The following is a 137,851-nucleotide window of genomic DNA, read 5'->3' on the forward strand; positions in this document are numbered from 1 at the left end:
TTGGTTGATAGATACTGTATAGTCTTATATTAAAATAAGGACAAAAAACACAAATTATAAAAAAAATAATCAGATAAAAAAAAAAAAAACATTTCCCTCCCAAGGACAAGCTACCGCACTAAGATATACAGTAAGATGATGTCCTGCAATACTTATATAATCCTACCCCATGACATCACCTTTCATTCATTGGTTTGTAATCAATATCTATACATGGAGTATTATTTTCATCCATCACATTGTATTATAATAAGGAATTATTACAGAATGTTAATATTTATACGCCACTCCCGCAGTGTTCTATCTGATCAATCAGTGCGCCTCTATCTTAATTGAAATGTGACAATTGATAACATAGTTATGTTCAAACACATCAGTTCTTCTATTTTTTATATCCTCACTTAATTTATTCTATAGTTTTACACCATTTATAGAAATACAAAAATTTTTTTTGGTTGTACGTATAGCATGACTTACTTTAACTAACCCCTTAATTATATCCCCATCTCTTTCTTTAAATAGTTTTTGAATTCCACCAGGTAATCATCTGTTCCTGGCTTTATACATGAACATTTAAAATAATATCACAGTGGACTTTCAAAGAAAGATCATAAGACACATTTACAGCAGCTACATTACTCTTATGACAGTCAAACTTTTCTCACTATCACCAAATGTTCTAATCCACAAAAGATGGCTCCACACCTGTTTACTTGTGCTTTGTTTCAGTCTATGTACAATTCAATACCAAACCATAATATGCATGTGATCAGATGTAAATTCTGTCTCTCGTTTCTATACAGCCAAAGAAGTTGGGCTTCTCTAACTTGACTCACCTCAGAAGAAGACAGTCAGATGAGTCAACAGACTATGTGTGTCCAATCACGTCGTCCTCTTCCCCATCAGGACAGTCTTTGGTAAATGGTGTGCACATGCATTCCTATTGTGGAGCTAGAGGCCTGAGCCCCATTACGGACAGAGAGGCTGACTATGCTAGAATCTAGATGGGGCTCAACGAAACAGAGCTGACCCATCTCCATGACAACAGCTGTAACAGCAATACCATAATATATAACACACTGAGCTTTATTATGTTGTCACACTTTCAATCAGGCAATCAGCTTCACTGCTACTACCCTGCTTCCTTTGCTTGCAGCTCTTAGTAACTCAGTCCATCCAACTGCCTGCTCAGCCCAACCCTGTGCCTTACTCTTGAAAAGATTTAGAGACACCTAGGTAACCCTGCCTGATCAGTGATGACAGCTGATGGTCATAAAGTGTGTAGCAAGACAGTGTAGCACACTTAAAGTATTCTGATTGCACTGAGCACACAGTAAAAGGACTAACTAACCTGACCTCAAGACCATGCCATGATCTAATACATCAGGACAAAGCACGGTCTATTTCTGGTCTCACATCACATCTTATTTATATAGTATATACGCATGTCTCTTGTTGTACATTACTGTTCTGACACTTGTACACCACCTTTTAGATGATTTTGGATGTGAACCTGTTATCTCAGCATCAAATTTTCTGCATTGAAATCAGTTCTCTCAAACTTCGAACTTGTGCAATATTTGCAAATTCATATTGGAGGGATTTTATTTAATATTTAGAACATGACAAAGCATATTTTATTCAAAGGTAGGGATTTTGTACAGTTATTTTCATATTTTACTGCAATTCTATTTTTATAGCAAAGACAAATTTCCCCAGCAAAGAATGCTCACATGTGGCCATGCAAATGTAAAAACATTTATCAAATCTTTGAATAAACAATCGTGTGTTTACAGTGGATTATTTCTTTTAATTAGAAAGGTCAGATTAAAAACTGTATTCATTTAACGCTATTACTGTATACAATTCATTTTTTGTTGTGATCAATATTATGTCGCGATGTAACAATAGAGCATCAGATGACCTATAGAAGGACTGACACAAATCACAGATCACAATAATCCGCATCTAACCTGGCTTTCTGATCATCATCTTCATATCATGGTAGCTGCCATGTCTACTTAACATGCCAATGTCCCGACCAATTTGAAGATAATGTAGATGGCTGCAAACCATCACTATGGCAACTATAGACACAGACATGCATGTTTGAACATGGCATAGTATGCAGCGTCAGCTAAAGTACAATCAACGATGCACAGTACAGTGGTTCTTCAGCGCAAATTGTAAATTGTTGCTATATACAATACTTTTGATTTTACATTGTGGCCAATAATGGCTTCATATGGGTATGTGTACTTGTGTGAGATGGTGATCACAGACAGCACCATGTTGCAAATAGAAGTGCTGTTTGACATCAACAACTTCCCATTAAGCGCAAACACATGCATGCTGCTGTTTAATGACCTGTGCAGCTGATTCACTCGCCAAGTAACTGCTCCTCATGGGCTGTAACAGAAGCTTAGTGCACTCAGATGGAATACTCTGGCATCTGTCCGATGGAGAAAGTAATATTAAAAGAACACAGATCGGTGAGACATTACATAGGTTGATTTCATAGCCCCCTCTTTTTCCTATAACTCATGTATTCTTCCTGTGATGGTGCGTCATGATGGAAGCTCTCAAGTGCCGTCATTCATTGAGATTCTATTAACGTTCCTCAGATCGACATCTTGTTAGCTTGTTAGCTTGTCTTGCTTTTGTTTATACTTCTCCCACACGCTACATCCAATGTAGTCTACCAAAGTCTCCCTCCGTTGTTTGTTTAGTTGGGTGATTTGCTGACATCAATTGCATTTAAGTGAAACTTCAGACTCAAAGTGCTACAGTGATTCAGCTGATTCAGTTCCACCTTTGCCGTAAATGACTTGTTTCCAGCGCTGCAGCGCTCACTGAACAGTTGAGCTGGGCCTGCTGATATGGAGTCACAGTCCACGGTCTAAGTTGCCAACACCAGCTGCACAGAGGGTCGCTGGTCAACACAGAGCAGTTCACCACGGAGACTCCCCGGATATGCCTGTGTTGAGGGAGACAATGCAGCAAGCTGAACCAATGAGGCCATCTTTCCAGCAGGGCGAGGATATTGAGAGCTACCTTTAGCAGTTTGAGAGGCTGGCCAGGACCTAGAGGTGGCCTAAGGACGAGTGGAGTTGTCACTGGTGACTGGCTAGGCATTGAAGGCGTACTTGGCAATAGATAAGGACCTGTATGAGTGATGGGTATGTCCAGGAAAGCAAGGAGGAGATCGGCAAGGCCATTATCAGCAGCTGCTGAGGATGCTACCGTATGATGCACGCACCTGGGTCTGGGAGCACAAGCCAACCTCTGGACCGAAGGCAACGGAACTGGCTCAGCAGCATCTGAATGTTCATCGTACAGGTCAACGGACTCAACCTTCTAAAGGTCGTACTCTTGTTGGGGCGGACAGGGGTTTGTGGTGGACAATCACAGTCTGAATCCGGGAGAAAGACAGGACATGGAACTTGTGTGTTTCTACTGCAGAAAGCCAAACTAACTGAGTACTGTCATGTCCCAAGGGAGGGGAACGTGAAAGCCATAGGAAGGAGCCAGTAAAGGTGTCATATCCAGCTTTTACATGGTCACAAGCCATGCCGAGCAGTGCGAGCAGCAAAATCTCTCAAAACGCATATAAACATCAGATAGCTAAATGTGTTCACATAAAACTTAAGTCAAGCAAATAATTAACATTTTTCACTACTAACCGTGTATAACGGTTTCTAAGATGCTCTCGTAACAAAATACTCTCAGGCAATGATTTCCACAAGCAACAGCAAGGAATGGAGCTGGATTCATCTGCAGCAATCCTGTTCAACTCAACTCAACTCTCCACTAATGGGGAACGTGTGCTGGGATTAGACTGTTGTGAGACAGGTTAGTTTTACCCTACTGATGATGTGTTGTTGCAATAGTAAATCTATTGTGTTGTTGCAATAGTAATCACCTGCCTAAGCTCTTCTTCTACGGCAACACCACCGACTCAATGAACATAATCACACCTGCTGGTGAGGAGTAATCCTGTCCACCACACTGGACACTGCTTAGGGAGCCTGGAGGATAGTATTTGACAGGTACTGGGAAATGTTAGTGCATTTCCCCACTCTGAGGCCGTTTTAAGAAAAGCCATGTGTGACAACCCTTCTAATCTGTGAGATGAGAAATACGTGTGAATAAATGATGTTCTGTATGTGCAAGCTAATGATGTCTTGTTGTGCCCACGTGTTGTTGTCCACTTGTCTTACCTCTTGGACACACAGTTCCATGGGCCCGGTCATCTAGGTCAAAAAAATGATGCACACATGGTTTTGTTGGCCAACGTTGTTCGCTGATGTGCGAACACACTGTAACACATGCCTCATGTCAAAACCAGTGCTGTACCTAGATGGAATAGGGCACCATGCAGCCACTCTCCTGTGATTTCTGAACCTTTCAAGTGGATTGCTGTCAACATTGTGGGCCCAATGGAGAAAATTAGTGCAGGTCATCAGTACATCCTGGTCTTTCGTGACTATGCCACAAGTTATCTGGAGGCTTTCCCGCTGCACACAATTACTACACCTCAGATGCTCCCTTTCCTTGTTCATCTCTTCTCCATGTTAGGAATACCTAGGTTTGACGGACCAGGGGACCGACATCACAGCTTATGGGGCCTCTAAACTGACAGTTGGGCATCATCACAATCACTACCACCAATCATCCTCAGAGAACCAGACCCTGAAAAACATGTTGCGGAAGCTTGTTGCACACACTGGGGACTGGGATATATGGCTGCCATTTGTTCTTTCTGCATACTGTACAGGTGCCTGGCAAGTGAAAGGACCGCTGGACCTGCTGAGGTGGTGCTGGGAAGAAGGTTCTGCAACCAAGACGGAGGAGAAAGGCATCGTGCAGTATGAGCTGGAGATGAGAGACCCTCTAGAGCAATACTGGGAACAAGCAAGGAGAACTTGCACCTCATTCAACAAACTCTTGGTGAAGTGGCAAGGGCCATGTACTGTGGTCCAGAAGATAGGACCAGTGAGCTACATTATCAGCGACATCTAGACCAGTTCCCTGCTTTGTTTTGTCAGACGCCTGGACAGATAGAGTTGGTTCACCACACCATCTAGTTTATCAACAGTACACTGTCAAGACAGGGGCCATATTGGGTGCCTGAGCATCTAGTGGACGATCTGAGAAAAGAAATTGAGATGATGAAAGAACTGGGAGTGACTGAGCCAGCAATGAGTGAATGGTGCAGCTTGATAGTCGTGGTCCCGAAGGAGGATGGATCCCTGTGTGCCTGCATCAATTTCTGCAAACTCAATTCCCAGTCCCAGTTTGACATGTACCCAGTGCCAAGTGTAGATGATCTGCTGGAGAACATAGGAAGATGATCTGCTGGAGATAAGAGCCAGATCCATCACCACACTGGACCTCTGCCAGGATTACTGGCAGATGCCTTTGGAGCCAAAGCCAAAACCATACATGGCTTTCAGGATGCCAATAGGGCTCTATCAATTTACTGTCCTTCCCTATGGTCTACATGGAGCGCCAGCAACGTTCCAGGGACTCATCAACAGGGCTCTGCAGGGATGTAAGGAATGGTCTGTGGTATATCTAGACGAAGTTGTTGTCCACAGTGACACCTGGCAAGAGCACCTACAGCACTTGACTCTGGAAAAAATTGCAGCAGCAGAGTTGATGTTGAATGTGGGGAAGTGTGAGTGGGCCAGACAAGAGGCGATGTGCCTGAGTTATCACCTGGGCAATGGACAGCTTCGGCCCCAGGTCAATAAGGAATGGAAGCCATCTGCCAAAGTTCAAGACCAAGTGGGTAAGTGACCCTCAGAAAGCTTGCAGTATTACCTTCTTAGATGTGAGTTTATCGTGACAGATCACAGATCTTTGACCTGGTTGCACTTGATAAAGGACTGTAAGGCCAGAATCATGAGGTGGTACCTGTATCTGCAACCCTTTAACTTCAAGATCTGGCACAGGCCCGGCAGATTGAACACAGTCACCGACTACCTGTCCAGGAACCCGGCAGGTTTGGAGAGGGGAAAGGTGACAAACCGCCTGTTTGTGATGGCGGAAGGGGTGACGCTGGGCTGAGTGTACACGTACACATACACATTGTCAGGCTTAGGCAGAGATCGGACCCACATGCACAGCGTGAGGACACAAAGTAGATGGTGAAAATCAAGGTTTGATTCAGTAATCGTTGTCACAGACAGTCCAGGTCAAACACAGCGAGGCGCAGGATTTAGGTGCAAACGGAGCAGGCGTAATCAGGTCCAGAAACATGAAAGTAAGTTAAGTACCCAGGTGAGTGATGATTAATTCAGGACAGGTGTGTGTAATGATAACCGGAAGTAATGCTGGAGATAACAGGATGAGACTAGAAACCGAAAGTGCCACACAATAAAACAGGAAACAGCCTCTAAACCACACACATACCTCGTTTACGGGTGAGTTAGTAGGGCTCACTTTTCACAGTTCAGTACATTTACCTTTTTAGCTTTTACATTTAGAAATGATGTAAGTCTACAATATACTGTAACAACTTTGAATTTGAAGTTGATAACAACATGTGAGGACAAAAAATACCTAGCACATAAATGCTATACCAGCATCAACACAGTGGAGTAATAACTGCCTCTGTGTATGGGTTTGGTATTGGAAATATTTTTTCAATTGTTATCTTGGTAAAAGTTTAAAAACATAAAGCACTGCATTTAAGCAAACAGTGAGAAATGAATAAATGTTGAATGTGATCTTTAAATTCTGCAGTTAAACTACTGTACATTGCTTTATAGTACATGAACGAGTTAAATAAAAGCTCCAAACCAGTCATCAACTTGTGAAAAGAGACAGTTAAGCGTCTTGTTTACCCATTAAACCCTTTGGGCTATCCCACAGTGCTTAAGCTCCTGATAACAGCTAACTGGTAATTTGAGTCTTTTGTTGACTTTTGTAACCACACCCCACTGACACCACCCCCTTCATAGAAAAAAATCTCTAGACTTCTTAGAATTCTGTACAAGACTGAATTTCATGTTCATGCCCATAGACATGTGTATCTCAGCAGAACAAGGAACAAGAGCTGCAGGAAAGTGTAGGACTTGAGACTGAAGGAACTATCGGACCCCTCTTTGTGAGTATACAAACTGGCATTGAATTGAATCTTAAATGGACCCTACAACAATTGTTTTATGCGTATACATTATTTATTGTAGTGCAGTGGCCAAGCAAATGATAATGATTGAATGTGCAAAACCAATTGTTTTTTTCTGGATAAAATAATAGTACATTACAGTCAGAAAACCTTGTGACATTCTGATTTTCCTTTGTCCTATAAATACTGGTACTTGACTTCTACCAACCATATGTTTAGTTTTGGGCTTCCCATCAAATCATATTGAATCATACATATTCTTTTTCCAGTGCATCAAAGAGACAACAATCTGATATTCTGCTGTTCGTTATCAGTCCACCATGGGCCAGAACATTGGCAAACCCACGTTTAGTTCCACATTCTCTTCTCCAAAGTCCAGCCCGCCCCGCTCCAGTCAGAGCACATCTCTTCAACCAAGTATTTTCTCCACATTGAAGAGGCCTCCTGTTTCTAAGCCCAGTGATTTCATACCTCTATTCAATGACTGCGTATATGCCGCCTCCTCAAGAACTCAGGAATACCTTCTCTTTAAAGATCCAGAGAACAAGTTCAACCCAAACCCTGACATGCTGACTCAGGTAGGTACTGCAATAAACTATTTACCCTCGTTTGTTCATTCATCATCTTCAACAATTTTTAGTTTGTGTAATTTTTTTTTTGTTGATTTCCTCAAGGTTTTTCTGATGACCTACATCTCCCAGAGTGTTAGCCTCAACATGACGGACACCTTCAATTGCACAACCATGACGCCTGAGCAGCGTATCATCTTGGGAGCTGACTGGGTGTGGGCCATACTAGAGAAGCCTACCAAAAACCCTCAAGTCCAGATTGCTGTACAGGTCCTGCACCTGCCAGAAAGGGAAAACACTGAGGAGAACATCATCCCACCGGAGGCCTTTACAGAGTCTGTCCAGATGGCCCAAAGCGAGTCCAAAAACAAGACCAAGCATGAGAGATTAGTGGACTTCTGCACTTCTATCGGCAAAGACTGCTATGCCCTCTTCTTGTTCTTTGGGAAAAAAAACGACAAGGGCAACATCTATGGTGTCCTGAGCAACAACTTCGGTGCAGCCATTGGGAAGTGCAAAATTGACAGAGTGCTAATAGAAAGCTTCTTCAAAGGTTCGAGGTATTTCCATACACCATCAGGAATGATGAGGGCTATTGTCACCAAAAAAATGGAGGATCCTCTCACTCTCTTGATAAAATTCAGCTGAATTAACACTACACAACAAAAACAGTTAGAGAATTTGCATTATTTAAAGCTGCACAATCTGTCAATGATGAGTCTTAGAAGTAGGACAGCTCCCTCTAAGACATTTCTGCTCTTTAATCAAAGTTGTGCTTTGTTACTATTTACCTTTGAATTTTCGGCATGAGTAATAAGCACAGTAAAAACCATATATCTAAACGCAATAAGCATATTTATAACCATAATATATATACATATACATATATGTATATGCAGTTCCAGTTTTATAAAGGCGATTTTACTTCTTCTTATTCCTGACGAAATATTTGACAGTCTGCCCAGTCTCTAAACTATAGTTCAAATGCTTAACAAAGTATCTACAAAGTTGTTAACATGTTGAATTAAGGATGAATACTGTATTAACCATATATGGGTAAATATCTTGTGTAAAGTCTTTTAGAGCAGCAACTCGAATTTTTTTAATTAGCTACTCCTATTTTGACTTGTCTAAGACTAAATATTACAGTAACTAAATATTTACTTTGCATCTGATTTTCAAGAAAAACTGTCCAAAAATGAAACTGAGTATATGTTACAACATTAAATTAATATATTACTATATTTTCTGCAGTTTTATATAAATTAACAGACTTAATATAATTGGTGACAGAAGGTGAACTGCTATTGGAAAAGCTCTGTCAGTAAAGAAAAACATAACATGATATACATTTGCAACTGAATCCAGGTTTTTGTAACCAGCTACTTTACCTGCTGTTTTCTAGAAATGCTAATAAGAACATTAGCAACAAGCAACAAACATTTGCTCTTTTAGAAAGGGGGTGTTTGTTCTAGGTGCAGTTTGGTCGTTTTTCAATGGAATATTTCATTTCCTATTACATATTCATCAGAAGATGTTGATTAAAACTACAGTTTATTGAACAGCTTGGTGTGTTGTGTAATTAGGACAGTGTTGCTTTTTCATCTTTTGTCAAAGAAATATTAGTATTGATATGGCAATAGACACAATAATACTTGATGTAGAAAATCTTCTTTTTTGGCCACCCTTGAAAATCTTAAATCCAAACAAAACAATTGAAGGATTCAAAACCTGAAAGTGCAACCAATCACCTGAAGTGTCATACATACAAAACAGGAAGATTACTTTAAACATTTCAAAGTATTTACTATTAGTACCAGAGTCTCTGTGACTCTTTGTTTTGTTGGTGCTCATCCACATTCATAGTTTAATTCCTTTACACACAGATTCAGTGTGTGTGTAAAGGATGTTTACAGTATAATGTTCTTCCTTGCTGTCCGGTGTTGATTTGCTGACCGATCTCATCAAGTAGACATGCAGCGAGGAAGAACCTAATCTTTGACTGAATTTCCATGGGCAACATTTTGTCCTTGCTGATATCTCTTTCAGCAACTATCATCATCATCTTCTCTGTAGTCTGATAAATTGGGAAGGGCAGCTCTCTTCAAAGCTATGCCAGGTATAAACTGTAAAGCCTAAAAGGCAGTTATAGGAAAAACAACAAACAATAGCAAAAGCTGAAAACTCTGAATCTGCAAAAAAAATAATTAAATTTAATAATAATAATAATTAAATAAATTATTGCAAAAAATAATAAAAATAAAATTTCAGCAATGCTGGGATCAACAACAACGGCTAGATGAGGCCTCAGATAAGTCAGTGTCGACCCACTGCAGGAAAAGCAAACACACCCTCCAATGGAAGGATTAATGTAGAGATCAGTGCCTGTGCATTCACAGCCTACAAAGAGGGGTCTTGTGCTTAAGTGGTGGTCGTCTCTACTAGAGCCGTTGGTTAACTTAAGGACAAACAGTGATTCACTGACCAATGTTTCAGTATTAACCCACTAATTGTATATGTACTGTAGAAAACCTCAGCCAACATTACATAACATGGGAAATTAAGGAGATGTAGGTGAAAAACAAGATCCTCCTGTTTTACTTGAAAATAAATAATAAATATTTTACATCATTAGAAAATGGGTCAATATTACAGTGTAGAACAATGTTTATTTTTACATTGTTTTTCCTCTCATATAGTACTTGCACATTATTTGCTGCGGTAGCAGAGAAATTTCCCCACTCTTATACAAATAAAAGTGTATCTTAAAAACTGTCAAAACAAATTTTATATTTTGTTATTGCAGACTTGTGGTTCTGTTGAGCTCCTTTGTAGATGGTTAAGAGTCACTTCAGATTACTGATCCAGTTTCAATACTATTAGGGAAGTAGATTCTTCATTTGTTTTGGTTCAGTCCTGTATCCTGGCTGGAGCTTGACATTACGTACTGTATGTTCTCTAGTAAACTATGCAAACATGCACGGTTCAGAAAGTGTGAAGATCCTAAAAAAGGAACCTAAGCCAACATCCCCGAAGTAGACTTTTGAGCCAGAGCTCTATGTTTAATAGCCAGCAGTAATCGTACACACATGATGCTATACACTGTGGTACAAAAGAAATATCTAAAATATCAAGATACAACAAACAATTCTTCCAGTCCCTCTTGCTCTAGTAAAAAAATATTAGCCATTCTTGGTGCACATTGGTCCTATACCCATCTATATGTAACCCATGGGGTGCCCACAGCAGTGCCCAAATAGTAGCTATTTCAAAGTACAATTCTAACTAGCATTTTAACTAACTAAAACAAAATTAAACTTTAAAAATAAACCTTAAAAAGCTAATAAATAATCAAACATACATAGAAACAATTTGAGAAAAATAAACATACTAATGAAAAGCTCTTACAATAGTTACAGTACAATAGTAAAGCAATATTCACATCACTTTATATTACTTCACTTTCTCATGTAATAGGTTTTATACAAACATGAACACATCACATCATTGTACAAAGTACATGTCAATTTTTATTTTGTTTATTATAACCATTTGGGCAAATTAGAGCAATAATCAAAGATATAATAATAAAAGGCTCATGGATGGGTCTATCATAGTTCATCTTTGCTGTTGGTTTCTTCTTGTTGACTTTTACGTTCACATGGGCACAGTGCTGTGTGGTCATTGGGCTGAGGAACCAGCTCCATGTCTGCATGTTGTGTGGGCTGCCCCGTCTGTCGCTCTGAGTACATGTGCAGCACTTTGTAGTAGTAACAGTACAGTCTGCTAGGCTGCAGTATCTCTCTGGCAGCTAACTGACCTGCTCTGGCGATCTCTTGTGCTGTGGCATCATTCTGTTTGGCCCATTTGATTTTCTCCAAAAGGTCAGACAGGTTTCTCTTCACAGGAATATAGTGAGTGCCTGACTTTAGTTGGCTGTAGAAATGCTCATAATACTGTGAGTCCTGCTTCAGAATGAGACTGTTTCCAAGCATCAGGTAAGGAAAACGATAAGCGGCCACAGTTCCATCCACATTCACCTGGTATTTGTACTAGAAGAAGAAAAAAAATAGAAAACATATAGTTTAAAATATAATAAATACATTGCTGACTTACATAATACAATAGTGGCATTGTTATTTCCGCTGTTACATTGCACTTGCTGGCTATATGAACATTTCAATCTATATACACATAAATATATGAAACACATGGCATTTCATAAATTGCCAAGGCATTCTATACAATGTCCAAAGGGCAAACCGGAAGATTGAGCAATAAGCTTATTTCCTGCCAGAACCATCTTTTTTCTCACTGGCTGAAGTGCCACTATTGTGCCATGTGAGGCGAGACTCAACTGTTCTTCAAAGAAATATCCATAATATAACTGTGGTCAAGTGAGTCACTACAGTTGAAGTGCACAATTTATAGGATGTTAACAAAATTATATTAGAGCTGGTATGGAAACTGCTAAATTTATGAAATGATAGAATTTACTGTGTGTTTGGAAATATTCACTGTTGAAAGTATTAACAACACACTCGGCATCTATTTTAAAACTTCTGGAACAAATCCTGTTCCTTAAATTAATACATTACGGTTCCTGCACAGTTCTACTTAATACCTCATAGACAACAACAACAACTATCAATTATTTTACTGTATGGTTGTAAAGTAATCCACTACTAAAGTATCACACAGCAAGTAAAATTGACAACAATAATAACAATGAATAAAACCCATTACTTGCCTAGGCATTGTATAGAATGCCTGCATTTCATACATGGCCAGTAACATATACAAACAACATTTTCTTCTTCTAAAAGTTATAATAAATATTTTTTTAAGATTTCCCTACATTTTAATCTCACCTTAAAGAAGTCAAAGAATCCAACAAGTGGTGCTTTGCCTACATATTTTTCTCTTTCTCTGAAAAAGAACCACCCTGTGATTCCTGCATCCAGCAACTCTGGATTTTTCTTGGACATAGAGACAAGCTGAAGACGTTCCTCGCGGCTGTCCCGGCCACGAAAAAATGCAAGCTCAGTTTTGTTCGCCCAAGTAGGCCCTGGAAAAAAGAAGTTATAATAGAAAGGACCAACAAAGGGGACAAAATGTGAGTAGAAGACCAGTATAACTTACACTTTGAAAGAATGCAAATTCAGAACACAAACTGTAAAGGAATGCCAGCATTTCAGCCTCATTAACACAATACTGCATGTATACCATTTATATATTTTCTTTCATTGTTCTGATTGTACTAAAAGGAGACGTTAAGCCTGAGGAGAGGGTGGTGATGTGTCATGACTCACTAGGGAATTCAAATGTATCTAGTTTTTCCTGCGGGAAAAACTAAATCAGTCATAGCTTAAGTCTACAAACACATGATGACTGCAAATACAGCTGTGGGAAAAAATCTAGGTATGCACACCAAAAACTGTAGTTTCGTTGTGTGAGCCTGTAAGAATATTACTTAGGGTGTGCCCTTTGTTGCAGCAACATCTTTGTATCAATGCACAAAACTAACTTTTGCTAATTCCAGTGGAATTAGCAAGAGATCACACTTAGAAAAGTCTAGGTACATGCCACTAGTTCAGGGGTGGTCCTCGAGAGCCACTGCTCTGCTTGTTTTCCAACTATCTCTGCTGATCACCTTGATCAGGTGTGTCGGTTAGCTGCGGATTGACTGAACACACCTGGTCAAGGTGATCAGTATTAGCTGGAGCAGGGAGAGTTGAAAAACCAGCAGGACAGTGTCTCTAGCTAATACTGATTACTGACCTAGATCAGGTATGTTCAGTAAATCAGCAGCTGACTGACACACCTGATCAAGGTGATGAGGCCCTCAGGGACTGGAGCTGGACACCCCTGCTCTAGAGGGAGTTTCCCTCTATTGTTGGTATTGTGTGAAATGTAATTAAAGTTCATAACTAAAAAAAATTTTAAAAAAAATGTATTGATTGTTTTTTTTATTAAATAGACTGGAGTAGGATTTGTTTTGTTTATAGTTTTGTGTAGCTCTTGCTTTGTAAAGTGTATTATCTAACAGTTTTGGTAGGGTTTTTTTCAGATTTGGTGCTATATAAATGAGAATGTGAGTAAATAATACCAGTGTTTCCTTGGACAGATAGCAGGTCATTGGTGACACCCCTCATTGTCTCCAGGGTGGAGTGTGTGACTTCGTAAGTAGGGAGGATGATGTCCTTTGTATCTGTCGAGCCACACCAGGACAACACTGGAAGAGGCTCCACACTCCTTGTCTCGAGTGGCCAGTCTCCAACATTGATGTAGAACTCCACATCAGGCACCACCACCTTCAAAAGCAAAACATGTTCCAGGAACCACTATTCTCATGACTCTTATGTGCAATAATTACAAGATGTGTCAAAACATTCACATCTGTAGAACACACTTTTACCTTCCTTGTTAGAGAGAGCAGCATTTCATCTGAGAACATCTTGAAGTCCGTGTATTTTCCCAGAGTGCGGCGATACACCTGGTTGTTAATGATGGCGTAGTGAATGAGACCTCCTCTGTTAGAGAATCTCTGAGGCACTTCTTGTCGCAGCCGCTTGAGGTCGACCGTAGGAAAGGGTTTAAAGTCTGCCAAAATCTGATGCTCCACCGCAGGACACTGCATGATGTTCCTCCAGACTGAAGCATTGGGTTCAGGACAGTCGCAGTATTCATGATAGACTGGACCTGGTCCACAAACACAATACACAGAGCTGGATGAGGAGGCTTTGCTTCAGCGCTAACTGCATTCACAGGTAATAATAATAATGTGTGTTCTGTCCCATGGATCTCACATATAACACACATTAAAGATTAAATAATACTTTCCTAAATTCCCAGTTCATAAAAATTAAAGGTGGGCATTTGATAAGCTTGTTGGTGGTACAGAAAACAACTAGCACATGACTGTGAACGTGTAAAACGTGACGGACCTTGGATGATGTACGGAGACTCGGCCACAGCAGAATCTTGGTGGAGCACTTCCACCTCCAGGCCCTTCGGTGCCGTGTTGTAGAGCCGGTACCGCACCAGGAAGGAGCCGTCTCCTCTGTCTAGAGGCGCAGGAACGTGGACGCGGACGTGCGCCTTCACGTCCAGGGAGCGGATCTTCACTTTGAACGTGTCGGTCCCTGAACGGCACACGTAGAAAGCGTTTCAGTGACGGGGCACTTACAGCTGCAGTCTCAAACGGGTCCCGAAGCACTGCATTATTTCCCCGTTGTCTCGTCTTGACGGAATACAACTCGTCCAACTACTGAACATTTAGCTGCTAAACTAGCTGCGTGGCTTCATTCTTTGTTTCACCTTCTAAGGAAAATGTTGCCACATTAGTTTGCGCTTAGCTTTAACTAACTAGCTGCTGCCAGCGACCTCCTCAGCAGCTCTTTGCTGGTGTTGCCATATTGTTAAATGGTAATGACGTGGTGCAGTCATTTACCTGGAGACACAGTCAGGTTTTCTCCCTTTGAATTCACCGCCTGAATAAAGAAGTAGCGCACGGGTAACACCGCCTCGTGCTTCAGCCCTGGACCCCAAACGCGACATCTCTCTGGGCTGATTGCGTTACATTGGCAACCCGGTACATTTATGCCAATGCATGACACTAAAACTAGGAACTTAAACAATAAAGCACCCTTAAAAGAATGGACTATGTCTGCGCTACGGTCACACGCCATTGTTGTGCAAACACGAACTGCAGTACGTGTAAATGAAATACTGGGTCTAAAGTTTGAACGCAAACTCCTGAGCCGACATGTTGTTGGCGCGGAGGACACGCCCATTATCTGGTGATGCCTTCAGGAGATGTCGGAAATATTGGTTGAACATCATAAATGCCACACAGAAGAACTGAAGCGCAATCCCGTATTTACAAAATACGTTTTGCAAACAAACAAACAAACAAACAAACAAACAAACAAACAAGAGTACCGTCAGTGTTTCTATGTCTACAGCTGCCTATATCGGTATAAAACCTCCATAACCTGCAAATCCTATACTTCACTCGTACTCCCTTGTTTGTAGTGACTGTATGTTTTTAGAATTTAACTATATAATCACAATGTAAATTGTCATGTAAATTGCTTTAAATAAATTATCTGTTACAACATACCTCTGTTGTGTTTGCACCAATGTCACGACGCCAGATCTGAAACAACACTTTGTTACAGCTTCAGCTTCATAAATAAAGGCTTCCCGTGCTACATGTGGTTCAAACTGCCTTTTTGTGTTTATCTCAGCTGATGAGGGATACATATAAAATAAGTAAACTCAGTGTCAGTGACTTTTTCTGCTCTGCCCTTGGTATAAACTATCCAGTACATTTACCATTTTTCCTGTCCAAGCCCAGTACAACCAGTATGATGCTTGTTGTCTGCTGTGTTTTATTTACATATTTATTAAACATTTACTGCTTTTGTTATCTATATCTGCATCAGAAAGTAATAAATACAGTCAATTTACGATTTGTTAGAAGATATCAGAATCTTCTCTAAATTAGTGGTCAGTCAATTATAGAACATCCATTGAGGCGTTAGAAACACCAAATTGCATCAACTATATAACAACAATGCATAGTACTTAGACTAATAATATATATATATATATATATATATATATATATATATATATATATATATATATATATATATATATATATATATATATATATATATATATATATAAAAACTCCCTTCTCACCCCACGTGGGTGGTCTCATCCACTTTCCAAGCTCGGGTCCTCTACCAGAGGCCAGGAAGCTTGAGGGTTCTGCGCAGTATCCTTGCTGTTCCTAGGACTGCACTTTTCTGGACTGAGATGTCGGATGTTATTCCAGGGATCTGTTGTAGCCATTCCTCCAATTTGGGGGTCACTGCCCCCAGTGCTCCAATCACCACAGGCACCACTGTGGCCTTCACCTTCCAAGCCTTCTCCAGTTCTTCTCTGAGCCCTTGGTATTTCTCTAGTTTCTCATGTTCCTTTTTCCTGATGTTGCCATCGCTTGGTATTGCCACATCCACCACTACGGCTTTCCTCTGTTCTTTGTCCACCACCACAATGTCTGGTTGGTTCGCCATTACCATTCTGTCTGTCTGTATCTGGAAGTCCCACAGGATCTTGGCTCGCTCGTTCTCTACCACCTTGGGAGGTGTTTCCCACTTTGACCTTGGGGTTTCCAGTCCATACTCCGTGCAGATGTTCCTGTATACTATGCCAGCCACTTGGTTATGGCGTTCCATGTATGCTTTCCCTGCCAGCATCTTACACCCTGCAGTTATGTGCTGGATCGTCTCAGGGGCCTCTTTGCACAGTCTACACCTTGGGTCTTGTCTGGTGTGGTAGATCTGGGCCTCTATGGCTCTGGTGCTCAGGGCCTGCTCCTGTGCGGCCAGGATGAGTGCCTCTGTGCTGTCCTTCAGCCCGGCCCTTTCAAGCCATTGGTAGGATTTGTTGAGATCAGCCACTTCAGTTATGTTCCGGTGGTACATCCCGTGCAAGGGCTTGTCCTCCCATGATGGTCCCTCTTCCAGCATCTCATCCTCTGTTCTCCACTGCCTGAGACATTCACTCAGCACGTCATCTGTCGGGGCCTTATCCTTGATGTACTTATGGATCTTGGATGTTTCATCCTGGATAGTGGCTCTCACGCTCACTAGTCCTCGGCCTCCTTCCTTGCGGCTAGCGTATAGTCTCAGGGTGCTGGATTTGGGGTGGAACCCTCCATGCATGGTGAGGAGCTTTCGTGTCTTAACATCTGTGGTCTGTATCTCTTCCTTTGGCCACCTTATTATTCCTGCAGGGTATCTGATCACTGGCAGGGCATAGCTGTTTATTGCCCGGGATTTGTTCTTGCCATTGAGCTGGCTTCTTAGGACTTGCCTTACTCGTTGGAGGTATTTGGCTGTTGCCACATTCCTTGTTGCCTGTTCAAGGTTGCCGTTTGCCTGTGGTATTCCAAGGTACTTGTAATTGTCCTCAATGTCTGCTATTGTTCCTTCTGGGAGTGAGACCCCTTCTGTGTGGATTACCTTGCCTCTCTTTGTCACCATCCTCCCACATTTCTCGAGTCCGAATGACATCCCGATGTCTGAGCTGTAGATCCTGGTGGTGTGGATCAGCGAGTCTATGTCTCGCTCACTCTTGGCGTACAGCTTGATGTCATCCATGTAGAGGAGGTGACTTATGGTGGCCCCGTTCCGGAGTCGGTATTCATAGCCAGTCTTGTTTATTATTTGGCTGAGGGGGTTCAGACCTATGCAGAACAGCAGTGGGGACAGTGCATCTCCTTGGTATATGCCACATTTGATGGATACTTGGGCAAGTGGCTTCCCATTTGCTTCAAGGGTGGTTCTCCACAACCTCATCGAGTTTGCAATGAAGGCCCTTAGAGTTCTGTTGATGTTGTACAGCTCCAAGCATTCAGTGATCCATGTGTGTGGCATTGAGTCATAGGCTTTCTTGTAGTCGATCCAGGCTGTGCACAGGTTGGTGTGTCGCATTCTGCAGTCTTGGGCGACTGTTCTGTCTACCAGGAGTTGGTGTTTGGCTCCTCTGGTATCCTTACCAATGCCCTTCTGTGCTTCGCTCATGTATTGACTCATGTGCCCACTTATCTTAGCTGCGATGATGCCTGACATGAGCTTCCATGTTGTGGAGAGACAGGTTATTGGCCGGTAGTTGGATGGGACTGTGCCCTTTGAGGGATCCTTCATTATCAGGATCGTTCGCCCTTCGGTCAGCCATTCAGGGTGAGTCCCATCCCTTAGCAGCTGGTTCATTTGTGCTGCCAGGCGCTCATGGATTGCAGTGAGCTTCTTTAGCCAGTAGGCGTGGATCATGTCAGGGCCAGGTGCTGTCCAGTTTTTCATACCTGAGACTCTATGTTGGATGTCTGCCACTGTGATAGTCACTGGATTCTGTTCCGGGAGGTTGCTGTGGTCTTCCCTCAGATCCACCAGCCACTGTGCATCACTGTTGTGTGATGCCTCCCTTTCCCATATACCCTTCCAGTACTGTTCAGTTTCCAGCCTTGGTGGGTCTGCTCTGTTGTTATTACCCTGCCATTGAGAGTACACTTTCGCAGGTTGTGTTGCGAACAGCCGGTTTATTCGTCTGGCTTCGTTATCTCTGGTGTATCTCTTTAGGCGGCTGGCCAAGGCTTGTAGCCTTTGCTTGGCAGTTTCGAGTGCTTCAGGTATGGTCATCTGGCTGTACCTCTTAGGCATTGGTCTTTTCATTGCACCTCTCTGGGCCTCTGTCATTTGGCTCACTTCCCTCCGAGCTGCCTTGATTTTTGCCTCCAACCTTCGTTTCCATGGTGGGTATTGTTTCTCATGGCTCCCATGGTTGCTCTTATAGCCAAGCATCTCTAGGATCACTGATGCTGAAGCGTATATCAGCTCATTGGTTTCTGTGATTGTTGTGGTAGGGATCGCTCTCAATGCTGCATTCACATCTTCCATGAGACTTTCTGATGGTACTTCAACGGCTAAGTGAATCCCCGTTAGGGCGAATAGGCATCCAGTGTGGGTCCTTGGGCAAGACCCTTCAAGCTACTGCCTACCTCATATCATGAGAGACAATGAACCACATGAGATACCGGCTCAGACGTCGCCCGGTCTAACAAGGTCTGCAGGCCCTGAGCACCAGAGCCATAGAGGCCCAGATCTACCACACCAGACAAGACCCAAGGTGTAGACTGTGCAAAGAGGCCCCAGAGACGGTCCAGCACATAACTGCAGGGTGTAAGATGCTGGCAGGCAAAGCATACATGGAACGCCATAACCAAGTGGCTGGCATAGTATACAGGAACATCTGCGCGGAGTATGGACTGGAAACCCCAAGGTCAAAGTGGGAAACACCTCCCAAGGTGGTAGAGAACGAGCGAGCCAAGATCCTGTGGGACTTCCAGATCCAGACTGACAGATTGGTAATGGAGAAACAACCAGACATTGTGGTGGTGGACAAAGAACAGAGGAAAGCCGTAGTGGTGGATGTGGCAATACCAAGCGATGGCAACATCAGGAAAAAGGAACATGAGAAACTAGAGAAATACCAAGGGCTCAGAGAAGAACTGGAGAAGGCTTGGAAGGTGAAGGCCACAGTGGTGCCTGTGGTGATCGGAGCACTAGGGGCTGTGACCCCCAAACTGGAGGAGTGGCTACAACAGATCCCTGGAAAAACATCCGAAATCTTAGTCCAGAAAAGTGCAGTCCTAGGAACAGCAAGGATACTGCGCAGAACCCTCAAGCTCCCTGGCCTCTGGTAGAGGACCCGAGCTTGGAAAGTGGATGAGACCACCCGCGGAGGGTGAGAATAGAGTGTGTGTGTGTATATATATATATATATATATATATATAGTGCTGTAGTTATTTTATGAATTTCATCTTTAATTCATTATTATTTTAATGTTACAAAAATTACAGTTGTTTTATAACCATCTCAATTGTATTTGATGTTTTGTGGATGTGGACTACAGAGTAGTTTGAATACAGTCTTTCTGTCCTGGAGGTGCATACACACTGTACACTAGTCATTTAGGATTATGTTAGACCATCAACAGAGTGTATACAGTACAGTGATTTGTGACTGAATGATTAGTATTAGCAACTAAGCAGCTCTGTGGGCAATTTGAATATTAATATGCAAAGATGTTTTCTTTAAGATGTCCCAGCTTGTCCAGATTTGGCAGACATGCATTCTGGATCATCGGTGGAGGACCACAGAGGACTATCAGAACATCGTGGGATGGAGCAGGCAGGTGTTCCTTGATCATGTCATAGGTTACAAATCCTGAACTGTAGCTCCAACCTGGAGAACATGAGAAACACAATCAGAACACAATTTCGACATACATTTCCTGAACCCAGCTTTGTGTATTTTACAACAGGAAAACAAAATTTAAAATTTCCCTTCCTCTGTAACAAAGTGCAAGTACAATACCTCAAACGAATAAAGATGGAACCAAAGACAAGCAGAGTTCAAGGCCTTTGCAACAGAAATGATATAAGACTATGCTCGTAAATGTCTGCTTGCTTTAAGGATTATGTAAACAAAGAGATGAACATTTTGCTAAGATCCTGCAAAACCTTGTTGGAGCTATTGCTCTCCTCAGCCTGCAGGGATTTTCCCCAACATATACATACTGGCAGCTTATAACTCCAATTAGACTGACGTCATTCGGCCTAACCTTGTGAAGGTTTGTCCAGTGTAAACCAGAGCGATACTTTGTCAGGATAATTCTTCTTCGTGTCTTCCAGCTCCGTCCTGAGGAGAATATCCTTCTCACTCTGCAGGAGAGGAAAGACATTTTATTTCCCCAGGGTTTCCCCATTTATGTACAGTAATATTCTTTGAAAGTAAGAAACAAGTGAGATTTCCAAAAATAACACAGCTGACCTGGTTGGCAAATATAATTGAGCACTTAGTGTTATCAGTGGGGTTTGCTGTGATGCTGTGAATCAACTGTAGCATGGGAGTGATTCCTGTAATAAAAAAAGCATTCATGTGAGATTCAGATCTAAGTTCAGACCGAAGGTACTTGTGTCATGACTAATTTCCTGTACAAGGACAAACACACATGCAATGAATGCATAATTTAGTAATTCATGTTTAGGATTTAATAGGTGTGTTAGTGAACCTGTTCCTCCAGCAATCATTCCAATGTGCTTATACGTCTGAATCCTGGGCTCTGACTTTTTGTCTGGTCGAATGGAGAACTGACCTAATGAAAAAGAAACAAGGTTCAGTTTATGTTGCATTAGCTCAAGCAGCTCCAAGTTTTGCTTCATCACACTGACATCTGCTGTTGATACATGAAAAGTGCAGTGTTGAGTGCCTGTCCACTATCATCATACTGTACCATTTCCTTTATACACCAACAGCCCATTAGGTCCTCTAAAATCAATCCTATCCCCAATAGCCATGTTGTCAAGGTATTGAGACATTTTTCCTCCCTCTGGAAAGGATGGATGCGTGTTCTTGTAGTACACCTGGAGACATTTCAAAAACACACTAAAATGATGTGCTTGCTTTGCCGATCAAATGTGCCCTAAATTACTAAGTCATTGTCTAAGTCACCCACAGTGTGGGAGCAAAGGAACATATATGATCGGTTTGTTTGAATCTTTGAGACATTACAGTGTCACACATTCACCTTCTCTCATAATCCCATATAAAAAAGTACAAACATGCAGGTTTGTTATTAGTTTTTAATGAGAAAACCAGCGCCATCACCATTGTGACAACTTGTTCACAAGCTACAGCCAAATTAACTCTCTACTGAGCATTTGGTAACCAAAAAACAGCCCCTCACTTTTCCACGTTTGCCTTTCCAGACAAAACAGCCTTAACATCTTACTGCCCCAAAAGGGGAAAAATTGGGTATAATAAGCACAAAAATGCTAAAAGCAGCACAAGGGAACTTAAAAAAAAGTATTATTCTGGATCACAATATCACTAAAGGTGGGGTGGACAAAATCACAGGTTCCTACAGCATCAATCATTGGCACTGCCTAAGTAAAGGGGGCTTTTATTTGCCTTGATCGAAAGTCACTGGGTCAATTTGACCCTGAACAGAACCAGGGCTATGTGTAGTTTATTAACATGAAAAAATTTGTAAAGTAAAACTAAACTAAACATACCCCACATCATAGCTGTACATAAGAAACGGACATAACACAATGGATATATTAAATACTATATATACAGTAATAATAAAATACCATACATACAATATATATACAGTATATAAATATATGATTATTCCCAATTCCCAAGTATACAGTGCCTACAGACAATATACAAGACAAACAGGATGTATACTGGATCTATGGAGTGTTACTGTTCGAAATGTTACTAACCTTTACTACAAGGTCCACATATCCCTGATGCTTGTCACTGGAGACTGGAGTGTAGGCTCGCACCACCAGATTGCCATTCACCTTGGCTGACAGATACACATGCTGACCTAAAGCACAAAGCGGAAGGACAAGCAGGGAGGAAGGTGGAAGGTGGAAACGCTGGGTTAGAAAGAATGGGTGACTGCACCAGGAAAGCACGAACAACGGGCTGCACATGAGCTCACTGGTAAAGTCTTTCCTTCACAAGCTTTTTCTGCAGCTTTACTGTGGCTAGTGACTTTTTATGTTAGTACACTTATAAAACCTCACACTAAGATAAAACACAAGAGAATTTTTAATCCTGTATTTCATATTTATTTCCATGTCATGATGAAAGATGAAAAAACAACACTCAGTACCTACAGGTAGTCCAAGGATGTGAGATTCAGAGGGAAGGCCAAACCGAAATTTCTTTGTGTCATGACTGATTTCCTGTACAAGGACACACACACACACACACACACACACACACACACACACACACACACACACACACACACACACACACACACACACACGGTGTCAGGTTCTTGTGTAACAGTGTCTTTACTTGATCCTTGTTAACGTTTTAGCTCTATTCTGCCTCATTTAGATAAAATCTGCCTAGAATTTCACTTGAACAAACAATTTGTATCATAAACATCTAAATTATTCAGTTCGTATTTTGTGTTTATTCAGGGCATTCAGTGAGGTAGAGCGGTGGAGTCTTAATGACGGAGCAGCATTAACGAGAACCCGTTTAGTAACTGAGTTTGACAATATAAATAAATAATTATAAAACAAACATTTTTTGGACCAATATAACGATGCCACCCGATTGTAACAGCTGCATCAGAATTAGTTCTCATAACACTAATCACTGCCCCACCTGCACATTCAGTTCATCCCTGGTAGGAACACTTTCTAGACCTCAGGGATCATTTATGATCCACTCTAGTTTGTTCTGTCTGTATGACCCGTAAGTGCTGTTACCAATTATAGTAAAAGAAATCCACAAATAAAGTCTTATTAAAACAGCACTTAACCTCACTCATAATGCGATCAAACTCTCAATACGTTTTGTGTTTTATGAAGACCTAAGAAGTAGAGCTAAGGTTGTTTCTTTCCTAATACTTCAGGCAAAATAATATGCACATGTGTGGAATCAAATGTTTTTTCACTTACATACTAAATTAAACTGATCCGTTACAAAAAATACTAATATGTATTTGAAATATTATATCACATTGGTATTTCTACCTGTTTCTCTATCAGCAGAAGTGGATATTTGACCATAGGATCCTGCAGAGTCACAGGCAGCTTGTTCTTCTCTGCTCCAGAGCCTTGAAACAGAAAGTACAGCACTGTCGCCACCACCACAAACACTGCTGCCAGCAGCGGGATTGTCTGCAACACAAAGTGACAACAAGAAGCAAAACATGATTTTAGTTATATAATGAGTTAATTACAGTAACATTAAATAACACTAAATGAAATGGAAGTTAATTTCACCAAGTTCTGGTCCATCGCATTAACGGGGAATAAAGTGGAAACGTGTGCTTCCTTCTCCTATGTGGACTCTGAAAAACCAGAGTCCACATAGAGTCAAGATAACGGCACACACACACACACACACACACACACACACACACACACACACACACACACACACACACACACACACACACACACACACACACACACACACACACAGGGGAGGGCTTGGCTTAGTGCTAGGGGAAAGGTGACACGAGGTCCTGTGCACCAATAGGAAGATAAATCTCATCATGACCCAACATGCAGCGCTACAGAAGTGGAGAACACTCGCACAGAGCAGAGCCTTAAAATCACACCATCAAAGGAGGGGTGGAGAGATCACATAAACGCATTGGCCTAACTAAGACCCTTTGGACCAAAGACAAGGCTTGATTCCTCACAGTATATTTTGATGGGATTACTTTAGTTTTGAATGCAGAATATTCACTTGCAGTAGTTGTACATTATGGTAATGATTTAGGAAGAAAATCTGGGTACCTGGTCCTCTGTTAAACATTTATTTTCATAAATGAACAAAATAAAGTGGTTGAACAAAAGACAAATCTAAACCACGTCATTATTTAGTGTTACTACTTATTGCCTTCAAAGCAGCATCAATTCTTCTAGGTACACTTGCACAAAGTCAGGGATTGTGTAGGATTATAGTCAGGTGTATGATTAACCAATTATAACGAGCAGGTGCTAATGATCAGCAGGATCATCTGTGGTTAGTTCTCTCAAGATGTTTGGAAAAACCTACCGGCCGAGTTCCAGCCATGTGCATTTGAACCTAGAAGAATTGATGCTGGTTCAATCACTGTGTCATGTTCATTTATGACAATGAATGTTTAACACTTCCATTTTTAAAAGCATTATTAGTTTAGAGCGTCAATGTTTTATGTTGTTCTAGAGAGGAGTTGGTACAAAGTAACATACTTAACCTGAACCTGATGACCACTGCGCGCATGCGCAATTGCGCACTGCTGACACGGTTGGCGCGTACAGAAAATCTCACTGCGCGCACAAAAAATCCAACCTGAAACGAAAATAAAACAAACACATAAAAATTCATTCTGTGTTATTTTAGATGTGAGTCAGTGAGTGACCGGTAACTTGCTGCTCCATTCACAATGCGATTGTGAATGGAGCAGCGATTCACAGCGATTCACAGCCGTATTTACGCAGCGGATTTACGTCAACGACAACCGCGGTCAAATGAGCTTAGGTCACCGGGGCTTTTGTTTTGTTGGTAAGTAGCGAACTATTTGTGTCTTCAAAAGGTCCCTTGTACACTCAGACTACTTGGACGTGTCTGTCTCCACGTGTGTGTCATACAGCAAGTAAAGTAGTGTCAGTAATGATGAAATTGCACGTAATTGCCTTCATTCAACATGAGTCAGAGAGAGTCAGAGTGGAGGATGAGGCAGAACAGGTCCGTCAGCTCAGCTAGTATGCATTGGCCTCTGAAAGACAAGGGTTGAGGTTTAATCCCCCACCTTACCACTTCAAGTTTAGTTTATATTGTCTTTTCTAACACAAATGTAAATGCTGTAATTTGACGTTAATAAACCATGCAATTTGGATGAAAGCAATGCTGGCGAGCACAGCACATGTCTGATGTCGCTCACAGTGGTCCAAGCGACCGCTCACACACATGAAAAATTTCCTTGTGCTTTCTGATTACACGTTTTAATGCCTTGCATTAAAATTACAATTTACTAAATTAAGTAACGTAAGATGTTTTTTGACTTTCAGTACCATCCAGCCATCATTGCTGAGGGGGAAGTTGGGCGTGGACCAACATCTGGCTGCCTGGACAGTCACTAGCTCACAGACAGGCCACAGTTTGTGATGCACATCAGACACACTAGTCTGCAGCGCAGAGGCCTCTCAGGGCACGATGCGCTCCCCTTTTCTGGTTACACGTCTGACTTTAAATGCCACGCCCACCACTGTCACCTACAGAGGTTCTCTGATGACACCGCCATTGTTAGCTGTGTATTGGGGGGAATGAGCAGGAGTGCAGGGGGGTCATTGCTGACTTTGCGAGCTGGTGCGAGAATAACCAGCACACACCCAGCGATGGGACCTTTAGTAGACTTTGGTGTGTGCAGACAGCTGCTACGGACTTCCTGTGATGGCGGCCTCAGTAGTCCTGCATGGAGTTATGTGCTGGGGGGCACAACACAAGTTCAGATATGTTTGAAGTTATGTCTGACTTCAGAAGCCTGTGGCACGTACTGTAGCTATTAGCAGAAACTGGCTACATACTACGGTGTTGTATGTTGGGTAGTCTATGAATTGGGTCTAAGAAACATGTTTATGATTTACGTGAGTTAATTCTTAGAGCGTTAGGTCTTAGAGGGAAGACTGAACAATTGAAGCTGTTCAATCTGAACACTGACTCATGCCATTTGTATGAAGAAGCTCATGTACTGAAACCAGGCTCAGGACTAGTCTGAGTCCACAGAACCAAAAGAAAGCTGGGTTGTTTTTATCTTCCTCTATTATTGATGTGATTCTAGTAACTCAGAGTCCTTTTATATTATTTAACTATATGTCCATGCAAGGTCAGATTTGTCTGAATTGTTGGAACAACACTTAATTTTAGTTTTTATGGTTTCTTTTTCATGAGCAACAGCATTAGCACACAAAACGTGTTTTCTAACTGCAGTATGTCTGTTACTGTAAATTCAAAAGCTCATGTTTTGTAAAGAACTATTGAATGATCAGTTCAACCCTGTAGGTCAGGAGACAATCAAGGGTATAATTAAGACTGAGTGGGTTCATCACTGATGCTAAGTTTCTCATGGAACAAATGACAAAACAGCATAAAATGCTGTGCCGTTTGGTGCCGTTTGGTGCAACTCGGCGATCACAAAACGCAACTGTGGACTTCCACACCTGTGTGAACCTCACCTTTCCACAAGAGTTAACATATGGTCATCTTTTCTCCTGTCGCTGGAGAGGTGGTGAGCGAAGAGAGGGGCAGATTAAAGCCACGTACTGTGGAAACGATGCTTTTCCTGAAGAAAATCGGATGCAGTTTCCACAGACAACCAGCAGATGCTGCAATCACTGAAGAAAACCGTACACACGTAACAACAGCGAAGCATCGGAGGTGACGCAATACGCTCAGCGCCAATCAGCCCGGCGAAAAAGCCACGTCCAGCCACACGCCAGACAAAAGCAGCGCGAGCAGGAAGTGGCGCAGCGCCGTCAGCCAATCACGTCCGGCTCGAGCCCTCACGCGCGACACAGCTTCCAGCGCGTCTTCTTTTTCTTCTTCTGCTGCTTTTTCTTCACACTTCGTTTATTGGCAGTTGGCAAGAAACATGCTGGTGCACTGCTGCCGCCTTCTAAGATGGAGCGTGGATTAGATGGTGAACATCAACCAAGCATCAATCAAACAAACATACAAAAACTACAAAAACAACATCAAAATCTATCATTCTAACTATTTGTTGAATATATAAGGACCAATGTAAAATGACATGCTAAAAAATTTCCTCTTCTTTACATTCACAATTTCTTGTACTATTGAGCCTTGTGTGTCCAAATCTCATCCTAACAACTATATCGTATTTCGTTCTACTCTAGAGGCCCTCTTTTCCCAGATGTTCAGTCGTCTTTTCATCTGATACAATGTCATGTTTAGTAGGGCACAGACACCTTCATGAGGAAACTCATACAGACACACAAATAACAACATCATATCTGATATCACAATCATATTTTAGGCTACTGGTTTAGAGATCAAGAGCAATACACTTCAGCGGATGCTACCACATGTAGCTGTGTACTACTGTACATAAACAATATGTCATTTACGGTGTTCCCTGGCTACTAAGTTATATGAGTCTCTATATGTATTCATTATTTTTTATGTAATAGTATTTAATCCTTTGAACTTTGAAAACTTTGAAGTGAGTCATTTTCAAATCCATGGGATATTTTTTTTCCTTTGCTTTAAGTTCATATCAGTGGAGGGGGCCCATGCACTGTCAATACAACCATTGTCTGTTCAGATAATATTGTGCACATAGTCATTCACTTCCTTTAGCTGGTGGAATCTATGTCATAAATTTCCCAAGCTTAGCTTTGTTCTGTGGATGAAGCTGATGATGGTGTATAGTACTCATCACTCCTAACTCCTGACAAAGCAAGAAGCTCTATTTAACCATTATTAGATAAGCCTGGCTAGGACACTCAATTCTAATATAGGACCACAAAATAACTACATAACTAAACAGGGTCAATGATTTGACTGTTAATAATGTGCAGAGACATGAGTGAAATAATTCCTTGTTTTAGGGAAACACATGAGCTGTGTGGCCATAACACTGGACATCTTGTTGTATCACCTCTGCCTGGTGACTAATCAGTGTGTGTTGTATTTACAGCCGGGGTAAAACAGTTCTTGTCCTTGTCCAGTTAGGGTGCATTCACATTATAACCTCTGTTAATAATAGTTAAGAGATTTACAGATATATACAAATCTGGAGAGTTTCTGTATGAATGTATGAATAAGGGAGTGACCCTTCAACATTTTTATTTGACTTTTTGAAAACCACTCATCATCATCAAACATCAAAAAGGGGATTTATCCTAAAATTTAGGAAAATGAATAAATTGAGTAATTTTTGTCCAAATGCTGAAGCTAAATCTCTATTACACTAATGTCATGGTTTTACTACAGTATGTGAGTTTAGTAACAGAAGTGAGAATCTCCACATGGAAAGATACACTGAATTATACTTGTATGACATTTTTGGAGGACTGTGCACAGAGATAAAAAAACAGAAACAATTTGATATGTACAGTATATGTAGAAAAAATCATACATTTACAATTGTTCATGAGTATATGCATGTGTGCATGTCTATTGTTGAAGGCTTTTCACATTCCAGTTGCTCCAGTAGTTACTCTACTGTGGCATGTCTTATATCTACACTAAATGCCCCTGAGGCTCAGGTCCAGCAGCGGAGACCCGACCAGCTAAATTAGAAAAATTATTAATTATAAAAATAACGGTTAACCACACAAATTTAATAAACATCAAAGGCTTGAGTGAATAAAATTCATTATGCTAATTGTACAAACCTTAGATCAAATGCAATCACTTCATCTTGTCCTGACATTGCTTGAAATGTTGAAATTTATAATTTTAATAGTTATTCCTCAAAACCCTTTATCTTACCATTTCTAAATAACTTTACTATATCGTTACAGCAGCTGCGGAAATTCCCCTATAGCAGATGTTTACTGTATCAGACAATGCTGTTGCTGGATTTAAGGAGAGTAGTCTTAATCCTACTCATGCACAGGTGGATCGTTCAGTTGATGATGCTGCAGCTTCACTTTAGACACTGATGTTCCTCTGAAGGAGGCAGCAGTGACTCGGAGGAGGTCAGCTCTATGGTATAACTTTGATTCACAGTTTAAAGCACAGGACTCAAAAACTAGAAATGAAAATGACATCATTCCTGTAGAGGATGGGAGGGCAGTTTAATACTACTACATAAAAAGCAATTAGTGCTGCTAGAACCACGTTATTTCTCTCATTATTAGAAAAAAACAAATGATCCACACTGTAATGGAAAAATTTTGCCTTGTGCTGTTTCTTATCCAACACACTCGTCATGTGCTGGTTAGGTACAATACTGAACATTCTTACACAAACAAATAATCTCTTGTGCCCTGACGTACATCAAGTCTAAACATCTGATGCTCCATTTGACTGTCTAATAATTTCTGATATATGTTTGTCTTTTACACCCGGACTCTGGCTCCATCCTATCTGACTCCCCACCAGACCCAAAGGCTGTTAAAGCAAATGCATCTTGTCTTGGAAGCTCGGTGTTCCTTCCTTTGAATAACAAGACATGACGATGCAGAAGTGAGAAAGCAAACATTCTCACTCACAGCGAGATAAGGTGGCGCAAACAATTCCATTGCTGCAGAGAGACATTCCACCAGAGCCAGAGAAAGGGGTTAAAAGGCAGAAGCAACTTGAGGATCGTGGGCTCTTTGCATTATACCTCCGTGGTGTGTGCACTGATCTCCCCAGCTGGTTTTTGGTTTGTTGATGTGCACGATCAACATCCATGCTTTTTATTTGCTTTCCCCATTATTTTTATTTTCTTTATTATTTCAATAAATCGCAGAAAAAGGACAACTCTCTCTCATCTACTTCTTTATGGAAAATTTCCACCACAGAAATTGGCGTCTACGAACAGGATCCCGCGGCAGGTCGTCTGGACGGTGTGACCAGGGACGATAGTCCTGAGGACTAGGGTCGCTCAGCCTCCAAACCTCTACAGACATTCAGAGCTGGGAGGACTGCTCACCCGTCTGGATCGCCTCTGACGAGATCCACGAACTCAGATTCAAACTCAAATCCTAATTTGGCTCGGCTCGGTGAGAGAGATTCCTTTTAATTTGGGAAAAAAAAAACAAACAAAAAGAAAATATAACTAGGAAAAGAGATAATAATATTTCTAAAACGACTATGTGGCTGAAAACATCTAAAATATAATAATTAGGACCAAACAATTTTTTTTTAATTAAAAAATTTAATATTCGGGTAAAAATTAATTAGGTCAAAGTCTGCCCTGGTGGCCGAGACGGTGGTTGCTAAGGGTTGGCTCGTGGGACCGAGCTTGTTTTGTCTGTACTGAGGGTACAGACCAGTGTGCAGATCTGAGCGCAGTCCAAAGGGAGTGGACAAGGAAATAAAAGACGGCTTCTGAAATACGGAGCGCGTTTGCAGGGGGAAGTGGTTTCGAGATACGAGGGACCCGGGTCTTAGAGGGGCCTGACGGTGAGGGACCACTTCCGAGAACCTTGTCGCTGATCTGAGCGGTTCCCTTTCTACGGAGACGTCCGTGGAAGAGAAATTTCGAAAAAAGGTTCCGGCCGGAACACAAAAAAGTCTAAGGCAGAAAACCGCCGGGACTCTGAAAGATGGGTTCGGGGCGATCTAAGTCTCCACCACCAGACTGCAGCATTACAAAAGTAAAAGTAATTAAAAGTAAAAGGTAAATATGGTTATTAGTGTGTTTCATGTTTCCATGAGTGGGAAACTGGTTATAGGTTCAAAAGGAGAATTACGTAGTGTAAAAGACATATGCACCTTTAAAAGATTTGAAAAAGCAAAACATCAAAACTAAAGCCCTAAAAGAAACAAAAGAGTGATGAGAGTAACAGAAAAAAAAAAAAGGAGATAACAACTCTGGGGAAGAATTGTTTGCACTCTGCCACACCACACACCACACATACATACACCACACACATATCATGCCAAGAGCAAATGCTCCCATTGTTTCTGCTCTCTATTCTAATGCAGAACTGAGCGCGATGAGGGTAAATCCGGATCTGGACTCCTTTCCCACCATCAGCAGAAGAACCGAAGGAGAAGAAGCGCCAACCAACAACCAGAACGGGGTGGAAGCTCTGACACCACAGCAGCTGGAGGACACAGACCACAGCATGGACGCCTCAGCGACTCCCACAACGTCTGCAGCCATCACGTTCTGGGCTCATCAGATGAACCAGCTACTACAAGCGTGTGTGTCTGACACAGACACCTGCTTATGACAATCAGCAAAGGAAAACAAGGACAGAGCAACAGCAGAGTGAGAAGACGTGCTCTGACACAGACACTGGTTGAAACAACAGGAGAGGCTTCAGACGTGATCGGCCCAATAGAGCTGCATCTGAGGATCCAGGAAAGGTCTGTCATCGAGGAACAACTGTCCCATTGAAAGGCTTCACCCACTGGCGCTCACATCAGACTGATGGTTGGGGAAGGAGGAAGGTGACGGTTCCTTTTCACGTGACGTACAAGACGGTACCGCAAACACACACACACACATTCATACACGCAATGAAGAAACACGCTTACAGCTGATACACGCTCAAATTCATGTTCATGCTTATCTGCTCGCAATGAAGAATCGCTTTTTGCTCAAAAAAAATCCCACAGAGTGATTTTAAAAATATGACAAACAGCTAAATGACAACTGCTGCATGACTTTACAGTCTGATGGGTTTAAACTATTTCAATTTGCAACAAATTCAGTAATAAAATCCTCCATGTTTCTAAAAATACTTGTGCACAATATAGGTTTGTCTGGCCAGACTATAGAAAAACAAAACAGACTGTAGAAAAAACAAAACCAGACCATAGAAAGACTGAGACTGACTGAAACAGACTATTAATGACTATTAAAGGGAAGACGACTATTAGAGAGAAGTAATAATAATTACTGTACGTACCAGACTATTAAAGAAAAACTTATTCTTTCACTGTCTTGTGCAACATCTGACAGCAAGACACCTTAACATTCATTTTTGCTTTCAAACTTGTGCCCAGTTAAATTTTTAGGAAGACATCTGATGTGTAGTTTAGGTATTTGATTGATTTCCACTCCAGACGGAGTGCAGGTTACATCTACAGACATTCTAAATAATCCCTCTTTTGCTGGTGTTAACTTCAGCTCAGCTGTGCTCTTATCATTGGCTGCTGAGGGGGGGCTGTAACTGAGGCCCTCACACAGGCTGCATCGCAGCTTGTTTATGATTCCACACACACACTCAAACTGACCTCAACTTCCCTCTTTTGGGATGAACACAGGTCTGCGCTTGCGATTTCTTTTACTAACGAACAAAAAGATTTTTGATGTTTATTCTACAGTTCCACACGTCCCTCTGTGAAAACATGATGGAGACAGATGCAGGACGTGGGTCCTTTCGTGAACAGATGTCAACGGGGTGGAGACTGGTGAACGACTTCTGACCCCATGTGACGTATTCACCTACTTTGCATAGTTTTAGAAAACTTATTTTTATTCTGCCTGTTATGTGCAGCAAACAGTGAACTTGGTACCTCCACATTCTAATGACACACTACATGCTTTTGTTTTTATTTTGATTTTTCAGAGGACGCTCTGAGCCAACACTCAGCCTTACAGGAAGCCCTGCTTCCCTGTGGCTCACACACAGACATGATGTAGGTTTGATCAGAGGATGTGAACCAGTGGTCATCACACCTAAATCTGACCACAGACCATGTAAACAACACCACCCTCTTAAAGGAGCCAAAGATGGCGTTACTGCAGACACCGCTAAGATACTGAAACATTGGATGCTACAGGCCACAAAGAGAGCCTGTCTAAATTACACTTTGTTCAGACAAAGGTTATTTTCTGGGTCATTGTAATTACAGCTGATGGCAAATCCATCTCACCCAACAGAGTTGAAGCAATTTGAAACCTGCCTAAACCGTGCACGTATAAACAGCTTATCTTTTCTAGGTTTTTGTTCTTATTGCAGGAACTTCATTCTTAACTTTAATGTCTTTGAGGCCCACTCAGGGTTCTGATGCAGACGTCTTCATCGTCCACTTCTTGTCTCACGTGGACGTCTGAGGCTGACGTTTATTGACCTCATGCTTGCTCTTCAGTCGGCTCCTACTTTGGGTCTTCCTGATCTGACCCTACGCGACCTTTCACTCAAACAGTGAATGAGAAATCAGGTTGTACGACTTCTGTTCTTTTGTCCTCATACTGTGTCTTTGATTCTTTTGGAATAGATCCCACGTTCTACAGCCCGATGGCTTAGATGCAACACCACCTTACTCAACATGCTGAACATTACTATCAAGAGGTCGTCTTGAAGTCTGGCGCTTTGCTAAGACACTACTCTGCTCAGGCTGCAGAGTTGATTGCGTTGACTGAAGCTAGTAAACTAGCAGAAGGAGAGTCTGTTACCATCTACAGACTCCACAGATGCTTGTCACACGTTGGTTCTCTGTGGAAGCATAGGAAGCTTTTTTGAAGTCTAATTGCAAACCTATCTCACATCATGATTAGGTTCTGCTTTGCTGGACGCTGTCCTGCTGCCTACAGCTAATGCTGTTTTTACATCATCAGTGACGACTTTGTTTCTGCCGACATGCAGCTGCAGACGCTGCTGCGAAGGACGACAACCCCTCCCTCTCCTGATCCTCGTTTCCTCTCCTCATCCTTGTTCCCTCTCTCCAACTCTCTCTATCCTTTCCTTCCTTTCTTCCTCTCTCCCTGTGCTTTAAACATTTTCTACCTCGCAGGAACACAGACTCTGGCTGACGAATGGTTCCACCTGTAGCCATGGAGTCTGGTTTGGGCCTGATGGCAGCTGTGCTGCCCAAACACCTTTTCCCCATAATTCAGATTTCCAACAGGTGAAAGCAGGCGACAGGACCACTACACCATCCAACCAGGGCACTGGGTGATCGTTAAGGAGTTCAGGAGGAAGCACTGGAACTCCAAACGGTGGCGAGGCCACTTCCAGGTCCTTCTGACGACCCACACGGCTGTAAAGATCGCAGAGAGAGCGACTTGGATCCACTCCACTGCAAGAAGGTCCCGGATCCGACAGACGACCCTCCATCTACATCTACACCACACAAGAAAACCACCACTGACGAAAAGAATTGAGAAGAACGACCCTCGCTGTGCTCACACACGCACTGAGGCGAGGCTGCGTTGACCGTTCAGCTAAAGGTGTGAGCCAAGCGCCGCCTGAAGCTGCGCCGATGAATCACACTATCAGACCATACATCTACACACACGCTCCTGAGAAAACACACACACGAGCAGCCTTGAGTTGCCGACGCTGGACGACGTGTAGACTCTTCACATCACGGGAGTGACAGTGACTCAGAGGACATTGGGAGGAAACCTGGCGGTGATAACGAATCCCAAGTGTCTCTGTGATCAGCTGATCACAACCTGAAGAACCCCAACGAGCAATCAATACTTCAACACACAGGTTGGAAACAATCTAACGCTACTGTTCAACAGGACGAAGCAGATTGTTACAAGACATCAATTGTAACCTCGTTGCGTTAGACATTTTATGTTACTCTGATTATTGCCTTGATCATATGATGTTTTCATGTAACTTTGCACACTACTTTTGAATGAGAAAATTTCACATAATTCACAACACTGAGTTTAAATATCCTAAAGTTGACTTGGTGTTTAATTTGCTCACAATCACTTTATTCACTGCTACAATTAGTTTTATCCTTCATCTACAGATGAAAGACAACACAAGCGGAAAAACGCATCATCATTCTGGTTAAATCCCTGAATCTCGTATTCGCTCTAGGCCCAAATGTACAATTAAAGATCCGAAAGCATGAAATCTATCTGAAGATTATATGAAACAGAACCCCATCGGAAACCTATGGCTATCATACATTAATTGTCTTTATTACATTACAATTGAATGGCCGTAGACATGTTGTTAGCAGAGAAAAGAGGCGTTTGTGTTATGTTTGGAGAGGCATGTTGTACTTACATCCTGAATAACACTGATTCTAATGGTATTGTGGCGAAGGCGCTCCACGACCTTCAGAATCTCAGCTAACTCTGGTATAGATTCTTCCTCTTGGAATTGGCTAGACGAAATGTCTGGAAAATGGAAATCTGTTCTCATGTCTGCAGCTGTTTCCTTTATCATTGAGATGGCTGTGATTCTCTTGTTTGGTTTTTGCGTTATCCCACTGGTTAGAGGTCTCATCATGCGTGCGACCTCAGCAACACTCTTGTATCAAATGACACAATGCACTATGTTCAAAAACCCCAACTCTAATTCACGTAATGACTTTGACGATGGCTATCTGATCACAAAATATAATCTGGTACAAATATGATTATGGACTTATTTTCTGCACATGCTCATACAGAGGTTATTCTTGTTTAACTACCCACCAAAACAGCTCCCAACCTTTTATCCCTAAGTTACTTGCATTTTTATGTGAAGGTGTATTTTTGAATTTTGACTTAATACACTTACTGTTTCATTTGTAAGGGTTGTTACTACAAAATGCAATGTTTGAAAAAATTTATTATTTTAGTGTTTGATTAATGTGTAATCAAAAGGGGGGAATGTAATGGAAAAATTTTGCCTTGTGCTGTTTCTTATCCAACACACTCGTCATGTGCTGGTTAGGTGCAATACTGAACATTCTTACACAAACAAATAATCTCTTGTGCCCTGACGTACATCAAGTCTAAACATCTGATGCTCCATTTGACTGACTAATAATTTCTGATATATGTTTGTCTTTTACACCCGGACTCTGGCTCCATCCTATCTGACTCCCCACCAGACCCAAGGCTGTTAAAGCAAATGCATCTTGTCTTGGAAGCTCGGTGTTCCTTCCTTTGAATAACAAGACATGACGATGCAGAAGTGAGAAAGCAAACATTCTCACTCACAGCGAGATAAGGTGGCGCAAACAATTCCATTGCTGCAGAGAGACATTCCACCAGAGCCAGAGAAAGGGGTTAAAAGGCAGAAGCAACTTGAGGATCGTGGGCTCTTTGCATTATACCTCCGTGGTGTGTGCACTGATTCTGGTTTGTTGATGTGCACGATCAACATCCATGCTTTTTATTTGCTTTCCCCATTATTTTTATTTTCTTTATTATTTCAATAAATCGCAGAAAAAGGACAACTCTCTCTCATCTACTTCTTTATGGAAAATTTCCACCACACACACACAGATACACAATACTATCAGACTCAACCTCTCCTCAGCTACTGAGGTTTCTGTTTGCTGTTTGTGTGTATGTGTGCATGCATCATGTGCTACTTATTCTATCATGGGACATCTACCAACATTACCCTCATGTTGCTATTAGATTCACAAACAGATAAAGCAGAGGAGAAACTTTACATGCTATTTACATTTACAATATGTATTTATATGCATAGATAACAATAATTAGAACATTAATAATGGGGCATTGTAAAGCTTGACCCCTTTATATTACTATCTGCACTGTTAGACTTCAAACTAAAAAAAAACTGCACATGCTGCATGTTTTTCCTACATGACAGGTATCGCTCCCCTTCCTCTCTAGAAAACATTAAATCGGATTCAGTTTGATTAGATTCAACTTTATTGTTGTAATAATGCACAGATTTACAGATGACCTTGCACTGCTAGTTCAGAGACTATGAATATCACTTACACCTGTGCAAATTAGTCAGTATGTGCAAACAGCATTAATTGTATCACTAACGTAGTGGACAAGAAGAATGACAAAAAATGGAAGAATATTAGAAACTTCAAGCATTATACAATTAGCCAGAGTGATCATCAGGGAGAGCAGGGTTTCTGATTTTTCCTCTTCATCAGTTGTAAGGTCATCCCTCACACTGCAGAGTCATGACAAGCACACATTCACAGTACTGTGAACATCAAAGACGCCTGTGCTTTTAATGAAATATAGATGACTTGCTGTTACTAGAGAAAATCCCTCACTGGATGAAGCCGTTCCTTGGCACTGTTCATCAGCTAACGCAGACACAAAGATCAAGTAATATGAGCTAGAAACTGGGCGGTGACGGTCTTCACCAGGGCTGGAATGTGAGGCTACAGCTGGCACTGAAAGGCAGAACAGAGTCTAGTCCAGCCTGACAGTGATAAAATGACATCCCTGCTCTTATTTCTCCCGGTCCACCCACACTCCAGGTTTGAGGAATGTTTTTTCCCCTCATTATGCAAGTGTACACATATCAGTTAAAAAGCAATCTTTTTTTCAAAGCTTTACCAAAATTAATAAATTAAGGTTTTAGTCGAGTTGTATCGCTAAGAAGAAATATGGCAGTTTGATGATTTTAAACATTGCTATGTCATAGTTTATTGCCAAAATGAGCATTGCAGAACTTTGAGTCAGAGCAGAAGCAGTGTATTTGTCAGAGAAGCACATCCACTTTAACTGTTGGCAGAAATAGTGGTTAATTTACTTACTTTACATAGTGACCGGCGTCGGCATAAACAAATGTTAAAAACACAAGAAAAATACAACATCTGTATACAAACAGAAAAACAAATAATGAAACAGACTAGACATTTTGGACTAGTAGATCACTGATCTATGGCGCCAGTGTGATGCTTGCATCACAGATACACAGGATTGTAGCTGCTTCCACCTGTTGAGTGTTCATCCCGTGACTTATCTGTTTGAGCAACATAGCGTTTGCCCAGAAGGAGAAAGTGAGCAACACTGTGTCCTAATGTATGAAACAAGGCAGTACATGCTGGCAGTGAGTGTTTGGTGTGTACAGTACGAATGCTACAACAACGCACTGCAGTAGCTCGTGAGTGAAAGTTTTCGCACTGCCAACGTCAATTGGTGTGATGAACGTAGTTCCTTTGTAGAGAATCACCCACAGCAGGTGGGCTTCATTGAAACAGTCAGACAAAGGCTGTCTTTTACTGTTGCATACGAGGACGTACAGTGAAACAGGTGCTTCGGGAAGTAGTACTAAAGGTTTGGCTTCGAAACACACAGTCAGTGGTGGTTAGTTCGATCTTAGAGAGAAGTATTTACAACACAGGAAACTGTAACCTCAACATTTAAATGCTCATGACTGTGCACATCATTCATGACAACAGCATGAGTCAGATGTGACTGATGAAACTTTATAATATATTAGATCCCCCGTCTGTAAAAAAATTCTTTAGCAGTAGTTTAGAAATCCAGGGTTACTCTCACGACGTCTGATTTGGTGATGCACAAAGTCTATTAAAACACCCAAAAGGTTTATTTTCAACTTTTCATAAATCACCGAAATGCCTTCAAACTTCTTCGGAACATTACATGACATTCAGGATGTTTTACCCTATTAATTGCCCATCTGAATTCTTATTTTTGACAAACAATTAATTCAATATAATATATAGGGTTATCTGGACACATTGACCTATTTGGTCTGAAATATTTTATTTTATTTTATACCTTGACCTCGTGTTTTCTAGTTCATGCATTTTCATTATCAGGCTTTCCTAGTTTTTTAACCTTTCAAAATAAATTCAGTTAATTCAGACTTCAAACTACATGAGCATATTTCTGTGTAGTTAAGGCCAGCAGAATTAGCTAATAAATAATTCTTGTTGTTACCAGTATCACTGCCTGGACTGAATGTGTGAGCAGACACATTGTACCATTACAACACTGGAGTGATAGTTGCTGGAAAATGGGCTTCTACACAACTATGTAATTATTGCACCGAAAACCATTTAGCAGTCGCAAATGCAGCTAGAATAGATAGAACTATATAGAATTTCTACATAGTTTAAAAAGTTATCTTCATTGCAAAAAACCATGCTTTTCTGTCAAAAATGAGGCAATTTCTCAGTGACCCAAACTTTTGAATACACACGTACAGGTTTAAGACCATACTGTACATCAGAATCATAACTTCAGTTTTAATCATGCATGCTTTGAAACAGATACCATTTCGATCATCGCTGACATTCCAGTTCTACCAAGCTGTGGATTGCTTCATTTCCTGAACAGTGGAGAATTTTCCCAGTGAAGTCTTTGCATGCAATCAAATTTCAGATCTGTCAAACTAAAGATTTTATCACCATTACCATGACCCTAAAGTAACAAGATGTGTATTTACGAAAGGTGCTGGAGTGTTAAGTATTAGAAGCATTCACATTATTATTCTCCATCAAACTGTGTAGATGTGTCTGTCTGTGGTTCGAGCTTCAGAGGTCACACTAAGCCCTGTAAGCCCATGGTTCCTGTTTATGCAGCCCAAGCACCACTGGGAGTTCATGGCTGGTTGTGACTCAGTGCTTGGCTTTGTTGCTGGGCCACAGTTGCCATGTGGCCGTTGCCAGGAGCTGCTGGGAGGAGCTCACTGTAAAATATCAAAGACTAATGGGCTGCATCGAGAGTCAAACACAGTAAAGACCCCAGCAGTTAAGTGTCATTCAGATTCAACTGTCTCTTCAATGTTTAAGTGAACACAAATTGAGGATTTTTGTCTCTCAGTCATGCCATCGTTTACTATAATAAAGTCAAAAACACCAGAATTGCAAATTAAGAGAATGATTACACATTTATTATATTATATTATTTTTGGCTTACACACAAGGCACCAGTTGAGTCATTCTGAAGCTGGTCAAACATTTTCCTTCTCCTGAAACTGAAGTGTCTCTCTTTCTTAAAAACTGAAAATGTTACATTGACCCAGCCTGAAGTCAATCTCAAACCAAGCATATGGACCCATGTTCTGTTGGCTAAAAAGAGGAGGAATAAAAAAAAAAAAAAAAAAAAAAAACACACCCCACAACCACCCCTCTCCCCCCATCCCATCCACTACTACTTTGGCACAGTTAAAACAGCAAACATCACTGTGTTGAACAAAATTTTTCCACTTTGTTTCCAAGGAGCAGAAATTTGAACAACCAAGTGCTAAATACAGATGTTCCAGCTGTTACAGAATAGTTCAAACCATTACTCTAAAGCTCCACTCCAGCTCCAAAAATGGAAAAAAAAAGTATCCAACATTGCAGCATTTGAATCAGTGTCCAACAGCTAATTGACCCAGTGTTACTATGGTGATGTGATCAAACCAATTTCAGGCCAATGTGACTATAAAAGTTGCTGATATGTTTAAACAACTGCTTCGGTATGCTGGGGGAGGGGGGGGGGGGTCACAAGTCAAAACAGTTTGGCCACATGTTACTAGTGTACCTTACCTCCTAAACAAAGCCTGAAAAGAAGCGATTCACCTCTAGACATAGTGCACTTCTCTTTAAAGCAAAATAGGCACAAAAATACATTTTAGACTGTACATTGTTAGACCAAAAACTCTAGCTACAGGGTAATTTTTAGCCACAAGTTTTCGTAACCAAGCTCAAGCTGCAAAATATCCAAAGGACTGCACAGTATTCACAAGCCAAAGCTCATCTTCAAAGTTCCTACATACAGCCCACAGTCAAACACAACCAGAAGACAAACTGCACAGGAAAACAAATAACCCAAACACTAGTACCCAAAAGAAAAAAAGAAAAACATTAAAAAAAAAAAAAAAAAACACATACACATACACACTCTCCGATGGTCAAGTACTGTAGCATTGCCCTAATGGCACCAACAGGAGAAAAGCCTTTTTCAAACGTAGTCAGGGAACAGTAATGAAAAAAAGTGGAAATGAGCCAAACCTGACTACCTGTCAACTTTACAGTCTCATTCTCTAAGCTACAAGTCTGTGAATTAAGATGTATTTTACCAAATTGCAGATTCTTAGATGAAACAATGTTGAAGAGGCCAGTGCTTCATTTTTAAATTACAATGTACTTTATGCTTTGTCAGGATCAAAGGACTGACCACTGCTGTTCACTAGAGACTTGCAGAAATACAGAGGTGACGGCATTTTGCGACATGAGGAACACTGCAAGACAAGTCTTTGATTAAATACCTAAAAACAAACTTTGAAAGAATAAAGTTCTTAGGTGACATTTGACTCACGCAGAAGCTGGATGTTTTATTATTCAGTGAGACTCCATAAACAGATGGTGTGTCAGTTACAGGACTGAAGCTTAACTCAAAACCAGCTTGATGGCTTTTGCTGCACAGCTTGAAATGCATAGTTCCACTTTGTAGACAGTTAGACAAGCTAAACAAGACAGAGCATGTTTGTAGGTGGTGCTCTGGAAAAGCTGGCATCAGGAAGGTATTGAAAATGACAGACTAGTCCTTCTTTAACTAATCCAAATGCTGCATGTTGTGAGCAAACCATGTTGTTTAAACAAAATGCTAGCCGTTCAATCGTTAAGATGAGTAACATTTTAGGCTTCTGTACACTTGCCCAGAAGCTGTGTTCATGATGTGCAACTGTTCCATTGTGCCTGGGCAAACACTAAGCAAGAAACTGTATGGTGCCATTGAAGAAGGCTTGGAGCTCAGGCATCTTTCATAAGCCACAGTCAGCATTTTCTTCATATCTTCCACCACAACCCCAGAACCATGTCCTCCCCCTACCTCATTATCTCATGGTTGATGAAGCTCTGAAGTAGGAGAGAAATTTGTAGCAGAGGCTTACTACAAAGTACCAGATGTTTCTAGCCATCTGGGAGCGGGCAATGAAGATTCGCCAGATGAGTACGACCAGGACAGTGTTGAAAGAGTAGCGAATGTTACGCAATCTGGAAGAGAAATCAGATGCATCAGAAAACAACCAGCCCTTTCAAGTTTCAATTTCCCCATTTAATTTTAAAGTATTTCTTTCTGCATGGTGGGGGGAAGGGGTACAATACTGCATTGAAACCTAATTTCTGTATAAGAACTGAAGACTACTTCATGAGCCCCCTACAGGATTCAGGTTCTATCCGACTCCTACCTGGTTAGGTGTTTGCGTGCAGCAGGCAGGCCCGACAGCTCCTCATTCAGAACGTATTTCTTGGTGCCCATGCAGTAACTTTCCATGTACTCTGGCCAGTGGAGCTGACGTACATCAAAGTTAAACACCTACGGAAAGATGAGGAAACCCTTTTCAATTAAAAGACATCTTGAATCTTGAAATACATTTAATAAAAAAAGGTCAAGAGTATTTAAGCCATAACTATACCCTGAATGAGACATCTAGCTTAATTAAACCTCAGAAGAGACCAGATTTGTTATTGGTCAGCAGCTGATTGTATTATGAGACATGCTTCAGTCAGATAGGGACCAAATATCAGCAGCAGGAGTGCACATTGTTGTAGCTATTCTATTAAAACGCATTCCACTGTATAAATGCCTAGATTGTGGATGGCTATAAACTAACCTTCTTATCTTCTGGGCTCATCATGGCCATCAGCATGGTCACATTTTCAGTGTTCCACACCCAAGAATGACTGGTGAAATACTCCAGGACCATCATAGCTTTGTGGAGACGAGTGATTGTCTTCATCATTCTAAAAAGGAAAGGAAAAATAAAATAAATATAAAGACAAATTGTTCAATAACTGGAATACAGGGAAATGCAGTCAGAGTTATGTGAAGACTGCTTGGGTTAAAAAGCAACCTACTCAATAGAAAGAGACTGGCTGTTTAAAATTGGCAATAGTTTAAATAAGATGCTGAAGTCAATGCTGGGCACAGAAATCAAGCAAACGTTTGACTGGAAGACTGAGTTAACAGTTAAGACCACTGACAAAAATAAAAAAAAAACATGAGCAAAAAAATAAATAAAAGTCATAACTTAATGAACTCTACATTTCATGCACTGGAATACTATTGATATGTAAATACATACATGTTAATACTGATTTAGTGGCTGAAGTAAGTAAACAAAACTGATAGTGGTAGTGTTGCAGTAATTTAAGTGAGGTAAGTGGTTTAAAACTAGCTTCACAGGTAAGTAAGTATTTGAAGAAGTCAGAGTCTTCAGAAAGAAATTCACGCATATTGCCATCACTAAAGGCATTTTAGCTGCGATTTAAGTTAAACTGATGACTCAGATCTCTAAACTGAAGGCGAGTGATTCGGAATATGATGCATGCATGGCAGAGGAGTAGTGGAGGCACTAGTGCAGGAAATCCCCATTACAACCAACTTGTACATGTAAAAGTCATGAAATCAAATCAATCCCAAGCCAAGTTCATTACAGACAATTTGGTAAGTTAGTTTTTTGTATTAAAAAGGAATGTATTCAAACTAATTTCTTCTGAAATGTGCCTGGCATGGGAGGAAAATTAAACAATTGAATAAGAAAACTGTGTCAAAGTGGCAATTCAATTTCGCATGCAGCAGTTTACAGTGAGGCATAAATGATCACAACTTTAGATGGCTAAGGCATTCCCATAGCACCACAGAATATTCCCCTGGGCAGTGACAGCATGCATTTTTCTAGTTAAAATGAACGTCCTTGAATAAAAAATTTAAAAAGTCTAACAAAAAAAAACACATTTACAGAAACCAAATAATGTCGAAACCCTATTTGACAAGGCACAACATGCCCCATGACCTTGTGTTTCGTTCAACCCAACAAATGGGCTTCAACGTTGCAACCTTACCGGGGCTTGTGGCCTGTGAGCCTCAGATAGGAGTCATAGAACAAGGCTGGCAGCGTGTGGCTGACAGTGGTCCAGTATTGATTAGTAAACTGATTGGAGCGCAGATTGACATTGGGCCTTCTGAAGGCCTGCTCTAAGGGATTGGTCTTGAAGGTCATGTTTATACAGTACTCTGTAGGAGAGATGAAAGGAAAAGGAGGGCGAGATGAATGTACGTTTCCTCCTTGCTCTGACAATCAACTGGCCTGTTAACACCTCAAAATCTGAGGTGCGCAATTCATTTATAAAAAAAAAAACCCACACAAACACAGCGTGAGTGAGATCCAAATTCCTCAGGTTGAAAGGCCCCTCAGTTGACCTGAAACGACCTTACTGACACTTTGGCAAACCCAGCTAAATATAGCAAGATAAAGACTGCAGAACCCATCAGTTATTCTTGCATACACACAAGATAAACTTGGGTTATACACTCTTTCACAAAACTACATGCAAGCGCCTGTCGACACACTAACACAACTACACCAACAGGGACAGAAGTAAAGCAGCAGAGGTACGCGTGTAGGGGAATCTGGCAATAAAACAGCACAGGCGTGGTGCGTCTCCGGCGGCGAGGTTACCTTGGCTCACGTCCAATCAGCCTGAGGTACAGATCATAGAGGAAGGCCGGAGCCTTGTGGCTCACGGCAATCCAGTACTGATTGATTAGGTGATTGGATGTGAGATTAACATTGGGCCGACGGAAGGCCTGCTCAAGGGGGTTCCTCTTGAATGTGGATATTACATGGTACTCTAAGAAACAGAAGGTTGTTCAACACAGTTGTTAACTTCAAGTTTTGCTGGCAACTTTTAAAATTTGGCACCATATCAGTGTAATTCTATTGAATGTTGATTGTGTTTTTACATTAATGCAAATAAAAATACTTGTGCAGGGCACTAACAAGGTCCCTTAACAGGCATAAAATCAGTCTACATATGCCTCAGTTTTTAAAATTAGGCAATCCCGATTTAGCAGAACAAGCCAATGAGCTAACAGAGGCTTGTAAACCAAAGCATTACAAATCAGTGCAGGAGAGGTAAAGCTGAGCCACAGGAAGACAGATTTAGGTAGAATATAGCAGTTTTGTCCAGCAGCTCAGTTGTGAAGTTGAACATTTTAGCTATTATCATAGGTATAATTGAGTCCACCTGGCTGTGGTTTAACAGAGAGAAGTATGACATAATAGACAAACATTAAATGCATAATTTAACAAAAATGTGCTTAGGTAAGAAGAGATGTCATACCAACTTCTCCCCAATGAAATGGGTTTAATCCACCAGTTGTACAGTTGTATATTGGAATATTTTTTGGCCTGTGGGGGAAATAAAACAAAATATTATATTTTACTGAGCCGGTCAGTAAAAAGAGAAAATGAAAAGAATATCTGCAGCCTGCTGACCTGCATGTTTGCTTTCCAGAGTACCAAGCTGCAGCAATCGTGTTGTTGATAACTATATCCACAGGCACTAGATCGGCCACTGCATCATTGGATGCCCTCATTGTGCGCAGGATCCCTTTACCGGCCTATACAAGAGAAAGTTGAACAACTTGTGATTCGCTACCAGCTCTTGTAGGTAGGATGAGGTAGGGGTTTTGTGCACCGATACTGAAGTCAGTCTAAACTAAACTACACACTAGTAAAAAGCACCTGCATAGTTTCTTCTCTGTACTTACAGCAATGAATATTCCACTAGGTCCGTTAAAATTATCAATCCAACCCTGTAAAAGCAAACATCGTACAATTAGATGCAACACAAGAACTTCCATAAAAGGCAGCCTTGTGTTCACACACTGACTTCAAAAACCAGGCTTTGTTTTCAGAAAAAAAAGGCACAAATGAGATCTGTTTCCTTACACGTCCAGAAGAACTGCTTGAATAAAACTGTGGGGTGTAAAAAATACATACTCTTGTATTTGAATATTGTGTCCATAATTTTATACAATTACATGAGACCCAGTTAATGTAAATGCATTGACTTTACTGTAAACATAAAACTGATGCTCAGGAGACCTGCAGCATTACTACCACTAAATTCAGTGCTCTTGTTGCATACACTGCTGTTTTTGATTCCGCAACAGCAGCAAACAGACAGTTTTCAAACAAATACATGCACCACATATGGCAAGGCACTGTTCAGATGTGCAGTTCTTAGCTAATACAAAGGAATGAATGTTCTACTGTATCACCCATCTGAAGTTGCACAAGAGTTTTTTTTAAGTTAACCTTAATTTTAAAGACTTACAGGGAAGGGCTCCTTCCAGCTGGCTCCAACTATAGAGGGTCTGACAATGGCTACATTGAGGTCTCCAGCCTCCTGCTGCACCAGATACTCAGCCAAGGCTTTGGTGTAGGTATATGTGTTGGGACGAGATCCTATCAGTTTGGGGGTCATTGCTGATACCAGGCCATCATCCATCCATCTGCAAGTCAAAACAGAAACACTATATTTTACCTCCAAACAAAAATAGTGGCAATTTGATTAGGCTTATAAAAACAATTAAAAAAACAACACAGTAACATGTCCCCTCTGTGTTTAGGACCATGTTACAACACTGTAACGCAGTATGCATGTTTTTGCACCATCAATTTCCAAAGAAGTGCCTATGTCTATTCATTCAATTCATCTTTCTTCCTGCCTAGAATTAAAGGCAACTCATTCGAGTTACTCATTTCAAATGTGACAAAGGAAATCTGAGAACATGAAATGTATTGCTTTTTACAGAAGTTCTGCCCCCACACAGCATTAGATGTTGGCACAGGCATCTGCTTACTAACGGCTGCCAATGCTTCAATCGTTTTTAATCTAGCAATAAATAAATGTTACAAAGTGATTTACTGGCTGGATGTCTCCAAGCTGCCATGCTCAATGTATGACAGAGTATAAAAGGTCATGTACAGAATAGATTTCAGCAAACCATGAATTTAAACCCTCAACTATTACCCCAGCCATTTGCACTTACTCCAGAGTATTGATGAGTTTTTTGTAGTCTACAGGAGGAGGGTAGACGACTTCTTCAATTAGCTCTCTGTCACAGTTTGCATAGGCTGTAGAGACATGAAGGAAGACCTCTAGGTGCTTCATCTTATGGGCCAGTGCCAACATCTTCTGGGTGGCCAGGACATTCAGCTGCATGGCATCTCTGATGAGAAACAGTGGTTTAAACATGAGAAAAAAAAACAAAAAAAAAAAAAAACAGGTTCCTAAAACTAATGATGTGCATAACTACTTCAAGCTCAAAGTTTTGCGGTCAAGCTCCCAGATATAAAAATAGAAATCTGTCACGTTGTTCTTGGGACTGTCAATTTTACACAGGTTAACAGGTGGTTATGAGCCACAAACTAGAAAAGGGACTGGGAAGGAGAACTCAAATACAGTTTTTATCCAAAATTACAAGGTCCATATTTTATACACAAAAATCTACATGTTTGCCTTACACAGGGGTCAGGAGTGCTTTCTTAGTTATTCTACATCTGCCAACATCTTGATTTAGCATGTGATGGTCACACACACAATCTAACCTCAGCCCTAAAATCACATCTTAACCCTCAAACAGGCCTTCAAAGAAGTGAGGACCGACCAAAATTCCCTCACTTTGGTACGAAAATACGTTTTTTCGTTCTCAATTTGTTGCAAGTATATACACATACTAAGAAAGGTACTTACTTGAGTGGCTCATTAAAGCGGACTGTGGCAGCACAGTGGAAGATGACGTTAACATTGTCAAACAGAACAGTCTGATCCTCTTTACTGAGATCCAGCTCTGGCTGTGTGAGGTCACTGTTCATTGCAATGATCTTCTGAGTGAAGCCAGGCTGTTCATCTTGCAATCTGTCAAACAGCTGAGGATGAAATAATGAAATTTATGTACAATAAAGTAATCGGAGTGCTGCACAAAAGTAGACTTGATGTAACCAAACTAAACTTCATTGCTTGATCTAGGCTACTGAAGTCATCCCAGCCTATTCCATTGCAAATATTTCCTTCCAATTTGTGATTTGAAAGAAAAACAGCTGAACGGTATGACGATAGTAGCACATGTTTAATAGGTACAAAAATAATAAGAGCACAAGAGAAATTACTAAACAGCTGTAGCCTGCAAAATAAATGTCTTGGGCATTAGCACACCAAGTGTCACTGGGGAAAATAAATAAAAAATCAGCAGTACACAGCACAAATTCAGATTTTGCTCATGCACTGCAATTTGTCCAGCTCAGGCTTCACTTTGACACTTAGCAACTCTGATATATTCTATATACACACACTACACAGTCGTCTGGTGGTCTAACCTGTTACCTAGTCACCAACCATAAACATAGGCGGGGGATCAGCAGAAGAATCATTAAACCATGGCAAAAATATTTACACAGGGGCTTTAATGGAGGGGCATTTAAATGCCAATGGGGTCCATACATTATAAAATTGTTTTCACACTAATTACATAGCAGGAGCAGCTACTAAGCCTATTTCTCACCTTGGAGCTGATCATATCCACAATGCGAGCTTTGGGGCTCTGGCCAGCTTTGGACCTGACCATTACATAAACAGATTTGACTCCTGGGCAGGACCTCAGCAGCTTCTCCAGCAACACCTTAATGAGAAGAACATTTGTCAGGAACAGAGCAAGTTGAAAATAAGGGTTCTCTTTGAAACAACTAAATTCTAATAAATATGCTTAGAGTAAATTATAATCAGAACTACTTCAAAAGGTTCCTTGAAATCTTTTGACTGTAGCAGTAAATGAAGATTTCATTCTGATGCTGAGAATGCACTCGACCTCCCATGTAACTCACATTCTTTTGAATTTGCACTATTAGCTACTTCCCTGCTCAGCTGCCACAGAACATTACCTTGCCCATGAAGCCTGTTGCTCCAGTGATCAGAACATTTTTCCCTGCATAGTATTCTGGAATGGTAGCCATGATGTTTGCAGTACTGTTCAGTGAGCAGCACAGTACCTACAAGAGGGGAAGAGGTTATAGTACAGTGAATAGGACAATTGTTTACCACAAATCTAAAGTGACAAATTCAATACATAATTCCATTAAAGGCAGTATTAAAACCAACTCTATAACAATTATCAGACATTATCAGACCATGTCAGTCAGATAGTTTGTTCTTAGACAAACTAATACTTCATGCTGATAACAGGCCAATCAGGAGATAACTCATTCAATTATTAACTCATGCACACAAAATGTTTAACACCTATCTAAACAATATCAAATCTAGTAGCTGGGTTTTCCTTTTTTAATGTCAGAAACGTCTACACATTGTGAAGCCACCAAATCAACCAGTCATGTTCAAAGATAAGTAAATGACTAATATTATGCTTTGATATTTTACTGCTGGATGACAACATGCAAACCTTCCCACATTTGAGATAAAACTCTCTTGCATGAGCAGGTGCAGATGAATCATGAACAGGACAGTCAGCAGTGTTAACGATGTTCTTTGGGATCATACAGGCAACAGACTCCTTTCTGTGATGGTGAATTTGTTTATGTCAGCTGCACAAACCAGTAAGAAACAAAAAATCCATTTCTAACCATTAGAACTCATAGGGTAAAGCTGAAACATGTTTTTTGACAAAAGCATTCTATGCCTACTCCAGCCTTAATAGCTCACACCCATTAAAAGGCAGAATCCGTGATAACACTGGTTCAGACTTTAGCAGTCAGTTAAACCAGTTATTCAACTTTGAATGCAGTCAGACATGGGTGTAACACTTATTGCATGCGTACATTGTTTAACTTCTGAGCAAACTAGAGGCCAAGACCCGGGGGTTTACGTAGATAACAAGCTAATTCAAGAGGAAGGATTTCTCAGTTTACATTTCAAACCAGTTTATTGCAGTATGACAGGCCTGAAGACATAAGCGTAAGCTTCCTACAGTCAGTAAACTCTGTGCCACATTACCTCATAGCAAGAGGTGACAATAATATGTTTAGCTACTGACAGAAACACGGCAGTGGTTGTGTGGGCTCTGTGGACCTAACCAGCAATGTTGCATCAGTGGCTCTGTTATACTAATTCTCTTGGCATTTGCTCATGCTCTGCCGCAGATGTGCAGTCTGCTGCAGTAAACCCTGCACCGAGCTCTGAACCACTGTGTTGAAGTCCCTGCTGTGACTGACCAAGCTGCACTGGACAATTTACCCAACTTTCTTGTGTACCTTTGTGCAGACTATACCAGGTATCACGCATTACTTCTCCACAGATGGGAGTTTCAAAGTTAGGTGACAGTACGGCGCTGCTAATGGAAATTTAAAAGCCTAAACTGCTAGACACCCAAGAAACTGAACAGTGTCACTTGATTTGTGTTGGTACATGTGGGTCTAAGAGGCCAAGTATCATATACCAAACTCTAAATAAAGTTCCTGGTATCCAAATGGTTGAGCATTAAGACTGCTGCAGGCTGCAACTATTCGAAATGGTCATACAATTAACCTGCCAGTAAAAAATAAAAAATAATTAAATAAATCAGGTGAGCGCATGTCCCACTCATTGTTATAGGTATACGCTGAGTCCAGGTGTATGAATCTTTACCTAATGCAGAAGGAGACATGCCCAATGTTGAAATGTAAAAAAAAAAAAAAAAATGTAAATGCTTAGTTTATTGGAAGGTCTTAAACTCTAAAGTTTAAACAATGGCTCTAGGCGTGAATAGATGCTTCATAAATAAAATGCATTTCATGCACATGTCTAAGTATTCTGCATAACATAGTATGCTGAAGCCCTTGAAAGGAGGGTGGAGGAACAAAGCTGCAGCTCAGACAGGGTCACAGGTTTGGCTGTTTTACAGGAACTGCCACAGGCCAGTGGGTTTATGCTGCATTCACTGGCACGTTACAGGTCAGGATTTCCTTGTTGTCTACAAATTAAAAGTGCCTACATCCTTAAAGGATGCAGGACACACTTATGCTTAAAGTAAGAGTGTGTTAAAAAAAAAACACCTTCCACAGAATTCCCTGAACACATTACCATCTTTAAACTTTTCCAATGTTTTTGTCTGCATACTAACACAATGGCTTCATCTGAGTCTGCTCAGGAACTGCTGTGGCTTTGATCAAATGTCTGGATTAGCTACTGTACCTTATGGTCAGCAAGTTGATCCCTAATGCCTTACCTCCAATTTTAATAATTTATGCTTCAAACCGATCACCTGTGTCAAAGGTTTAACAGTTCTGACAAACTATCTGAAGAGTATGCCCAATCTATAAACAAGATCATATGAGAGTTTACCCACACGCACACACACAAACCTGTCAAATGATCCTAAAAGACATTCATGTAATCTGGGTACACACTAGACAGCTCCTCACAAAACATATCAAAGTAAAATAACTCCAACAAGAAATACATTTGAAGTTGAGTGGTAATTAATTCAGTACAGGTGATACAATATTTAGTCCAGTTTATTCATCCATGCGTGCTTTCCTAAGGCTTGTCTATTCCTAATTGCTGTTATTAGGCAGCAGCCACGTCAAATGAAGCGTACAAGCGATGAGCGCATACATGTACGGCAAGCAGCGAGGGGCAACCACCGACAACTACAGTGTTTAAAAAAAGTCTGTAAAATACGAATACACCAGAACTTTTTATCGAAGTCGTAGAAAATTCACCGCCATAGTGTTTCTGAACAGCTAATATGTATAAAAAAACAAAAACAAATTAATGGGTGTAAAAAAAAAAAAAAAGAGGAAAAAAGGGAAGTGGAGCGGAGTGTGTCCAACAGACACGCGCGCGGGCTGCAGACCCCGTGATGGTCATTACTCAAAGCCGTCGCACATCATTAACAGCCACCGCTCAGCGCACAATGGGCGACGTTCACAACCAGAGGGGTGGCTCCCGCGGCACTTTGTGGCTGCTGCAAATCTGAAGCTAAATTAAAAAGGTGAGGCGCTTTGCGTTCAAGTGTTCCGTGTGCTGCCGGAGCTGCTAGCCCTCGTGACCGTAGCAGCATTCGAAACACAAGTAGCTGGAGGTAATTAAAAAGCCAATTAAAAGTCCACTGTCACGGAGGTGGTCAAAGCAGCGTTGTTATCGATGTTTAGAAGTGGTACCGAGTGTCCTTACGAATCACGCGTTAAACGAACGGGTCGCTAGAGCTGCGCGTGCCTTGGCTGCTACAGTCAAACGTTCCGCGACCCTCCTCGCGCATCTCTTCCTCCGCGCAGTGGCACAGCCTTAATATACGCCTCAAGAAAACCCATGGACGCTACAGCTACACACGCGCCAGCTCACGCCGCTGTCTGGCGCACTTTAGAGCGGGTACCCACCAGGAACGTCCACCTCTCCCCGGCGCTTCAACTTCGAAGTGTGGCGCGTCGAGGCAGCGGGAACTACCGGAGTGGAGACTCAGCAGGAAGCCGAGACCTGGGCGGAAAAACGGGCCGCCGTGACGTCAGCGGGTCTCCGACGAAGATATGAAGAAACGCGAGATCCCGCTCCGCCTTGTTTCACCCAGTCTTAAGAAATAATTCAATTCAAAGTCTGAGCTAAAATGTTTACAAGAATAATAAGTCAAAATTACAAGCCATAATTTTCAACCGCTTTATCCTCGTAAGCATCACTGAAGCCTATCCCAGCTGTAACTGGGGAGAGGCAGGGAACACACTGGACAGGTCGACAAGTCCAGCCCTAAACAGACAAAAATCTAATTCACCACAGTGAAAGTTCAAAATTGACTTTAGTCAAATGATTTTATTCCACGACCTTTGACAATGAGTTTTACAGTTTTCCCTGTGTTAAGCTGATTCCTTTAGGTGACTGGTTTAACTTTAGGTGATAAAACAGCACCTAGTCCAAACACATATGAAAGCATTGTTCTTTTCACAAATTAAAAATTTGCTCCATGTAAATTTTTACTTTGATAGATGAGTCATTTGGTAGAAACAAATCATTTAGACAATGATCTGTCTTTATAGTTGGACAGTTGCGTAAGCATTTCACTGCATATCGTACTGTGTATGGGACAAATAAGAATTTGATGCCAAGTTGTTTACAGAGAGAAGCAAGCAAAAACAAAAACAAAAATGTTCCCCCATAGTACATGCCACAGGTGCACATCTGCCAGAGTATGTGCACCATGTTTAATTTTTCTCCCTGGAAATTTTATTTAAGATATTATTTATGGTCGCATAAGGGCTTTACATACAGGAAACAAACATCTATTCAAAATATTTGTTTCTAAAAAGATATAATCAATACAAAACTTTAGCTGAAGAAAATTATTAGGATCAAAATGCATTAAAGGCCTCTTGATGTCTCTTAAAGAACACTAAAGATGAAAATCTGCAACTAGGAAACCCATTTCTTTTCTACAGTTGTACTATAAGTGTGTATGTGAGACTGATTTGTTTCAGTCTGCACCATGATCAGGTGGAAGTCCTCCTGTCAGACACAAAACAGGTACCATTGCCATCTAGTGGTAAGTGATACGTTTTTCTGTGGGCTTGTCCACTCAATTAGGATCACACATACTTTTGATTTTTCACTCAAAACTAAAAATAAAGTACTTTATTTTCAAAATGATATATAATGCACAGTGGTGGTAAGGCACAAACATGGCAAACGTCCTGCCTGAAGCAACGTCATACACTTTAATAAAACGTTACTAGGTGACTAGTGCATTGGGCACTGAAGACCGGGGTATCGCACAAAACAAAGATGAGAAATTAAGCAGGTGTTTCCAGAACAAAACACCCTTAACTTGGTTGGACAAAAGAAGGATCAGTCTGTTCTCCATGGACATTTATCCTGTGTTGCCTATGTTGTCATTAGCCCAGACGCAGTTGCACAGAAGTTGACTGAATGAAGCTGAATTAAATTACTGCACAGATTTATGCTCTGATTTAGCCTGGTGCAGAGTAACTAACATCCAGGAGAAGAGATTCTACTGATTTATCGTAATTTAGCTGCAGGTTCTTTTAGAACTTAACGTTTTCTGTATGTTGCCTTGTTTTAATCAAATTGCTTTAAAGTAATTCACAGTAAACATGTCATTTTTAAATTAATATCAGTTACAATTCTTAACAATCTTAGATTAAGATTGCTGCCATTATTTTGGTTTGATAAAAATTGCTTAAGTGCTCGTATACAGACAACATGTTACGCACATTTTCCTTTTACGTCATCTGTACATTTTTACACAGTTACGTCACCAAGCAATGGACATATTTACCTTTTCCATGTTATGGTTGACATCTTCGTACGTCGCCAAAAAAGTTCTATGGGTAAACAGTGCAAGACTTGTTCATGTTTAATCTGTAATTCTGTGATCCACACATGGTTTGTAAGTAGCACAGTGAAAGTGCTAAGTACACCAGGCTTGACGAAGCTGCTTCTTATCCTGGCTTGGCAAACTGTACTGTACAACAGAATAAGCCAGGATGAGGTCAGTAAAATAAGTCAAGCCAGGATGTTTCACTGATCCTGTAATGTCTTGTTTCTATTTTTGTGCAATACCCCCCTGGATGGCTTTTGGACAGAGATGCAGATTTTTAATAGAACTTCTTTGTTTTCTCCTCGTTAAGTACTAGTTTTCACAAATAGAGCCACGCCTGTAAAAAAAACAAAACAAAGCAGACTTTAGTAAGGAAGCTCAACGGGAGGCCTAATCTATAAAATTGTTCCCACAAAAGTCAGAATGTTGTGTGAAATTTAAACAAAAACAATCTGTCACAATCTGCAACTCATTTAAATTTTTAGCATGTCATTTGAGATCCTCTGATGCTTATTTGTTTGATCCTCATGATTAAAAGCAAGGTAAGAGTGTTTGCAGCAAATTTACCAGTTTGCTCTTTTTTTGGCATTCAAATAATTTATGACACTATTTTAGTTAGTAGTAAAGTGCCACCAGATAGCTGTTGCAAACTGATTTAAATAAAACTGAATCGAATATGTATAATGTTACTACTAATGTTTTTGATTAAATATAGGTTTTTAAAATTTTAAAATAGGTATTTTCTTTCTTCCTGCATTCTTTTCCTTTTGTAGAGCTGACACAGTCCTGACTTTTTTGGCAGCATGGTTACAGTGTTTTAGGTCACCCATGAGGTTGGCACTGGAGGTCATCAGCACAGGGGCAATGGTCTCGGGGGCCCTCCTGGTCCCAGGCCAGCATGTCCATCAGCAGGTTAGGGTGACTCAGACAGCGCTCGCCTTTCTCTGGCTTAGGGTTACACACCGGAAACAACAGCTCTGAAGGATGTAGAAGGTAAAAAAATGCTTTACATTTTTTTCTGCTCATCTAGGAGGGTAAAATAATGCCAGATAACGCTGGTTTTCTGGCTTTACATTACTCACTCTGTTACCATCAGTTAATCTTGGACCTGGCATGTGGCAGCATGACGACAAACAAAAAGGAACAAACACGCCAGACTAATTTTAAGTTTTGCAAAGCTCTAAAAATGATCAACAATGAACCAGCAAAGTCTGCATGTTGAGGGTGCCCATATACATGTACTGTATTCTGTTAAACAGAACCGTTGTACAGCAAGTACAGAGGATATAACCCGTGGGAGTTTAAAAGTTTATTTGTAGACTTAGTCAAACAGCTCCAACCACAGGAAGCAAGTTAGAACCGGTTAAGATGGCCCTTAAGTGAGGCCCTCTGTGTGTGTGTGTGTGTGTGTAAGAACATCACCACTAAAGCGCACCTCGTTGAAATGCACAGCAAAGGTCTGGCCTGCAGTCACTCTGGCCCTGACAGATAGTTCCCTCTGTTCCTTTGGTGGCATTGATGGTACACTGGCCCCACACACACATCTGATCCGAGCAGCACTCCTCATCCTTAGTGCAGGGCTGAGTGGGGAAGCACATTTAGAGGAAGCTACATGACATCACCACCACAGACACCTATTTTAATATTTACAACATTTATTTATAACAAGTGCGCCATTTTATCAGATATTATAACCTATCACTTTAAACTTGTACATTAAATGTACATTTGTTTTTTGATCTAAGGGTTATTTAAAATAAATTTGTTTTTAGAACCAAAGGAAAAGGAGGCTCGAAGGAGCATTTAACAAGGTTGAACACAGATGGGTAATGATTCACCACTTCGCAGGGATGTTTGAGAACATTATCAACTTACAAAAAGAAAAATATTATACACAAAACATGATTTTCACCACTTTCCAGTCATAACATTGAAAAGAAATAGTTGACAGTCTGTTGTTAAATACATAAATGCCACCATTTCCTTTAAAACAGTAAAAATCAAAAGGTTTTATTTATGGTCAGTGAGAGACGCTAAAGCCAAAATCAGCAGTGGTCTGGGTGGTACGTGTACATCTGTTTTTAGGACATCAGCCTGATTTGATTGATTCCTAATTTTATAGATTCAGAACTGCAAACTATTTCAGATAACTGTACCACCATGTGATAGTGTGGTAACGAGTAACGGACATTGGATTTCAGCGATCATCGCATTCTCTGACACTTTTTCCAATGGTTTCCAGTCATGCACAGATATTTTAACCCTACGTGTTGTACCTTTAATTCTACAATATGTTTTGTTAACGTGTGGGTTTGTCAGAGTGACAGCCTCAACATTTCATGGTCATCTGATTCATTATTAAAATCCAAAAATCTTGCAACTTCGCAACAACTAAAGCACAGAATAATGTTGACGGACTCCTCACCATATCCGTTGGAATGCAGGGCAGGCATTTAGAGGTTTCAATCTCATACAGGCAGTATTTGTGATCGCCACAGTCTTCGTCCACCATGCATTCCTGGATGGAAAGATTCCAGCATTTGTTGCATGTGATGCCAGTATCAGAATATAATGAATAATAGTATAATTAATCATAATTGAAATTCATACGCATGTACATAAATACACATACATATATATACACACATGCATAAGAAATATATACACCGAGTATTAACATAATATACACTTATAATACTTACACATAAAAATGCACACAACCACAATAACCATAACAAAAAATAGCAATAACACAGTGACAGCAATTCTAGCTAAGCATGAAACATGTGCCTATCATTTCTGGTGTAGCATGTCCCAGTAACAGACAAGTAAAACGATATCGCCACATCATTCACCGAAAGCGTGACAAGCATTTACTCGTGTCACTGCCACCTGTGAAGGTGACGAGCAGCAGCCACAGACACCGTTGGGGCCAGACAGGCCACTGATGAGTCAGCACCGGCCCACCTCAAAAGTAGAAGCAAACACACCCTTCAGTGGGAGGACCAGTCCCAGAGCACTCTCGACCTACAAAGAGCCCCTTCACAGGGCGAGTGAAGCTGGCCACCAGCTCTGTGGATGTGAAGCCTCACCCCCTGGTTGCTCCCTGGACTTGCACAAGACGACATGGGAATTAACAAATACTACTCCCACAACAGTGACTTAGTAACAGTGCAAATTAACCTGCAAAGTCTGTCTGTGTCTAATATAAGGTAGTGATTAGACCAGAACCAACAGGAAGTGACATCATTGGATGACTGATTTCTATGCTACAGATAAGTAACGCTTAAAGGAGTAGTTGTACACAAGCATGTACAGCATTGTGTGCTTCATTAATAGTCACTGTGGTGACTGTATGCTGACCGTGCATCTCTGATAAGAACAGCTACTGAAGGGGGTGACACATGGGAGCTAATCACAGACGCAGGCAGTGCTTTCCTTGTTCCTCGGGTGAACACCTCCTGGCATGTTTTTCAGGGAAACGTTCCTTTCCGCTCATTCTCACCTTAGCATCCACCACCACTCCTCCTTAGCAAACACTCTTCTAGCTAAAACACTCAACCTTTTGTTTTCTAGATGGAAACATCTGCAGAAACTGGATATTCCTACTTGCTATCAAAGTTTCCATGAGACAAAATAATAATGAGGCTACACAAACACTCTGGAAATGACGAGTCGAGACCATAAACCCCCACCGTACGTGGTGCCAGATGACTACAGCTCTTACTGGTCTCGCAGGCCCACTAGTGTAAACCATTTTACACTGCAGGAAAAAACAACGTCCTCATAGAGTGGAGGACTCTTTTGAGGGATAATGACTATGTGCATGTGTGAGCTAAATTGCAGCTGGCCATGCTGGATTTATATTAATGCTGTTTCACAGACTATGATGTCATGAAACATAATGAGAACTGGGCATGGTCTATATTTACTGCTACTCTGTCAGCCCACGTTTACAATAGTAAAAAGGTATCCTCCAGTAAATACCAGTACTTGTACTGTAAAACATACTAAATTCATGTTCAAGTACAGATGATATGCTCTAACGTCTTGATGATGCCCTGATGTTGTAAGTACCAGTATATCAGTGAAGATTGTCATGGAGGTGATTGTGTGTGAAAGTTGAGTCATGGCATCTGGCATCTTTTTTTCCTCCATTCTTCATTCATTCCATAAAACAAAGACGTTTAGATGATGACTTACCTTGTAGACACTAAGTAAGAATATATTTTAAACAGTTTTCATTAAACATTCAAATGTGATCACACACTAAAAGCAATGTACAGTATAGAATCATTTATTCAACTCTGACAATTGTTAGCTCATTTTTAAATTTAGTGGCAGCAACAATGTCTCAAAAATGGGTGATGGTAACAATCTAGCATCCTCTCCACTCTGAACAACTGTCTGTAAACATCTGGAAGTAAGGAGGCAAGTTGCTGGGGTTTAGGGGAGGAATGTAGCCCTGTTCTCATCGTATGCATGATTGCTGCTCAAGACATATCTGGGTGTTTGTTGCCAGATTGTTAGTTTTATGATGTGCCAAATGCTTTGAATTGGTGAAAGGTCACAACTGCAGCCAGACCAGTTCACCAGTCTTTAGGACATCAGTAGTTTAGAACTGAAATGTGCAAACATTTTCCCGAACGAGACATTATCTGGACATCTTGCTCTAAAACATCTACTTTTCAGCATCGATAGCCATTCCACATGTGTAAGTTGCCCACACCATCAGACACATAGGCTCTCTGCTGATAACACACTGGATGTAGCCTCTTCTATTTAGTCCACAGAATATGTGGTTTGCGGTTTCCCAAAAAACACTTCAAATTTGACTCAGACTATTTAAAATACATTTGGCCTCGAGAGCACAATCATAATGTCATCTTTGTACTATGCCACAACTTCAATTTACACTTACATAGAACTGTGTTTACAGTGAATTCTCTACAGTGAGAAGTGTTTCTGAACATTGCATGATGACATTATGTAAAGTACTGTATATGGTGATGTATGTCATGTTGTGTTAAGAAACATTTCTGAAATTGTTTGCCAATACAATACTGTTACTACCCTCAAAATCAAAATGAGCTAATATTTTCCCATGAAAGAATCAAAATCTATTGTGACAGTCCACCATCCAAGATGGCGGATTGCGTATATGGGATTGTCTTTGGACAGAGTCAGAGCCAAAGAGTATCTGAAATGAAGGCATTCTGTAATCTATAATCCAAACAGAACAAAAAATCCAAACGCTCAAATAACAAAACACTCCTTCAGAATGAAGGAGGGAAACAAAGAAAACAAAGAAACAAAGCACAATTACTTACTTGTTAATGAAACACTCTGTGGCAGTGACTATAACCTGAACAGGACTGGAAAATATGGACTTAAACTCAGCATTTGACTAGACCTTTCATTCTGATACATGACATGATTAGACTTGATTAGAAAATGACTTGCTTGACTGACTGACACACACACACACACACACACACACACACACACACACACACACACACACACACACACACACACACACACACACACAGTTGCCTTTGGCTATAAACAATGCACGCCTTGCATGTACTACAATGAGTGACTAACATAGTTTAAATCTTCATGGGTACTGGGTTGATAAGATTAGGTAAATATTAAATTCTGTTTTTAATTATGTTTTATACATTGCTGCAATGTTTTACGATTTGGGGTAGGCATCCATCCAGGACTGGCAGTTCACTGTGCGTACAGTATGTGACATACATGTCTGGAGACGCCGCGTCGAACACCTAGCATGACTAGTTTGGTCAGTGAGGGCCAGGGGAGGGCCCCACACACCCCTCAGCCTCACGGGTATGACATCCTTGGACCACCATCCTACTGTAGGTGACCCGTGACACTGCAATTCACTTCCACTACTGTGACCTAAATAATAAACATATTAGAATAGTAGCATTTTATAACATTTAGTGGACACTGTGAAATGCAGAAAAGCCACTTCAATGTATGTTTAAAAGCTTTGACATGTGACCATTGGGTGGATTTAGCTTTGTTCACACATTGTACAACATGAACTAAGACCCAGGAGGAAATAAAAACACCAGGGAATTTATAGTAATTACAGGATCTACAGACATTTTAGAAGCAGACCGTGCCCTAATGAAATGCAGATGTAATGGCTTCATGGGCACTGTTGCTGTTAATAGCAACAAGCCATATTCCTGGCAGCAGCCAGGAAAGAAAAACCTCAAAACCATCACCGCCAAGCCAAGTGGTGGAACAGGCAGCAATAATGACCTAGATGGATTCCTATGATACGTATACAGTAGGAGAGGCAACCTTGGTAGAAGATTTCATTATCTATAAAAACGACAACAGTTAAGACACTGGGGGCCTAAATATCAATATTAAATGTTTACCTAAGTGCTCTGACAAGGGCCGTTTACAAACATAAAAAGTTACACTGTCCTGGACAAAAGTCCGTCAGCTGAACAAGCAGAGCCAGGGTTACATTGCTTGAAGCTTGGTTAAAATTCCTGTGGGAACCACAGCACGGTCTGATATTGTTTCTGTATTTCTAATCATCAGAATCAGGACAGAGTGAGGCATAAAACCAGGAAGCTGTGAGCTAGAGTGCTGTAGGTGTCTGGGCGTTGACCTACTTGAGCCACACTGTTCCAGTGACCAGAGATCTCCATACGGGTTTGTAGAAGGTGCGTTTCTCCTGATTTGTTGTTTGCGCTCTGTAAAAAATGAGATGTTTTAAACTTGGGGGCAGAGGGAAGTTTTACCATTCATACGCACGAAGATACTAGAATGAAAATGCACCTTGTCAGTCACATCGAGGACCTGAACAGTTCTGTCTCCAATCCTCACCGTCCTCTTAGTCTCCAGGTAGTCATTAGGACGCAGATTCAGCGAGGTCAAAGATTTAGCGCTCTCAGTATTTATCTGTTGGATTGGATACGTTTCACATCCATTCATAAACAGTGATTATTTTCTACAGCGTGTGTTTCCATTCTATTTGCAAGGTTTCTATATAGGGGGGAAGTCTCAATCTCAAGGTGACTGTACAGTGTCTAGGATCCTTTTCCTGAATGATGTGAAGTGAAACATACTGTACCATAGAAGCTTTGAACCACAGTTGCTGGTACCAAATATGTAGAAGTTAACTTATTATAACCTTTGATTCAATGTAATATACAGTGTCCATTGTGATCAGCTGCTGCTATAATGAGGTTTACAGTACTCCACCCTAGTGATGTAGGCCAGACAGAAAGCAGACATGGAAAGTATGTGTGGCGCTTCAACAGCTACTGTGGGTAGTCAAGATTACGCTGACAGGAAAACACACAAACCTAAAATTTGCCACATTGGTACTAATTGCTCACTTGTATAATAAATCACATCTTAATACTGGACTCTCCGTCGTAGGCAGCTTGTACTTAGCGTATAGGTTTTGGGAATTTGAGAAAATGACGCAGACCTGGTCCACTGCTTCTTCCAGTATGTGCTGCGTATCCTCCATCAGCTCCTCCACCTCTCGGAACATGTCGTTCAGACTGAGCGGGTCGCGCTCCAGGGCGGCGCGTTTGATCTCTGGGCCGCTCCGCGCGCCGTGGCCGTTCGTCCACAACAAGCACAAAGTCAAAGACAGCGGCAGCAGCATGATCCCGGACATCGTCCCCTTCTTCCTCCTCCCAGGCGTGTGTGTGCGTGTGTGTGTGCGTGTGTGTGAGTCTGCCAGCAGCGGAGACGTGTGACGCACCGAGCGCTCACAGCTGCACGCGGCTCCGTTTTATTTGGAAAGTGTGCGGCTCATAAAGTGAAACACTCTGGTTTAATGAACGGCTTTTTTTTTCCATTAAGAAAATGAATGTTAAGATCCAACTGCCGGTGCTTACTGAAATAGCATGTGTAAACGAAAATAAAAATAAATAAAATATTAAATAATATCTTAATCTGACAATTTTGTCCTGACTTGAATAACGCAAACAGACTGTCTCTAAGTCGTGCCTCCGAATCTGGTCTAATATTCTGAAAGGTTAGTTTCCTGTTTCCACCTCCGCCACCTGTATGAGCTTTACTTCCGTTCTTAAATGTTTCCCCCTCGACCCAATTCGAAACAATTGTTTGATCTTTAAATTTTCAGCTCTGCTCCTGCAGTAATTAAAAAAATGCATTGTGTACAGTTGTTACACTCAGGACCCGAGTCCGCAATCAACGCGCCGTGGAAACCAGAGAAACAGGCCAGCTACTATTTGGGTCATTCTGGGATTCTGTGTTGAAATGTGTACGTTTGAAAATGTTTTACATGTGGACAAATTACGTGCTGTTTCCCCAGACACTCTGGATAAAGCTGGCGCTAGGGTGTCGTGGCGAACCTTCACCGCCTGGGGGCAAAACAGGACAAACTTCCCAACAACCAGAGCTGAAAACAGGGGAGCGTGAAATGTTTCTCATTTCTCAGTGACAACAACAGAAGAAAATCTGCACATTTAGAGTTTAGATTTTGAGATGGTTCAGGGTCAGAATCTGGCCTAATGCAGTACAATATTATTGACATAGTCTGACATCTGTAATGAGTGCATTTGATTCTTTGCCCTTTTTTAGACGTGTTCTAAGTCTCTAATGATCATGAACAGGCAATGGTCAAAGTCAGCATTTGTCTTATATTTCAGCTTGCTTGTGAAAAAGCGCTCAGCAACTCTGATTTTTGTGTGGCGCAAAAGAAGCACAAATCAAACATGAAAAAGGTGACACAGATCAAATTATTAATTAGAATTTTTCTTGCAAATATCCTTCTAAATCCCTAGAGGGGATAAATCCTAAACCCCTCTCCCCTCAGGGGATTGGTCAAATTTATAGGACAAATTATATTGTAGCACTGTAACAAAATGACAAATTGTAACACTGTGACATATGACAAATAAAGATGTATCTTAGCTTATCTTGAATTATTATAAATTGAACAAACCCTTAACTTGTTCCTAAAAATGACCAGACTTAGTTCATTTTCATAGTTTAATTGCTATCAATTATTGTCATAATTTGGGGGGGGGCTGCTTATGGCCGACAGACTAAACTGGAGCTGGACCCAATTGCACAGGCTTAAGCAAAAAAACTAAATCAAAAAGACAAAATAGAAACAAGAACAAAATCAAAAACGCAGTACATTGGTTCAAACACAAAAGCAAGAGCTAAAAATGTACTGCCCATGTGGGGGTGAACAGAACGACACGGTTTGGGCTAACAAAGTAGCAAAGCAACTCACACAACAGAATCACACTGAGTGCACAAACAACCAGGACTTCTCAAGTACCTCTTGGACAACGATCTCGATTCCAGTTTAGGGGCAGTTCCCTGGAAGAGATCCAGACTTTCTTGTTGACATCTCTAATTCCTTCTGCAAAAATTTTGTGCAAAGAAATAATCATATTATTATCTTGTGATTTGTATTAAGAAAATGCGGGCCTTGTCAAGTAACAATACTGTGAATGCTTTTCTCAGTACAGCATTCACAGTGACTACATCCGGTATTCAAAACAAAGCTTTATGAGCTTTATTGTGAAAAAATAATACACGGAAGTCGCCTTTCTTCTTCGCAGCTTGATGCCAGTCTACAACGCAGAGCTGCTCGCGCTCATTGGCGTCTGTCGCCGTGCCATTCTTATTAAGTTAATTTGTTGAGGCCAGGCCTCCTGTTGCCGGCGCATTGTGAGTAAAGCCTGAAGGATTCCGTTCTTTATCGGCTCTTCATTTCAGACTGCGGGGTGAGTATTGACAGCTGCGCGTACTTCTGTGACAGTGAGCGCACCACTGAGCGTTATTTGGAAACGCTACACAACGCACGCAGATCACGCCGATAGGGAGTGGATTCATTGGTTTGAAGGTGCACACTGCGTTTAGATGATTAATTATGAATTTTGCAGGAGAACCTGCAGTTTGCAGTGGTGCCAGCGGAGGCAGGCCCACGCAGGTTAATGGGCAGCTGCGTTACTAAAATTCAGTCGTGCCATTTGGACTTGAGTCTTAACACTTGAATATCTGATGATTCCCGCTATTTTAGTTTCTATTTTACATGTTCTCCTATTATAGACACTGGATGCTTACGCTGACAACACAAACTGAGAAGGACTCTCACAGGCTTTCATTTGAGCTCAGGCTTTTCATTATGCCTTAAACTCAGTTGGCATTTAATGTCCATCCGGTTAAAACATCTGTATTGCAGTTTAAAAGTCCAGTTCGTAAAGCGTTGCTCTTGCATGTGTCATGTGTTATCAAGTCCTCTGAAGTCCAGTCATTCATAGAGACTTCTTATCTTTAGGCCTGTATTTGCACTGATGGTGCTCTCACTCTCCTGAAGGACAGAGAAGTGTGAACCCACGGTGAATGAATGGATTCTTGTTGATGTGGTCACGCTCTGTATAAGGTTTGTTAATTGGAGACATCTTTGCGAGATGTTGACATTTCAGTGGATGTGAGAGTTGAACCGGTCACGAGTCTAGCACTTGGATTCATCAATTGAAATTGTTTAATTGAACCAAAAGACTTGTTATTGCTGCTGGTTCCCTGTCAGTTCTACACATTAAATCATGTTCCCCATTTAATTTAATACAACTAAAGTGTTTTTTTCATGTTGTCCGTCTATCTTTTACGGTGGCCCGTAGGTACATATTCAGATATTTGTTTGACCACTAATAGAGAAAAAAAACAGTGCCTTAAATTGTAAAATAATCTTAAGTGACACAATGAAGAAAAGCGCTTTGTTTTGGCAGCTGTTGAAAATAACATGATACAGATTGTGCTGCATATGAACTGTCACTTAATGAGTTATTCTTTGTTAAGTTTGAAGAATTTATTTTCTTATCCTTGTGCGTAAACTGTAGAAGAATAGGGCTTAAATTGGTTAATTTGGTGCATTTGAGTAATTTGTCATTTCATGATATCGTATTGTTATTTAAAACCACCAGTCCTAATCCTAATACAGGCACTGTAGAATGACATTGAGAGACATTAGACATGGATGTCCTCAGACTATACAGTAACTTATTTTTCTCCTACCACACATACAATGTAATGCATTATAGCTGGTACTAATGGGACCCTCATTACCCTCATACTAATTATTGAAGCATTCTTGCCCGGTTCAAACCCTGCCTCTGGCACTAGGCGTGTCCTTGAGCAAGACACTTCACACTAGCTCCCTCTGCTCCCCCAGCGGAAGGGTCAAATGTAGAGATAAATACCCTCACTGCTGGAATCAATAAAGTTACAAATATTTTTGCACTACTAAGTTGCAGCTGTTAAAATCATGTGATGTGAAGTTTTTCTCGTGTTTGACAGACCATTGTGTGTTTTTTCCTATTCTTACTGTGGTTTTCCTTCACTACCACCGTCCATGCCTTCAGAGATCCGTGTTAATCTCCACCATTTCATGCAGGCATTTCCTACTTATCTGCTCCATGGCGTCCAGGGAACCAAAAAGTCAAGCCATGCACAAGCTGTCACTTCCTAGAATGAGCGGTTGACTTATAAGGGGTGTCACTGCGTATATCAGTCCAGAGGGAGGGACAGGAAGACAAAAATACACCAGGGGCTTGAGTGTTACTCTCAGGGGCTAAACTGATAGTTTGCTTTCAGATGAGAAAAGCCGAACTAAGATCTAGTATGTACAGTAGAATTCTCCAAAATGTGGCTTGGGAACCAGTATTTGAGATCGTTGCCCTTAGCAACAGGTTGTGTTCATAACCCATCTAATATTGACTGTCTTTGGCCAGCCGTGCACTGTGCTGTAGGAGTATTCTGAGCAGGTTTTATGTTGCAGAATGGCAGAAGTGTTTGGGTCAGCACATTTGAGTTAGAGGTTGGAACAACTGAGAGGCTTGTAGCCAGGCTAGCATACTTAATACAGGCAGTCCAAGGGGCTAATCCTCATTAGAACCTCTACTTCCCCAGCATATGAGGACATGAGTCCAAATGAGACTAAAGGTAAGGGTTAAAATTTATTTAAAAACAAACTTCCCTGTAGATACTTGTACTTACTTACGTAACCATGTCCTCAACTTGCTGTTTAATGCACTTACAGTATGGATATAATGTGTAAGATGCCATGTCACTACCGCCAGCAAGTAATGCTAAGAGTGAGGATTAAGGCTTTTATTTAAGGGCCCACGTGCACCAAATAAAGTCATTCTCAACACAACACAACCTACAGTATAGCTTTTAACTCAAGCTACAGTGCAGTAGCCTGTGTTGAGGAGGTAGTGAGGCACTGCCCTTATCTACTCCTGAAAATAAATAGATTATTATATTACTCAATAAACCTTGACTTTTATAGGCAGGATTATTGGTGTCATTAGTTTTACTGACGCCAACACAACCGATGATAACTATTCATGTCAATCAATGTGTTTACACCTGATGTTTGTCTCGGCAGTACTCATCTATTGCAAAAATATTTATTTATTTCTGCATTGGGGCATCATATTTTAGAAATTAGAGGAACAATTTAACGTGGTTCTCCCTGGAAGTAAATATTCTAGTTCCAGTTTGTCAGTTCTTGGACAAAATGAAACACAGAAACGCAGCTCAACTTTGCCAAAATAGAAAAATAGGTTCTCTGACCAAATTCAGCACACTTACTTTGTGGATCAAACTTGAAGAGTGGGTGTGAGCACACTGTTATGAGAGCATAAAAGCAGTGTTTACTGTGGCTTAGGGACGGACAGGAAATAGGATATGGCTGTAATTTACACCCTGAGATTTTTGTCATAAAGCTCAGCTGTCCCCATGTGGTGTCATTTTCGTTTTCCCTTCTGTTATATATTGAACTTTGCATATCTGAGCATGCAGGCCTGTTTATACAGACAGGATTGATGTGTTTTTTAGATATTCATGCTATTTATTCTAGCAATTCATTCGTTATTTAAGAGAGACAAGCAATGTACAGTACTGGTGCCTGCAGTTTATATTTATTTATTTCTGAAATGTTATACATAGCTAAGTATGAATTAAAATAACTCCATACAGTATTATTTAGTGTTGTGAATCAATTGACCATAGTGATCTAGTGTCTTCGGTGCTTTTTAAAATTAAAGTCAGTTAAGGTTGTATGTGTGACCCCAGACTCCACAATGTTGAGATGAAATCCTAAACCAAAGGAAAACAAATGTACAGAAAAGCCCCAAAACATGCACTGTCTTGTATATGACTGCATCAGCTTATCAGTTACATTTTAGAGCTCTTGCGAGTTCAGACTGGGTTATAACGGAAACTTTAATTTGACTTAATCTTTTGCTCTGAGCAGGTCCACACTTCTGACATATTCAGAGCAAATAATAATCTTCACGAGCACTGGAGATGATCTGCATCATGTTCAACACCTGCAGCATGACACTCCAGGTCTGTCTGGGCCACAGCTTGTTGACTCTATGACAGACTTCTCTACAGACTACTACTTTACACAGCTAAACGTCTGTTCTTTAGGTGATTAACTAATAAGTAATTATGTAACACTCAGCCTTCATCATAGTGTTTATAGTTATCTGTCCTAGCTTTTAATTTGAGTCTGACTATAAAAAAAAGTAAAATAACCTCTAATACCCCAACATAAATCTAAATACTTGTGTTGTCGCTTTTATGGCTGCTTTGAACAGCTTATCTGTCATTGGCCTTGCAGGCATTATGGCTAGATTGTGACAGATCTATTATTATATTATATTATTTTACACAAAGTGGGATTTTCTACCTTGTGCAACCTTCATAGAGGACAGTAGTGGAGCAATTGAAAGCACACTCTCCTCAACCTGCATGTTTCAGGTACTAAAGTTGGCTGTTCATGCTGATGGTGATGGTAGTTTTGAGTTATTGTTTTTTTTTTTAACTTTGTACATACGGTTTTATTGCTAACCCAATGTGTATGCTACATAATATGCTTTATTATTTTATGAAATAATGACAACTATTTTATTATCTTTTTGACTGGGGGGGTAATGTTTGTTCTCCCTTTTTTGCTGTTTTGTCCAGGAGATTACCAGGAGGTTTGTTTGTGGTTTTATAGCTGTGGCTTAGAGTATGGTTGTGTTAGAATAAGCTGGTTGTTGTTGAGTGTGTTGTGAGAAGCTGGAGGATGGATGATTATTTCATCTCACATATCTCACAGATAGGTTACTGTCTTTTCTAGCTGTGTGTAATTCTAGGTTTTGGAGATGTTTACAGTTGAGGAATGAGCTCAAGCACATTGACCAAAGCTATATATGGTGCCGAATGTATAGTTATAGAAGCACCTATAACTAGTTTTCTCACATTTAACTAAATGACACAAATGTGCAAAAGTCTAAATGTTAAATGTGAATGTTAAATGTTTGCCGAGTGTAAACTGAATATTCATGAATGGGCAAGTAGACTCCACCCCTGCCCTTAAACAGCGCTGATCTCAGATCAGAGACGCGAACTCAATCACCTCAAACAGTGCGCGCAAACCCCGCCCACATCTGATCTGGAAACTTTTGTTTTTAGCCTGGACGTAACTTCGGCTAGCTAGTATAGTTAGCCAACTAATTCTCCATCGGCGCCACAGAAATATTCTTTTTAAACCTACTTGACTCCTCATTAATGGTGTTTACGACAGAACGGCAGTTTGAAGCGGAGCCTCAGCCCGCACACCTGCCGTTACAGCCCGTTCAATCTCCCCCAACGGGAGGGAGTCGGAGCTGGCGGCCATGATGGCTTCGACTTCAGGCTTCTCTCCAGTATTTTCGTGCACCGATCCAGAGTCAGATGTGGGCGGAGCTATGCGTACTGTTTGACGTGTTTGAGTCCGCTTTAGATTAACAATACACTGCAAAGCTGTCAAAGACATTAAAGCAGTTTGTATAGAGCCAGAGCTTTTACTGTGAAAATAAAATGCCTACACGCAAGTTCAAGTTAGATTTAACTGTTTTTCTGTGTTCTGTCCAGCAGTGTTGTATGCCGCATGTACTGGGCTGGATGCTGTATTGTGATTGACGGTTTAGCTTTTTCAGGAAGAGTTTGTAAATGTAATGTATGGGGCGAGAAAGTCATTATGCACTGAAGATGATACAACCAACAGGGTGTCTTGACTCCCTTGACTTGCAGGTTACAATGTAATCTGGCCTCTTCTGTGTGGCCCAATCTACGTCCTATTACAAATCTGTAGAAGGAGCTGAAACATGCCGTCTCCAGACGGCAGCTTCAAATCTGAGACAACTGAAACAGCTTGTCATTTTTCTTCAGGTCTGTTTGATAAGTTTGTTTATTGACTGATTATGATTCCTTTGAAACACATCCAAAAGCAATGTCTGATTCCCAAAACTACTTTTGTTGACAATAGTACAGTTGGTAGGTAGGTCATCCTCTAACCATAAGGTTGGTGGTTCAAGCCCCTGTCATGGTTGATGGGTAGATCCCTGGATCCCTGAAAGGGTGTATACAGCAGATGTTTACAAATGTGGACTAATAATAATAATAATAATAATAATAACATAACACACTTGAAACTCTTATTGGTTATGATGTATTATGTTACTTAGGTTAATTAAACAACAAAACAATATTACGTCATTTAGAGTCATACAAGCCTTACACATTGCCACTTGTAAAAGCCAAGGTGACAAGTCAAGACATGAACCACAAAAATGCCCACACCCAACCTCCCCAGCGAGTGCTGCAGCAGCCTCAAAGTCAACACTTGGAGCCTGGTCAGGCCATAAATGAGTCTGTGCTGGCTCATCCCAGGACAGCCGAAGGAGACAACACCCTCCAAAGATCAGAGCCTTTGCACACATGGCCCAAAAAGATACCCCTAGAGGGACCCACCCACAGTCTGCCACCCCCACAGGAATGAAGCTAAGCCAACACCAGTGTCCTGACCACCACTCCTAGCATGGCGGTGGGCCTGCAATACAAGGCAGACACTAGAGTGAGTCAGCAGAATAGGCCACCCAGCCCACAGGATCATGCATTCTGAGCTGAAGGCAAACTAGCCATACCCTTGCACTATATACTGTACACGGATACATACTGTATACCCCCATATGCAAACTAGTCCATACGTCCATCCTATACACTTCCACATACATCCAACATACATGTATGTGAATCCATTTCCACATACTCACATCATGTGAACTCTAGAGGCAGTACCCATGGTGCCTCTTGAGTCATCGCCTCCCGCCCCCAGAAAGAGCAGGGGAATAACAAGACAGGCACCTCAGAGCAATGCTGCCCAGCTTGAGTGTGGGTTTGTGGGACTAAAGTGCAAACCAATCTACTAAAAAATCCAAAATGTAAAAGTTCAATAATATAATTGAACTTTACTGATCCCACATTGGAGAAATTATTCCCAGCATTTTCACCCACCCACTGAGGGACAGCTACTGCGAAGTGTCTTACTCAAGGACACACTGGGTGCTCTGGTGGGCTTTCAACCTGGGACCTTCCACTCCCCTAGCCAACGTTTTACCAACTGACCTACCAAGCCATTAGCCAATCCAACTTTTAACTTTGCAGTTAAAGGCTACTGGAAAGGAAAACTTTACGGATTTTCAATGGGGGTTGACCAAAACGATGTTGGATAGTATTTAAGAATGAAGGAAAACTCTATAACCTCCAAATTATCTCTGCAAAATTATCATTTATTCCTCTGCAAACAGCAGGACAGAGGCTTTCTTGCCTCAGGCTCACTTACCTGCCTCACTAACGGTCAGACTGAGAGGATAGCGGAGCCAGGCTGAGAGGGGGGCGGAGCCAGGCCGCTGGAGCACAAGGCCATTGTTTTCTTCGCATACGTGTACAGCACTAATATTCAATGGCCGGAAGTCCTCTTATGGATTATTCAGAAGACAGCGGTTTGTGGTATGAGCCAGAGTTCAGCGCCAACGAGTTATGCCGTGAGGAGGAGGCTGCCCCTGCATCCTGCAACAGCCGAGAGCCAGATGCACGTCTCTGTGCAGAAACAAGCACAACTGAATCTAACACACAAACTTTCCGACATTGCTTTACAATTTTAACAAAAGGTTATATATAAGTGTGTCTTTGAATAAAGACATAGTTTGTAAGCTGTTGAGCAGCTTTTTATTTTGAATCAAAGCAGACAATTGCTAGAAAGCCACAGATTCCTCATTTAGCCAAAACCCGCTTCTTTTCTTTATCTGCTGTTAGTGGCTGGAAAAACAAAACGGTTGTCCCTTCCAAGAGCATCCATGATGATACGCGACCGGGCGATATCACCTAAAAAAGGATGTAATTAATTATTTTATTAGTATTAGAGTTGCTGCCAGCCAAGCCAATGCACATGCTAACATTACCTAAGCCAACGCTATCCCTGACAGTCCAAAACATGAAAAGCAGCAAGGAGAAGCAGCTAAAACAATCAACTGTAGAATATATTACTTACTCAGTGCTCATTTCACCGTTCTGTCCCGGCTGTTTTTCGAGTTTCTTCTCTGTATCCTGAAGCTAATTTCCAGCTCCTTTGTCCATGTGTAACCCAAAACCGATGGTGTGTCGTCAGCAATAGAATCCGCAACTTCATCCGGACGAAATCAGCTGCAGTGAAATTCAGCACAGGGATATTCAGTTGTTCACATCAGCGTGTGGTGCAGACCACCAGCTGTCTCCTGCACACAGCTCCTGTAAGCTGCCCCGCGGTTGTATGTCTCTGCTGTCGGCTGCCTCGCCTTTTGGCTGTGACAGCTTCGTCCACTCTGCGTAACTCTTCTGGGCTGCATTTGGATCATACAAGTAACCCTGAATATCAGACTCAGACTGTTTTAACACTATAGAACTCACTGTCTTCTAAATGAACCAGAGCATCTCGTCAGGCCATTTAATATTAGTGCTGTAGGTTTATGCAAGGAAAAACAATGGCGGGCCGAGCAGTTGTGCTTCAGCAGCCTGGCTCCGCCCCCCCTCTTAGCCTGGCTCCGCCCCTCTCTGAGTCTGACCGTTGCTGGGGCAGGTACAGAGGAAACCAGGAAGCACTAGTTGTAGTTTTGAGCGCATGGAAAACATCTTACGGGAGGAATAAATAATAACTTCTCAGCATAGAGGTTATGCAGCAATCTGAGTGTCCCTTCATTCTTAAATATCACACGACATTATTTTGGTCATTAAAAATCTGGGACGTTTTTCTTTAAGTAGCCCCTCATCCAGTCCCCCCATAGAGATGCTGCCCCTCACAGCCCTAGGTGGATGAGTGTAAAATTATTTAGCTGCAGAGCAAGGTGCCTAAGTCAGCGGAGACAGGTTTCCAACCAGCTGTGCTACTTTAGCCCCCCACCCCCCAAATGCTTGACCATGGTACATTTCACTATTTATTTTTAGTGTGTCGTGAGGGTGTGTCTTGGTTTTAGGCCAACCAAAATTAGCAGCACTCTGGGTTGTTTTCTTAAATACAACTCCTAGAAGCTTTGAAAGATTTAAGATAAAAAAAGTAATAATAACAGTAAAAAAGTATTGATGCAAAATAAGCAGCAGTATTTAGCAATAGTTTTACATAGTATCTGTGGTAATTCAATTATTCAGGTCATTGTTATTCAATTCAAAGTGTTGATGCTCACCAGCAAGGCATGTTGGGTAATACGTTTTATGCCCAAGAGATGCAGGAGATTGAATTTAAATACATATTTTGTTGTGTATCTCCCCTTAAACTGAAAACCCCTCTCACCCACATACAGCAAAGACAAAGTTGACCACTTCCTGCATCCAGACTCCCAGAATGCATCATGTCAGATGTGGCTATATACAGCTGTTAGAGAGCTATGGGAAAGCTCACAACCCCTAAGTATTAGTACACAGCTTGCTGTATTTTTTTTCTTGACCCAGTGGGTCAGTGTGAGTTATAGTTATAAGTAGGGCAGCCAGCCTCTGAGCTGATCAGGAGTATGGGGTGCTGAATGTAAATGGAGCACCTATAACTAGTTTTCTCACATTTAACTAAGATAAGATAAGATAGACCTTTATTGGTCCCACAGTGGGGAAATTTCCATGTTGCAGCAGCAGTACAAAACAGGAGCAGAATCAAAATTATGTACAATTTAAGTAAAATTAAACATGTATCCTATATATACACACATGCACACTGAGGTGATGGGTAAATCCACCATGGATTGACCGGATATTGCAAAGGTAAAAGTTTGCCAAAACATTTGTATGGTGACTACAGTATAAGGTGACAATTGTAGCCACAATTACAAAAACAATGATTTACTAGGTGCAGCTTAGGTTGTAAAGTTTTACAGCAGCAGGTGGAAACGACCTACGGTGTCGCTCCTTCAGACACTTAGGATGTATCAGTCTGTCACTAAATGAGCTTCATAGTGATGACACCGTTTCATACAGGGGGTGGGCATCGTTCACCATCATGGATGATAGCTTATCTACCCTCCTCCTTTCTCCCACCTCCTGCACTGAATCAAGAGGCCGCCCCAGAACGGAGCTGGCCTTCCTGACCAGCTTCTCCAGTCGCCTCCTGTCTGCTGCTGAGATGCTGCTGCACCAGCAGACCACTCCACTAAATGACACGTTTTCTCACATTTGGTTAAAGGTGCAAAAGTCTAAATGTAAATGTTAAATATAAATGTAAAATGTAAATGTTAAATGTGTGAGTGTTAAATTGAATATTTATGAATGTGCAAGTAGACAAGACAGCGCTTGTAATGATGATCTCTGATCAGCAACTCAAACACTTTAAACAGTGCGCGCAAACCCCGCCCACATCTGACCTGGTAACCTTTTTTTATAGCACGGAAGTAACTTCGGCTAGCTAGTAAAGTTAGCTAACTAATTCTCCACCGGCGCCAGAGAAATATTCTTTTTAAACCTACTTAACTCCCCATTGATGGTGTTTACGACAGAACAGCAGTTTGAAGCGGAGCCTCAGCCCGCACACCTGCCGTTACAGCCCGTTCAATCTGCCCCAAAGGGAGGGAGTCGGAGCTGGCGGCCATGATGGCTTCGACTTCAGGCTTCTCTCCAGTATTTTCGTCCACTGATCCAGAGTCAGATGGAGCTATGCGTACTGTTTGAGGTGTTTAAGTCCGCGTCTCTGATCTGGGACCAGCATTACGAGTGCTTTTTGAGGGTAGAGGTGGAGTCTAACATCTACATTTAACATTTACATTTAACAACATTTACTTTTACATTTAGATTTACATGTAACATTTACATTTAGACTTTTGCACATTTAACTAAATGTGAGAAAACTAGTTATAGGGGCTCCTTTTCCATTTGGCACCCCATACAGGAGGTCATTTCCTTTTTCTAGGTCATTGTGTTTTGCAGCCTCATTGAAAATATAATTGATTTCTATAATATAAGAACATGGATCTTGGGACAGGTATTATTTTGTTGCAATAAACTATCTGCCAACAGGTAGAAGTACTCATTTGCTGTAGAATCCACGACAGGCATATATTTGAGGTACAGTAGCTTCCAGTTTTCAGTTATTTGTTATAGATATATAGAAATACAATTTAAATTTTTTGGAAACCTTATCTAGATGCATGAAAGGTCTGCAGATTACAGTAAGTTTGCCATGTCTCTGGAGCAGCTAGGGGTAATTGAGAGGCTGTTGTCAAATAGTTGAGGAGCAGAGATCTGACAATTTTTGTTTGCTATTGTTCTTGTCCTGTTATGTCTGTTTTTGGCTTCTGCAAACTAAAGAATTTCCCCATCGTGGGATAAATAAAGTCATATGCTATCCACTCTCATTAGACCAGTCTTAGAATGTCGCAGAATGGGATGTGACTTAAAGACTGATCAGGTCTTGTCCTCATGGAGCATGCATGTTCACTTTTCATGATGCATTGCTTGCACATGGCACACAACTGCAGGCTGCTGTATGTGTGATTGGGGAAACAGTGTCTTTATAATGAAGTCCTATTTGGTAAATGGTTGATAGGCTTCAAATATCAGCCTCCCATTAGGTAGAATGTGTGTAATCCTAGAAAAGGTTTAGCATATTTAGAGTATATTTACATACAGTGACTTGACTTAGCATTGATTGATTTATATATGTATGTATTTATATTTATTTATACCACCACCAATTATCGATAATAGAAATTATAGATAATGATTTGCTGTTATCGATTAGTCGGGCTGCTCATTTTACGGCGCAACGCGATGGCAAAAAAACAGCCGCTGGCGGAATGTCTGAGAAAACAAACCAAGCGGCAGCAGGAGGAAGGCTGCGCCCTAATGTCTTCATATCAGCATTAAATGTTAAACCCAGGAGTCTGTGTGGAGTTTATATGTTCTCCCGTGTCTTTGTGGGTTTTCTCCCACAGTCAGGTTAATGGAGCTGCTGCAGATCTTCACGATGGAATAAAACTTTGTGCTTGCTTTGTTTATTTGTATTTTGGATATGGAAGTTTTATTATTTAAACGCTGGATTTTGTGTGTGTTGTAAGATTTACAGAATCAAATCAAAACATATAAATAATAATAATAATAATAATATATTTTTTAAGTTTTTCATCCAATTGATTAATAAAAGGTTAATTAATTATCAAAATAACCATTAGTTGCAGCCCTAATTGAGACACAGGACTTTTCACAGAATAGATCTTGGGAGACCTGATTTCCAGTAATATTGTTTACATTTGTGATTCGTTTTCTTTCAGAACCAGCTAAACATGTTGATGCCCACATCGTAGGTGACGTGTGCTCATAGTATCGGCAGGAGAGAAGAAAGCAGATGGGGGAGACCGAGGATGAACGGACCACTCAGGCCTGCCAGCTCTTTGAGAACTTTGTCCAGTCATCGACCTGCAAGGGAACTCTGCAGGCCTTCAGCATTCTTTGCAGGCAGCTGGAGCTGGACCCTCTGGACCACAGCAACTTCTACAACTCCTTGAAAGCTGCAGTCAGTACATGGAAGGTTAAGGCTTTGTGGGTGAAACTAGACAAGAGGGCACAGCTGAAGGTCTACAACCAGAATAAAGCCTGCCAGGGCACCAGGGTAAGAAAGACCAACAGGGAATGAGCTATATTATACTGTTTCATTCATTATTCTGGGGATCTAATTTCTTAGTTTTGCTTTGCTTTGTATGCACGCTTTGGTATCTGGTCAGGGCCTTATTAAACAAAAGCAAACATACAGTACTGTATGTAGTGCATGTTATTAGGGACCATTTATTAAGTAATTATCTTTTTGACATTAAACGTTCTTGTATTGTTTTGCTCACAGTTCTAGTTCACTAAAAAGTTGTGTGAAGTATCTTTCATAGCATGATGACAGTTTAGTTTATGGTTTTTCTTGTAGCGCTGCAGTCACAAATTTGTTTTCCACCATAATAAAACTTACCAAATATATTCCATATCAGCTGGTAACTGCATACTAACATAAACATAACTGAATTCTGGTGTCTGTCAAACAGCGTTTGTTGCTTGTGGAACTATCCCAATTTGTCTGTGAGCAACTTTGGATCGAGATGAAGGCAGCAACACTTTTTTAGGAGGATTTTTAATCTCTTATTGTGGATGACTATGAAAGGAAGTAGAATACAAGCCTGGGCCATAGATATGTTTTTGGATTTAGTGCTAAAAAATAATTATTATTCATTCTTATCATCCAAATTGATGTGTTTCAGTTTACTGTTTATAAAAAAAGAAAAGGGATTCTTTTATTTTACATTCGGATCATTAGGCAGCTTCTCTTATTGTCCACAAACTTGCAAGGGATCCAGAATGTGATGATGCCCTTCTTCCCAAAAGACAGTAGTACACTGATTGTTCCCCTGAGGACAAGAAATCTAGTTAAAGTCATTATTAAGTGTATTGATTTTACAATACTCACTTTTTACTCACCTTCTTTGTGACACTTACTACTTAACCCTCTGGGTTGTTTGCTTTCTGAGCTTTCAATTTTAAACTTATAACTTATATTTTAAATATATCAATAAATGTAATCTAATTTTAAAACTTAACTATATTAATGTAACTTTTGGACATGAAAGACTTGAAAGAAGTACAAAGTTTAGATGTCATGCTTATGGAAGGAACATCGAGGAGGATCTACGTGTACCTCCTCGATGTTCCTTCCAGAAGCATAACTCACTGTCTCACTGTCATTACAGGTATGTACATGAAGTAGTTACACATTTTGTTATAGTTATGCTGTACAGTAGTTTATGATTTTCGAAATCTGGAGAAAGCAATTATATAACTAATTATTTGCCTGATTTAATGATGAGACTGATTTCAGAAAAAAAAATTCAGTTTGATTTCAGTTGTAAACATCGGGAATTAAACTGATGTGAATGTTGAGAGCTGACACATTGAGCTATGAGAGATCTCCTATATCCTTTTCTAATGACCATTGTTGTGTTAACAGATAAATATGTCCCCATATAGTTAATAGTGCCCAGTAATTACAAATTGTTTTCTGTTTGTGATTACAGTACATAAGATTCTACTGTATATACTGTAATAGACTAGCACTGCTGTCTTACTCTGCTCTAGGCTGCAGTGAAATGAAGATTTAGTTACTATAACGCCTGATGGAAGATGTGCAAGCAGAATATTATTATTATTTTTATTTTTTATTATTATTTTCAAAATACTGTCAGGGTGCTGCAAGCGTACTGCAGTAAATCACCTGTTTGTGCTACAACTGTTGAGGTATCTGATGTTGAGGAAATGTCACCCTCACTCATTAAGACTTTGGAACTCTTACCAAAATCCAACTTCATCAACAAGGAATGACTACTGTAGACGTAAATTCATTTTGTGGTTGTATAATTATGAAATTACAATGTACACTATTTTAAGCACACTTTATGGAAAAAAAGTGACATGTGACCTAAAAGCAATTTGTGAAGGTTATTTGTTTATTTGATCAGTTTCCTAATTAATAAATGTTTTTGAATTTAGATTTTTTTGGAGAACACTGTAATTATATCCACATTTTTCTAACTGTACAAAGCCTGAAAGAACTGAAGTCGTAGGCAATAAGGTGTTTATGTTGAGAGCTCACACTGTGGTTTACAGTAGGAGTAGGAGGTGATAAGTCATGTTCGGCATTTTATCTGCTTTTCTTTCCTAATGTCTGACCATATATAAGCAGCACATTTTGCAGGGCGCTGGGTAACGTCTACTTATCTGAAAGAAAAGATAGGATGTTGATAGAGGAAAAAGGTCCGAGGCTTGCAGAGGGAATATTAGCACAGATGGGTTGAACTGAGGGTTGTCCAAAAATAACGGCTAAACTATTATTTCAGACATTTTTGGGGGAGGGACTTTTTACTTGCAGGAAACTGCTGCAGTTGGGAATGCTGTTTTTGTAACTATAATCTGTCTAGGTTTATTGTATGTTTTGTTCGGCAGAGATGATTAGTGCTTTAACCTGTCAAACTTGAATTCCCCCAGGTCGCTCTGCTAATGTTTTTCCAGTTAATTTTCATTATAACCATAAAGTAGTGAGCCACACACTGACCTAGAAATGAGATGACCGTAATAGAAGGAGTTTTGACTCTAATGATGAAGCAGTGTGTTAATTTTACATTCCCATCAACTCATTTTCCATCTTCAGCTTCCAGAGTAAAAAAATTACGCTGTAGAAGTGTCAGTATCAGCTACTGTAGCGTTATACTTTTTATTGTGTATATACAGTACTAAGCTTGTAGTATAATATATAATTGTTCTATTTATCAGAAAATGATCAATGAACATGGTAACATGAATTATCAGATCATCAGACTTCAACTCAAGTCTATTTAGTTCTAGTTGATGAAAGGAAACTCAAGAACACATTTATCTTTGGACACATGCTGACAGCAGTCTGTTTTGCAGACATATTAAACTCAACTATGACTCTGACCTTAAATCCGTTTTAACTCGAAGCCTGAAATAAAGTGTCCACCCATCAGTTTATTGTTTTGATATTGTCAAAACAATCAAAATGTCTAATGATCCCTTCAAGCTCACCACAGCAGACTAGGAAAAACCCTGCTATGACGGCCTGTTTGTTTTTCTCTTCTGTTCAGTGTCTGGTCATTGGTGGAGGTCCCTGTGGCCTGAGAACGGCCATTGAGCTGACCCTGCTGGGCTGCAAGGTTGTGGTGATTGAGAAGAGAGACACCTTCTCCAGGAACAATGTGCTGCACCTCTGGCCCTTCACCATTCATGACCTCAGAGGCCTCGGAGCCAAAAAGTTCTACGGCAAGTTCTGCGTTGGCTCCCTCGACCACATCAGTGAGTCTGCGTCTTTGTTTATGTCGACATACTGTGGTCAAAGCAGTGAATTTTTCAGGAAAATGTATATAAAAGTACCCACAAACCACTGCCCTTTGACTAACATAAAGTGAGAAAGCTGAATTTGGAATATTGTTTCTCTTAACCGCTTTATAAGTGCTTAAGTGCTTCCTTTTCTCCAGCTTTTCACATCTGACATCCGAGGATGTACAAACTGCAAACTGTGAGCCTCAATTTTAAAGGACTAGCAGGAGATTGACGAGAAAGAAAGAAAGCCTTTATTGGTCATTATCGCATACAATGTACCAATGAAATTTGTCTACTGCCTTTAACCCGTCCCCTTGGGGAGCAGTGCTACAGTGATTTACTTTACAACACAGCAATCAGAAACTAACGATTATGGGATCAACAGAACAAAAAATCTGCTTCTTTATGCTATACTCAGATGCTAATGCCTAACTTGTTAATCTAGTATAGTGACAGTCCATTGGCATCTTAAAGTAAATTTTATGGCAATTATGTTGATGCTGTCAGTTTGTACTGGTGTGACGTCAGTGGTACTGGTGTTTGCCCAATCCCCTGTCTGTATTCTAGTTTGAACTAAAGCCACGCTGCTGGAAAAGCTAGGTAGGTCTGCTGTCTTCACCCTGGAGCTGGTGGGAAACCCAGTTTTATGGGCCTCTTAATGGTCCATAATGGTCCTCACGCTTTCACTGTTGCATATCGGCTGCAGTACATGTTCTTTGTTCTGGGGATGTGAGATCCCAGCAGTGATCTGTACTACAGTCAGGACCATAAATATTTGGACAGAGACACAATTCTTCTAATTTTGTTTCTGTACATTACCACAGTGAATTTTAAATGAAACAACTCAGATGCCATTGAAGTGCAGACTCTCAGCTTTAATTCCATGGGTTGAACAAAAAGATTGCATAAAACTGTGAAAAACTAAAGCATTTATTAAACACAATCCCTTCATTTCATGGGCTCGTAAGTAATTGGACAATTTACTTCCATGCTATTGCATGGGCAGGTGTGGACAATTCCCTTGTTATGTCATTATGAGTGAAGCAGATAAAAGGCCTGGAGTTGATTAGAGGACTTGTGTTTGCATTTTGAAGATTTTGCTGTGAACAGACAACATGCGGTCAAAGGAGCTCTCCATGCAGGTGAAACGAGCCATCATTAAGCTGAGAAAACAGAAAAAAAACGTGGGAGAAATTGCTACAGTATTAGGAGTGGCAAAATCAACAGTGTGGTACATCCTGAGAAAGAAAGAAAGCACTGGTGAACTTAGCAACGCAAAAAGACCTGGACGTCCACGGAAGACAACAGTGGTGGATGATCGCAGAATCATTTCCATGGTGAAGAGGAACCCATTCACAGCAGCCAACCAAGTGAACAACACTCTCCAGGAGGTAGGCGTATCAATATCCAAGTCTACCATAAAGAGAAGACTGCATGAAAGTAGATACAGAGGGTACACTGCAAGGTGCAAGCCACTCATAAGCCTCAAGAATAGAAAGGCCAGATTGGACTTTGCTAGAAAGCATCTAAAAAAGCCAGCACACTTCTGGAAAAACATTCTTTGGACAGATGAAACCAAAATCAACCTCTACCAGAATGATGGCAAGAGAAAAGTATGGAGAAGGCGTGGAGAAGCTCATGATCCAAAGCACACTACATCATCAGTAAAACACTGTGGAGGCAGTGTGATGGCCTGGGCGTGCATGGCTGCTAGTGGCACTGGGACACTAGTGTTTATTGATGACGTGACACAGGACAGAAGCAGCCGAATGAATTCTGAGGTGTTCAGAGACATACTGTCTGCGCAGATCCAGGTGAATGCAGTCAAACTGATTGGGCGGCATTTCATAATACAGATGGACAACGACCCAAAACATACAGCCAAAGCAACTCAGGAGTTTATTAAAGCAAAGAAGTGGAATATGCTTGAATGGCCAAGTCAGTCACCTGATCTTAACCCAATTGAGCATGCATTTCACTTGTTGAAGACTAAACTGCAGACAGAAAGGCCCACAAACAAACAGCAACTGAAAGCCGCTGCAGTAAAGGCCTGGCAGAGCATTCAGAAGGAGAAAACCCAGCATCTCGTGATGTCCATGAGTTCAAGACTTCAGGCTGTCATTGCCAACAAAGGGTTTTCAACCAAATATTAGTAATGACCATTTTATTTTCAGTTATTTCATTTGTCCAATTACTTACGAGCCCATGAAATCTTCAAAATGCAAACACAAGTCCTCTAATCAACTCCAGGCCTTTTATCTGCTTCACTCATAATGACATAACAAGGGAATTGTCCACACCTGCCCATGCAATAGCATGGAAGTCAATTGTCCAATTACTTACGAGCCCATGAAATGAAGGGATTGTGTTTAATAAATGCTTTAGTTTTTCACAGTTTTATGCAATCTTTTTGTTCAACCCATGGAATTAAAGCTGAAAGTCTGCACTTCAATGGCATCTGAGTTGTTTCATTTAAAATTCACTGTGGTAATGTACAGAAACAAAATTAGAAGAATTGTGTCTCTGTCCAAATATTCATGGTCCTGACTGTATATACTGTACTAAGTACTATCTCTGGTCGCCCTCATGCTCCATGTGTAATAGGTGACATCATTTGCCCTCAATAACTGCTAAAAATTCCAAAATGTCTCAGTTTTAAGGCAGAACCAACTCTCCTCATGAAACAACAGACCACCAGTAACACCTGTGTCTGCTCCAGGTATTCGTCAGCTCCAACTCATGCTGCTGAAAGTGAGCCTGATTCTGGGAGTCGAGGTTCATGTCAATGTGGAGTTCATCAAACTTTTGGAGCCAACAGCAGAGCAGACTGATGATGGTGAGTGTGTCCTCTGTTTGCTTGCTCTTTTGTGTGTGTTGTTTTTGTGCGTTCTTACTCAGCACCTCAGAGCACAGCACAACTGTAGGCTGACCGAGGGGCAAAGGAACACAGTGTGGCTGATCCTGACCACACAGACCTCGCATAGTCGTCAGAGAATCAGTACCTCAATATGATATGACCTATGACCTCTACAGCCAACGTTTGCTTTCCTGCTGTTTAAATAATATATCGTAGAGGTGATGAAATGGGAATGGATCCAGTTGATGTGTGCTGTGTTTTACTCAGGCCGTGGCTGGCGAGTAGAGGTTCAGCCCTCCAGCCATCCTGTCTCTGACTTTGACTTCGACGTGGTGATTGGAGCCGATGGGAGGAGGAACACCTTAGATGGTGAGGAAATCCTCAGTGGCGGTTTATGTGGTTAATAGCGAGCTCATTTTGCTTTTTTTTTTTTTTTTTTTGTTAAGCTACTGACCGAAATTTGTAGAATGTTTATCCTGTAGTCAGAGTCACTGTTTATTATTTCTACTGGAACATTAGGTGATGTGTCTCAAAGCTGCCATCAGTCATCAGGCAAAGCATTTCCTGTTGACATAGTTTTAACTGGCGACTTAGTAGTGTGCATTGTATCAGCTGTGTGTGTGTGCGTGTGTGTGTGTTTCAGTGTTTTGTTAGCTTTGCTCAAGCAAAGTGTGAATAGCTGTCATCTATGCAATTTTAACTTTTTTTTCCCCAATGACTCCCTTCAGTGTAGATCTGCTGTGAATTAGTGTCTGAATCACTTTGTATTGGTGGGACCTTTTGAACTTTTAGGTTTCCCTCACCAGGCTCAGTGAAGGTTTGTCCCTCTTTGTCGCCAGGTTTCACTCGCAAGGAGTTTCGAGGGAAGTTGGCCATTGCCATTACAGCTAACTTTGTCAACAGGAACACAACAGCGGAGGCCAAGGTGGAGGAAATCAGCGGCGTGGCATTTATCTTCAACCAGAAGTTCTTCCTGGAGCTCAGGGAGGAGACAGGTGAGCAGACTCCAGAGTCCATGCGTTCTTTTTGCATCTCGCTTCACAACAGCTCATTCCTGGAGCCCAACCCCAATGATCCGTGTGCTTCGATAAGTGAAACTGTTAATGTTTTCAGGAATCGACTTGGAGAACATCGTTTATTACAAAGACAACACCCACTACTTTGTTATGACAGCCAAGAAGCAAAGTCTGCTGGACAAAGGGGTCATCCTAAATGTGAGTTTCCTCCTGCACATTATGGTGATAATGTGTTTTAATCAAAAGTTAGTCATTTTATCTTACGCAATATCAGCATGTATGCAAAAAGCTGTTTGTGGTGTGTGAAGCAGCCACTGATCTTTTCTTGGCCTGCTACTGCTCCCTCTATAGAGCTTCTTCACACAGTTTGTTGTAACTTTACAAACTGGGGGAAAACAGTGCACAAAGCCACAGCTACATGAAGGCAGATGGACTAAGAACGAAGCAGCATCTCCTTCTCTTCTATCAAAGTCCTTTTGCATATAACGTTGCTATGTTAGTCATTCTACTCTGTGCTTTCGTGTGAATGCAGGACTACATAGAAACCGAGCGGCTGCTGAGCTCTAACAATGTCGACCAGGAGGCATTGCTTTCATACGCGCGTGAGGCGGCTGACTTTGGAACAAACTACCAGCTGCCCTCCTTGGACTACGCCATCAACCATTATGGACAGCCAGATGTGGCAATGTTTGACTTCACCTGCATGTATGCTTCAGAGAACGCTGCCCTGATCAGGGAGAAACATGGAAAGCACCTCCTGGTAGCACTGGTGGGGGACAGTCTCCTCGAGGTAATGGCTCTGGCTCCTCGCTGCTGTTTGACGTTGTTCACTTTTGTTCGGCTTTTGCGCGTTGACCTCCTGTTTTCTACCCACAGCCCTTTTGGCCAATGGGCACAGGTTGTGCCCGGGGTTTTCTGGCAGCCTTCGACACAGCCTGGATGGTAAAAGGCTGGGCACAGGGGCAAAGGCCTCTGGACATACTGGCTGAGAGGTGAGCACAGCTCTGTTTCAGTCTTTGCAGCTTTGCCCAGAGTCCTCTGATCCCTAGTGCGGGAGTGGACTTCGGTGCAAGTAGTTGATGGGTCAGAAGCAGGGAAATTAAGCTAGCCTAAGGATTTGTTGAGTTTAACAAGGACCAAATCGCAATCTAAAGCCCCGGCTGTTAACGTGTTGGTACCTGACACTACAGCAGGGGTCCTCAGCATTCAGCATTCTTTGAGTCTTCAGTTTCTTGATTCTTGTTCGTGCCCTGTTGCTCCTCAGGGAGAGTATTTACAGACTGCTGCCTCAGACCACCCCAGAAAACATCAGTAAGAACTTTGAACAGTACACCATCGACCCTGCTACCCGCTATCCCAACCTTAATTCCAGCTGTGTGCGCCCACACCAGGTCAGACCTATGCGCTTACTGTATGATATGTTTCTCTCCAGTGCTAAAGAACAAATGTCACTCTGCCCGCGGAGACATGTGCTTGATACATTTGGACTGGACGTATAAAGATACATAACCTTTTAGAAAATGACGAAAAAGCTCATATTGGTTGTTAAAACACCTTTTCTTTTCATCAGGTTCGTCATCTGTATATTGATGGTCGACAAGACTCCTGTACCCTTGAAACTGGAATTCCAACACGTAGAGCAGTCAACCTGTCCAGAAAAGGTTGGAACAGTTTCTTTCTTTTTTTAATATTAAAGTCTGCTGTTGTATTTTGGCAAGTGTCCCAAGTTTTCAAATTACAGTAATGCTTCTTAAGCTTCTTATGTTGTTTCAGTAAGCTGGTGCTGTGTGTCACCACTGGGGTTAGATGTTTGCAGAGCCCAGCTCCACAGTAGAAAAGTTTGAACGGAGGGATGTAGAAATAATATACTCAGTCAGTTATTGTCAGTAAAACCGATTCAGTAGTCAGCAGTTTAAACAGGCATTGTTATTTCAACAATACTTTTTAGTGTCCTAGTTCTAAAGAAAAGGTTGACGTCATAGTCGATGCATCCAGATCCTCTCCAAAAGGCACCATGTGCCTGAATGCCTCATAGCGGCTGACACACCTCACAGACAAAACCTGTGGATAACATTACAGCCAAACGTGCATCTGGCAGACGAGTGCTGGCCTGCTCTGCAGCAGCAGGGCTGAACTCAGATTACAATAGTGAACTGGCTGGATGAATTGCTCTAATACTGCCTAACGTGACACCTGTATTGTTGTACCTCGAGCAGGCTGACGCATGAACCACTTTAATGTGAGGCTGGCCTGGTCTCTACTTCTCCGTGATAGTTTCTTTCCTTGTAATTGGAAGTCGTTGACTCACTGACATCCATTAATCTTTATTTTCTGCTTTTGATGAGCATTTCCAGTCTGCATCTTAGCTTAGCCACGGCAAATAACAGCAAAAATAAAAAAGGCCAACTATTTTCTGTGCTCTGATTCTTACTCAATACACACCTAAAGATCTACCTGTGAATACTAAGATACAGTTTGTGCACTGGTCTGAACATCTGCTTTGCTGATGCTTCACCTGCTGCACAAATGAGTTGTTTTACGATGGGAACCCTTCTAAGTCCAAGCAGATGTGAAAGAACTGGTGACACGTTTTATACAGTCTTGTTTCAACACAGACGTTTTCAAGCCCCGTACAAACAGTCTCTATGCTGCTGTGAATGTGAAGTCCCTTCATGCGGCTTTTAATGATATTCTCTTCCTTTGCTGCAGACTCTGACGTGCGTCCTGGCCGCCTGCTGACCTGGTGTCAGAAGCAGACTCAGGGCTACAGAGGTGTTGAGATCACCAACTTCACATCCTCCTGGAGGAGCGGCCTGGCCCTGTGTGCTCTCATGCACAGCCAGAGGCCTAAACTAATGTAAGAGCAAACAAAGGAGTACACGCACAAAGTGCACACTGCAGTAAACTGGCCTTAAGCAACCAGGCTCCTCAGCCAAGTCAAGCCGTTCTCCACTATTCAGGAAACACGTCTAGAGGCACAGTAGGAAACAGATGACTCTCCTGTGAACATGCAGCAGAGATCTGAGCTGTACAGTATCTACACCTCACTGACACCACTGGCACACGCACACGTACACACACACACACACACACAAAGGCATACAGTAATAGCACCTCTAATAGAACGTGCTTTTCCATCTGTAACCTCCTCACTAAGAGCAGCAGTGCCCTACATGTGCATAGTGGAAACGGCGTCTCGCTTTTGGCTGCAAATACTTACTGGTGTAGAAAAATCCAATATTGTCAGACAACAGTACCATGAGTCCAGGACACGCTAACCTCATATTCTGACTCTCTTACTTTCTTTTTATTTCAGTGATTATGATTCTCTTAACGAGGAGGATGTGGCCGTGAACAACCAGTTAGCGTTTGATGCTGCTGAGAGAGAGTTCAGAATCCAGCCAGTGACCACAGGACTGGAGATGGCTGCACAGCCTGAACCTGACCAGCTGCTGATGGTGCTCTACCTCTCCAAGTTCTATGAAGCCTTCAGGAATTCACCAGTAATCAACAGTGGTCAGATGCCTTCTTATTATTTACTCATGTACTTTACCCATCTGTCTTCATTAAATACCTAACTGTATTTCAAGCCTGAAGAATTAACAGTAGATCTGTGCAAGTCTAGAAACTGAAAACTAAACTGTAGCCTTGAATTTTACCAAAACACCGATGTTTGTTTTAGAGCTTGACAGTAGGAAATGATTGTTTCAGTGCCAAGAGAACAAATATTGCCTGTGTCAGCTAGTTTGTTCACTGTCTGATGCAGAGATTCATCCTAACCACAGAAACTGTGTAATACTACACTTCACCAGAAACCCAGTGAAACATTCCTGCTTTCCCAACAGAAAAGGCAAAAAAAGGCATTGGGAAATATCAGTTTAATCAGTTCTACATGCTGCTAAGGTATGACGAGCACTGCAAGTTTAAGGGTCCGACTACGTTATGCTGTTGTGGACACATTATTTATACATTACAGTTAAATGTTACACAACTTTGGCCTGGTCGCTCCTTGCCAGGGATACGGCTGGTATGTGTGCTATGTCTGTGACAGTCATATCCAATGACTCCAGTGATTTGCCTCTGGACACTCCACCTCTGTAAGCTTCAGCCACGTTTTGCTTAGTGTTTGATAATAGCTCTGTAGAAAGGGCTGCTTTCCACAGAAAAGGTGGGAATCATTTTAAATCTGAGGTTCTCAGATGTGAGGGTTTTTCTGTTTTTCAACGGACCCCGTGCAGCCCTGTGAATCACTGATGCGTTAAGGAGTTTTATTAAAGGTATAGTGGAGCTCTGGCAGGAACAAATAACTAAAAGCAGCTTCTGTATTCACAGATGCTGAGACACAGGCCATTGTTCATTTTACTTTTACTGAAAATCGCAGGCCTTGTGATCAGAACTGCAGGAGCTACAGCAACACTGAGCTCAAATTCTGCACGTGTCTGGATTTACTTTCTGCAGTAAATGTGCTGAGATTGGTAAAATCTGCAAATAGCTTTAAAATTAAGTGTTTATCTTTGAAATGTAATTATTATTAAAGCGATAAAATGATTTGAGAAAACATTTTACTTGCAATTTAAATAACCTTGATTGTAACTTGACTGTGAATTCTGTTCTGAAGGCGTCTAACAATGTGCATGATTGTGTCTTCAGGTGGAACAGTACCAGATGAAAATAGTGACGCATTATCATGTAAAACCAACCACAACCAGCTGAACCTCCCGGCCAGGAAGAGGATACCCAGGGTGTGGTGAAAAGCAGTTATTTCAATTCCTCTCTCTTTTCCTTTTACGTTTCCTTCTTCCTCACACATTCTGCTTTTCACCATGACAGGAAGACAAAAAACTAGAAGATGATTCAGTAAACAAGAGAAGGCGAAAGGGCAACAACTACCTCGCGGAGGTACTGTAGGTTCACCAGCTGTAAAGATGATGATTGGCCAGTCTTGTTTTGATATGGATGTAATTGCTTAACAATACTACTAAATTAATGTTATATTGTCACAACATATTAACCCACACTCTGCTGTTCTGTCCTCCTCGTCTGTGCTCCTGGCCTGTCATTAGTTGTCTTGTCACAGTGCTCCCCCTACTGGTGAGGATGGAGAGCTGCGTGAGAATAAAGTACGCTCCATGGCGACTCAGCTGCTGGCCAAGTTTGAGGAGAACTCTGCAACAGCACAGATTCACAGCAAGGTGAGAAACTATGAGTAACTCCATTCTCAAAACCTTTCCTCGTCTTCCTTCACCATCCTTTCCTGTTTGCTTCTTACCGTCTCTGCATCAGTCCGAGGGCCTATTTGATTCATCCTCCTATCCCCCCGAGTCTCCTTCCGCCCCACTCCCTCTTTCAGATGAGGAGGAGACTGAGAAGGAGGAGACGGAAAGGGAAAATCCTCGTTTTGCAAAGCCTAAAAACGCCCCGCCTCCTTCTCAGACCCGAGCACACCCAAAGTGGCAGGTTCGCCCTTCTGTGTTAGCACGACTTTTTCAAAAGTAAAAGGTTCAGCTTTAGTCTGCTATTGACACATGCATGCACAATATGTCTTTGATGTTGTCCTAGTTACCCTGTGCTCCTCATCTTTCTCTTCAGCCTTCCATCTACCTTCGCTTACTGGAGGACCCCAATTCAGTGGATCAGGAAGCTTCTTTCTCTTGTTCCAAATCCTTGTTATCTCAGAGCAGCTGCAGTCGTTCACTTTCCCCCTCACACTCTAACAGCCTGATAAGTCCTCCGCATTCACTCAGTCCTGCTGAACATGACTGTGCAGAACGTCACTTCTCTGCCTCTCCTCCTCAAAGTGTTGATCATCTTACTCAGAACCCGGAGGAGGCTGTGCAGCAGGTGATTTACTCTAGACTTTCAAACTTGCTGGTTTCAACATCCTTTTTGATGTTTCCTGTAAACTTTGTCCCCTGCCTGCTGTGTCTGCAGAGTAATACTCCCAAATTGTCTGCTAGAGAATTTTCAAGGAGGACCATAAAAGAGAGAGCTGCCCTGCTGACCTCCATGTTTCCTGGCTCTAACAAAGCGCCCACAATTCCTCTTTCTTCTCCCTCAGATTCTCAGGTTTTCTGTGATTTTAATTACTAAAATGGACTTGTTTGTGCTTCATTCAGATGAAAGTTGAGCCGGCAGCATGTTGTTGCAGTGTGTACAGTTAAGCTTCTATCCTGTTGATAGGAAAGTTACCAATAATAGTTTACCAAAAATCAACATTACAATTGAGACTCTGAGCTTGCTTATCTGAGTAAGGTCTTTAAACAAGCAGTCTGAGTTAAATGAATTCAGCACATGTCTAAAAGCATCTTTTCACTGTGTAATTTCCTCAGCAGAGGAACTGTCTGTGGCAATACAGGATTTCAAATCAAGCAGGTTGGACTCATAAGGTTTAGAAAACCTTCTTGTGCAATCAGTGGTTTTGGTCCCAGGTTACTTAATCAAGCTGCAACAGAAAACTCAAAAAGCTCATAAAGGAAAGGAATGCTTAGAGCAAACATGCACTTTTTGCTTATATACTGTAGGCACACATTTTTACACATTGTGAATCAACCTATGTCTTCCTCATCCTGTCCTATATGTTCCTTAATTGTGCACATTCTTCTTGTGTAGGTGGAAGCTTCTACCTCCTCTCCTTCCTTTTCTGTACCTCTTCCCACTGACTCTGTATGCGAGAGCCCCACTGGCTTCCCTGTGGTCCACCCGGTCCCTGACCCCACTGCCCAGGCTGGTTTTTCCTTTGTCCCTTCTCCTCTGTACGCTGACCAATACAAGGATAGGAGTCAGGAAGACACCCCTCCTCTCTCATTCTACACTGATTTTGAAGAAACACAGCATAAACCCTCTCTTGCTGAATCCTCCACATTCAATGACCAAACATCCACACAACCTGCTTCGCCTTGCTTTCACAAGAGCCAGGAGATGTCCTCTTCCCTCTCTGACATAAACTATGCAAATGGACACAGATGCTCAGAAACATCTTCCAGTCCTCTGCCTTTACTGAATACAGAGATGTACAACGGGAAACATGAGAGTCCTCGAAAAAGTTGTGAAAGTGAACAGGTTGATGGAAGTCCTCTGGAGGCAATTGATGATAGAAAATTAAATGAGCATGCTGGCAAACAGGTAACAGTTTATACACACACCAGCCCGTGTGAAGATAGTAGATCACATATTCATTGTTTAAATGTAAATCCAAGCTTTTGAGACAGTCATTACAAACCCTGTGACCATTTGAATTGGCATGTTGGAATAAAAAAAAAAAGGAAATTCATAGTTACAGGCGCAGGATTTTTAACAATGCACCGTTAACTCAATATGCTATGTTGTTTTGATGTTAATTTAGTGTAATAGGAGCTGTGCTCTTCAGAACCCCAGAGAAACTGGCCAAAAATCAGTAGTGCGCTGTGAGAGTTGTCCGGCTGGAGCCCCTAGTTACAGTAAAGAGGTATTAACTGATACCTCAGTCAGTTTGTGTTCAAGCAAACCAAAGTTTCTGCTTCTTTATATTTCTTTTGAAACCTGTCTGCTTCCTTCTGTCTTATCCCTCTACATTTGTCTGTGGGTCCCACTATCATTAGCGTACAGTGGGAAAGGTATCATCAGCCATAGATGCTAAAGCTCAGAAACTGGCCATCCTCTATGAGACAGACCACAGGCCTAACACCATGCCGGTAAGATGCATGTGGGTCAGTGTAGAAGCAAAACTAACCCAGAGCTGATGGGCCTGAGTTGGTGACTGGGAGCATCAGTGTGTGGCTGAGGGCTGTCAGATGTGATTGATTCCAAATAACCTGCAAAACTAAGGTAGACTTGGATGGACTGATATGGACTAACACTAGGGTGACACAGTAATAACAGAGCGTGATCAAAATGCATTAGATTCCTGAGTTACAACACAGTTTAAAAACTACTTTAATCTTTCAGTAGATTGATAGTGGCATTTCCAGGCTCTAGTTCCCTTTTCATTAAGGGGGTTTTGGTTCATTAGGTGCAAAAGCGTTAACTCATATATTCACCTCCAGCGGTGTGAGATGGTTTCACATCTGTGTTTAATGTTGCTCATTAATCAGTGGACTGGTGTGACAGAGGCCAGATAATGATTATTAAGCTGAGGCATAATATTGAAGATGTAATTTGGTTGGACTTCAAGTAACATTGGCCATTTTTTGTCCTTAATTGTTACTTTAATTGTTAATCAAAGACATTCAGTCAGGCCAAAAAGGTGAGATTATGATGATTAGTAAATAGGACACTTCTTTGTAGCAGTAAAACCAGAGATTGTTATCTTGGAATATCCTCAGGGGACATATTTCTTCATGGTGCAGCTGATAGCCTGCTCATAATTTATCATGGTAATGCCACATTTTCCTTTTGCGAACATCTGTTAATGTTGTTGGGTGCAGCGACTTTAAACCCTTCCTCACTACAGAACAGTGTGACTTGCAGGCCTTTCTTGGAAGCAAATACCAGTCCTCAGAAACGTATGTGAAGGCATCATCTATTGTCTCTGTAACCTTGTTTGGTCTGATTCTCCTCAGAGCGTGGCACGTAAAGACTTCCCTCCAGGACTGTGTGGCAGTGACGTTTGCCACTTCTGTACCAAGAGGGTGTATGTAATGGAGAGACTGAGCGCAGAGGGCTATTTCTTCCACCGAGAGTGTTTCCGCTGTAACGTCTGCAATTGCACCCTCCGTCTGGGAGGACATACCTTTGACTCACATGAGGGTAGGTTTAGATTTTGTGAAAGCTGAAATACGTTTTGGTGCAGGTGTAACTTTTGTGTTCTTGTTTCGTTTTTTTAGCAAAGTTCTACTGCAAGATGCATTATCTCCAGCGCCTGTCCAGCACTCACACGAGCAGGTTCAGAAGGAGAATGGTACGAACACTGCAGCTTCCATATGTACAACTCACAGTTAACATCTATACAGTAGGTTTGTGAGGTACTTGGGTATAAGATCAGACATAAAAAAGAGGTACCACCTACCAAGAAGTGCGGCAACATGATCATACCTGATGCCTTAAAGACTGGCAAGCAAAGGCTCACACCCCTGGCTACTAGACTGAAAAGATACACCAGAGAAGCTGAAACTAGGAGAATAAACAGGATGTTCTCCACTGAGCCATCCAAGCTGTACCCACAGTGGCTGGGTAATAACATGAGAGCAGACCCAACAAGGCTGGAGACTGAAGAATACTGGAAAGGCATATGGGAGAAAGAGGAATACATAACGGCAATGCCAAGTGGCTGGTGGACCTGAAAGCAAAGCAACCATCCTGAACAAGATACAGTTAACTGAAGATTGAGTTATGTCAACTGGATTTCCTTTTTTTAGTAGAAACGTTTCACTACCAATCTGGGTGGCTTCTTCACTCTGTAAGCATTTATCCTTCAGTAGAGTTTTGGATGGGAGGGGAAAACCTTACTCAAGGATAATGTCTGGCCTTCCACTGAAAAGAAGAAATGCAGTTCACATGACTCAACTTTCAGACTATTCCACCTGGATGGCTGAGAATTTTCATTGACAAGATCCAGTAATCATCACAATGGCAGACATCCAAGAGAAGGTATGAAGAACTGGATGACACCAGGCCCTAACATGATCCATGCCTACTGGTTGAAGAAGCTAACCTCACTCCATGAGCTACTAGTCCCATCCAACCAATAACCTGCCTCTGCACAACATCATGAGCAGTGCTCATGTATTGAACACCAGCTACTGGTAGATAAAGCAGTCACTGAGACCTTAAGACCAGACATACCAACCTATTCACTGTCTGGATTGACTACAAGAAAGCCTATGACTCAATGCCTAACACAAGGATCATGGAATGCCTGGAACTTTACAAGATCAACAGGACTCTAAGAACCTTCATCCAGAACACAATGAGAAAGTGGAAAACCACCCTAGAGGCCAACTTCAAACCGATCTCCCAAGTCAACATCAAGTTCAGCATATACCAAGGAGATCCTAGTCAGGACTGAGGGGATAGAACCATCAGAAGGTAAGATAGCAGATGTGGAGGACAGATACAAATACCTTGGAATCCCACATGCAAATGGTAACCACAAAGGTTACAAGGAAAACAGCAACGATTGAGTATCTCCAAAGGGTAAGGCAAGTCCTGAGAAGTCAGCTGAATGGGGAGAACAAAGTTCAGGCAATCAACACCCAGTCATCAGTCATAACAGCAGGATGCAAGAGGCTAGCAGATAGGGCATAAGTGGAATGCCATAACAAAGTGGCTGGCATAGTGTACAGCAACATCTGTGCTGAGTACAGGCTGAAGGTCCCAAAGTCCAAATGGGCAACAGCCAAATACCTCCAACGAGTAAGGCAAGTCCTAAGAAGCCAGCTCAATGGCAAAAACAAATCCCAGGCAATAAACAGCTACGCCCTGCCAGTGATCAGATACCCTGCGGGAATAATAAGGTGGCCAAAGGAAGAGATACAGACCACAGATGTTAAGACACGAAAGCTCCTCACCATGCATGGAGGGTTCCACCCCAAATCCAGCACCCTGAGACTATACGCTAGCTACAAGGAAGTAGGCCGAGGACTAGTGAGTGAGAGCCACTATCCAGGATGAAACATCCAAGATCCATAAGTACATCAAGGATAAGGCCCCGACAGATGACGTGCTGAGTGAATGTCTCAGGCAGTGGAGAACAGAGGATGAGATGCTGGAAGAGGGACCATTAAGCCTTACACGGGATGTAAGGGTGATGGTGGAGAGATAGGTTATTGGATGGACTGTTCCTTATCGGGATTGTTCGGCCTTCGATTAGTCCCATTCCTTGTCAGGGCCGTGGTAGTCAGGCAGTAGCTGGATGCTCACTTCGTCAATTCGAACCGGAGTCCCCCTGTGTGCAAGTACTGCGACTTTACCAGTTGAGCTATTGCTATAGCAACCCCAGATGATAGCAACATCAGAAAGAAGGAGCACGGGAAGATCAAGAAGTACCAAGGGCTGAAAGAAGAGATAGAAAAGATGTGGAGGGTGAGGGCACAAGTGATACCCTTGGTGATAGGAACACTAGGGGCTTTAATTCCCAAACTGGGAGAATGGCTCCAACAGATCCCAGGAAGAACATCCAAGATCTCTGTAGGAATGCTGTCCTGCGATACTGTGCAGGATCCTCAAGCTCCCAGGACTCTGGTAGAGGACCCAAGCTTGCAGGAATAAGACCGCTCCAAGGAAGGGGCGAGTGGGGATTTTTCTTTATATATAGTACAGTATGTACCAAGTGATGATTACAGAAGTGCAGTGGATATAAATAATAAAATTCATATTATTCTTTTTAGATTTGTGGGAGTAAATAGTTGCGTGTTTATTGGGTCAAAACGGCCCCTGTGATTCTATGCAAAGACTTTATACGGAACAGATGTTAGTGCTGGATTACATTATGTTCCTCTGATTTTGATTCGTGCAGGAAGACCAAAGCAGTACCACACCCTCTTCACTGGACAGTGAGCGCTACTCCAGGACAGGCAGCCTTCAGATCAAACCCTCAGGTACCCTGGTTTCCTTGCTTAGGCGAGGCCTGAACTGGCCGAGGCGTGCTAGTCGGGCTGTGTGTGTGTTGCCACGACAGCTGTTGGAAAATGTGTGGGAGACGTTTGCAGCTGTGGAGTCTCACATCAGGAGCAACTCGCATGACTATATGATCCTGTATGAGCTGCTGAGCGTGGGCTGTGCCCTGCTCTGCACGCTGCATGAGGTGCTGGGACAGATGCACCAGGAGCCCCAGCAGGTCCAGTAGTAGCTCATTGTCTGCTGGCTTGCTTGCAAAAACTGACGCGGGTGGCCTGCTTGACATCTGAAAACACAGTCCAGGGTCCATTTTTTAAATTTGTTTCTGGTGTTATTAGTATTATACAGTTTAACCAAACATACATGGTTACCATGACAATGATGGATCTCAAACGTCCATTGAGCTTCTGCTGCTCGGCCTGGTGTGCATTTGATGATAAGCTTATGGTCATTACAGTATACTGTACGCTAGCACATGTTGATATCACTTCAAGGGTGATGTGTGAAGAAAATGCTGGAGTCTTGTTCATATTGGACACTGCTGGTTGTTAGTTTACAGGATGTCCTCTAGTACATGCGACTGTCAGGGTTTTCTGGTGTTTCACCCAGCTGCCTAAAGTTACAGTAGGTTGTTCAAGTTCTGCATTGCACACAGGTGCTAATAATTGTGTTTACATTAGACATGCCCTCAGAAGACCCCAAAAATACAGTTTAGTGTTAGTGTGGATGGTGGTCAGTTTGAGATTTCTGATCTGCTTCAGTGACCAGAATCACATTGCTACTAAGGACATGTAATTTCTGAGCTGTACTGTAGGACATGCGTCCTGGCTCCAGCCTTACTGCTGTCTGGATCCTGTTTGTTTCTTTTTGCTAACTAAAGTTGTGCTTCAGCAACCTGCATGGTGTTTTACATTACATGGACTCTGCATTCTGCCTGCTGAACCTTGAATGCTGAACCAAATGCCAAAATATTGTCTTTAATATTTATGTAACTTTAGGAAATACCATTAAATGGTGATTAAATTACTTTTTGGGATACAAATCCTTTTTTTATTTGTTAGTCATGTAATTGACGTTAACAGTAGCATGATTACATTTTGTGATTTAAAATATGCATCATGTTAGTAGTATAAGAAAAATCTGCCTGAAAATCAGATTGCAAAAGCCTTGGTTTACAGAAGCATAGTGTTTATTTTCTCTTGGGGAGTCGGTTACAAATTTTGTAGTTTACTTTTATTATTTCCTCCGTTTTGTGGAAAATGAAGAATTAAGTATTAATATCAACCTTTGGTTACATTGTTGTATTTTAAATTTACTCCTGAACTAATTCGTTTAAAAAGAGCCAAAATATTTAATACTCTTGACTTGTAAAAAATATTTCACTTTGGTGTTTTATTTGGAAGTATTGCAGCAAGTACGTTATTAGTAGTGATCGATTTTATTGTTATTCCATGTTATACATTAAATGTATTCTGAGCTGAATTTAGTTCTGACATCAGGAATTCACAAATTTATAATAATTTTATTTGCCTTCAATACTTTTTTGTATATATTTGTTTTCATTTTCTATCTCATCTTTTTCTTCTAATCTAAATTTGCCGTTTTTCTTTTATTTACTTAATTTTGTTGAATAAGCTTCAAGTTCCACTGCTGCACCTTCCAATTCACTGGTTCTCACCAGTGGGGAAGGTGATGTTCTTTTCTTGGCCATTGTTGTGTTGCTTCTGCACTGGCAGCTTTTGTAGTCCTGCCTCTTGTTTGCTTAACCATAATTAACCAATCAAAAACAGCATATTATAGTCTTTTTATTTTTAGTCTAGTTATTTTGAATAGATGCCTTTTATTTAATTAATTACCTAGGGGTTAGCATTAGTTATGTTTCAATAAATAAGTTTATCTTCCTCAGGAAATGTTTTACCATCTATTGGCAGATTTAGAAGAAATCCTAAAGCATTTACCTTTGAGCCAACAGTCAGGTTGTTTAGTGCTGTCAACCTTAACATCAGAGTGTAGCTTTGCTATTCTATGAAGCTGTTTGCGTGGCTGTAGACAGGATTTATGTGTATTTTTGGTATTGTCGGTTGTCCAACAGTAGGATCAATTTGTTGGATTCTGATCTTTTCGTAGGGTTTGTTCTAGCTGACTATGTTTGTAGAAACTATTAACTTTAGCTCTTCATAATGAGCAGACCTGATCACACACAGCATTGGTGTAGAATGCTTTTTGAAACCCTTGGCAGTGCTAAATAGATGCACACAAAGCTCCAAAGGTGTCTTAGAAGATAATGTCACACAAAGGTGTGTGACATTACCTGCGTTAATAATACTAACACAGATGTGTCATGACCCTCCCTAACATCACGCATCCATCTGAATTCCCCTGAATCAATCCTTTCCTTCTCAAAGGTCGCATTTGCCCTTCCGGCCTATTTTTCATGCCTCTGTCTGTCTGTCTGTCTGTCTGTCTGTCTGTCTGTCTGTCTGTGGTTCCCTCTGTTTCAGAAGGAGCGCTCCATCCTTTACAACCTCTCTCCAGATCTTTCTCATGTACCTCCTAGAATCTTATGATCTGCTTTGCACTTTCATCTTTTTGCACGCTGCCTCATACTTGGCTGTACAGTGATTCTATTTTGTAGTCGGGTTTACAGCAAAACAAAATGTAGCCTTTTATCTTTATTTGTTTTTCAGTGACAATTGCTGTAAAGTTGATTATGATATTCATTCTATTCTGTGTATATAATCAGAAATAAATCTGTTTGATTACTTAATTAAATTGCTTTGTCGTTTGTTATCAAACAGTGGATATGTGTTCATGCTTCGATTAGATGATGTAATAGAGCTTTACTAAACAATTTTCCATCAGCAAAATTAACAGTACTGTCAAACAGCTTTGTCTAACATTGATAGCTCTTCTTAACTCGACAAATAACATCCTTTTATAAATCCAGCAGAAATACTGGAAAGGGAGGCACACAGCTGACCTTTTAAAGAAACTAACAATAATGATGATAATAATAAAAAATGTTGATCTGAAGTTGTAGTAGTTATCCTGAGCTGTGGTAAGGTGAATCACATGGTGGCAACCTCTGTTTCTTCATGGGCTCTGCTAGTGGGTCTTTTCTGTCCTTTCCTCTGGATGTGGTCTTCAATATGTAACGTGGTAAGATCTTCTGAACATGCAATGAGGAGTCCAGTTATCTGATTCCATAGAAAGATTGAGTCAAGATATTATAATGTATTTTTTGTAATGAAGTGGAATAATTCTAGATAGAAAATGAACTCACAGAAGTAAGTCAATCCAACATGTTGTCAAAGAAATTCTCATTTTTGAGTTTCTGTAATACATGGCAGTATTTTCTCTGGTGCCCTGATTGTAAACAAATATAATATGTATTATACGTATTTGTTTGATCTCTGACTACCACGAGACACTAGTTGTTTTAGTAATATTTAATTAGCAGGTAGTATGCATTAAACGATATGCATCCTAGTAAGCAATGGTTTTAAAGCTAATTCAATCCTCGTGGTCACACAGTGCTTTTATTTCCAGGTGGAGCATCTAGCTTGCAATCAGAGCAGCACGATAAGGGTCAAAATGCAATCTCTGAAGACACAGAAATGGCTGTCGATGCTCTGGAGGCTTCCTGTATTTTGAAATGCACAACACAAACCGAGGAAGAAGCCAAAGGTCAGTGTGGCCCCTGCGGTACAGTATGTGGCTGCCGATACTGTATTTAAAGATTGTTCTGGTTCACTTGCCTAATGAATGCGAGTTAGTTAGTTTTTTTAGTGAATGAATTAAAGAAAGTGGAAAATCTTTGAACAAAAAGTATAGCCGTTTGGTAACATTAAATATAGTGTGAAACGGCACTTGAGGGAAAAGAATAGGGCCTGGTGGGCCTGTTTTCTGAACAAGGCCAGGTTATGAGCAAAGGCTGCAGTGGAGGATGTCAGTTTCAGTTTCTGACTGTTTGAATAGAAATACAGTACCAGTCACCTGCTAGGTGTCATTTACTGGGCTCTTACACGTAATCTATAAAGTCTTCCCAATGTTGTTTTCTCTAATTATTGTCGGTAACGAGGTAAATTATGTTCTACAGGTTAGACATCACCCGTCATGGACAGAGAAATGGCGTTACTCTGCTGGTATTAGCACGTAGCTTGAGGCACTGCACTGACAGACCACAGTCTCCGTGCTGCTGCTACAGTCTCACTGTCACCTCACAGTAGCTACTTTTGACTTGTACAACTTCTCATCATAGATAAAGTGGATGTTCAAACGATAATTCCATGTTCAGATTACTGGGGATCCAGAGCCTAAGGGTGCAGTAGAATATTTGGTCTTTGTACTTTGCTACAGTATGTTGCTACAGTAGGAGTACAGTAAAAGTAAGATGTCTTATTTTAATTGTTTTGTAGATCACTGTAAGAGCAAAAAGAGTCATAAATGGAAAAGCAGTATCCACTCACGTGAGTATTATGTGTTTTTGTTTTATTTTTGCCTTTGTCTAATAAAAGTATGTGGTCTGTTTAGTGATTCAGAGATTTCCTTTTTTGTTTTATTACATCATTTATTGATTTGCTAATTAATGAACTCAGTAATGAACAACTTTGGATATGTTGCTGTAATGCAAGTATATGATTGTAATATATTTCAAGGATCAAAGGTGCAGTCAGTGTGCACTTTTAGTGTAAGTAAACTGTTGCAATGCCCCATATGTAGCACTAGAGGTCAGGACTATTCTTTCATGAACAGAAGAGTGTGATGAGTTGTAGTAATGTCTGACTGAAACTGCATCTTCAGTTTCTTGAAGTTTGAAGAGTAAACCGCAATACTTATTAAGTTAGTTATTAGTCTTGGGAAACAATGATTTTTTCAGCCAGCCATGTTCTATACCGTAGGTTGACGTGTTAATGGCCTTATCTGATGCCTCACAATTTTATTAATAGGATGGTTTAGGACATATTCAGACTATTTTAGTTCAGTTCTAAAGTATTTCTGAATTTAAATAATTTGTTTTAATCCAATAGTTTGCTCTCTCATTTTACCTGACAGCACTGAGGCTTTTACAAACTATTCACAGCAGATGTTGTCTTGACAGCTGCACCTCTAAAATCTGACCTGAAACAGATTTTGGCGTTTGTCATTTTGCCAATAACTCTCAACTGGTCTGTCTTTGGGATTCACCATCACCCCTTAAAAACAAGCTGCGACCCAAATTAAGGAAACTTCTCAAATGCATTTAATTATAAGATAGCAATCAAATGGTTTCAGCAACATTTTGCTAAATGTAATCATTTTTAACAGGCTCAGTTGGTGTTTTCAAGTAAAATACATTAACTGACATTATGTGGGTGAGAATACTCACTGAAACACTGCATTATGGAAAAATATCAGGATCTTAAATAGCGGCTTTTAGGGAGTCAGACGTGCGTTTTGCCATGTTCAATTAGCGGTTAAGCAAATGGAGCAGCGGTGCAGGAAACAGGTACCCAGCAGTGAGGAAGCGCTGGGCGTGTGCACCCACGAGGAGGCGGATGCAGAGGAGCGCATAGCGAGCGAGCGAGCGAGCGAGCGGAGCAGATGTGTTCTGTGTGAGCGAGCGGTGCGTGCCTGTTACCGTTATAATGGCCACCTACAGCTGAGGAGTGCAGACCGCACACCTCCAGGAGTCGGGCAGAGGCTCAGAAGGGTCCCAACCCACCAGTGGAGAACCACTGCTCTGGGCAGTAGGCGGCTAATATTTGTCTTTGCTAAGTTAAACCCAATGCCTACTAAGTCCAGCTGACTTACAGTGCTGCCTGAGGATGAGCTCACGCATGATTGCTCACCCATATTCTGTACTTAAACTTTACAAACTGCATACTGTGCCTAAAAGGAATAATTAATTCTATAGGCTTTAGATAAAATATATTATGAACTACTAACTATCTACTTAAATGGCACAGAATGGATGCAGTGCAGTATTTGTACCAAATCTTCCTTCCCTTTATTTCTCTGCTCCATTTGCAGACTACTCTCGGCTCTTTAGGACTTTTCCAAAGAGTGCTTTACACGACCAAGAGGAAGCAGAGGATGTCCCTGAAGAAGACCTTGTGCAAATTGCAGAAAAGTGTGTAAGTAAATTACCATATATGTTTATAGCATGTGGCACAGTATGCATGTAGTCTCATATTACCTCAACAGTGTTGAGAATTATATACAATAACTATTAAAGATTATACGCTTTTTTTTCCAGAAATACAATGACACTACAGTTGATGCAAAGAAACCCTCAGAGAGAAATGAGACCAGTGAAGGAGACTCTGCTACTGTGCCAGCAGTCTACAGCTCGTCCACTCCAAAGAAACTCTTAAAGATACCGCCTTCTAAGAAAGAGATGCTTCTGGACTGGGAAAGACGGACCACACCAGAGGAGCCCCCTGTTAACACAGACTCCATGGCAACACAGCATCATGAAAACCAGGTGCGGCACTAGTGGCTGTTATTAAGGCTGCAAATTCAGCAGCTGGAGAAGAATCAGGCAGCGTTTTTATCTACTGTTCCCTCCATAGTGGAGTGGTATTATGACAGTCATGTCACAGAGATGAGTGGAATTCATTCCTCATTATGGTGACTGCATTTTCACTGTCCTCTGATGTTTTATCAGGTACCAGCAGAAGCAGATAAGCCTCCAACAGACTCCAGCCAGGACGGAGAGTCATCGCAGAGCCAAACCTCTGCCTCGTCCCTCTCAGCGTTCCAGCTCATAGCCAATGCCTTCAGGAGGACATTTAGTGTGACCAAAACCTCCAGAAGCTCCAAGACTGCCGTCGTAATGTATGTATCTAATGAAGTCTCACATGAATGCTGCTATGAGCACATTTTATCCCCAAAAGATTCAAACTATCTAATTGTTGATGCCATTTTGGTTTCATTTTTGACAAGGAGACCCAAACGTGACAGATCCCGCAGAACCAGGCCCAGGTCTGAGGGAGCATTTAGCCTTAGCTCCATGTTCAGTGCAGAGAGTTACGAGCCGTCCAGAGAAGAGAGGAAGGCCGGCAAACCCGAGGCTTGGCTGGCGTCTGTGGAGGCGAACCCCTGGGGTGCGGGGCAGGACCTCCCCTCTCTGCTGCAGCAGGTCTCCCTACGAGGCCAGAGAGAGTCTGGAGGAGTGTTTCCTGAGCGCACAGGCTCATTGTCCCGCAAGAAGGTCAACCTGTTCTCTTCCCTGAGGCTGAAGAAGAGGGAGTCTCAAAGTGGAGGGAAAGACCAGGAGGTCCAGAAAGAAATCAAGACTATCCTCAGCAACCTCAGAAACAAAGGTTAATGCAACAAAAGTGAATGGAAAATACATTTTGCATTTCTGGACCCCACATTTTCAGTTTATTGCCTATTTAATCCTCCTAGTATAAATAGAACAACATTGAACAGCTACAGTCACAGTGATGTTGCAAGATCTGAAACAAACACATTGAGAAAAAATCTAATATTTATTATGCAACTGTTGTGTATATTAAAATTGGAGCAGCATAGAAATTAGACAAATTTTGTTACTATGTATAAAACGAAACTAAGGACATTTGATTCTTCATCAAGATACTGTAGTTTTTAAGCTTTTTTTCATAAAATGACTATTGCTTAAACGTCACCATTTGGGTTAGAAATATATAAATTAAGCACAGAAGCGTTTTTTTTTTTTTATTACAAGATTACAACACAATGGTTGTAAATGCCAGCAAGGACTTACAGTAGTAAAGACAATAGGGAAATAACATAATAAAGGTATGACACAAATGTTAAGATCATAAAACGTAACATTGTCACAAGTTGGATATATCCTTGTTGTGTTTTTGAAGCGGAGTTTGTTTAGTTGTGCTTTTTGGAATGTTTTTAATTTCTTTTTTTTGTTGTTTTTAATTCAGCCTCTAGTCAACAGCATTTACAGGAGTCTTTATCAAGTGACGATGAAGACACAAACCTGACACACAAGGTTTGTTCAAGCTGAACCCAACAGACAGCACAGCCTAAATACTACAAATGCTGTATCTGTGTGCATTGTATGAAATGTTTTGTACCTCCCAGCTGGGTCCAGAGAAACTAAAGAGGAAGCAAAAGAAGATAGAGGCGCAGCAGGAGAAGAGAGAACAGCTGAAGAGGCTTCACAGAGCTCAGGTACCGACTAATCTGTTCAAGTTCGCTCCTCTGTTTTTGTTGAGTCCTCACTACACTGCCATGAATCTGTCAAACTAAAGTGGTTATATAATCAGTCTTTACTTGATGCCCCTGAAGTGAACATGTGTGCATTAAGGTTGCATAGATGAGTGATATACAGCCTCTGTCCTTAGACCTTTGTACTGAATGAAAGGGAAATGGAATGGAGACTATTTTAAAAACTGCCCTCGCTCATTGAGTTTGGTTAAGGGATACATGAACTGCATGTATTGTGACTTAGATTTATTTATTAGTAAGTATCAGTGTTTGCTTTCTTTAGAGTTCTCCACTTACAGCTTCATGGGAATTGGACTTTCTAACTGTTAGAGATTTGTTGAGGTAATTTAAAGAGATTTCACCCTTCACCACCAGGTTTGGACTCTGCTGTGAAGGGACCGGTACACAGAGATTTCATAGAACAACAACAGAGAGATGATTGTCAGACTGCTGTTTTATGTTTCTGGGCATTTTCAGACCTTATCAGATCCACCACTGCTGATGCTCCAGATACTGTTCCAAGCAACAGGTTCTGTTATGTAGTTCTTAAAGTCCAGCTGTGTGTACATAATTGCAAAAAGGGATTCCTAATTATCAGTTAGAATTTCTATACGAAAGTGTATGTGAGAAATGTTTTGCTTTTCCCAGATGATCCAAAGACAACTAGAGGAAGTTGGAGAGAAGCAGAAAGTCCTGGAGGAGAGAGGAGTAGCTATAGAAAAAGTCATAAGAAGAGAAATAGGTACTAAACAATGCAAATGCACACACGCGCACACACACATACAGCATCAGTGTCATATGACTAGTTTTGAGTATGTAGGAACTGCTGAGGATGGAACCCTGTATTGTAACACCTTGGTTCAATCTATATTAGAGGTCAATGGAATGACAGTGAAAGACACATTTTCCTGCTTACTGTCGTGCCCATACTTCTTTGTAAACCATTGGCTTGATATCTCTTTCTGTGTCTATTGTGGGTACAACCATTAACTGTGTGTAGAGGCTTTTAACCAGACAGCTCCATCTTTCTACAGCACAGGGCTTTTTGTGTGTTGTCAGAATGATTTAAAGCAGATACATTGTGTATGTGTTTTTACTTTTGATTCCAGAATATTTGATTTTCTCGTTAATAGCTTAGCTTATGTTTAATTTAGTTTTTTATCCTGCCTCTTCTGGTCTCATGAACTTTTTTGAATTAATCGCTCCTGTGAAAACTCTCCCCTCTCTGCCTCCTTGAATCCTCTCCTCCCCTTTGTTTTTTTCCACAGAACCATCACAGTCGGAGGACAGTGATGAAGCCCAGCTCTATCAGTCTTGGTTTGAACTCGTTTTAGAGAAGAACAAATTGGCACGCTATGAGTCAGAACTCATGATTTTGTAAGTGACTGCATCTGCTCACACAAACATAAGACTTGTGCAGAAAAAATATTTGTTAAACATACGCCTAATGTTCTCATCTGGCACAGTGCCCAGGAGCTTGAACTAGAGGATGCACAGAGCAGACTGCAGCAAGATTTAAGGCACAGAATGGCAGTGGAAGGTAAGTAGTGAATGCAAAAAGAAGCAAGTGCAATCTGGTAGTGAAACAAACTGAACTGTGAAGGATTTCCTGTTCCAGACACAAAGAAGAGTGCATCTGAGCTCCAGGAGGAACAGGAAATCCTATCCGAGATAATGAAGATGGTGGAGAAAAGAGACATGTTGGTCTCGATACTGGAGGAGCAAAGGCTGAAAGAGAGGGCTGAGGACAGGGACCTGGAGAGCCTTGTGTTGTCTAAGGGCTATGAATTCCACTGGGCCCAGGTGGATGACAGCTGGGAGCAGGACAAACTGGAGTACGAGGACTAAATGTCTATTCTAATGAGAAAATGTGATTATAGAAACGTCATAAAAACTGTTATTTAGCTCGATGACAATACCTGGCCTTTGCTGCCATTGCAGAAGAACAGAAATGAACCCTGAGCTAATTTCTAACTTGACAGAAATAAGGATTAGTAAACATGCATGTTATGATTGTTTGACCGCTGCCCTCAGATTTAATTTGCTTACACTGACCTGAATCTGGATGTGCAACTGGCTGTTTTAATGTGCCTGTCTACAGCTGCTCACCTACAGAGGGGTGCTGTCGAACGGAAAACACTAGATAGCAGATGAAATTACTTTTGTTTGTGTTTTGTGGATCATTTTAAATGTGTGTTTGCAAAGAAAATATGTTATCATGCAATATGTTTGAATATTTATTGTTTTTCACAAATGCTGGAACAGTGAAATACAATTTTGTATTCACTCACAGGCACTAAAACACAGAAGATGAATGTGCTTTTGTACCTACTGTGCTGTGATGCTTTTGGCCAGTAAGTCGAGACAGGAGCCCACGTGGAAAATTGCTGTTGATAATTTCATGCATGCATGTTTGTCTAAAGCTGACTCGAACGCCACAGCCTTGTTTTATGAGCCGTCAACCTGTGACTGGGTGTTCATTTTAAGATGTGACACATCCTTTACTTTGACAGTATATGGAGTTAATTCACTAATTGTTCAATTGTGGTGTGAATTAGCAAACTAAACTTTAAACCATGTGATATTTCTATGTGTTTTCATGCTGCTTAAATGTATTTTTAATTTACTTTCAATTTAATTCTATAAATAAAAATTGATTTTGTACTGTGAAACAAGTCTGGTCTCGATATTTAGAACATGTTTAGATATTGTTTGGATTAGAAAAAAAGTGGTACTGGTAGTGAAATATTTTTAAATGTGATTTTGAAGACAAATCCTTCTTTCTACATTTTCATTTTCAACAGCTTTATCCATGCTTTCCTGCCAGCTGACATTAACCCGTGGGTTCCGGGTGAGGAGCTGCAGCGGAACCCGGGCCTGTTGAACGTAGAACCGGGCTGGTCGCGTCCCCCGAGGAGCGCGGTCCCGTGTCCTCGCGCTCTCTGCCTGCTCGCGGCCCTCCTCCGCGGGGGAGGGGCCTACGGCTCCGGCCAACTTCGGGAGAAAATGTCAGGAATTCCGCTTCCGCTGTAGGGAGTGGACTGAGTTTTTTCAACCAACCTGAATTTCCACGTCAACTGTGAGATTTTGCGTTTCTGTCCCGGAACAGAACCACCGTTACGACCATGGCATCTTCGCCCCAGAAGTCCCCGTCCTCCCCGAAGTCCCCGACGACGCCTAAATCTCCGTCTTCCAAAAAGAAAGACGACTCCTTCCTGGGAAAACTTGGTGGAACTTTGGCGCGAAGGAAAAAAGCTAAAGAAGGTAAACAGCTGTGCTAAGTGATAAAAGGAGCTAGCCGCTAAAGCCGCCGTCGCGTGCTAAGTGTTTAGACGTGAGGATCAAACACCAAAAGTTAGCATTCATCACGAGTCGCCCAGTGAAGTAAACGAGCTAATTAAAACACTACTACGCACTTTAGGCTTTTCAGGAATCGCGTTTAAATCGAACCTATCTTTTAATTTAGCTTCGAAGACGCTGAACGCTGTAAAATGCTGCGTGTAAACGTCTCCGCGGCCGCGGGTGGTGCCTGTTTCCATGTAAGGCATTGAATCCGCTATTACTGTGAGAAGGGAGGAATGCGCGCGGAGGCTGCGTCCACCACCCGCCTCCCTGCAGTCACTGCTGTGGCAGCGTGAGGTGGGAAGGTTGGACACCAGAGGTCAAAGGTCAAGGTCAGACATAGGCCAGTGCACCCCGCCTTCTGCATGGTGGTTTATAAAACTTGCTACGCTGTTTCACCCAAAGCCTCTTTAAAATGCCCTACTCGGTTTATAGTCACGTAGCGCTGCTTTGGAAAAACAGGCAGCCTCATTGAGCCTGACATTCACCGTTAAAGGCCAGGTTTTATCATGGAATGAGAAAGGTCTCTTTCAATTGGATGATTACTTTGTGTCATTCAGGATGCTGTTGCACAGCTGAGCCCTGTTTTATATTGTCTTTTGTCCCGGACATGCATGCAATCACATTATATTCATGCTGGCTCGCGTTTGCCACGCACAAAAACACGCCGTCACTAACACTGCCTGCACCGCGCATGATATCTGCAGTGTGTTCCTTGATTTGATGGAAAATGTGGGCTGGGCACTCTTATGTTGATCATTGATTAGATTTAAGCCCTTGTGACGTTTCTGGCTGTGCGCCATGGGAGAGAGAGAGGCTACGGACCTGAACAATTAGAGTAACGATGGGATAAAAAAGGAAAAGGGAGTAAAGAATGAAAAACACAGGGTTGTTATGAGATGAGAGAAGAAGGTCAGGAGGATTTGTGTAATATCGCAGACAGACAGACCCAAACAGTGTGCAGTGTGGATATAGTGCAAAGCGAAACCAGCACGTTAAACAGGAGCAGTGATTTATAATTATAGCGCAAAAATATCTCCCGAGTGTTTGCAAGTTCAGCCAGTGTCGGATGAGCTGCAGGGGAGAAAGCTGGGTTTGCTAGCCAGGAGAGGGTGCTCGCGGCTGGGGAATGGAGACAGACAGACATGGGCTGTGGAGCACTCTGCCCTCCAGGTAGGACGATAGCATGTGTTGTTTCTGTAGGTTTACGTGTTGCACAAGAAAGGAGGAGCAATGCACCACGAGGATGCAGATGATGCTTGCGTATTGTATTGAGTCTCCAATAATTATCTGGACATCGGCTTAAATAGATACGATAGTTATAGCTAATATTGGATTGTAGCAGTTGTTACAGTGGAGCAGCTACTACCATATACGTCTGTGAACTGCCATCCGCTGACAGCAGCTATAAAAGGATTTTAACTGTGTATTATCTCACTGTGCTTATTAGACCTGTTAATAACATATATTCTAACAAAATATGCACAGTTTTAGTTCTAGTTGCTGTCTCAATTGTTTATCAGATACATGGATTTAAATAATAAATACAGGACTGTACTGCAATTATCTATTAAAGTGCTTTCCAAATAAAATGTGTTTCTATTATAAAAACACACAATACATTTCAATGTACATTTCTCTTTGAAATTTTTTGTTACATAACTTTAAAGTTCTGTGCTTTGGGGACTTTACTACTCCAAATACTGCTACTGCTACTACTTGTTCTGCAATGACCTTTAGCTTATAGTTGATAACTACTGCTCTGTTACATTGATTATTTTGTTGAGGTACTGGCAAAATATTGTACTGTTTAATTGTATAAGTAACATAAGAGGTAAGCAGCATGCTCATTCAAATCTTTGTGACATATTAAACTGTAGTGTAATGATGTTGTTAGCACAAACAAAGAGGAATGATACAGACACTGAATTTATTGCACAACTTCAGTAACACAATAACATTTGTTGTTTGTGTTTGCCAACACAACTGAGCATCGATAACACAAGAAGAAACAGTGGGCAAGTGAATTACATTTCTTACAAATTCAGCTTTACAGGTGGAAGGGAAAAAAAGATTACATGTATCAAATTTTGTTAGGGCCAAAAAAATAGCTGTCTCTTTATATTCTTATTGCAATAGGTTGTGACATATTTGTTTAAAAAGAATGTAATGAAATTTATATTAAGCAGCATTCTGGGAGAACTAAAGCAGAGGTAATCTGTAGAAAGAAAAAATCAATTTTTTTTCTGTCTGTCATCCTAAACAAAACGTCTTATCTCAGTAGTTTGTTAGATTAAAAAAGCTCAGGGTACAGAGAATGCACAGTAATTCATTTGTTGACCAATCTGGATTTTAATGTTTGTATTAGTAACCATTGTAACATACCAGGAGAGTAGCTTCACCTGCATAACTGGGTCATTATATGGTTCTGATATTTCTTGATACTTCTTGTGAAAATGAACCAAACAGACAATAAGTGTGAGTACCAACAATGTTCTGGTGTTGAAAAAGCAAAGTCAAAACAGTTTTCATATTCTGTTGTAGAACTGATATAGTATAAATAGCATAAGACTGCAGCAGCGAGTTGGGGGTACATATGTTATACTGAATTATTTTCTTTACAGTTTTTTCTTGCAGACATACAGACATGCAGACATGAGCTCATGTGGTTAGTGTTGATTAAGAGGATGTTGTTCCAGTGAAGGCAGAAAAATGCACAGGATGTTCACACACACACGCTCGAACCCACATTCATAGATGAGCGGTGATGGAGCCTCCTCAGGTATCTGACACACTGACTAGAATAACGTGCTGGGCTTCTATGAAGCCTGCTGAGAAGCAGGAAGCTGCACCAGTTTGAGTTTGTCTAACATCAAGTGGCGCTCAAGGGAGGGTCTGCTAATGGTTGTTTGTGAAATCAAGAGAACATTTATGGAGCTGTCCAAACTACTGCAAACAATGCCAGCGGTTCTTTTCCAGAGAGCTTTTTCTGTTTTTGTGTGGACTAATGTGCATTGTACCTATAGAAACCAGATTTTAATCAATGGAAGAAATGGTCAAATGTACCACAGACCTGTTCTGAATTCAGATAGTGGGGATTAGGCTTTGGTAATAGGAAATTGCTGTGTTTTTCTAAAATAAAACCGCTACAGTGTATTCTTAAAATAAAAGGTTTGGTTTTGGATGAAAAAACAGAAACAGACTGTCAACAAAGCTGCCATGCCTGACATTCATCCTAAATTAATTTGATGGCTGTTATTTCTCACAGTGTCCGAGCTTCAAGAAGAGGGAATAAATGCCATCAACCTTCCTCTCAGCCCTTCCCACTATGAGCTGGACCCTGAAGACACTATGCTAGGTAAACTGTTACCCATACGGTCCATTTCAAATGCAAACACACAGGTTATGAATGAATATGGAACCTCTCAGCCCTTCATATGTTATGATGAAATGAATGCTGCTAATACACACACACACACACACATATATAAATATATATATATATATATTTAATAGATTTATCCTCATCAGTCAGCATTTAGTTCAGCAGTGATTACTCTGTACCAGTTCTTGAGCTTGTCTGTATGTAAACCATCCCTTAGCATTTTTCATGTTTCTGCTAATGACTTAGAGGAGAATGAAGTTCGCACCATGGTGGACCCCAACTCCAAGAATGACCGCAAACTGCAGGAACTTGTGAAGGTACAGTTTGTATTTTTAAGCATCAATATTAAAACACATTACAGACTGTTTTCACAGTTCCACCACTTATTTTACTCAAGACTTTATGAAGGTGGTACTACACCTACCTACACCTGTTATTTACACCTCACCTGCCAGCTCTGATAGTCTCAGATTAATAAATAGATAATAAAATAATAAATAATAATAAAAAGGTAACTTCTTTCATGTTATCTTATCAGGGGTCGCCACAGCGAATGACTCGCATGATTGATTTGTCAGGTTTTTATGCCGGATGCTCTTCCTGATGCAACCCCTCTCTGAGTGGATTGAGCCCACTGCCTGGTCAACAGGAGCGCGGCGTGTTAACAACTGTGCCAAACAGACAGGGCAGTCTCAGATTACTAATATTATTTACAAAAAATTATATTAGTAATCTGAAGTAAAATAACTGTAACATAACAATGCTTTTACTCTAAATTTAATAAAAATCACAAGAAAAGGAAAAGGTTAAAAAATGGAACATGAGAAATTACAATATTTAAGTGATGTTGGAAAAAGTAAACATGAGTTTTGCCAAACCTGCAATGAAACCAAAGTGAAGGTGTGCTTAAAGTGACCTTGATCAGCTGGTGATGCTGGAGCTATGACCTGCAAAACTACAGATCTCACTGGTTAATTTACTTGTCTTGCCACTGTACCTAGTTTTTTAAACACACCATTTGTTCTGAATCTCTCAATAGCTTGCAAAAAAGAACAGAAAGGGTGTTTTTTAGGTATCTACATCCCCTAGGTAAGTTCATGACACAAGAAAACATTCACATATTAAAGGCAAGTTGTTTTAAGGCAGCGACTGGGGAGCAATTGCTGAAGTCAAACAGTCAAAATATCCAAATGTATGTGTAGTCACTACAGAACAACTGGTGGGAGATTTAATTTTGTAATTTGAAGCGCAACACTGCTCTTCCAAATAGTCTCAAAATCAGAAAGGACCTAGCTTACAGCTCACAGTACAATTTTTACCTTGGGACATTCAGCTGGTCCTGCAAAATATACTTCCAAAATGATTTGGAACACTGGCAAACATGTTTCCATTATGTGGCGGGAATTATTGACAGTCAATTTAAATCTAAATTTAAAATCAGCAGAAAAATGATCTATCTCTCTATCTCTATTTCTGAACCGCACAAAGTAGCACAGCATACACGTTCCTTTGTATATACTGTTATTTATATTTTAGTGCAATTTTTTATTAACTTTATTGCTCTTGAACTATGAGAGCTATGTTAGTACTGTATGATGACATTAATGTATTTGCTTTCTGATTCTGTCTGTGCAGGTGTTGATTGACTGGATAAATGATGTTCTGGTGGGCGAGAGGATCATTGTAAAGGATCTAGCTGAAGATCTGTATGACGGACAGGTCCTGCAGAAACTGTTTGGTGAGAAACTGAATCACGTTGATGTGCTACGACTGAGAGAATAAGCTAATATGTTCTGTTTCAGCATTTATGAATACTGAGCTTATCTTATTTATGTGTTTGCCTTCAGAAAAGCTGGAAGGTGAGAAACTTAATGTGGCTGAGGTGACCCAGTCAGAGATTGCCCAAAAACAGAAGCTGCAGACTGTTTTAGAGCGCATCAACGACTCCCTCAAACTTTCCACCAGGAACATTCGCTGGAACGTTGACTGTAAGGAACATTTTGAATCTGTTACTGATACTTGAACTTTTTTGTGCTGAGGTAGCTCACCCTATCCACAGGTAGCATTCAGTTTTCATCCTGCACTGTTACACCATACTGTGAAAACAAAATATGCTGCTAAGTGTGTGCAGCCACCTGACTGAAGAAATATAACACGAAGAACAGATGATGAACATGAAAACTGAAAAGTCATGTATCAAGTGATCTCTTCTTATCATTGGCATTCATGCAGCATTTTTTTCACTGTTTCTGAAGAACCTTACTGAGCACTGATACAGCAACCCTTGATGCTAGTGGTCAGTATTTTGCAGCACACAAGAGCTAAGACCACTTAGCGGGCAGACATTATAGCATGATTCTAATCTCACAGTCACAACTGTTATCTATGCAGCAATGATCACCTAGCACACACAAAAGCTTAAAAAACAAGAAGTGACCTTTTTTTTCTCTGTTTTTACTCATTAAACATACTTGGCTATACACAGGGCAGTACTTGTTTAAAGTATATAAATATTTGGGACAATGCAATTTTATATTGACATGGTAAGATGTTGCATTACATGGCACATGTTCCTTATTGCAGCCTTCAATACTCTCTGCCTGACACCGCCACACCTTATGTACCTGCGTGTGGATGGTGTTCTTAATACAGTGAGTAGCCATAGCTGTCATTACAACAGCTGACATGCTGTTTTTTATCATCACTGTTAGACATAAAACAGGTTGAGTGTTACAGTACCTACATTTCAGGTTTATCTAAGACCTCTAATTAAAGGATTAGTTTGTGAATGCACTGAATGTCTTGCCATTAGATTAATATTTTATTAATTGAACTATAAGCTTTTAGTTTGTAGCAGCAGGTGTGGATGCGTATGTTAATAGAGCTCTCTTGTCTCTTCTCTGTTGGCACAAGGAGCAAAACTAATTACTTTAGGCTGCCTTTTACTAATGCTATTAGCTGTAACATACAGTATATACGTATATATGATAAGAGAGTGAATAGATGAGGAAGTGGATGTGGGGCATGTGGTTTAAGAAAAAATTTACATTATAAGTCAGGTATAAAATTAGATGACATGGAAAGAGACGCACAGACAAAACCTTTTTAATGAAGAGTGAATTGATTTAGTGAGAATAGTGTGCAACAGAAAAAGGCCATATCAAATGAATTCATGCCAAATAATGACATTCTTAAATGCACCTCTGGTAAAAGTTTGTCCCTGAAAACCTATTTGTGAGCGATGTCTCCGAAGCGCTAAAGAGCACCATGAATAACATGGAATGTAATTGATTTTGCTGTCCTTTTATTTGAGGTGCTTTCTTTTAATCAATTCACTTTTTGTTTGTCTCTTCTTTCATCCCCCACTCTGGGGCCGTAGGAAAAAAATCAGATCTGAAGCAACTTATTTGGATCCTCTTATGCAGTGAGGATCTAATAGGTTTTAAGAAGGCTTTTAACTTCCTCTCTGTGTTTTGCTGTTGCCATGGGGTACAATCACAGGCTTGTTTTAGAAACTTAATTGATTCTGATTGTTTTGTGTATCTTAAAGGAAAATCCTGTTTGTTTAGATGATTGTGTGACTCAATATTTCTGACTAAAGCTCTATATGTTTGAATTAAATTAATGTAATTTTCTATTCCAACTCTGCTGTAAGGCAACATAACTCTTCATTTTATGTATTAATAATAAACATTCAAATAATTGAATTATTACAAATTTGTAATGTTATAAAATCACATTTTAAGTAACTTCACACACATCTAATATGTGCATGTGTAGTGAAACTAGAAAGGGCAAAAGACAGTAAAGAAATTGATGGATCAATTGTTGGTTGCTTTTCTAATAAATGGTTTGTAAATCTAAAATATTCCTACATTGGTATCATGTACTTTTTTAAGTACAGTCATTACTGACAATATTTCTACCATAATGTTTCGTTTATGTTATTCTGCTGTTAATTCAGACATTCTCCCCTTCCTTCACCCCAGCTGTTCATGCTAAGAGTATAGTTGCCATCCTGCACCTGCTGGTGGCACTGTCCCAACACTTCAGAGCGCCAATTAGACTGCCTGACCATGTTTCTATTCAAGTAGTGGTCGTCCAGGTGGGTGCATCAATCTTTGAGAAGGCTGTTCAGCACTCGTATACGTTCATGCAGTAACTTCACTTACTCATGTATGTTGTCAGCTCGACACCCCTCTCCACTTTTGTTTTTGTTTAGTTTTTTTCCTGTCAGTAGTAGAATGAAAAACACTTTTTAAAATAAATTCTGACTTCATGTATTTCAGAAAAGAGAGGGCATCCTCCAGTCCAGACAAATTCAAGAGCAAATCACCAGCAACACAGAGTAGGTCGCTCTGCCTTTTGTCATTTTTTATGCTTCACAGGACACATGCTGCATTTAGATGCACAGAATGCAACAAATTGAACCCATCTCCTATTAACTGTCTGATTAACTTTATGACATGATAGGAATTCTATCAATAATGTTTTCTTTTTATAAAAATGCATTCACCATTCACCATTTCTATTTACACCGGAAATGGTCAAATCAAAGGTTTGAACAGTGTATCTGACATCTGTTAGATGTCTCTTTTTTGGTTTAACAAATCTTCTACAAGTTCTACAAATATATTATGGTTTGGTTATTGGCTCCACTTCATCAACAATTTTATTATTTTGTCCATTATTGTGCTATTATAAAAGATAATCTTTTATATTTTCACAACACATGTGATGGCACCCTTAGCAGAAAAATTAGACAATTTAACACTGTGACTCTCATACACACGTTTTTTTCTTTTGCTGTGAGGCTGTCCTGCAGCCTGACAGCAGTAACAGGGGAGATAACAGCAATCTACACAAACACACATCTTTTCATGGTACATAGATACACTGTTACTAACACACACACACACACACACACACACACACACACACACACACACACACACACACACACACACACACACACACACACACACACACACACACACACACGCGCTGTAATCCACAATGGTAAAGGCAGGTCTGGGCGAGAGCCCTGGTAGCGTGGTAATAACCATATTCCAAGTGTGTGTGTGTGTGTGTGTGTGTGTGTGTGTGTGTGTGTGTGTGTGTGTGTGTGTGTGTGTGTGTGTGTGTGTGTGTGTGTGTGTGTGTGTGTGTGTGTGTGTGTGTGTGTGTGTGTAAGTAAATGGGTCTGTGTATGTGCGTACCTGACATTTCTTGCAGGTCTGCCCATTGCGATATCCCTTCCTTGGGGACTCTCACAGTGCACTGTTCTCTGTTCTGTCCAAAACCACCGGACCCTTTTCCAATAACAACATTCTCTAATTTGCTAACATTGTAATAATAGACAAGAGAGGCCCTCCATTCCAGTAGTAACCCTGCATGGACAGAAAGGCATGTCTTCATTGTGTTGATACCCAGCAGTGCTGTGGTGTTGTGTTGTGCTTTAGTATGTGGTCATTGTGACCATCCCACTGGTGATGCCCTGGTTATTTGTATATTTGTTAATCAAATTATGATGCCCTAGCTACATTATTGTGTTTTTATTGCTGTGACATAATCCCTTTGTCCTCTACATTCCTCTGTGATTGAAATGGAAGCAGTTTCCTGTTATTTTCTTTTGTATTGTAAGAACATTCAGGTGTGAAATTGTCAATAAGCAGAAAATGGTCTGGTTTGTGTATTTGACATATTTTGTGTTGCTTTTCTCTTTCTTCACTTTCATTTTCTCTTAGGGCATTCTCTGGCAGACATGGTATGTTGTTTTTTATGTCTTGGGAAATGTTCAGGCTACATTTTTCTTTCTTTCCACATTAGTAATTGACTTTGTTCATTCCTCACAGAACGTGATGCTTTTGACACCCTGTTCGACCATGCTCCAGATAAACTCAACGTCGTCAAAAAGGTACTGGGGCAAACGAATCAGCCACATGAAAAAAGACTTTTGTGTTTTAATTTGACTTCATTTATGAGAGTAGAACCTACATTCCTTGGAAAGATTGTTGTGGTGTAGGTAAAGATTTACTGTTTGAAATGAAAACAGTCTGTTGAGATTACTTCCTCTCTTAAAGCAGTTACCCAAAACAAATGTAGGACTTCATGTCATCGTCAGGGAAATGTTATGTTAATAATTTTCGTGTCACTAGACACGAAAATTTTATGAAATTTTTATCGAAATTATTAAACTGTAAAAGAAATCGAGCACTTAAATATGATACGAATGTTAAGATACAGTATATTGATATGTTGCCATCTTAAATACAGGCATGTCCAATTGTTGTTTTTCTTAGACATTGATCACATTTGTGAACAAACACCTAAACAAGCTTAACCTCGAGGTTTCAGAACTGGACACGCAGGTACATCACTCTCTCTCACACACACACACGCACACACACTGTTGATAGTTCATTCTATGTTTTGTCATTTTATTAAGATTTTCGTTTACCAAAACTAGTATAGTTCTTTATAATATATCATCGTTGATATGTTGTTTACAATAATTGGAGACTCCTTTGGCAAACTGCACAGCCATAGTTATATAATGGTTACTCACTGTATGTGTTCATGTGCACCATATTTAATACCATTGGGGAATTTATGTAGATATTCCAATACCTTGAGTACACACCAATAGGATTCCTTTCTCATGAACTTCCACTTCATAATAAAAATCAATGTTGTGATAAAGGCAGAGAAACCTCGGTTTAGTTCAGTAGTCAATAAATAAATACCCACCTGCAGCTTTTTGATGTGTGGTTCTAACTGTGCTGCTTCTTCAGTTTGCAGACGGTGTTTATCTGGTGTTGCTGATGGGGCTGCTGGAGGGATACTTTGTGCCACTCTACAACTTTTATCTCACGCCTGAAAACTTTGACCAAAAGGTGAAGAAATGAACCCAAACCCAAACCCAAATGAACATGTGTATTTTGGTACTTGAATGAGTAGGTGGCGCTGATCTGTTTGGTTACAGGTGATTTTACACTTTTCTTTTGTTACAATGATTTCTAATTGTAACCTTGTTCCAGACAAAAAAAATATACTTCTTAATCAAGATGTGTAGGTGAGGCCCTTGCCATGTTGACACATCTTTTCTTTTTTAGAGACCTATGAGAAACAAGGTTGGGATTCATTGTTGCTTGACCTATAACATGAACCACACTCCTAGAGTGATATATGTCATCTGCTTTGCTCAAAGCCCACTGTTGCAGTGATATCACTCATCTGCATTGCCCTGTGTAGTACTATGGCATTCTTAACAGGCAATCAGGCAATCTGCATAGTTAGACACTACAGTTGCCTTTTTCTTTGGACACACACACACACACACACACACACACACACACACACACACACACACACACACACACACACACACACACACACACACACACATTTTTGGCAGGCCAGAAGAACAGGCACCAGCCCCACAGCATCTGTAATCTCCTATTGCACAGGGAAACACTAGATTGGCTTATGTGCTCACTTCTGTTACTGTGCATGTGCATGTACCTAAGGGCCTAGAGACCTATCAGTGATAAACTGAAGGCTGTGAAAAGTAGCAGAATACACCAAGTAAGCACTGCTGAACACCTAAAGTATTTCTAGTTTCCCTCTTCCTTGCATTTATTTAACTCCTCACAAGTATAATTATGTGTGTCCAGACGGAACGTCGAAACTGTGTATTTATAATTAGTTTCTTGGAGTGCAAAGGTACCTGGGAAATGCTGGCGATGTTTTCATTATGAATGAAGGAGCAGAGTGTTTGTGCAGCTGCTGAAGGCTTATGGTCTTACAGAACAGATCTGTGTAATGTTTGCTGATACAAGAAGCTGAGGTAACATGATTGAATTGATCCAAAGTGTGTTGTGGGATTTAGAAATCAGTTACAATGTTGTGCTACCAGCAACACGTGTTAGTGTATGATTTATATTTTCTCTATGTGCATATTATGTGTTTTTTGTGAGATTTCTTTTGTCTTCTCTGTTTTGCAGGTTCACAACGTGTCCTTCTCTTTTGAACTGATGCAGGATGGAGGTCTTGAAAGACCAAAGCCCCGGCCTGAGGGTAGGATATACATTTAACCCATCTGTGCTTAAAAACTATGACATTAGACAACACATTGAGGAGTGTGATAGGAACAACAATGGTCATCAAAGGTCATCACATCTCGTCAGCTGTACTCTGTTCAGATGCCAAAAAATAATAAATAAATAAATAATAAAAACTGTATGTTTGAATACATTTCCCTCGCAATTCAAAATCATAACAAAGACTTGCAACATTATATTCAGCTGAAATATATTGAAAATATTTTAAATAAAATAAAATAATGTTCTTTTTAAATAACATAAAAATAATGGCTTGTGAGGCTGCCTGTATGAGTATCGTACTCCAACAGGCCTCTGTTATGGGGTTTGTTTAGGAGTTAGAAGAAGAATGTATGTAAGCAAACCTGTATTTAACAAAGATAAAAGGAGGAAATATGAATACTGACTGTAGTTGTAGTCAAAATGTGCTACAATAGACAAATAAATCACAAGTAAAAGCACTGTATTATGTCCACAAGAGGCCATGTTTATAGCCTGGACCGTACAGGCCACTTAACTGGAGCAGCAATGTCTCACCGTATTATAGACATAATTATCACCGCTCTCAATAGCTGAATATTACATCTTCTTTTCTACTTCTTTCTCTAGATATAGTGAACTGTGACCTAAAGTCGACACTACGCGTACTCTACAACCTCTTCACCAGGTACAGGAACGTTGACTGAGCATCAGGAAGGAACACACGTACCACACACAGCTAAAGCTTAATGACACTACGTTTCTCCATCTGGTTTTGTAAAAGGCAGTATTTATTAATATTGTAAAACACTTATTTTTTTACTCTACACTTTTTTCTTGGATTGGGTCTCACGCTACAGCCCTGCAGTATAGACACCTATCAACTAAGTGAAACACTTCATCATTTAAATTAGAGGAAAAAATGTTAAAATGTTCATTTTATCGTTTTACTCTTTCGCGTTTTAAGTGCCTGTAACAAAGTGTGCGCTCAATGTCAGCTTCCTACTCTCAACATTGCGTGTGCTTCCCACTCATCTTTACACTCCTTTTTTTGCATGTATGGAGAAATATTTGCTATTTTTGACCAAAGCTCTGTGGTACTCATTAAAAAGGCTTTGCTCTCTGCAATTCTGTAGCGCTAACGTAATGTATATCTTAATTTTAAGAGCTGGAAAAGGATCCGCTTTGTGTAATCACTCTATTAGTGGTGTAATACATTATAAACATCAATATTTTAATTTGCTACAATTCACTCCATGTATTAAATGTTTTAGGCAACACTTTGTCTTTTGGGTTTTGTTTTAAAGCAGTCTATCTTAAGTGTGGTTCAGGCTGTGATTTTGTTCATCATATATCTATTTATGTTTTAAAGCATTACATTTAATAAATCCTTCGGTCCTTTCACTTGGCTGCATTTTTTCCTTCAAAAGAAGCAGGAAGGAATGCATTTCCAACAAAACAAAAAAATTGGGGTCAGATTGGTTTTGCTCACAGAGGAAGACAAGTGAACCTCCACAACCATTTTTTCTGCTTAAATTGAGATGTTAGAATAGTTGTATAAGAGCGCCATGAATTGAATCTCACCCCCCAACATTGACTGAAATAGATGAGACAGTTACTGAACATAAAAAAGAACATTTTTTCCTGCACATTCCACAATTGCATGTGAATAGAAACGGCTGGGGGTTGTATATGCTGTGAGTTTGATGATTTATTATTAATTACACTGTGGTATTTCTGTATTCTATACTGATGCCCACACAGCACATTGCAAACATGCTTAGTGTATTCTGAAACCAAGTTGCTTTTTAATTAATTTTTTGCCAGTCTGTTTTGTGCATTCAAACCGTGTCTATAGGCCATCAAATACACAGTGAAGAATCCTTTAGGACTTTGGAACTAGTTTCAAGGAGAGCGCATTGTATAGGATTTCATTTCATCTTTTTGTGGGAAGCTGAAGCATTTCTAAAGTCCAAACTAGATTTTGCAATAGGATAAATATCTATAGACATACAGTATACAGCACAGTACTGTATTTATATGTGTACAGTATGTGCTGTGTTCGTGGAGTGTAACATTTGGTGAAATTAACAGTATTAGTACAAACAGTCAATTATAGCCAAGGGTCTCACAAACAAGTATATAGATTCTGACTAGTTTGATCTGTAAGAGCTATATGTAGCGATGCATCCCATTAGTGTTGTGCTTTTATCCTTCATGACATTTTTAGAGGTATGTCGTTAACCCTGAATATATAACGCATATAGTACTACACACACATACACCTCATCCATACATACATGCACCTCGGATGGGACATGTATATCCCATTGCATTTTCTATTACTATTACTCCAAATTTACAGTGACTGTTGTTGGACACCAAAGGAGGAATGATCTAAGGAAAGTAAGTAATTCGTAAGTATTGTGTAGACCAATGGGTGAAAACTGGATTACCTCTATAAAATTTTACTAAGTATAATCAAAATATTTTTAGACTCCCAGACGGAGCTGTTTTCTATGAGGCTTGTAAGTGTGAGAGAAAAACCCACTGTACTGTAGGTAGAATGTTAACCTGCTACAGTGGTCAGTGGTCTACTCACATACATGTATTCAGGTTTCTGAAGAACAAAGAGAAACCATAAATACAAAGACTAGAAACAGTGATTCTATGGCTGCTGTGAAGGATAAAATAAATGTTGGTCATTAATTAAATCGCTATGTTCTACTTAAATTTGAGTGTGGTTCACTGTTACGTATCAAGCAGTGCCTATAACTTTCAACTCCGAAAAAGGAGGAAGATGAGACTATACTGTACCTCATCCAAAACCTCTTGGTACATATGTCCAGCAGTTGTAGCCTCCGGTGCAGGATGGTGTAGTCTGGTTAAATGTAGTCCTTATAATGCACTTATAATGCACATAATGACCTGAAAGGTAAAAATGATTAGATCAGCAGTCCCTACTCTAGAGGCGGGAGGAAAGTCACTTGTGACCTCTTTTGACTTTTCATTAATTCTCTTTTTGAGCCCGTTAACCTTTGTTTTGTGATGGCTGCCTTTCATGTCTGGCATGTCTGTCTCTCTACTCGTGTGTCAAATAAATGTCAACAATTCAAAGGAAGGTTAGTCCATGACCCTATTCCTTAAATACGAACAATTTAAAAACACACAAAAAAGGTGGTTTGCTCAATCTACTCTATAATACACTAAAGAACCTGAATGTTGGTTCATTTGGTTCTACAGTTTGTTGGAGGCCCAAACTCATATTCAATACTCCACAGTAGTAATAATATTCATCCACTATAAACAAATTATATATGATTCTCTGATTCTAAAGAAAAACTGCAACAAAAATCAGCGAAACTGATCTGATTCATGTGACTACTTTTTAACTATATGGTTTTGACACTGCAGTAGATGTGGACGCATTAGGTACAGTCGGATAATTGGAAAACCTTTGTTCAGCCACACTGAATAAAGCTCAAGGAAACCGTCAGCTACACTGGCTAATCACTTCAAATGTCTTTACTATGTCACCCTCACTGGTTTGATTATAATAAAGTAGTCAGTATTTATGTGTCAAAGCATTAACATTATTAGTGACCCCTAAAAACAAGAAGAAAACAGATTGGGGTTCTATACAAACAAAATAAAGATTCTCATGGGAGCTGTGTTTGTTGTGCAGAGGAGAGAAAAACATGGCCTTCAAGTTAAAACTGCTTTAAATTATGAATGTAGGTTTCATTCAGTGAATCTGTTTAGGAGTTCCAGAGTACTTTGGCATCTTGGACGGTCAGGCAGCTCCCAAGGCTGCAGCTGATGAAATAACTAAGTGAAAAAGCAATAAATAAATAAGCAGAATAAAATGCACTGTTTTAAGAGCAGCTCTACCCAGAGCTGCTGTGATGTCAAAAGTACTTTTAAAGGCAGAAATATGTTACATAGATGTCCTCGCCTTGGTCACCACATCAATAAGTGTATGTACATTGGCGAAGTCTCAATCAAAACCTGCACAAATAAACACTAATGCTCGTAGAATCTGGACGGACTGAGGTGAGTCAGTTCTAAAGCTCAAGGTTGTAGTGTGTGGTAGTGAGGACACATGGCTGCATCCCTAATGAATGCTGCTGTGTGGTCTCACCTTGAAATAATGTACATTCTATCAGATTAAGCTTTCATCAATTTATGTGCTCAACTTGTTTATTGTTCTTGTAAATCCTCAGGATTTTTCTATTTCAAATCAATTAAGTGTATTTCATTTCAGTACAAGAGTCATAAATGTTAAAGTTCAGTTCAATTCTTTTTTTTTTTTTTTTTTTTTTTTTTTTTGTTCTGTCCAGCAGTTAAGCAAGCAGCATATATTACGCTGAATGCCATATTGTGATGGACAGCTTTGCTTTAACAAGAAGAGTATATATAGAATATATATACTCTTCCTGATTTATGGTTTATTTAATGGTTTATTTAGCTAATCCAAAATGTGTGTGATGTTGCTGTGTTGGTGGACAGGTTAGGTTTCTGCTTTAGGGTGTGTATGCGGGAGGGTGGGGGGGGGGGGGGGGTAAGGGGTGCAACCAGCTGCTGAAACCAAGCAAATCTGTTAAGTAAACAATCGGAGCAAAAAAAAAAAAAATAAAATAAATAAAATAAATAAGAAGCATGGATGTACCTTAGGCTAACACATTCATAACTAAACAATTTTTGTGCTGTGGTTTACCTTGGAGATTAATACTAATACCAATAATAGTGCTAAGGTATGTGCACATACTAATACAAACGAATACATACAATATACATACATATGTGCATTATTATACATATCCCATACTACTTAATAAAAGTCATGACATACAACACCACAAATTCCATATTCACACATTATTCATGTTGGTAGTGATAAGTATCAATAATACTTACAGTTGGATTTGGAAAGTGTCCCACTACAAGGTTAGTAAGGCTGTAGCTTAACATTATTCACCCAAAGGGTGAGGCAGACGTTGGTGCATGAACAATGCCACTTGTGGAAGCCAGGGTGATGTGAGGGGCTCCGCCACTACGCCCATCCAGCAAGCAGAGGAAGGAATCCTAGCAGCCAGGGAGCACACACACCTTCAGTTTCCAGGAGGGCAGGTGTTGCGACCCAAGCCGCCCACACAGAGCCCCCCAGGCAGAGCTGCAGCAGCCACAGAGACAGCACCCGAGGCCAGAGTGGGGCCACCGGGGGTCAACGCTGTCCGCCCCATGAGAACCAGGGGCAAACACTCCCCCCGGCGGGAGGGTCGGCCTGAAAGAGTAGAGCCCGAGGACCCACGGTCCGTAGGGAGCCCGCCAGAAGATGCCCCCGCGCCCAGAGTGGGGCCCGCCCCCAGTCCACCACCCCCACACGGGCGGAGCGGGGCCTACCCCATCGGCCCGACCTCATCCCCTGGCGCTACAGCGGCCTGCAGCACAAGGCCAGCAATTGGTGGGGTCAGCAGAAAAGAGACCACCCAGGCAGACGATCATCGTACCCCGGGCGAAAAACCGGACCCCCCACACTTCAACCGCACCACACGCATACCAACTCACACAAACACAGATGCATACACCCACCCACATGTGCAACACACATCATCACATCAACACACACACACACCATAGACTCTCTCATAACAAACTAGTCAATCATACGTGAACCAATGCACTCTCAGATACATTCTCCCACCCACACCATTCACTTGATCACATTCGTGGGGAGGGTAGGTCTCCGGCCTGCCGTCCATGTGGCCCCAGGCAGGGACCGCAGCTCCTCCCGAGCCCCGACCAACCCCCCCAACCCGGAGGGGGCAGAGGGCAGCAGAAAAAGGCACCCCAGAACCCTGCAACCCAGCTTGGACGTGAGTGTGTGGAACTAAAGTGCACTGAAGGTGGGTGACACCTCCAGGAGCACAACCGCTGGCTGACGGTGTGTCCCCCGGACAGTGCCCCCCCGCGCCCTAAATGTCTTTTTGCAGTTAAAACTGGGTGGTGATCTCTCCATCAGGGCCAGTGGCCGAGGCCACAACTGGCCTCAGCCCCAGGCCCCAGTGAAAGAGCCCACCCCCGGCCCTAAATGTATGTGTATGTAGCTAAGTATGAGGAACTTTGGGAGATACCCAATTCTCCGGGGGGTCCAGCAGACAAAGCCATCAATGGGAAGTCTACTGGCCCCCCCGGAAGGAGCCCCCAGATTCCTGGACAAGTGTGTATGACTAATGCAATTAAAACTGCAGAGCATCCCACTTGGAAGGGACGGAACCACTTCCCAGTAGCCCTGGTCCCTCCATCAGCAGGACGCCCCTTGCAGACCTAAGTGGATGAATGCGGAGAAATGTAGTTGGGAAGCAGAGCTCCAGGGTCCGCAGAGCCAGGTTCCCGACTGGCTCTGCTACCTATCCCACCACCCCCCACAACCCCCAGCCACGAAGGGACAGCCGAGACCCAGGGACCGCAGTACTACTGCCCAGGCGCCACACGCAGCACAGCCAGAGCCATCCTCACCCTTCTTTCACACTTACCCATTCTCTCGCTCAAGTATGCTCAAGTAAGTTCAGTTCAATTCAAGGTTTAATTAGATTTTCTACATGTGTTAATTACACACTTACAGAAGGTTTGTCTGTGTGCAGTCTGGCATTCTGCTGCATGTGAATACTCTGAAAACCAAGCACGGGAGGAGGTGATGGCCATCCCTGTCTTATTCAGTGAGTGATGTGAATGTAGAGCTACAAGCTGACACCACATCAGATAACACATTATGCTCTGATCCAGATCTCTAACATACAGAGAGTTGTTATTTGCACCTGTTACAGTCAGTGTTTTGCTTGTTTTGCCCTGCTGTCCCTGTAACTACCGGACCATGCACCACGCCCACTTGGACTTTCACTTCCTGTTTTCCCTCAGCTTCCCTGGCCTGATCGAGTCAATCACTTTCACCTGGTCTCAGTATAGACTTGTTCTCATTGTGGTCATGTTCATGTGAGTTTATTGTGGGTTCATGTTGGTTTGATATACGTTGGTGGAGTTTCTCAGTCATCCAGATTAAGTTGGTTTAATATAGTTAATTCATTTCTTTGTATTTTGTCCTTTGTGCCTTATGTGTTTAAAACTGTTGGTAATATATGTCTTGTTTGTTAGTTTCCTGCCTTTGCAGGGATTTTTAGTTATTTTCTTAATTGTTTGATAACTTGTTTGTTTACTGCCTTAGCGGGGATTTTTTTATTTGGGAAGTATTTCATAACCGTTTGTTTTTTTCCTACCTGTCTAGTTGTTTAATGCTTGTGATTGCAGTAGTTCTTGTAGGTGTCATTTATTTTGTAGTATTAAAGCATTTCAAAACATTTGAAACCTCTCTTTTCTGTTTCTGTGAATCAGGCTTCCATTTTGAAACCGTTTGGTTAAGCTCATAAAGAAATAGATTGGACAAGTTTTAAGGGTACCCACGCTTTAATTTCAGTTAGTTCACATTTAAAAAGTTTTAGACACTTCAAATTAATAAATACTTATAATCCCATATTTTCTAGCATTATTGTTTTTCTTGGTCTTTATAGGTTAGAGAGTTGTACTTGTTTGTAGATGTAAGAAATAAATTCACGTGTGTGTGTGTGGGGGGGGGCATATGTAACAAAAACAGAGGTAGCAGAATGAACTTCTTTTTTCTGTGTCAAATTAAAGCTGTGGTGCTTTAGCCTTTATTGTATTACAGTAAGTGTACAATTTTCAGGGACTAAACAGAAAGAGGACCCAAGTATCTACATCTATAATGTTTGTAGATATTTCATAGATTGAGCCGCTGTATGAATCATTTCTGGAAAAGAAAGTCATCCTAAATGCTGCTCGTATCAAATCTGCTGAAGGCCATGTGAAGTGTCCACACCCAGACTGTCAAGACTGCTCCACAGACCACAAGGGGGCTTTAACTAACATCCTGCATCCATCAACAATGACACGCTACACTCTCTCTCTGGCATAGTAGAGACCAAAATATTAAATTACACACAGACTACGATGGATGCACAGATTAGAAGGTTCCGCTTAAAGAAGGGATGCCCAAAGTAGTGCTTGCTTGATGAATCGAACTTTCCACAAACCTATTTTAAGGACTTCAAAGAGTTTTGGGAGAGAGGGAGATCTATTTGGATTTTGTGGCTAAGCTCAAAGTGGCAATTCTTTTACTTGCAAGCAAACATTGTGTATACATAGATTTTATTGATGTCTTTTAATGCTTTTAAATAATTCAATTATCCATCTCTGCACAGCCACTGCTGATAAACCATCAGTAAACCAGGTGAGGTCAGATTTGGGGTCGGATTCTTGACCTTAGGGTGAGTCAACTGTTTTACTAGGCTGTTGCGTGTGTGCATGCCTTCGAGTCTGAGAATGACACATACGAGACATTACACAGACATATTCTGTGCAGCACACGAGTCGGCTGCAGGTGTGCATTTCCCTTCCAGACACACACAGACGTGCTGCCAGTGCGGTGCCGGTCGGTCCGGGTCTGCAGTGTGGAGTTGCAGGAGGTGTTGCAGGCTGCGACCCTGCATGTCTTTGTTTGTTTTATGTCACAGCCCCTCCCTCTGGGGAGATGACAGTTCAGCAGTGCCTGAGGGGATGAAACCTGAGCTCGGCAGAGCTTAGTAGTAAACAACAGCTCCTTTATGAGGCAGAGGTGGCTGCCTGCTGCATTCAAACAGCACGGCACCAAGATTTTCTGGTTAGGGCAGTGGCTTTCCTAAAAGTAGGGTTCCCCGGCAGCCCCGGGGGGCGTGAATGCACAAAATAGCTTTGAAGGTTGATATTTATGCTCTAGCCTGGCTATGAAAACATATTTAATCTGTATTATTTTCTGTTCTTAGCAAAGTGAACCGAGTGCTTTTAGACTGTTCCATCTTTGTAGTCACTGTATGAACAGAAACTGAGGCTGTGTCCACATTAATTTTATAAAACCCAAATATGCACCGACAGCATGTGCATCCATGAATAAGAAAAACACCTATGGACGTGGCAACAGGTCAATAATCTACTGACTCACAATGAAGTCAGCCAGTGACAAAAAGTAGAAAAAAGAGACTATACGTTTACTTCTTCCGCCACTGATCTACTGGTATTTCAGTCCCAGAACAAGCTTTGCTAGCATTAGCCACTGTTAGCTTCACCACACGCTAGCAGCAGCTCTCCTTGACGCTAAACGAAAAGCTGACTTTTTTATTAAGTAAACTGTCCTTTTTTAAGATAGCCTTAACGACGGTGTTGTTTAAAACTTTGATAAAGTCCGTCGGTTTATTTAAACTTTTAAGTTGCAGATATTTTGTGTTTTGAACTTTTTTTCTGTGTTTTGAACGCGTCAGCTGCTCCGCTGTTCATCGACCCATTCTCTGCCTTCGCTGAATAGAGTTTTTCCTTTTGTTGTTGAACCCACCTCGTGCAGTCCGGCCCCTTCCCCCTCGCGGCCGTTCTTTTCCACCCATCCTCCCATCTCCCTCTCCCACTCTCCGTTTCATCCGTCCAGGGTGACGCCAGCCCCTCTCACCCCGCCCCGTTCAACTCAGTCCACTGCGTTCATCTCATTCCTGCTCCCATTCCGCGCATATTTCGCATCCTTGGAGAGACGCTGCGCATTTTACGCACTCAGCGCGCCCCATCCTTCATCAGACCGGAACCCGGGAGCTGCTTTTGGAGTTGGCGGACGGCACCTCGATGGTGTAGTGACTCCGATCCCTGGAAAAGTGTGGGAATTAATCCACAAAGACGCGTGTGAATCGAGGTAAGTTCCCAAGGAGGAGTCCCCGAACTCAGCGTGTAGCCTGCGCGTCGGAACCCCCGGACGCTTCGGAACCCTGAAGTGGTCAACGACGCTAGAATTCATCGAATTTACCAGCGCGAGCGACAGCGCCACACACACAACCTTTATGGACGTTAAACAAACCCAAGAAGCCCCGGAGCTCGAGCGCCAGAGATGTCGCTTTCACCTCAGTTTGATCCCCCTCTTTTCTCCCGACACCAACAACAAACGTGTTTTTCTTTCCACTTGTTTCTCTCACACTAAAATAACGCGGGCGCGACGGGCAGTTTCCTCGCAGCGGTCCGTCACTGGGTCTAGATGTGAGGGGAGGGAGGAGAGCGCGTCGCCGCAGCGCCGGAGGCTTTAACAAAGCTGGGAGTGAACGGGGACTTGTTGCATCGGCGCTGCACGAGCGCACAGGCCCCGCACAGGAACAGGCCACAGGCCGATGACACGCGCGCGCTGCTCATCAGTGACACAGCGCGTCGTACGCGAGCAGATGCAGCCTGATGCGGGGTCTGGTTCCACCGCAGCAAAGAACGGCTTCAAACAAATTGATTTCATTTACCAACACGTCTTAAGGTGTGAAATTCATGTTCGCCATCTCAAATAATTCAGATGCGAAACTGGTGGAAGTTCCTGAGAGGAATGAGGGGAACATAGCGTTTAAAAACATCACAATCTCAAATAGTCATTTGATTTGCTCTTAATGTTTTCATTCAGCCTCACTCACCAACTCCCCTCACACATATGCTAGTTCAACTTTTACACTGAGCTCAATGCCATTAAAATTCTTAACCAGCCTAAATTATCCCACATAAAGACTTGTTGAAGCCAGTGTATTTTATTATTAAATATAGATTAAAGGGCTGCTTTAGTAGTCGTTTTCTAACAAAAGCTCTTGTGATGAAACAAACAACAGTGTAGTGGTTAGAGACCTGCTGTTTTAATAGTATTAATGAGATAAATGTATTTTTGGTCAATGACGACATCTTCCACAGTCAAAGTAATCTTAACTGCGTTCATCCCTGCAACAGTTTCTATTAATAATTTGATGCATTATTATTATTATTTTAAGTGAGTTTTTCTATTAGGTGTAAACATTCTGGTCCAAAAATTCAATCTTGCAGCATCACAGCAGTAAAATTAAAAAAGTTGTAACCATCACACTGAAGAAGTGATTGAAATGATTAATCGGTAACCAGGACCATTGTTCCACAAAATGTATCAACAAATACCAGGTGAACATTTTAAAAATAACACAAATAATAGCATTTTTCTGGCTTTACTTTGGTTTTACGTTGTTGTCCGAGGCTGACAAAAGAGGTGTAGTAGTACAAATGATTTTACACTGTCTCAATATTTGTATTAAATCACCTAAAATGTAAATGTAATGTAATTTAGGAGTTTAGTCCTTTTGTAGTAGTAGTGAATCAAGCAGTCCTGGCTGTGTGTGTGTGTGTGTGTGTGTGTGTGTGTGTGTGTGTGTGTGTGTGTGTGTGTGTGTGTGTGTGTGTGTGTGTGTATCTGTGTGTCATTGTCTTTGCTGTGTCTAGGCCTGCAAATGTACAAAGCTTTGTCAAGCCTGGGCGAACAGCCTCCTATCGTCTCTCCACTTTCTTCCCTTCTTCCACCCCCCGTGCCTCTCCCTCTCTAGTCCGTTGACATCTGTTTTGAGTGTTCTGTGCACCTGTAGAGACCGAGGCACTGTGTGTGTGTGTGTGTGTGTGTGTGTGTGTGTGTGTGTGTGTGTGTGTGTGTGTGTGTGTGTGTGTGTGTGTGTGTGTGTGTGTGTGAGGGAAGGGGGGGTGAGGAGGTGGGGGTGAAGGGAGGTGCAGAATGCAAATCCAGGCGTTTGTTTTGGGACTAAGCAACACAGACTGACTGGCTAACAACCATTTGGTGTGTGTGTCTGTGCACATTTGTGTGTGTGTGTGTGTGTGTTTGCCTCTTGCTGTCCAGGCTAGGCCTATTGTTGAGGCAGCAACAGGCGTCGGCAGATCAGGACGCACCATATGGTCTCTGTGTGCTTTAGTCACAACTGCTGTGTGTGTGCCTGCGTCCGTGTGTGTGTTCATGTGCTTCACCCAATGCTGTCACAATATGGTGGAGTTTGGAGCGGCTGGCTGCTCTCTGCCTTCCTCCTTGTTGTTTCATCTGTCGTCTCATTTCCAGACAAGAAGGCCAAATCCGGCACGCAGATTTTTATGGAAGTCAGATTAGGAGAAGTAATCTTCCCGTCGAGAAATAATGTCTGGTGTTGTCCAGATGTAGGTCCCGCGTTGTCAGCTTGGTTTGAAATTAATTATTTATCTGAATTAGAGTTAAATTGTGTGTAAAAGAACTGTTAACTCAGAGTTTTGACTAATCAACAGGTGATACAGTGACCTTGTTTCTTGAATAATGAAGTCTTGAAAGAGGGAATTCTTCCTCTCATTTTCTCTCATTTTGATATGAACGTTATCTGTTTCTTTCTGTAACACATGTACAAGCAGATGGAATACAAAATTAAATGAAGTCGGGGCTTTACATCATACATAAAGAAATCTAGAAACAGAGATGGTTTATTAGAGCAACAATAGTGAGTGTGTGTGGGGGTAGGGGGCAGGTGGGAAAGGGGGGGTGGGCTGCCGTGGGGGAGGCGGGGTGCGTGTTGTAGGGGATGGGGGAACAATAGGCGTACGCGGGTGGGGTCAGGGTGTGCGTCTGTGGGCAGGCTGAGGGTCGGGCTCCAGGCTGCAGGCGCCTCTACAGCCTGTGGAGGCCTGTCTGCCTCTCTCCCTCAGTCTTTCTGTCCATCTCTCATGTCCAACACGCAATGCAGTCTAGATGGTAAGAAAGTTATTGACTACAGGTAAATCTGTAGCAGTGGAAGATAATCATCACGTCATTATGACGTTAAAAGGACAATAATATATTTATAAAGCAGTGTATACTTTTGTGACGCACAGAAACATTTACTGTAAGATGTAGACGTGCAAAAGTAACAAAACACAATGTCAACAACAGTTGTTAGAATGTGTCAGTATGATTTAAGCCCTGCTCAATCCAAGGTGTATTATCTGACTGTTCTGCACCACAGGTGTAAAGACACTGTCACCAAACAAATCCGTATCAGGTTTAAAAGCTCAATATCAACTTGAATAGTTTAGTTATTACATAACATTGAGCTTCGTTCCACCTCTGCCCAGTTTAAGATACATTTTAAATAGATCCAACGTTATCATTTTCATTTTTTGACATGTCTACCAACAAACAGGAACAGAGATGTAGAAGAAGTAGAATTCTAAGCTGTCGCCCCAGTGCATTCCTGTTGCTCAAGGAAATTTGTCCATTTAGCCACAATTCACTATGATTCTACAGGGTGGAATACTTTTCAGTCCTTTCATATCAGCACTGACACAATCTCACCCTCATCAGTGTTTTAGCACCAAACAGATAAATGGATGAAAAGAGAGGAACTCTCCATGGGAAGTCTAAATCAGGCTCATGTTTCCTGATCGCAGCAGGAAGCAAGCAGGAAGTCTAGATTTCGGCTGCTCCTTGCTCGCTTTCCCAGTTGGTTCGGTTAAAACGATAAACAGTGAACAGAGAGGGACGGCAGCTCGCTCTGCTGCCTGATGGAGGTCTCGCTGCCGCTGCTGCTGCTAAAATAACTGTTGTTTTCTATAAAAACCTAAGCTTTTACATCAGTGAAGCTTTGTTCTGTCTGTACTAGCAGTAGCAGCTAAACGATGTAATACCAAATAAATGCTAATGTACTTTAGCTTGGTGTTGTGTGATATCACTCTTAGGCCACAACAACTTCTCAACCTTTGTTTACTGGTGCTGCTGTTACGTTCATTTTAACAATCCACTTGGTATTAATGTTTAGCCAAATTTACAAGGTTCGATTTCAGATGATCTATCAGTGCAAACAATCTGCTTTGATGTAGTTGCAAGTGTTACGGTTGCAGTACGTCATGCGTAAAAATGAAAAGCGCTGCTGTGGTTTTAGAAAAGCTTGGAGGGAAAGCGCACAGACTGGACGGAGGAAGACTGAGGCTAAGCCCCATCATCGTCTGATGGTAGAGATGCTGGACCTGAAGCAAAGGCTGAATGGGATCAGGCAGTATGGCCTTGTATTAGTGTGGCGTTGTTACCAGTGTTGCAGGCAGAGCAAAGGAGTGCAATACAAACTTCCTTCCTTTTTCAGTGGTGGTGGTGGTGGTTTCGTCCTTTTCATTTGAACACATTTATTTAATGGTCTTTCAGAGTTTATCTGGGTTTTTATTACATATTATACCAAAAATGTTCAGGGTAAATAGCAGAAATGAATATAGGACACAGATGAAGGCTGGATATTAGTTATGTATGGTTATGGTATGAGATTGGAATATGATTGAATTTACTCAATAATAATTACGCTATTTAAAAGCTCTAAACCCACCTCTTTAATCTTAGTTAGTGATAGCTAATATCAACTGCAGTTTGATGTTTTAGACAGGAAACAAGTAGCACAGACTGGTGGGTCCTCTAGTTATTGGTTTAATGACAAAGTTGTCTTCTTTCTAAAAACTGGGGTCAAATATATTTGTATGGCCAAATCAAGTAAAGACCAATTACACTACAAATAACTAACAATAAGCTGGGTGGATGCTGGCAGTGTGTGCATCATATTACATGCGAAGTGTGCACAGGAGTGGTTGTACAGAAGCACAGTTTTGTGTCTGTTCTGGGGCCTCCACTCAAACAGGCTGCTCATCAAAATCTAAAGACCGCAGAAATGACTGTTTCCAAGAGTCTCATGGGAATATTGCTCCACGTGGTGAAGATGGCGTCATGAAGGACATCCACGACCTGCAATTGGCGCTCAACCAGCATCAGTAAGGGCGTTGATTCGGGTTGAGGACCGGCCTGTGTCAGATCTTCCAGCTCAGCACCAGCAGCTTTTTCTGAGTCCGTCACTTTTGTCCCATAGTAGTTTAAAATTGTCAGCGTTTGAGTTTAGTTCAGCACTCTTCTCCAGGTCCTCTGGTTTCTTCCCACAGTCAAAGACAAGCAGTCACCTTAGCTGGAGATCACCCATAGCTGTGTGAGTGTAGACTGGTGACCAGTCTAGACGTACCCGCCTGGCCTGACTGACAGCTGGCAGGGCTCCAGCGTGCCCCCAGCTGTGTGAGGACTGCGCAGGAGAAGATGAGGGACGCAGTGTTTTTCTCTACTTTGAGTCTTACTCCTATTCTTTTTTGGCATTTAGAAGCTCTAGATGCAACCTGGTCATGATCCACCAAAATACTCATAACGCTTCCCCCAGTTTTAATATTTTGTCCAATAGCTTGATCTTGCAGTTATTGAGGCTCTGGTTAGTGGGGGTGTTGTCCTTCCTGCTAGCATGGGGAGAGGGGCTTCAAGAGCTAACAAGCCTGTATGTCTGTATGTCTAATGTCTAATCATTCTTTAGTACTTTACTCAATGTTTTTAATGCAGTATAAACACAGATGATATTTCATGGTTGATGTGCAGCAGGTTGATGTCCTGTCCGACTTGGCTTGTCAGATTTTACTCCAGGATGTGACCCATATCTCTGCAATTATGAGGGCTGTGTAATTTTATCGTTCAAATAACAGCCTGAACCTTAAATAATAAGGTTCAATATGTATCGCTAAGCAAAGTTGCTCACCCTGTTCTATGATGAAGCCTAGAAAGAGAAGGGTAATAGAACAACAGAGTGTAATGACACTACAGCTTGAGCAAACCCACTACACGTGGATGCACAACTGCCACACACTTTGCCTCCCAACCTGCATCTGTTTAAATAAAGCAGTACCCAAATTTTAATGAACCGCAGATGGAAAACATAGTTCAGGGGCTATGCTCATGCATGTGTGTGAGTCTGTGTGTGTGTGTGAGTCTATGAGTCTGTGTCTGAGTGTCTTGGTACAGAATATAATTGTGTAAAAGTGAATAGAATAGATTGAGCTGAACGTGCTCTTTTCACGTTGGTGTAGCCATATGATGTTCCTTCTCTAGGTGTAGAATGGGGCTCATACATGCATGCGTACACACATAATGCACATGTGGGCTCTGTCTCGGCACAATGCTCCTGACTTCACACTTATTAAATGGTGTTGGTATTGCCATAACCTCCCCAGGCCTTTCTTGCTGGTGCTGGAGAATATTGTCTTCGGTATCTGTGTGTGTGTGTGTGTGTGTGTGTGCGTGTGTGTGCGTGTGTGTGCACGTGTCTTTGCGTGTGTTTGTGAGTGTTTGCTTGTGTGTGACAGCACCCCCCCCCATTATCAGCGGCGGGCTGATAATGCAGTCTGACTCAGCAGAAACTAGTGGTAGAAGAAGAACATGAAGAGGAGCTGCTAGCTAAACCTTTTACCATCATTTCCAAGGGAAAATAAGCACTTCAATGTATTAGTGTGCAATCTGTGACCAATTACTGTGTGTGCATAAATGGTAGTGCTTCAGCGAGATGAGATGGTGAAATAATGAGGAGTGCACACTGTGAATCACTGCCTCTTCACCACTCATAAAGCAAGTTTTCCTCACTGTCTTAGTGTTTCTCAAGTGTGTATTAGCACAGGGGAAAAATAAAAGAAGCTTGGCTGGTTCCTTTTTCATCAATGCTGGTTTTCACACTTTTTCCTCAGTCAGTATTAGTCTATGTCTTTTAAACACAAAATCAGGTCAGGACTCATCCACCCACCTTGAGCTTTTCAGATTTTGCCCCTGTTGTTCTGCGATGAAGTAATTAATGGAACCAAGTAAAGGAATAATTAAAATTGCTACCGTCTGATCCAGAGTAAATGAGAGCAAACGCAGAAGCAAAAAGTACAAAAAGGACAGCGCGGATGAGTTTGGGTTGATGGGAAGTGTTTGTGAAGTATCATATTGATTATCAATGTTTGGCTGCAGAGGGGTGTGATGATCAAAATGGTGAAATAAAAACATACATTACTTCTTTTACCACCCTGATATCTTTATTTCTGTACTTATTGTTAATCATTAGCTACTGTATACACTGGGACTGCATGGCAGAGTGTAACTACGAGCTTGGAGACATTTGAGCATCTCCTGCTCCAGAGTTACCAGCTGGCTGAGCAACAGGTGCTACAGTATGTCAGTACTTTTGCCAACCGTTGGTGATCTGGATATGAGATAACAGCAACAAGTCAGGAAAATTAAGTGTTCAACTGCATTTGTAGAAGTACAGACCTCCACTACAACAGGATGAATCCCTTTTCATCCTTTGAGTTTGAGGCTACAGTCATCAAACAGATGCCTCATTGCTAATACATAACCTCTAAAAGCACAACCAAAACACCTGGATAAAACAAGACTCAAAATGTGTTATAGCAGCAAAATATACTACTAAGTAATATTATTAAGTTCCCATAGTAGTATTACCACACAGCTTTTGTCAAATCTCTAATAGAAAATTCCTTATTGTTTGTAAATCAAACAGACTAGTGGATTCAAACACAAGGAAGATTAGTTCTTCTGGATATTTTGATTTGAACAAAACCCACATGTCCTATTTTTTCATCTTTTATTGAATTTCAGCAGTGCTACCATTATTGCAAACTACTGTATTTTTTAGATGTTCAGTTGCCATTTAAAATTGATAACCTGTCATTCGCAAACTTGATTTATCATTGATGTTGAAATTGTCTCTGTCTTTGTAGATTAAACACTTTTGATTTCTAGGTATGAGAGTAAACTATAACCTTAACATTTGTAAGCAGTTTTCAGACCAATTTGAAGTCATTTGAACTTGCTTTTCAGCAGATTTCTCATCACAGTGACCTGTGAGAACCAGAGACAGACACTACATCAGCTCTGGCTGAAATCATGAATATGTCCTGATAGGTTGAATAACATGAATAACATGAGGTGCACTTGAAAAAGCTTCCCTTGCAAATCATATGTCGCCTGTAGAGGCTGTTTAAAGGGGAATGATAAGTGAAGCACCCTTGAATCTGTTCAGATATAGAACACTTTAGTCACATTTTCACAAGAGTAAAAGATAAATGGCGCCTCAAGGTCCTAGATGCAAATATAATATGAAAATAAGGAAAATATGAGGAATATTACCATTGATGCAGAATAATCCTGTTTGAGCCACAGGGGACCATTAAAACATGGCAAAACGTAAAGTGGAACAATGTTTGCTTTGAGGATTTGAGAAAATCCTCTTGTAGAAAACGTGCGTGCGTGCGTGCGCTCACGTTGGAAGCAGTTAAAACAGATGCTGTTGTATTTTTTGGACTGGTCCAATAGAAGAATGAGTGAGAGGAACTGACTATCCTGTGATAACACATTCAACTTGTACACTGTCAGGACCCCCCGACCCCAACACACACACACACACACACACACACACACACACACATTACAACAACGTTACAACAACATTGGTAGCGTAGAGGCATCAAGTGATGCACATAGTAGGCATACGAATGCATACGAATGCATACATGCTCTTGGCGTGTGGTGGGAGCCAGTAAGTGCTGTAAGACAGCAAGTGAAAGAGGAAGAAAAGCGGCGCACAGGGAGCGTGTGAGGGTCCAAGGCAGCTGCAGGATTGTGGCTGGATGCCCTGTGTGTGTTCTCCTGAGGGCTGGCACTGACTGCATGAAGCCTGCTGTCCTGGCTGAGTGGCCTGGGCCTGCCTGGTGACACAGGCGGGGTGCCCAGAGACTAGAGGAGTTGCCCAGTAGTCAGTGATTGTTGTGTGACTAATGTGTCTCTGTAGCATCCATCTGCTACTGGGCCCCTCTTGTGTTTACATCTTCTGAGCTTGAATGCAGTTGTTGGGTTAACCCTGAAACTTCCAAATCATCACAGTGGCAAAACTAATAGTAAGAAATGGTGTCTCTTTATAGATATAAAAAACATCTTGAAAATACTGTGAGTAGTATTTTAGTAGCTGTCCTCAGTTAACTCTGACCATCACAATTCCAGGGAAGAAGCAGAAGCTTGGGCTTTGATCACAAAAACTTGACCTGGTAAGTGACTTACGAAGTAGGTGGACTGAAGAAACAACTGAGCCTTTTGTTGATTGTTTTATTTTTACATTATTGTATGGGAGTTTTTTCCAGTTGTTGGAAAGACAGAGACAGATTAGTTTTTGACTGTATTTCATGAAGGGTTGTACCGGCCGTAACATAATGGCTCAGTCTGCTTCACACTGGAGCATTTGGTTATTTATCTTCCTGTGTTTGTTTCGTCTTTTACTTTTAATATTTTATTTAAATTTAACAGTATCTGGAAAAGTTCTTATGAAGCTGTGTTAGCTTAAATATGCATATTAATACAAGCTCACTCCTATCCAGGCACGTTCAAACAGGACAATCGGTCGGGGGTTTTGACACAACCAGCATTTATACTGGTTAAAGTATCTCAAATTGCAAATACTTATCAATGTAACTCATCAATAAGTTTATGATAATATCAATATAACTAGGTGTATGGTGTAAGAGGATGGTTATTCTGACAAGCTCACATTGCAGGATTCTGACATACCTGTCAGCTCATTATGAACCTCATATGTGTTGGTTGTTCAGTGACTAAGCTGTAAGGCTCAAGACATCTAGATGAATATTGCAAAACTTGGTTTTGCATTTCAGCAAAATAAAAAAAATAAAATAAACTAGACAAACAACTAAACCAACCAACCTACTTGAGCCAACTAGTGACAAAAAATGAGGGGTATTTAAATACAAACGCGATCCTAATTAGACATATCTAGAATTTGCAAAACAGTTCTCATAACCAAAGTAAAGACACTACGCATCATTTCAAAAATAAGTTTAAATCAAAATATAATTTATAGAAGCTGTCACAGTGTCCAGCGTGACGATAGGCTGGTTGACTGACGCACCCAACAACAGGATATACAGTAATATGAGATTTGCATATTTAAATTTCTACACACTATAGTGTACTGCAGTAGTGTATAGGAATGATTATCAGATTATCGTATGATGTAGACAATTCCATAAATTTTACATGTTAGAGACATTATGAGCTGATTTCTTCTATGTTTGACGTCATGTAAACTGTACCCTTAATAGAACCCATGTGAGGAGTAGTAACACAGTAACAGCTGCTTTGCTGAGGTGGTTTCATTAGTATTACTATTCACAAAG

At 41.1% G+C, this 137,851-nt stretch overlaps 9 protein-coding genes and 2 long non-coding RNA genes across 41 annotated transcripts in view; 6 read left to right on the forward strand and 5 right to left on the reverse strand.

Annotated features, from left to right (window-relative positions):
• The window catches only part of ppfibp2b (PPFIA binding protein 2b), a 49,661-nt gene extending 47,863 nt beyond the window's left edge, over positions 1-1,798 (forward strand). For all 18 annotated transcript variants that reach the window (XM_055509434.1, XM_055509435.1, XM_055509436.1 and 15 more), the window contains one exon: positions 804-1,798. In XM_055509434.1, coding sequence (XP_055365409.1) covers positions 804-1,004 — 201 coding nt within the window. In that variant the 3' untranslated portion in view covers positions 1,005-1,798. The remainder of the gene's footprint in view (positions 1-803) is intronic.
• Positions 1,799-1,952: 154 nt separating this feature from the next.
• Positions 1,953-9,266, forward strand: rep15 (RAB15 effector protein). The gene is made up of 4 exons (XM_041071070.2): positions 1,953-5,794; positions 7,049-7,114; positions 7,405-7,713; positions 7,810-9,266. Exons 3-4 carry the CDS (start codon positions 7,456-7,458, stop codon positions 8,350-8,352), a joined length of 801 nt encoding a protein of 266 aa, XP_040927004.1. The 5' UTR covers positions 1,953-5,794; positions 7,049-7,114; positions 7,405-7,455; the 3' UTR covers positions 8,353-9,266.
• Positions 9,267-10,740: 1,474 nt separating this feature from the next.
• Positions 10,741-15,520, reverse strand: poglut3 (protein O-glucosyltransferase 3). Its single transcript, XM_029152450.3, has 6 exons — positions 15,158-15,520; positions 14,652-14,849; positions 14,123-14,406; positions 13,814-14,018; positions 12,576-12,772; positions 10,741-11,756 (listed from the first exon to the last, which is right to left on the reverse strand). The coding sequence occupies exons 1-6, from the start codon at positions 15,498-15,500 to the stop codon at positions 11,316-11,318; spliced, it is 1,668 nt and encodes a 555-aa protein (XP_029008283.1). The 5' UTR covers positions 15,501-15,520; the 3' UTR covers positions 10,741-11,315.
• A 4,560-nt stretch (positions 15,521-20,080) lies between these two features.
• LOC114857952 (NADH-cytochrome b5 reductase 2) lies at positions 20,081-27,330 on the reverse strand. Of its 3 annotated transcripts, XM_055509775.1 has the most exons (10): positions 27,051-27,330; positions 25,073-25,167; positions 23,856-24,002; positions 22,976-23,048; positions 22,578-22,684; positions 21,578-21,707; positions 21,356-21,439; positions 21,115-21,200; positions 20,906-21,005; positions 20,081-20,526 (listed from the first exon to the last, which is right to left on the reverse strand). In XM_055509775.1, exons 3-10 carry the CDS (start codon positions 23,889-23,891, stop codon positions 20,354-20,356), a joined length of 789 nt encoding a protein of 262 aa, XP_055365750.1. In that variant the 5' UTR covers positions 23,892-24,002; positions 25,073-25,167; positions 27,051-27,330; the 3' UTR covers positions 20,081-20,353. The 3 variants fall into 3 exon arrangements, with proteins under 3 accessions (XP_055365750.1, XP_055365751.1, XP_029010737.1); XM_055509776.1 differs by lacking the exon at positions 27,051-27,330 and having other exon boundaries at positions 25,068-25,167; XM_029154904.2 differs by lacking the exons at positions 25,073-25,167; positions 27,051-27,330 and adding an exon at positions 24,108-24,234.
• On the forward strand, positions 25,127-34,581 carry LOC129604246 (uncharacterized). Its single transcript, XR_008694971.1, has 2 exons — positions 25,127-25,380; positions 25,887-34,581. It is a non-coding gene; the product is annotated as an uncharacterized LOC129604246 (long non-coding RNA).
• Positions 34,582-40,030: 5,449 nt separating this feature from the next.
• Positions 40,031-52,440, reverse strand: far1 (fatty acyl CoA reductase 1). 2 transcript variants are annotated; one of them, XM_029154299.3, is made up of 13 exons: positions 52,311-52,440; positions 48,879-48,986; positions 48,503-48,619; positions 47,695-47,870; positions 46,991-47,170; positions 46,273-46,450; positions 45,704-45,748; positions 45,429-45,553; positions 45,274-45,341; positions 43,993-44,164; positions 42,762-42,891; positions 42,336-42,463; positions 40,031-42,141 (listed from the first exon to the last, which is right to left on the reverse strand). In XM_029154299.3, exons 2-13 carry the CDS (start codon positions 48,948-48,950, stop codon positions 41,982-41,984), a joined length of 1,551 nt encoding a protein of 516 aa, XP_029010132.1. In that variant the 5' UTR covers positions 48,951-48,986; positions 52,311-52,440; the 3' UTR covers positions 40,031-41,981. The 2 variants fall into 2 exon arrangements, with proteins under 2 accessions (XP_029010132.1, XP_029010131.1); XM_029154298.3 differs by lacking the exon at positions 43,993-44,164 and adding an exon at positions 44,610-44,781 and having other exon boundaries at positions 52,311-52,438.
• Positions 52,441-52,701: 261 nt separating this feature from the next.
• dkk3b (dickkopf WNT signaling pathway inhibitor 3b) lies at positions 52,702-62,119 on the reverse strand. Of its 2 annotated transcripts, XR_003786250.3 has the most exons (8): positions 61,743-62,119; positions 61,085-61,207; positions 60,919-60,999; positions 56,682-56,774; positions 55,692-55,836; positions 55,339-55,364; positions 55,083-55,233; positions 52,702-54,593 (listed from the first exon to the last, which is right to left on the reverse strand). XR_003786250.3 is itself a non-coding variant. In XM_029154302.3 (7 exons), the coding sequence occupies exons 1-7, from the start codon at positions 61,935-61,937 to the stop codon at positions 54,569-54,571; spliced, it is 813 nt and encodes a 270-aa protein (XP_029010135.1). In that variant the 5' UTR covers positions 61,938-62,094; the 3' UTR covers positions 52,702-54,568. The 2 variants fall into 2 exon arrangements, 1 of the variants encoding a protein (XP_029010135.1); XM_029154302.3 differs by lacking the exon at positions 55,339-55,364 and having other exon boundaries at positions 61,743-62,094.
• A 1,717-nt stretch (positions 62,120-63,836) lies between these two features.
• On the forward strand, positions 63,837-105,777 carry mical2b (microtubule associated monooxygenase, calponin and LIM domain containing 2b). 9 transcript variants are annotated; one of them, XM_029154292.3, is made up of 37 exons: positions 63,838-64,029; positions 64,584-64,688; positions 75,907-76,244; positions 79,270-79,477; positions 82,224-82,340; positions 82,629-82,730; positions 83,201-83,356; positions 83,475-83,575; positions 83,910-84,167; positions 84,254-84,369; positions 84,642-84,768; positions 84,948-85,038; positions 86,087-86,234; positions 86,694-86,893; positions 88,028-88,119; positions 88,208-88,276; positions 88,441-88,569; positions 88,661-88,834; positions 88,967-89,443; positions 89,987-90,499; positions 90,720-90,821; positions 90,955-91,047; positions 91,915-92,101; positions 92,179-92,252; positions 94,809-94,890; positions 98,459-98,596; positions 99,328-99,378; positions 100,922-101,025; positions 101,148-101,375; positions 101,559-101,728; positions 101,837-102,216; positions 102,817-102,884; positions 102,977-103,066; positions 103,751-103,844; positions 104,371-104,479; positions 104,569-104,642; positions 104,721-105,777. In XM_029154292.3, exons 3-37 carry the CDS (start codon positions 75,981-75,983, stop codon positions 104,948-104,950), a joined length of 5,616 nt encoding a protein of 1,871 aa, XP_029010125.1. In that variant the 5' UTR covers positions 63,838-64,029; positions 64,584-64,688; positions 75,907-75,980; the 3' UTR covers positions 104,951-105,777. The 9 variants fall into 9 exon arrangements, 8 of the variants coding, with proteins under 8 accessions (XP_029010130.1, XP_029010125.1, XP_029010126.1 ...); XM_029154293.3 differs by lacking the exon at positions 64,584-64,688 and having other exon boundaries at positions 63,839-64,029; positions 88,967-89,218; positions 89,309-89,443; XM_029154290.3 differs by lacking the exon at positions 64,584-64,688 and having other exon boundaries at positions 63,839-64,029.
• LOC129604200 (uncharacterized) lies at positions 69,149-71,805 on the reverse strand. Its single transcript, XR_008694890.1, has 3 exons — positions 71,676-71,805; positions 70,968-71,224; positions 69,149-69,695 (listed from the first exon to the last, which is right to left on the reverse strand). It is a non-coding gene; the product is annotated as an uncharacterized LOC129604200 (long non-coding RNA).
• Positions 105,778-105,948: 171 nt separating the features above from the next.
• Positions 105,949-119,314, forward strand: parvaa (parvin, alpha a). 2 transcript variants are annotated; one of them, XM_029154300.3, is made up of 13 exons: positions 105,949-106,366; positions 109,713-109,802; positions 110,076-110,146; positions 111,465-111,567; positions 111,677-111,817; positions 113,819-113,934; positions 114,119-114,177; positions 115,577-115,596; positions 115,685-115,746; positions 116,132-116,200; positions 116,624-116,725; positions 117,836-117,908; positions 118,541-119,314. In XM_029154300.3, the coding sequence occupies exons 1-13, from the start codon at positions 106,228-106,230 to the stop codon at positions 118,615-118,617; spliced, it is 1,122 nt and encodes a 373-aa protein (XP_029010133.1). In that variant the 5' UTR covers positions 105,949-106,227; the 3' UTR covers positions 118,618-119,314. The 2 variants fall into 2 exon arrangements, with proteins under 2 accessions (XP_029010133.1, XP_029010134.1); XM_029154301.3 differs by lacking the exon at positions 105,949-106,366 and adding an exon at positions 107,414-107,617.
• Positions 119,315-127,195: 7,881 nt separating this feature from the next.
• tead1a (TEA domain family member 1a) overlaps positions 127,196-137,851 on the forward strand; it is a 31,681-nt gene continuing 21,025 nt past the window's right edge. The window contains exon 1 of the mRNA XM_029153981.3: positions 127,196-127,691. The gene's annotated coding sequence lies outside the window, so the exon portion shown is untranslated. The remainder of the gene's footprint in view (positions 127,692-137,851) is intronic.

This window comes from Betta splendens, chromosome 6 (genome assembly GCF_900634795.4).
Source record: "Betta splendens chromosome 6, fBetSpl5.4, whole genome shotgun sequence".
Lineage (NCBI taxonomy): Eukaryota > Metazoa > Chordata > Actinopteri > Anabantiformes > Osphronemidae > Betta > Betta splendens.

Coding starts and splice junctions, on each gene's coding strand:
- rep15 (XM_041071070.2), top strand. CDS start 7,456: ATGGGCCAGAACATTGGCAAACCCACGTTTAGTTCCACATTCTCTTCT. Junction 7,714..7,809: donor ACCCTGACATGCTGACTCAG/GTAGGTACTGCA, acceptor GATTTCCTCAAG/GTTTTTCTGATGACCTACAT.
- poglut3 (XM_029152450.3), bottom strand. CDS start 15,500: ATGGGCGTGTCCTCCGCGCCAACAACATGTCGGCTCAGGAGTTTGCGT. Junction 14,019..14,122: donor TGCTCTCTCTAACAAGGAAG/GTAAAAGTGTGT, acceptor TTGCTTTTGAAG/GTGGTGGTGCCTGATGTGGA. Junction 11,757..12,575: donor GATTCTTTGACTTCTTTAAG/GTGAGATTAAAA, acceptor TTCTTCTTCTAG/TACAAATACCAGGTGAATGT.
- LOC114857952 (XM_029154904.2), bottom strand. Junction 23,049..23,855: donor TTCTGCTGATAGAGAAACAG/GTAGAAATACCA, acceptor GTCCTTGTACAG/GAAATCAGTCATGACACAAA. Junction 21,201..21,355: donor AATGATTGCTGGAGGAACAG/GTTCACTAACAC, acceptor TTTTTATTACAG/GAATCACTCCCATGCTACAG.
- far1 (XM_029154299.3), bottom strand. CDS start 48,950: ATGGCTACCATTCCAGAATACTATGCAGGGAAAAATGTTCTGATCACT. Junction 44,165..45,273: donor ATTTCATTGGGGAGAAGTTG/GTATGACATCTC, acceptor TCTCTCCTACAG/AGTACTGTATAAACATGACC. Junction 42,892..43,992: donor CTCACAGGCCACAAGCCCCG/GTAAGGTTGCAA, acceptor TTTCCTTTTTAG/AATGATGAAGACAATCACTC.
- dkk3b (XM_029154302.3), bottom strand. CDS start 61,937: ATGTCCGGGATCATGCTGCTGCCGCTGTCTTTGACTTTGTGCTTGTTG. Junction 61,208..61,742: donor TGGAAGAAGCAGTGGACCAG/GTCTGCGTCATT, acceptor CCAATCCAACAG/ATAAATACTGAGAGCGCTAA. Junction 55,837..56,681: donor CCTGCATTCCAACGGATATG/GTGAGGAGTCCG, acceptor TTCCCCACTCAG/CCCTGCACTAAGGATGAGGA.
- mical2b (XM_029154292.3), top strand. CDS start 75,981: ATGGGGGAGACCGAGGATGAACGGACCACTCAGGCCTGCCAGCTCTTT. Junction 102,217..102,816: donor CAGCAACCTCAGAAACAAAG/GTTAATGCAACA, acceptor TTTTTAATTCAG/CCTCTAGTCAACAGCATTTA. Junction 102,885..102,976: donor ACACAAACCTGACACACAAG/GTTTGTTCAAGC, acceptor TGTACCTCCCAG/CTGGGTCCAGAGAAACTAAA.
- parvaa (XM_029154300.3), top strand. CDS start 106,228: ATGGCATCTTCGCCCCAGAAGTCCCCGTCCTCCCCGAAGTCCCCGACG. Junction 106,367..109,712: donor AAGGAAAAAAGCTAAAGAAG/GTAAACAGCTGT, acceptor TATTTCTCACAG/TGTCCGAGCTTCAAGAAGAG. Junction 116,201..116,623: donor TTTCAGAACTGGACACGCAG/GTACATCACTCT, acceptor CTGCTTCTTCAG/TTTGCAGACGGTGTTTATCT.